General features: G+C 42.2%; 3 protein-coding genes and 1 long non-coding RNA gene across 5 annotated transcripts; 1 reads left to right on the top strand and 3 right to left on the bottom strand.

The window, feature by feature from the left end:
* Window positions 1-2,641: 2,641 nt before the first annotated feature.
* SCRN3 (secernin 3) lies at window positions 2,642-16,619 on the bottom strand. Its single transcript, XM_048869974.2, has 8 exons — window positions 16,535-16,619; window positions 15,854-16,025; window positions 14,784-14,965; window positions 13,702-13,901; window positions 12,711-12,923; window positions 8,919-9,081; window positions 8,367-8,547; window positions 2,642-5,940 (listed from the first exon to the last, which is right to left on the bottom strand). Exons 2-8 carry the CDS (start codon window positions 16,022-16,024, stop codon window positions 5,785-5,787), a joined length of 1,266 nt encoding a protein of 421 aa, XP_048725931.1. The 5' UTR covers window position 16,025; window positions 16,535-16,619; the 3' UTR covers window positions 2,642-5,784.
* On the top strand, window positions 16,039-60,674 carry CIRSR (corepressor of RBPJ and splicing regulator). Of its 2 annotated transcripts, none has more exons than XM_048869972.2 (10): window positions 16,039-16,149; window positions 23,609-23,703; window positions 24,354-24,427; window positions 27,304-27,317; window positions 27,421-27,476; window positions 27,920-27,968; window positions 28,146-28,263; window positions 55,703-55,809; window positions 57,344-57,429; window positions 59,120-60,674. In XM_048869972.2, the coding sequence occupies exons 1-10, from the start codon at window positions 16,111-16,113 to the stop codon at window positions 59,820-59,822; spliced, it is 1,341 nt and encodes a 446-aa protein (XP_048725929.1). In that variant the 5' UTR covers window positions 16,039-16,110; the 3' UTR covers window positions 59,823-60,674. The 2 variants fall into 2 exon arrangements, with proteins under 2 accessions (XP_048725929.1, XP_048725928.1); XM_048869971.2 differs by lacking the exon at window positions 16,039-16,149 and adding an exon at window positions 16,602-16,769.
* Window positions 45,591-62,562, bottom strand: LOC142068547 (uncharacterized). Its single transcript, XR_012664381.1, has 3 exons — window positions 62,259-62,562; window positions 55,001-55,111; window positions 45,591-45,975 (listed from the first exon to the last, which is right to left on the bottom strand). It is a non-coding gene; the product is annotated as an uncharacterized LOC142068547 (long non-coding RNA).
* A 6,098-nt stretch (window positions 62,563-68,660) lies between these two features.
* Window positions 68,661-71,753, bottom strand: SP9 (Sp9 transcription factor). The gene is made up of 2 exons (XM_048870173.2): window positions 71,564-71,753; window positions 68,661-70,760 (listed from the first exon to the last, which is right to left on the bottom strand). Exons 1-2 carry the CDS (start codon window positions 71,582-71,584, stop codon window positions 69,408-69,410), a joined length of 1,374 nt encoding a protein of 457 aa, XP_048726130.1. The 5' UTR covers window positions 71,585-71,753; the 3' UTR covers window positions 68,661-69,407.
* Between the last annotated feature and the right edge of the window lie 50,143 nt (window positions 71,754-121,896).

The raw sequence follows: 121,896 nt of genomic DNA, 5'->3' as shown, positions 1-121,896 counted from the left end.
CTGTGGGTACCTCCCCCGAAGCTCCCAATGGCCGTGGTTCCCCATTCCCGGCAAATGGGAGCTGCAGGGGGAGGTACCCGCAGGCGAGGGCAGCACACAGAGCCACTCCCCTCCCCCTCCCCCCCCCCCCGGGCCACAGGACTTGCTGCTGGCCGCTTCTGGGAGAGGCATGGGGCCCACAGCACCATGGGGGTGGCAATCCCATGGGCCAGATCCAAAGCCCTGAGGGGCCGGATCTGGCCCGCGGGCTGTAGATTGCCCACCCCTGCATGAGTAACTCTGCACACAGTAATTAGCAAATTATACCTTCATCTTCAAATCCTAGAAGCAACTGCAACTCTTGGTGGGGTGGTAGATATTTAGTACCTTTCCAAATCAAACCCAAAACTTTGAACAAAGCATAAAACCTTTAAACTAGGTGTAATGACTTTGATCCAAAGAATCCTTGTTGAATTTCTGAATTTGGTTTTAGAATATCTAAGGATTTTAAAATTACATTGTCTTTATCAAAGCTTTATCTCATGGGTACAAGATAATCAAATTTTAGTAACCTCCCTAAAATGTTCAAATAGTTACTCAAGTACTGTATGTTATATTCATATCTAACTTGAATGCACCAAAAGGAGAGTTTGAGTCCATGTTATCTGTAATAGTTTGAAATTGCTAAAGCAGAATCCTGGAGTATGGAATAGCCCGTTTTACTGCCCTTTTAAAACTGCAACAAGAGCGCTAAGTTGCCATAAAATTTCTAATCATTAGTGTAATTGAAAAAACAGGAACAAAATCTGCTTTGTTTCCTCATCTGGAGTAGCTACATGTATACATCAATTTTCCTCAGCCCTTTTATTTTTAAAGACACAGATTTTACTTTACCTTTTTATGTGGCCATTATCTGCTAGTAGTAAGAATAAAGTCGTTTTAACAGCATAAACCACAATACTTGAGGAAGTGGCTTTACAGTAGCTACAATTTGGATGTTGCACCAAATGCATGCAAGACTGATGCTGAGAAAGCAATTCCTTTTTGCTGTCAAATATATACAGTAGTCTTATTGCACGTTAGTCTGCTGTGTGCATTGATGCAGACAGTGTCCTACTGTATGCTATACAAACTGATGTTTTCTTTTTCCACAACAAAGAAACTGACATTTGTAGCAGGCAGTGGATTGGCATTATCCATGAGTGAAGTGGATGGTATACTTTTGTTACACTGAAACAGCTGAAAACAGCTGTGTCAAGCTATTTTGGATGAATTATAGATGTGTGTATGTTAAGAGTAGAAGCAATTAATATCTCTGGCTTCTGAATGTTGCTACTTCTCAATAAATCTATAGTTATTTTATCTTGTGGTTCTGAATTTTTATTTATTGTAATTTCATGGGTTACGTCAAGAGGCCAAACTCTGTAGGGAATACTTTTATCTTTGTGAGGGGCTTCTCTTCCTAACACTAGAGACTTGGGAATCCTAATTTTTGCCATCTTTTAATTCCACCAATGCTGCTCTTTAATTGGCTGGAGGGTTTGCTGGTGACTGTTAATTGATTTCTTTCAAGTGGAGACTATTGTTCTGTTCTCCTACCTGAGTTAATGAGGTGGCCAGTCTAGCTGTGAAATATTTTAAGTGACTCAACTCCTGTTTATTGGCTTCCTAGATTTGGTAAGTTCTCCATTCAAGAAATTGGCCTGTTAAAGTACTGAATATGCCCATTATCAGCTTAATAACATGGCGTCTGTTAGACTCTTTTGTATTTAAGGTTAGTTAATTATGGGTGAACATCCGTTTTGGCAGTATCCATACATAATTTGGCAGAAGTTGGACCAAATTGCAGAAGGATAATTCAAATATTCCATAGAATGAAGCACTGAGCTCTAACTTTTTTCTTGTATGTTTGTAGCCCTTACCAAAGGAAGCAGTGGAGAAATGGGGCATTTGTACTAGGTTTCACAATAGAAAAATATTAGATAATGTTTTTCAGTGAATTGTTTGTAAATAATCTTCTGCCCCTAAAGTTTGAAAATTAAAGTGAGTGTGTGGGGGGAGGGGTCTCTAAACCAAATATGTGCAGAGGTTGCCCTCTAGCGGACACTCTAGCTTTCAGTTGAATATAGTTCCTTTTCTCCTTCCCTTATATTTTGGCCAGAATCTTGTCTGAAAGAACTAAATCCCAGGGTCCATGACAGCAAAATATAATAATAATCATCACTTCACCCACCTCCAGAATCTAGCACACCATCTACACTATATATCACTTTAGGCCAGGAAGGGGAAAGCATGTTAGAAAATACAGGGGAATAGCTGAAACGTCACTGCCCTGTTGGACTCTCGGCTGCACACATAACAGGACATCTCCACTCATTATGATCAAGTAGGAAAGTAATCCAATTTATGACTTGGTGTAATGTAGTGGTGAATCAAGCACTATAATGTGAAAAAGTACAGTTCTTACTTCACAATCCTACCCACCACAGTCTTGGTGACTTAGGCTTGAGCTAAGTTCTGACCCAACAGCTTTTTTCAGCACCTGAGTTTTATCATTAAGCTGCCCATTCAAGTGCCCTTCTGGGAGGTGTGACAAGATCACAGCCCAAAGTGGTACGGCTGCCAAATGGCTCGCTGTCGAAAACAAACATTCAGTAGGAGCTGAGGTGGAACACAGCAAATCACTTTATTCAAAAATATCCTCTGACAGTTTATGAACATTCTTTGTATTACTGAACCTTCAGGAAATCTTGTGTTTTCTATGTCTGTGCTAGCAGAGTCACTGTCACCTTAATCAAACTTCTATAGAAAATGTTTTACCTACTGGCATTACTCTTAACATCTGTGATTGCTAAACCTAAAAGTCTGCATGTAAAACTTATCTTTTCAGTTTGCTTTGTATACTTGGCAGCACTCCACTCAGTTTCAATTTCAACTTTTGTTTGTGGGCTCTTTCACACAATGATGATGGAAAGGATATAGTTTACAAAAGAGCAACACTAGATTTGTAAAACTACAAATCAAGGTGTCTGGCAGGTGGAGTATCTGAAATAACTTAGTTCTTGAAATTGACTACATAAAGATGATCACTTTGATGGAGGCAGGGGTGATACAAAGTTGCTAGAGTTCTATAGCTCTTTGTATAACTACTACATACTGGATTCTTGATTTCATACGAAAAGGTGAGGACTCTAAGGCCTTGTCTACAATGCCAAGTTTTTTTTGAGATAGAGCCATTGGAGGGGGAGGTGACCTACTCTCGGGACCGGTATGCATTGTACATCAGATGTAGCCCCTACACTCTCAAAAAAACTGCGTAATCACCTGATCAACATCCTATACAGCAAACAAGAAAGATTAAGAGTGAGCTCTCAAAACTGGATACTCTCATAAATTTCTCCTGCTGATAATAGCCCACCTAAATGGATTTGTCTCGTTACAGTTAGTATAGCAACCCCCATCTTTTCATGTTCTCTGTGTGTGTGTATATATATCTTCATACTATATTTTCCACTCCATGCGTCTGATGAAGGGGGTTTTAGCCAACGAAAGCTTATGCCCAAATAAATTTGTTAGTCTCTAAGGTGTCACAGGTACTCATTCTTTTTGCTGATACAGACTAACACGGCTGCCACTCTGATACAAAACTATTGTAAGGCTTTCTGGAGGGTCTGTCATAGCCAGAATCCTGATCACAATTTTAGACCCTCTGTTTAATTTCTAGGATTATAAAAAGTGTGTTGATCACTTTCAACAGCTTCTTGCCATGGAAGTGGTGTTATTTCAAATACTTCACATTGTGGGGGAAGGCTCAAGTCGTCCCCCCCCCCCCCCCAACACACAAACACTTAGCAGGTGGTATTCACAGTAGTTGTAGGATAAGAGGGTTTCCTCTGCTTGGATTTTTCATGCCACTACTAGTGGCTTTTCCTCCTAACACAGGGAAATATTACAAGAATGTTTTCTCACAGTATTTTGCTGACTAAAGTAGGTGTTTGTTGCTAAATAATCAGATGTTAGTCTATCTCTATACAATTTTAATATAGATGAAGAATTGCAATTGGAAGTGTGACCTGCACTCTATTTCTATTACACAGACTAAGTTATAGGCACAGAAAAGCAACAGTTTTAAATGGAGAAAATATACAAATGGGTAGAGTTCTTCAAATTTACCCAGGAAAAGTGTTTGGTTTTTTAAAAAAAAAATACTTGTATAAATCGATCTGATTTCTGTGCTAATACGGATTGCCTGATGTATCTAATGTGTTATTACCTGCAGTTACTAACCAGTTACAGAAAATTTAAACTGATTTTTAGTATGCCAGTAGTATCACCAGTTATTTTATACATTCTATACTTCAGATACTTTAAAGTACTTTCTCTTTTACAAGTCTTCCTTACCTTTAGCTTGATTCTGTATGAATGAAGTCAGAATCCTGCATTTATCCTTCCAGTCTCTTGCCATGAATACGAAGGTAATGTTACAAATTGATCATGACTTTAATACAGGATCAAGGATTTAGCTTTGCTTAAATCACTCTTTAATAAATTAGCAGCTTTGGCAAGACAAGTTATGAATAACAAGGCGTTCATCTAAAGAAGAAAAGTTTAGTCTCTCTTTTTAAAACTGTCATGCTGTAAGAGTAGGCACACTTCAGATCTTTAAATACTCAGACCTATTATTCATTGTACTTGTGTGTTTTAAACAGATGATTCAATAAAATGATTGTTACGAAAAACAGTCCAGTGCTGTCTTGAAAAGTGCACTGGCAGAATTAATTTCAAAGTAATCAGAGAGTAGTACATAAAACCAAAACACTTCTTTCTAAATAAAGGTTAGCAAACATATAAGGATGCTAAATCTTACATGTTTTGTGGTAACTGGCAGGTCATTTTGTATTGCTAAGATACCATACACTCATTACCTTAATGGAACTTGAAAGTCAAAGCCATTTTAACACATTTCAGTCCAACTTACTTATTGTAAAGTTGAAGCTGTAATTTGGTTTTAAAATGGCAGATTACTTTAGACACACTCCTACTCAATGTGTTAATTTGAAGGTTAACTTGTCATTCATGCATTGCCACTTGCACAATTAAGTGTAAAGTACATATATCCTATTAAAGTAATACTAGATTGAGCTATAGTCTATCCTAGCGTACAACTGTCATGAAAACTCTTACTGCTGACAAGTAAAATATTTTTCTTAGTGTGGCAATTGTACAACTGGAGGATTATTAGCAGAGCATTAAAATAAGTATTGGTGCTGCGATATTTGTTTTACAGGAATAAATTAACCTCAGAGGATAATGATACATAATAGTGGCTTCTCCATTTCAGAGAGTTCTCGCTTGTCCATTTTAATTCAGGGAGTGAAATTATGCTGTGATAATCAACTTGAGTAACACTTTTTGAGTATAAAATCTACATGCATATTCATAGAGTGAGTTGTTCAAAACCAAGATGCACCGAATGAAAATCTTAATCATAAAATAACCAAGAATTTCAATACCTACTAGGCATTTTAATATTTAATTGTTAATCAAGTTGGTTCTTACTGGCATTTCACCTAGTTGTCATATTCTTTATCTACAGCCAAGTGTCATTTAAAGGCAAAACTATTCCCTACCTTTGAAAACATTTGATCATTATCAAAAGCCCGTAGGCCAGCATATAGAAGATGCTAAACACCTAATCATCAATGGAAAATGACTTGTCCAAAATAAGATTTGATCCCTAGAGCCATACAACTACAAGGGATCATGATCACCAGGACCAAATTCCACTGCATTTGATTTATACTCTTAAGCATATGTGTTGATTTCCTCTTCCACACACTGTGAAAAAAGGTTAACAGCTTGGTTAACATCAAGACATCCATTTTGCAGGATTGATTCCATCTTGCTAATTTTCTCTTTCTCCAACTTCCGTATCTGTTCCAGCATCTCTTTACCTTTTTCCTACAAAAACAAAAGAACACATTTTCGAATGAAACTAACAGCTCTGTACAGTTTAAAACAAAGTCTTGCTATAGTCAATCATCTTTCTACTTAAGCTCTTATACCTGTGCCCATAACAACAATTTGTGATAGTAGTGGGAATCAGTGCTGTCCAGTCTGTGTAGGTTACATAGTGTTCTTGCTCAGATGCTCTGTCCCTTATACAGTATTTGTCTCATCTACCTACAAGTTCCAAACCTTTTGTGCGAGGGGCTTGAATGGTAAAAATGAAAAGTTCTTCAGTGCTTTCAGCAGCAAAATGTATTTGTGCAGAAGTGCCTTTTTAGAAATGGGTGTGTGTGTGTGTAGATTCTGAATAGCCCTGTCTTTGGATGGCATCTATTTTTGGACCAAAAGTTTAAATAAATTCTAGGCTCTACTTCAACAAAACCAGTGACCATTTAGAAGTCAGCAACTAGCCTCCTTGCTCCACAAAAAATAGGCAATTCTGCTGATGAAGAAAACTAGGGCCTGTAATTCTCGAAGGTAGTTCCAAAAAGGAAAGCTGTAATGTAAACGAGGATTGTGTTTTCACATCATAGTCTTGACCCACTCTGAGCAGCCTTAAATAAAACAGTGATAAAAGCCTGAGCCCTGTCTAGGCTACTGTCTTGCCCATTGCTGTCATCAGCTTATCTGTGCTGATGGAAATTAGGGCTCCCACTCTAAACACAGCCACAGTGTGGCAGAGCTGTATGTTGTACTAATGCAGTAAGCATGCTTTGAAATCCTCATCTGTGGTTGGTGTGCTGTACTGCTCCGCTGCTTCAAGTTTCTTCTGAGGATGCATTAGTGGGACATTGTCTCCAGGAGCTACAACTGGAGCCTGACTAGAGATGGTATGAAAAGGAAGGGAAGACAACTGGGCTTAGGAGTTAAAAACACCAAAGAGAGGAAACAGAAGAGTCAGGAAATTCAGAAAAATGCTTGGCCTGATGTCACATCCTTGGGAGTTAGACCAAAGGAGCTGGCAGGAGTGATAGGGAGGGCCCACCCAGAGAGAAGCCCATCACACTACTCTTGGTAATAAATACTCCAGGATTTCTATATTTAGCATCTATTTTCCAATAATACTTGGTGAAAACTAGAGGTCTTCATCTCCCTCAGAATCAAAACATCCCATAATATTCACCCCCCCCTTCATCATTTTAGTCGAATTAGCTAAGGTAGCAACACCTGCAGTGTCTTCCCACAGAGGGGTCTGGACTAACTCATCGACCACCTATAACCTCTAAAATCATGTTCTCTCTCCCACTTACCCTGCTTTCAGTTTGAGTGGGATATTAGAAGCAGAGCAGTGGTCAGAGGAATGTAGTGCTTCCTAACTCTGTATTTACACAAAACTGGCCTCCCTGCAGCTCCTCTCCTCTCCACTCCCCTGCCATGTCCACTGTGCTACCTAGCTACAGCTTCTCCCATAATCTGGCCTGCATTGCTGCAGCTGCTCAGCATGTGCCTGCTCGGTAGCTGCAATTTTAAAACCTCCTTCCCACCCATCTACCTGTTGCTGCTCCCATATACATTGCTCCAAGGAGTGCACCAACCCAGTGTACTTTAGACCTGGTTCTATCGGTTACAGGGCTTTATACTGAAATCCTTCCGGTGAGTCTAAGCAGACTCCAAACCTCAGCCTTTTGGTAACTGGTGAGCCTCATATTGGCCTACATATACCATTGGTCACAGCCATTTATGAAAAATACACTAATATTTATTACAGCAAGTGCATGGTACCACTAGCTAATTTAAACTAAAATCCTCATCATTCAACATGCAATCTGGAGCTCAGGCAGTACCATCGCAAGCTATTATGATATTAACTCAAAACAGTGCTGAGCACATTGATGCACTTAATCACTGGTGTCCAACGTGGGGCATTCCAAGGAGACTTACAAAGAAAAATCTGTGACTTTTAAACTGAAGTGTTTGAATCAATCCTGTCGCTACAAGGAAGTGGTAACAGACACCCCAACCCCTCCCTTCAGACCCAAGAGCAGCACTTGTGATTGCTGGGAGTGCTCTGACCAGGGGCCATTCCTTCCACGCTGGGGCTGTTCAGTAGTACCCCCAAGGTCTGGCTGGTGCAATTACAGGAGATGAAAAAAGAGTAGTCTGGCCTGCTCCATTCCAGGCTTTGAGAACCCTAGGCTTAGCAGGACAGAAGTTTGACTGGCTGTGCCTGAGCCTAGGGAAATAGTTGAGGGATTGATGGTGGCTCTTTGGCATTTCTGAAACGCGTGCATACGAGAGGCTGAACAGATTGCCCACTGGTGCACTACATAAATATTCTTTACCATCCAACAAACTGGAGCCTTAAACAGTATCACATCTGCAAACCATGAGTGGAGTGAATAACCCAAATCACCACCTTGCACTGAAATCGAACATACCTTGAAGGTTTCCATAACCACAGCAGCACTTTCATGTTGCTTATAGAGCTCATGTCTTCGATCTGGCTTAGTCAGAAACCGTGGTTTCTTCTTCACTGGATCATCATGACCAAATGTTGGTGAGCTGGTTTTTAGTAACTGAGTAATATTTGGCACAAAAATAAAAGGCTTAAAAACAGATCTAGGGAGAGGAAACAGAACACAGATTCATTGATATAGTTTTATTAAAGGTACAAGCAGAACTCAATGCATCATTGTATTTTCCTTCCATTTATCCCCTCTACTTCCACTGGAGAAAGGCTTCAAATAACTCTTAGCCTTGTTTTAATTACTCAGATAAAATGTGTATGAAGTCTCCCCACATTTTCATCGATGTTATGTATGTACGTAAAGGAGTAATGAACCCCTAAATTATGACATGCATTTGGCTCTCACTACATTTTGGGACTTGTTTTAAAATAATAAAATGAAACCAATAAGCAAGTAAATGACACCATCTTATAACTTAGAAAACATTCGCTAACTTTTCATTTTAATTAGTTATTGTATCACCTGTCAGGGTCTGGAGTTCCTGTAAAGAAATGAATACAAGGGAAATTAGGCTCCTGAGGTAGAATGGAGACCATACTTCCAGTTGTCATAAATCCTCCTTCCATATTAATGCCACTCTCTTTATCCCGAAGAATTTCCATCATTGTTTCAGAAGTTATATTGCCTGTTTAAGATACAAAACAATGAATTTACAAACAAGACTAATAGTGACTAAATACCAGCTATTCTAGAACTGCATGCTTTACTCCTCACATTTTTTCAAAGGTAATGTTCATGTTAATATGCTGTGTTGGCAAAAAGACCAACTGGTGCAAAACAAGGGATATCAGACTAGCTTCTTACACGGTAGTTAAAAACATGAGAGGGACACTTTTTAGCTCTGTCATGAAAGCAATCAATCCTTCAGCCCACATACATAGTGGAATAAGCCACAAGTTTAAAATAGCAAATAAGATTACTGTTTTATTTTTATCTTTTCTGATAAGTAAATGACAATGAGATATTGCATTTATGACTCAAGTGCTATAACAAATGTATTTTGGACTTCCAAAGTATATGACAAATAATAAGCCTAGCAAACAGTTCAGATAAAATAACTTTTCAGATGAAAATTCATAGTTCAAGATTAAAGACTAAACTTCCTAAATGCTGTGTGGGAGTTAAGCAGACAAATCACAGTATTGCTTACTGGTATTATCTATGTACAAATCCCACTAGACTGCTTTGAAAATGTAAAACTAATGACAACTGTATGTGGATTTCCTGTGCACTGCTTTGAAAATGCAACTCGAAGAGATTAAACTGTTCCTTACTATTTTACTTCCCAGGTAATTTATATTTCAAGATGACCAGCTGAAATGATGCACTAGAGAACAATCAGTTTTATATCTTGAATGGAATGGAACCACACTAACGTAGCCATTTGTGAAGGGCTATGTAATACTGATCAGCAAGCACCAAACTAAAAAAGGCAAACTTGAGTTCAGCATCCTTGTGAAAATAATTTTCTTTCTGAGACAGGGTGAATGGAACCCCTTCATTGGTATTGGCTGTTCTTGTGAAAATTCTAAAAGTAAATTATTTTAAAGTAGTTAATGTTCAAATGCTGTCTCTGTTTTTTATATACTGTAGTGGTTTATGTGAATGCCTAGTGATGTACTGCCAATATTTTAACAAGGGCACCTACAGACATTTTCCCTCCAAATGCAGTACAACAGGTGAGCAAATGCTAATATAAAAGAGAGGAACCGCTAATCTATTAATTGTTTTTTCCATTTTAAAGGGATATTGGCAACTCGAAACCTCCTACTCTTGCTATGTTTTCCTCATACCATCTCTCAGTGGATTAGGATTTCTAGTTTAAATGGCCTTGCCATTTCTAGTTGAACTAAGAAAATCATGAAGACTGCTGCTCAGTGAGAAAACTTAAGCTGACTTGTCTAAGTTTCCCTGTAAATGATGCAAGTTGCAACCCATGTTGCGCTTCAAGTATTGCACATGGTTAATTAACCATGTGCACTCTTCTCCACTGTATAGGCGCAACAGGCTGAAGGAAGCCAGCAGGAGGGATTCATCACAGTAAATGAAGGAAATGAAAGAGAGGAGGCAGTTTTCATATTTGGTCAAGGTCAGTCATTGCAAACCAAGATTAAGTGCAGGTCAGCAGCTTGTCCAGCAGGCACAATGTATTAAATTTCTCTTGTCTAGATCAGGTTTTTGATTCTCCTGGGTTCCCCATATAGTCTCTCAGTAGCTACTTTTAAAATAGCTATGATATTTATATTTGTAAAGTTTCTCCACACACCGAAGATCAGTAGACTGGAAGACTTTTTTTTTTTTTAAAGCTATTGGGAGAAAAAGCTTGGAAGGGTAGAGTATGATAACTATGCCTTTGTTTCTGCTCTAAATTAAATAGCTTTTAAGGCATGGATTTTTAAAAAATCTAAAGGAAATGAAACTATACCAGGCTGATAATTTGAATACCTAGGGTGATTTAAAAATGGCTGGGGTGAATGCCTGAAAATGGGGATTTCGGTGAAAATGCTGACAGAACCTTAAAACTTCTATAATACAGGTATTAAGTATTCAGAACCTGCAATTCCCAAAATGGATGCAGGATTTACATGATCACCAGAGTAAGATATCTATAGATAATTCACTAGCACGCAGTGAATAAGTGCTAAAGCTGGGGTGACCGAACTCAAAAAAACAAAAAGCACCCAGGGATGCAATTTGATTTCCGTTTAGATTAATCATTTCAAATGCAACAGTGAATCCAGATGCTATTTTGAGATATATGCAACACAGTTAAAAGCTGCCAAATAGAAGCAGTTGGAAGAGAAGTAGTAGTTTCTCTCTCCATAAATGTGAAAAAGTCATGTGAATAAGTTGGTAACTAAGAATTTCTTCTGATAATGCTGTAAATTCCTTTATCCTGCTTTCAGATAGGGTGTTTTACTGGACTATATAATTTTAACAGTAACATTTTTTAAATCTATGTTTTTAATATGAGTATCTTCAAGTCCAACCAAAAAAAGGTTAGATTAGGCAGAATGACTTCATATTCATATGACAATAGTGTTCAGAGATGGGTTCAGTTAGGCACTTGTACTAATATAGGCCTTCCCCAAAGCTCTCCCAAGGTTGTATAAATGGCAGTGAATTTTTGGAAGTTGCTTTTTTTCTGCCAAGTAGGTGGATGGAAAATAACCCATCAAATATTCCGGAACTAGTCAGTCATCAGTCCTTGCTGAGCACAGAACAAGATGGCCATCGCTTGGTAAGCCTATAGCAGGGGTGGGCAAACTACAGCCCACGGGCCACGTCAGGTCCGTCAGATGTTTTAATCTGGCCCTTGAGCTCCTGCAGGGGAGCAGGGTCTGGGGCTTGCACCACTCCAGCTGAGAAGTGGGGTCAGGGCTCCAGGCGGCTCCCGGAAGCAGTGGCATGTCCTCCCTCCGGCTCTTAGGTGTAGGGGCAGCCAGGGGGCCCTGCACGCTGGCCCCGCCCCAAACGCCACCCCTGAAGCTCCCATTGGCCGGGAACCGCAGCCAATGGAAGCTGTAGGGGTGGCACGCAGAGCCACCTGGCCTCGCCTCCACATAGGAGCCAGAGGGGGAGACATGCCGCTGCTTCCGGGAGCTGCCTGAGGTAAGCGCCACCCGGAGCCTGCACTCCTTACCTCCTCCCATGTCCCAACCTTCTGCCCCAGCCCTGATCCCCCTCCCACCATCCAAACCCCTCGGTCCCAGCCCGAAGTACACTCCAAACCCCTCATCCCCAGCCCCACCCCAGAGCCCACCCTGCCAGCTGGAGCCCCCCAACCACCTGCCCAAGCCCGGAGCCCCTTCCCATACCCTGAACTCCTCATTTCTGGCTCCACCCCAGAGCCTGCACCCCCAGCCAGAGCCCTCACCCTCTCCTGCACCCTAACCCCAATTTCACGAGCATTCCTGGCCTCCCATATAATTTCCATACCCAGATGTGACCCTCGGGCAAAAAAGTTTGCCCACCCCTGGCCTATAGGTATGGCTGCAGTATTAAATGTTTAATATATAAAATTTGTTTTTGATTTCTCCCCACCCAATTGAGAAAAATGCAAAAAATATTAGAAAACTTAAAAATAGTGAACAGCCCTTAAAAATCCAATCACTCTAATATTGTCTTCAATTGAATTATTATTGAATTAACCCAGTGTATGTACCGCAGCAGACATTTTAATCGTTTGAATTAAATGGACACTGCATACTAAATACTTTGTTTGATTTGCTATAGTCAAATAATAATGGGTACCTTTGTGTTTATTCAGTAGCTTATAGCCTTCACAGTATCTGCCCCTTGAAGTTATCATTCTGGCAGTATTTACGTAGGAATATATGGCAGCAAAATCAAATTCTTTTTCACCATCCCACCAGCCTTTGCTCTTAGCATAATCTCTCATTTCAGGATGTTCCCGATCGATCTTGGTTGTTATGGAGAGCTGGTTGGAGATATTCCGCACACCCTCTGTTTGTAAAGTGGGGAAAGAGATCATTTAGTGTCTTTTATGCAGTGATTTATCCAGTATTTTATTTGTTTACATTTAGCTTACTGAAATGTATTTTATATTTTACAGCTTTTTTGAAGTTCTCATGTAACCTGCTGAGTTCCCCTGCAGACCTGGGAATATTTTTGGCTTCTCTCTCTTTCTCCCCCACATCACACACATCCAGGCCATATCCAAATTCTGCTACTGCTTCATTCTCTGCAGCTCTGATATTCATTTTTATTTCCATTCCCACAGCCAAGTGTTTTGTTCAGGTCCTCGTTATATTCCAGCTCAACTACAATACCGGCCTCCCAAACAATCATCTTTCTGCCCATCAATTTGATCCGCTCACTCCTCTTTGAATCCTTCCCGTGGCTCCACGTCTATTATCACATCAGTTTTTAAACACCTTTTCACCATCCTTAAAGCTCTGCATAATTCTGCCATTCTCTTGTCATGCTTTCCATTTCCCATGTTCTCTCCTCCATCAGTGTTTGCTTGCACGTTCACCTCTGTGGTCCGCATATATAGTACAACCTCCTTGAGCTCATCCGTAAGCCCCTACTCTGCCTACAATTAAGTCCCTTCTAAAGACTGATTTCTGCTATTGACATGAAAGCAGCGTGGTACACACGTACCCAGAAGCTAGCTGGATCCCCCACATCCTAATGAAGCAGTTAGTATATGAAAAGCAGGGAATTACTAATGCTGTTGCAGTGGGAAGATTTAAAATCCTAATGAAGAATGTTACCCTACCTTCTATTTTCTCTGCTGCCCAGTATTTTCCTGAAGTCTCTAGTACCCAAGCCTCCTTTCTATCAGCTATCAGAAAACTGTTATGGTAGGTAAATGCCATGTGACTCTCCATACAGTTTCCTCCTTGTCCATATTTTTCTAGCAAGTCAACCATGACAGTGAGGGCATTTTCAGCTGTATCCGCTCTTTCGAGTCCAAGTCTAAAACAAAATTAAGATGTTACCTTTTGTACTTATCTTGTTTTAGAAGAATTCTTAAACATCAATATTAAAGTTCAATCTGAACAGTGAATACTGTGGTGGGATGTGTCCCTGTCTAAACCAGAAAGGGATCAGACCCCTTCACTGGGAAGAAAGGAGGAACCTACCTGAGCTCTTGTTAAGCTGCTGGACTGTATATCTGATTGGCTGTGCCTCCTTCATGGGAGAGGATGCAATAAAATGGAAGTGTGCAAGGGAGGAAGAAGGGTCCTAGGAGGTGTCCTCATTCACCCCCCATTCCCAGGTGGGAATTAACTGCCTGCTCTGAACTAAGAAAGAAGGGTTAAACTATTGGCAGAGACTTCTACCATACTAAGACTAGTTTGTTCTTAATTGCTTGTTTCTGGCCAACTGGAAATTGGCAAAAAAAAGAAGCTGGCCTTTCTTTGTTTTTGTACATTTGTTTTATTTGAGGATCTGTGGCCAAAACTGTGACAGAAAAAGATTTGGGGAAGAATAATTACAAGGTATGACCCAGACCCCTCAAACTGCAATTGTGTGCTTGTGAGAATTTCAATTCATAATTATTCTTTAAAATAATTCTAGTAGTACTGATAAAACAATTTCTAATATCTTCGTTTGCACGGTCCATGTTAATGCTTCATCCACCTCAAAGATTCACAATGACTTTAACAGCAGTTGGAGCTGGCCTTTCTTCCTAGAAGTGTTCATATTTTAACCAAGAACAGAACAGCAGAGAAGGCAGGGTCCTTGCCTTCAGACATATGTTCGTTTCTATATAAAAAAATGTATCTGGGTTATAACCTGAAACCAAATTCAACATAGTATATCTATCTAAATACAACTAGAGTATGTGCCAACCTGAGAAGGTCCATGCCTAGGAGTGCTTCATTATCACAGACTTCTTCTCGTCCCCACACTGCTTCATTCCCAATGCAAACTCCATGTTCATTGGCTCCCATTTCAGCACCCCATATCCAAGATGGACGACTCAAAACAACAGCATATGTTTTTTCTGCTTGCTCAATTTCTATATAAGTGCACTGCAACATAAACCAGGGCATGGGAAGTGTAATAAAAAATCAAAATGCTACTTAATGAATGCAGGGCCTGAAAGTTCTCATTCTGCTAGACTTCCTTTGTGACAGGAGCTTCCAACAATAACTAACAAAATCATATCTCTAAATTCCCCCTCTTCTCCTTATCCCACAAAACCATAGACTAGTAGACTATCATTAAAACCCCCAAATTCAATAGAAATACATGTATATACTATGTAAGTGAAGTAGTATAATTAATAAAAACAAGCTCTCTTTAAGGGTTCTCCATTCCTAATTTGCATTGGAAGACAAAATATCTGGTTTCCTATTCAAGTGATTAAACGGATACCTGCACATACTTTGGATCCCCAAACTCTATCTATGTTAAAATTGCTCTCCAATCAAGGTCACAGGGTTGTTAAACATAGCGAGGGAGGCAGTTTAGCTACACATTTCAAAAGGCCCGCAAACTAACTTCTATCCTGCAGGTAGATAAGGGTCTAGATTCTCTGCTGTAGGAGATGTTGGGTATCTATAAAATAAACTAATGTGCTATTACCAGCAACCTTCATTACAAAAGGCCAAGCATTACTTACAATGGGACCCACAAAAAGTGGGTTTACAGTGAGTCAAATAAAAGAGGGTCCTCAAAAGCAGAATCTGAAGGGGTGCACTGAGCTGACACTCACTGCACTAAGTCAGTCGGTATTTCTGATGGAGGGTTATGATCCTGCTGTGCTAGTACACAGCAATACAAAACTTACACTATTTTACGTCTTGTGCTTGGCCAAACATAGGAGATTTTTTAAAACTAATGTTTAATTCTTTACTATTTTTATTGTATGGTGGGCAAGCACCCTTAGTTTCTGTTCAAGAACACTTTGCTCTTACCTCAAGCTTGTCTCCTGCCTTATGAGAAGCAGCAGGGAAATAGACTACCTCTTGCACTTCATCAGAGGGTCTATCTGAATTTTTTCCAAAAACAACCCGGCTGCCAACTGTTGCTGGAGGCAGCGCCACAAATGTGTCACAGGAGCGAGGTGCAGTGGTTCTTGAAGCCATCCTTGAAATAAATAATAACGTACAGGAATGCACTTAAAAATCAGAGCTGGGGGTGCTTCCCAGACAGGAACAGGGGCCCGAGCGCAATGACGGCATTTCACCGAGGCGTGGAGGCTGTCACACAGGTAGCTGAACGATTACTTTTTTCTGGAATAGGTCCCCGAAACACAGACTTAGAAACCACCCCCTGGGCAAGAGCGGACGTGCAGAATGGTAACTAGGGAGCCGCTCTCTTGCGGTACCGGGACGTGAGGCCGCGTTCCCTGCCCCGGGGCTAGCAGCAGCCCCCCATCGCTACGGCAGCGCGGGACGCTACTGCAGCCCCAGCCGGTCTCGCTGTTTCCCTCAAGAGGGGGCGGGGAACCGGGATCCCGTAGGGCCAGGCGCGCCCAGCTGGCAGGGGTGGGGTGTGGGGTGTGTGTGTGGGGGGGGCAATGCAGGGATCCCGAAGGGGACCCCCGGGGCGGGGCTACGGGCTGTCAGGCCCGGGCGCGCTCCGCGCAGGCTCACCTGGCGCACGCGGGCCGCCGCCCGACTCCGTGTGGGGGCAGGTGTCAGCCCGCCCCGCCGCCCGCAGGAAGCCCCGCCCCCTGCCCCGGAAGCTCGGGCCCGGCCTGGGGCAGCGGAGCGACTGGGGCGAGAGGCCTGAGGAGGCCGCGCCGCCGCCGCCGCCATGGGGAAATCCTTCGCCAACTTCATGTGCAAGAAAGACTTTCACCCCGCCTCCAAATCCAACATCAAAAAGGTGAGCGAGCGGGGCCGGGCCCCCAGCACAACGCCCCGGTACCGCCCCGGCCGGAGCCACTGACCCCCGGCACAGCGCCCCCGGCACAGCGCCCCCACCCCATCCCCGGTACCGCCCCGGCCGCAGCCACTGACCCCCGGCACAGCGCCCCCACCCCATCCCCGGTACCGCCCCGGCTGCAGCCACTGACCCCCGGCACAGCGCCCCCACCCCATCCCCGGTACCGCCCCGGCCGCAGCCACTGACCCCCGGCACAGCGCCCCCACCCCATCCCCGGTACCGCCCCGGCTGCAGCCACTGACCCCCGGCAGAGCGCCCACCCCATCCCCGGTACCGCCCCGGCCGGAGCCACTGACCCCCGGCACAGCGCCCCCACCCCATCCTCGGTACCGCCCCGGCCGGAGCCACTGACCCCCGGCACAGCGCCCCCACCCCATCCCCGGTACCGCCCCGGCCGTAGCCACTGACCCCCGGCACAGCGCCCCCACCCCATCCCCGGTACCGCCCCGGCCGTAGCCACTGACCCCCGGCACAGCGCCCCCACCCCATCCCCGGTACCGCCCCGGCCGTAGCCACTGACCAGCGCCCCCACCCCATCCCCGGTACCCGCCCCGGCTGCAGCCACTGACCCCCGGCAGAGCGCCCACCCCATCCCCGGTACCGCCCCGGCCGGAGCCACTGACCCCCGGCACAGCGCCCCCACCCCATCCCCGGTACCGCCCCGGCCGGAGCCACTGACCCCCGGCACAGCGCCCCCACCCCATCCCCGGTACCGCCCCGGCCGTAGCCACTGACCCCCGGCACAGCGCCCCCACCCCATCCCCGGTACCGCCCCGGCCGTAGCCACTGACCCCCGGCACAGCGCCCCCACCCCATCCCCGGTACCGCCCCGGCCGTAGCCACTGACCAGCGCCCCCACCCCATCCCCGGTACCGCCCCGGCCGCAGCCACTGACCCCCGGCACAGCGCCCCCACCCCATCCCCGGTACCGCCCCGGCCGCAGCCACTGACCCCCGGCACAGCGCCCCCACCCCATCCCCGGTACCGCCCCGGCCGCAGCCACTGACCAAAGGCACAGCGCCCCCACCCCATCCCCGGTACCGCCCCGGCCGCAGCCACTGACCCCCGGCACAGCTCCCCGATACCGCTACAGCCACTGCCTGGTACAGCTTCCCCCTCCCTATATTGCCCCGCCTGGAGCAACTGATTCCCGTACAACCCCCTGGTATCGCTCTGGCCAGAGACACTGACCTCAATACATTTCTTCCCCACCCTCGCCTCGAACCCTTCTGGTAAATTTGGGCTATATATTTTTTCTCCAAAAGAAGTCCTAATTTTGATGGGGTTTGGCTATATCATGCTGGTTATTGACCTGAAGCAACTTTGAGTTTGACAGTTTTAGAGTGCAGCAACTTTGTTCTAGAAAACAAAATGTCTGAAACTGGCTATCTTAGATGCTATAACTTGTAGAGAGTGGTGAGACAGCATTCAGGAGAGTTTGGGGAATAGTCGGGCTGCTGCATGACCCTGGGGGAAGTTTTATTAAACCTTCCTTGCGCTTGCCCTAAGTAACCATGTAATCTTACTGATGTCACCTCTGCCATTCCTCCATATATACCTTGTCCACTGTTTTGTTTTGCTTTGCATCAATTCTGAAATTAAACTGTAAACATTTTGGAGCTGGGGCCCTGTATTTGAATGCGACTCCATGCAGATCCAGTTACTGGATTCAGGGATTCACTGGCAGAAATGGGTTTCAATCTGTATTGTGAGGTGCAAACCACACTTTGGGCACAGTAAAATATTAAAGAGATCTGGCCTTAGGGGTGGGTCATCCAGGCAACTGCCCATGGGCACCATGGTCAAGAGGGCACCGGGAGGCAGCGCAGAGGTGCGCCTTGTCGCTATAGAGTCAGAATCTTCTCGCGGCTGGCAGGGGAGTGCTAGGTGATGGGGTGCCCAAATTTCTCACTGCTTCCTCCCGGTGGAGGAACATTGGGGGGTGAGCAGTGATGCACAGATGCTGCTCACCCCACAACATTCCTCCATGACCCCAGGGAACTGTGGGGGAGTGAGGAGCAACACCCAGTGTGTGCAGGTCACTTCCCCCACCTGTGCTGTGCTGTGGGGTGAGCATCAGGAGCTGCTGCTCTGCTGCCTTCCCCTTATGCAGTCCCTGGTGGCAGAAGTGACCAGGATGCAGGGAGCCCTGACCTCTCTCCTCATCTCGCAACCTCCTAGGGGTGTGTTGTAGGAGCAGCATTGGAGAGGGGAGTGAGCAGCAATATCAGCTGCTCCATACATCCAGGTCAGTTTCCCTGCGTGGGTGCAGGGGTTGGGGAGCCCACAGGAGCCAGGGCAATGGGGGAGGTCACACGCCCAGGGAGGACAGGGGTGCCAAAATACAAGCTCACCCAGGATACCATTTTCCCTACAGCTGGCCTGTAAAAAGACAGGAAGTGGGAAATTTCTTGCTCAACTTTTCCAGATTCACATTATTTGATTGTCATGAGAAGTGAGTGTATTGTCAAAGTATTTAATAAATAAATAAAAATAAAAAAAGAGGCGAGAGCCATCCTGGCCGTCAGAGGCAAGTACAATACATCAAGCAGCTGCCCAGGATAGTTTTTCACACTGGAGCTATGTCAACAGTAGGCACACTTTACCTATGAAGGATACCAGTATACTAAACTGGTAAAGTGCTCCTAGGGTGGATGCAGCTTATACTGACAAAGCTGTGCTTTGTATCTGTTTAGTAAAACCACTCTCTATGACTGAAACAAACTACACTGCCAAAAACAGCTTTGCCGGTGTGCCTACACTATACTACATATACACTATATAGCTGTATCTGCACTATACACCGCTCACTGACTTCGTTGTGCTGGCAGAGGTCTGGAGTGTAGATCTTTCCCAGGTTTGTCTAGGCTAAAGCTTTTTAGGGCTTCTCTATACATGAAAATTACTCTGGATTGAGGTAGGGTTTGAATTTTAAGCAGAATATTGCAAAATAACTCCAGGTGTGGCCACTTGTGTTCTGGAATAAGAATGCCTTTTCCTGATTTAGCTTAATCCACAATAAGGTCTGGTGTACACTAGGAAATTAGGTTGACATAACTAAATCGCTCAGGGATGTGAAAAATCGACACCTCTGAGCAATGCAGTTAATCCAACCTAACCTTTGATGTAGTCAGTGCTAGGTCAACAGGAGATTTCTGTCAACCTAGCTACTGCCTCTTGGGGAGGTCAATTATCTACACCAATGGGAGAACCTCTCCAGTCAGCATAGTAGTGTCTTCACTGTAGAACTACAATGATGCAGCTGTAGTTGTGTTTTAAGTGTAGGCAAGCCATAAGAGTTATCACACATGGCCGTAGCTAGCTATTCCAGAATAAATCCATGTGTAGACAAACCCTTACCTTGTTTGCCAATTAACTCCAGGCAGCTAAGGGGTTTGTAAAGGCTATTCTAGACATCTGTATTTGTAGCAAACATTTGGGGAGCATCCAGACTAACCTTTACAAGTATCTTAAGTACCTTCAGTTAATCAGGAGGGAGGGAAATCTCTAGGGTAGACAAAGGGGGAGTGGGGGCTGGTTATAGCACATAAGGTCCTAATCTTGGCTCTAATTTGGAAACAGATATGGTATGGCCACATTAGTACGTATTTCAGAGTAGCAGCCATGGCAGTCTGTATTGTATGGCAACTTCCAACTTATCTGTATGTATATATATTTCTTCTTACTATATGTTCCATTCTAGGCATCCGATGAAGTGGGCTATAGCCCACGAAAGCTTATGCTCTAATAAATTTGTTAGTCTCTAAGGTGCTACAAGTACTCCTGTTCTTTTTATTAGTACATATATTTGCATGATCAGGTCCCTTATTTTAAGAGTCACCTGCATTGACATATAGAAGTTGGAAATATGTTCTTGATTTCTGCATTTTTAAACATGAGATTGTGACTTAACTGCATTTTCAGTTAACAAATTATTGGTAGCTAATTACTGCTTCATTGAAAGAAGGACTGTATTTAAGATTTTGCTGAGAGATTGATTAATCTGCACCTAAAAATCAGTGTATGAGGAGTATAAAATAACTGGATTTCACAGCCCATCTGAAGTGCGACCTTTTACTTTGCCTCTAATATACAATGTAAGTCATAAAGATGAGACAATTGTATACTCAAGCTTACAGCCACAAGATAGAAAATTGCACCAATAACAAATGAGGGCCCTGGATTCATTGACAGAAGTGAGCATAGACCCTGACAGAAGGTGCCTCTTCAGGAAAAAGTTTGTTTAGGGGATCAGGGCAGTACATGGGAGCCCTGACCTCCGGTCCCAGTGGTGGGCAGTGCTGGCTGGAGAGAGTGTGTATGGCCAGAGCAGTTGGACGATATGTGCCTTCATTATATCCCTTAATCAGCTTCAGTCAGAGTTGCCCCACCACCTGACTGGCAGAAGTCCTGGGAAAGGGAAGAAACACTATCTGACCTTCCCTGAGGCCAGAATGGTGCAGAGGGGGGTACTTTGGCTTTGTTCTAGTCTATATAGGTTTTTATACTGCCCTCATCACTGTAGCGTTGATGTGTTTTCTCGGTAGTGTCCATTGAAAGTGTAACCCTGAGCTCAGGCAATGACTGGTATATTTTGTAACTGCTTTGAGCTCACCATTGTGCAAATCTGTACATGTAAATGCATATGTGCAATTTTTGTTATTAAATGACTTAATAGTTTGTAAAGGCTCAAAGTGCTGCTAGGTGATTATCACGTGATTATCCTTATCCAGGGTGGGTGTGATTTATTCTGCTGTTCAGAAACCTACATTTAGGCTGCAGTCTTGATCCACAGAGCCAGGGGCGATGGAAGGTCCCTAAAATTGACAGGGCCATGGGCACCTGAACCACAGCTGTGCTCCCTTGCTTTGCTCTTTTTCCCTGAGGCCCTGCCCCCTTGAGCTGTCCCTCTCTGACACCTCCCCCCATCACTTGCACTTGTGGCTGGTAAAAAGTGGAGGAGCAATATATATATATATAGCATATAATTTTGTACAGGCATCCTTTTATTCTATTTTGTTTATATGAACATTTGTAGATGTTTGATCATAAGCAGCAAATCACAATTCTAATCATGTTAATATTAGGGCTGTCGATTAATCGCAGTTAACTAAAAAAAATTAATTGTGATTAAAAAATTAATTGCTATTAATCACGCTGTTAAACAATAGAATACCAATTGAAATTTATTAAATATTTTTGAATGTTTTTCTTCATTTTCAAATATCAGTTATAACACAGAATACAAAGTGCTTACTTCATATTATTTTTGATTACAAATATTTGCACTGTAAAAATGATAAGAAATGGTATTTTTCAGTTCACCTCATACAAATACTGTTGTGCAGTTTCTTTATCATGAAAGTGCAACTTACAAATGTAGGGGAGTTTTGTTACATAATTGCACTCAAACAAAACAATGTAAAACTTTAGAGCCTACAAGTCCACTCAGTCCTACTTCTGTTCAACCAATTGCTCAGAAAAACAAGTTTGTTTACATTTACAGGAGATAATGCTGCCCACTTCTTAATTACGTCACCTGAAAGTGAGAACAGGCGTTTGCATGGCACTGTTGTAGCAGGCGTCGCAAGATATTTACATGCCAAATGCGCTAAAGATTCGTATGTCTCTTCATGCTTTGGCCATCGTTCCAGAGGACATGCTTCCCATGCTGATGATGCTCCTTAAAAAAATAATGCGTTAATTAAATTAGTGAATGAACTCCTTGGGAGAGAATTGTTTGTCTCCTGCTCTGTTTTACCCGCATTCTGCCAGCAGTCTTGAATGATGACCCAGCACATGTTGTTCGTTTTAAGAACACTTTCACTGCAAATTTGACAAAATGCAAAGATGATACCAATGTGAAATTTCTTAAGATAGCTACAGCTCTCAACCCAAGGTTTAAGAATCTGAAATGTCTTCTAAAATCTGAGAGGGACGAGGCGTGGAGCATGCTTTCCGAAGTCTTAAAAGAATAACAGTCTGATGCAGAAACTACAGAACCCAAACCACCAAAAAAAGAAAATCAACCTTCTGTTGGTGCAATCTGTCTCAGATGATGAAAATGAACATTTCAGTCTGCACTGTTTTGGATAGTTTTCGAGCAGAAACCGCCGTCAGCATGGACGCATGTCCTCTGGAATAGTGGTTGAAGAATCAAGGGACATATGAATCTTCAGTGCATCTGGCACGTAAATATCTTGTGACGCTGGCTACAACAGTGCCATGCAAAAGCCTGTGCTCACTTTCAAGTGACATTGAAAACAAGAAGCAGGCAGCATTATCTTCTGCATGTAAACAAACCTGTTTGTCTGAGCGATTGGCTGAACAAGGACTTGTAGGCTCTAAAGTTTTACATTGTTTCATTTTTGAATGCAGGTTTTTATGGTACATAATTCTACATTTGTAAGTTCAACTTTCATGATAAAGAGATTGCACTACAGTACATGTAGTAGGTCAATTGAAAAATATTTCTTTTGTTTTTTACAGTGCAAATATTTGTAATAAAAATAAATATAAAGTGAGCACTATACATTTTGTATTCTGTGTTGTAATTGAAATCAATATATTTGAAAATGTAGAAAACATCCAAAAATATTTAAATGAATAGTATTCTATTCAACAGTGCGATTACTTTTTTAATCGCTTGACAGCCCTAGTTAATATATAAGTAGACTGTGAGATTATATTGTTTTATGTGCATCTATGCTATAATAGGATTTTACTTACTGGTAATTAACATTTAAGATTAATTTTTAACTAGTATGTGTTTTAAATAGGTATGGATGGCAGAACAGAAAATATCGTATGATAAGAAGAAACAAGAAGAACTAATGCAACAATACCTTAAAGAACAGGAATCTTATGATAATAGGTGAGAACTTCTGTAGTATTAATGAAAGCTAAATTTTCCTCCCTCTCTGTATTCTATGGTATCAAGAAATAGCCCACGTTCAGGTACTTGAAGTTGCATCACCACCTGGTTTCCATAAGTCCTATAGTCCTAAAAGTTTTTCATAATTTTGAACAGTGATTCATAAATTTGAGTCTACTTAAGCAGGGGTCATATGGATTTTGGTCCTTCCTTTTTGTTTTGGACCATCATTTTTCTGCTTGCTCTATTAATACTCCAAAAGTTTTATGAGTATTCATTTGATTCATATAAATGCAATACTACAATCTCTGCTTGGAGCAGCAAGTTACCAGAGATTGCTGCAAATGTATGTGTTGCAAATGTACCAGCCAGGGTCTGTTTTTCATAATGCTGCTAGCACAGAAGTGAGATAGGTATCTTCTGAAACATTCATGTATTGTGTTATGTAGCAGTGCCTGCAAAACCATTGACCAATCTCTATATTCTTTTAATATTTAATCTGTAATTTTAACACTAACAAATGAGAAATGTGAATTATTGTCACAATTCCCTTGTGTGCTTTTCATGTCTATTTTAAAATAACTCTTTTAGTAAATAATGTAAATTTGTATTTCCCGTGATATGTCCTAAACTCTGTTCTTTTAATTTAGATTGCTTATGGGTGATGAGCGTGTCAAGAATGGTCTTAATTTTATGTATGAGGCCCCACCAGGAGCAAAGAAAGGTACTTCTGATTTCTTAACATCTTGTGGGAAATTTGATTTAAATATATTGTGCACTCGCATAAAAAACTGTTGTTAACCTTAAGGTTGCAAAGTCAAGCTCAAAAGTTAGGAAACGTCATACTTAATGTTGGCCAGGCAACTTTTGTGCACTTGCAGTAAGAGATATGCAGTCTTTTATGACATGACTTCATACTATTGTTTCTACAGGAAAACTGTTTCCCAGTGTTCTCTGGAATGAGAAACTTTTTTTTTTTAAAGTAAAAATATTTTTACAAGGTCAGCAGAAGGTACATCCCTGACAAAGATGATCTCTGTTTCCCCTGCCAAATTTCAAGCCTTTGCTCCAAAGCATGGTGGTACTAGAGCGTCTCACTGAAATGGTTGTAAAGATTTATTTATTTATTTTATCCTGGGCAAAACAACATATTTTACCCTAATAGTGTTCTCAGAAACGCCTTAAGCTTTTTGCTGAAACTTAAAAAACATCTCAGCCTGAGGCAGAAACCTGGCATGGGAAATTTCAACCCAAATGATTGAAGTTTGGGAAAGTTGTTATAAGTGACTGAAACAGGGTCTTATAATGGGAAGTGTCAGGCAACCTTTCTCATAGGATCTGCCTGTAATAGTGTTTGGTAGATATATAGAACACTAGCAGTTTTTTTTCTTTGTTGTTAAAAGTGAGTGTCTAGTATGAATAAGGTAGTACTTTAATGAGTCTAACGTAACATGCTAAGATTTTCTTCTGATTACAAGAGAGTACATCGCTAAAAAGCATATAATATTTAATCAGAATAAACAAATAGCCCACATCTTGTTAGTATGAACAGAGGGAATCTGAATCCACATTAGAAGCCCTTGGAATGAGACAGCTTCCTTGTTGTAAAGTACGTTCTATAATTTAACTTAAAAGCTCTTAAACCGGTTTTTTAAAAAGACTGTCAAGTTAAACAATCTTAGACACAAATGTAATCTTTTAGCTTTACTATTGTTACGTAACCCTTAAAATGACTACCTCTGAAATACAGGACATTTTGTTTTCCTTTAGTTTTTGTGTTGGTTTACTTGGTGTGTCTGACAGCATTTTGTGTATAGTTGGATTGTCTCTCTCCCCGCTATAGTCAATAGGTTTCCCCTGTTTTCTAATTTCCCCTGTAGTGAGAAACATTTCTTTTAAGTTACAATTATTGTAAAACTACAAAAATAAGCAAGGGACTAAGGGACAGGCATAGTACCTGAAATAACATTTTGTTTTGTTTTAATGACTACATTTCTAGTTGGTTTTTATGGTACTTTTAACCAAATAAATTAATATAACTAGAACTTGCCTTACAATAACAATGAAACTGATTTCCAGTGGTTTCTAAAGAGAAAACTGATTGATTTAGTTCCTCTTCATGTCAGCAACCTGTGCCCCTGCTAGGAAGTACAGCAGAACCTTACTAATGACACTGATGGTGAATTACCACATTTTGTAAATTAACAAGTAAGAATAGTCCTTTGTCACAAAATGTGTTCATTTATCTTGACAAGTACAGTTTAGGTTTAATTATTTATTTTATTTCATAGTCTAGTAGTAAATGTAGGTGAGTATATTTGTAAAAGTAATGATAACTAGTAATATGAGATCTCACTACAGCACTATTGTTCAATTACTAGAAAGTTGAGTGAGGCTGATAGAGTTTATGTAAGAATAATCAGATTTGTGGTTAGCTAAGTGAGAATTAATGAGGTTCTGCTGTATCATTGAGAGAGCAACCTCTGCAGAGAGACGCTGAATAGTTATCCAGGAATAAAAACGTATTTAGAAAAATCTAATAAATCCTTAATGTTGTAGCATTTGCAGATAGTTACTTAAAGCAGTGGTTCTCAGCCAGGGGTATGCATACCCTGGGGGTACACAAAGGTCTTCCAGGGGGGTACATCAACTGATGTAGCTTTTGACTAGTTTTACAACGGGCTACATAAAAAGCACTAGCGAAGTCAATACAAACTAAAAGTTCATACAGATGCTCTATATACTGTACACTGAAATGTAAGTACAATATTTATATTCGATTTGATTTATTTTATAATTATATGGTAAAAGTGAGAATGTAAGCAATTTTTCAGTAATAGTATGCTATGACGCTTTTGTATTTTTATGTCTGATTTTGTAAGCAAGCACTTTTTAAGTGAGGTGAAACTTGGGATACTTGTGGGTACACAAGACAAATTAGACTCTTGAAAGGGGTACAGTAGTCTGGAAAGATTGAGAGTCTCTGACTTAAACTTTAAATCTTAAAGGATCTGTGCCTATATAACTGTTGTATCTAACTCACTGTAATGTATCAGTGGAGTTTTCCTTAAGTCAAAATCTTTGTATGATAAACATGAATTTCATTTTGTGTAATAATGATTCACTATGAAATCTTCTTTTAAATATTTTCTCAAGAATTGAAAATGTAGGCCCCAATCCTGTAAACACATAAGCACATGCCTGACTTTACTAGAATACTTAGACCTGTAGAAATCTATGAGACTACTCACAATAGTGAAGTTAAACTTATGCATAAGTGTTAGGAGGATCAAGGCCCTAGATACTGGCACATTAGGTTGTTTGGTTACTCTGAACTTCACTTGTATTTACTACTAATGAATGCAGAGCTCAACACCAAGTTGCAAAAGGGCTATATAACTTCAGCTATGTCCTCCTGCTCCTTTGTTGTGTTAGTTTGAAAAGTCTGAGGGGAGAAAATGTTATACCTATGTTTCAAGGCACTATTACAATATTATAAACCATTAAAATGTTCTGCTTTCAATGTAGATATCCACAACAGCCTATATCTGTGATTAATGTCTTGTCTTATTTTTTTTCATGCTTTTCTTTTCTTCAAAGAAGAAACCAAAGAGGTAATCCAACACATCAATTCTTAACACTTTCTTTACAATTACTTAATATAACTTTCAAACTTGATGTGAGATTTTCAACATTCTTGTATTTTATGTTTTACAGCAAGAGGGAGAGACTGAGTACAAATTTGAATGGCAGAAAGTAGCCCCACGAGAAAAGTAAGAACTATTTATTTATCTGGATAGAAATCCACTCTTTTTGGAGCTAGTTTCCATTTTGTTGTGCTTTCTTTCCTTCTGTTACCTTTCAGGCAGGTGGTTTCTCTTATTCTGTCATGGCCTCATGGCTGGTTAGTCAAGCTTTTAAAACAGAGGAGTTTGTGTGTTCTAATCAGCTATTTTTCTCTTGGTTTTTGTTCTGGGTGCATATTTGAAAACACCTGTTTTAGTATGAATACTTAAGTACACCTTTAAGTTATTTGCAGTTCCTCCGACTTGTGTGTTTTGTTTGAGTTACTTTGATTTTGAATAGATATGCATCCTCTACATGTAACAATGAGATGTTCTGTAGTAGTTTTGTATATGATAGTTTGAAAAACTTTTCTGGTTATTTTATTGTATTAATCTTAAGACTTTAATCTGTTTCTTTTTGCATGTAACAGATATGCTAAGGATGACATGAACATCAGAGATCAGCCATTTGGTATCCAGGCAAGTTATATTTACCTTTGTGAATTTCAAATATTTGTCTAACTACATGACATTCACATTAATCGTATCTTATTCAGTAAGTTAAAACAGCTCCTTAGACTTAAGAACATAACAAATTACTAGAAGACATGAAATTCTGCTGTTAACTCAATTATGTCTATGCTGTTTATTCGTCAGGTGCGAAATGTGAGGTGTATTAAGTGCCACAAGTGGGGTCATGTAAACACTGACCGAGAATGCCCTTTGTTTGGTCTTTCTGGAATTAATGCAAGTTCAGTTTCCAATGATGGATCAGGTAGGCACTAGAAATGTATTTAAAATGATTTGTAATTGTCTGTCTCAGAAAGGACTGACCATAAATCTTGAAGGCATTTCTTAGATCTAAATGTTGAATGTACAGATACATCATGTTTCAAACGGTAGATGAAATAGGAAACAAGAATCCTTGATTCTAAATGTTGTAATTTCTAGATCATGTCTTAGATTCCAAAGATCTAATTATCTAAGTAGTAAGTATCTAAGTAGTAAAATCCCCTGAACATTGTCCTGGTGACATTGCTTTTCTCCTTTATGTAGGCATCTAGTTCTGATGTAGCCTTGTGATGTCTACTTCAGTTCTGAATGGAAAAAAAGATGCTTCCATGTTGATAAACTAATCAGTTAAATGGACCATCAAAATAAAGTAACCACAATTCAGACTCAAACCATAAGGGCATGAGAAGTAGGAAACACCAATTCATACTGGTGACATAGTTTGTCTTAATTTCTTAGATCTCTGAAGTGCCTAAATAAATTAATCAACAAGTAATTGAGGCTTAGTTTTCTAAATGCCACATTTTCCCCTCGTGTTAAGTTTTCACTGCTTCAAGAAGAGTGATTTTGCTCTGCCATCTTTCTTGTTGACTAGAAACACGCTGCATTTTATTTTTAGAGCATACTGTCCTTTAATCAGACGCATATGTGATTAATACATAGCACGCTATATTTACTTTGAATGCTTGAAGGGGAATTCAGTTTTTGTCTTCAGTAATTTGACCCACGACTGTGACACTTTCACAGTCATAATGAAGTATCTAAGAGTGATTCTAGTTGCACTGAAGAGGTGTGTTACAAAAACATGAAGGAGTCTTCATGCTGTGGCACATTCCACTGCAGATTATAGAGAATTTTATAGTCTGAGAATGAAATGTATTCTCAAGTCATTTCTTCGGGAACGCCATTACAATTGGCACCCTGGTTAACTTTCTGAGCAGAGAGGCCAAGGATAGAAGCTAAACTATGTCACTTTCATGTAATAACTATTAGTTCTTTTTGCATAGTCCGCCTATTGACGATCCGCCTTATCTAAAGGGACTAATTCAAAAAGTTATTTGATGTTCTTTTATTGAAGGGAAGTGCCATAAAGCTTTACTTCAAGAAACAGTATATCATGCTGCTTTGCTTTTAAGCACTGTCAGAAGATCATACCATCATAATAGCAACTGTATAGTTGTAGATGAGATGGCAGTCTTTCTGAGCCTCTGTATTCAATGGCTTATAATGTTGTTTACAGCTTAGAAGAAATTTTGATTGGAAAGATTTTTACTGGTGTAGGGGGGTGGGGAAATATACTTTACAGCTATTATTAGTGAGACATGCTTTTATACTCAGAAAATTCAATTTGTGCTGAAATCAATCTTGACACATATAATCCTCAAATACTCTCTTGTGAAATTAAAAAACACTTGTAAATAAGCGTTCTCACACATCGTATTGTACTTATTCGTCTTCCCATTCATAACTGCACCAAGGCCACTTTTCAGTGTCTGTTTGTTGAAAACCTAACTAGTTTTTCATCAACCCTAAGTAATCTCTGAGTGTGCCAGGCCTTTTCCTAGTCAGGTACCGGTGGTCCCCAGGGCATCTTCCCAAGCAACTGCTAAGAGCATAGTGAAAGGGATTTAGTACATCTGACATACCTTCTGTTTGAACATAAGCACTATAAATTCCACAGTTTGTGTGCTCTGAAGCTAAGCACCTTCTAGTACAATCACTTCTTGAAATTTTCAGCTTTAGACCCTAAAAGAAAGTGTGTGATCCTGAGCAACTCCTGATGCCTTTTTAAAATAGGAGCGAGTGTAGAGGGATGACTGGTCAGGTTTGGGGCAAATCTAGAGTGCATATTTTAAATTTGTTTGCATGTGTGATCTCTTGAATTAAATATAAGACACAGTGGTACTTTACTTTAAAGGAAATTAAATGCAAAGCACTATAGTTGGGATTTTCAGAGGCTCTCAGCATTGGTTTAATTCTGTTCCCATTAATTTAATAGGGGGAGAGTTAGGCCTTCCTGGAGCATTTTTGAAAATTCCCTCTATGTAAATGCAACATTTAATGTGAAAGATAAATTACAGAAGTTAAGAAATTCATCTAGTCCCACAGCAGCCATAATTCAGTCACATTGCACATGTACCAGTGTATTAAAGCTAATGCTGTATACAAGAAAAACAGGATAATACGAACCAAATCCTGAGCTCAGGGCATAGCCCAAATAAGTGAGGTCTGGGAGGAAGTAATTGCTTTTCCCCATAGTAGCAGAGCCACCACTGTAGAGCTACAATCCAGCTATTACGATAGCCTCAGAGCTGCAGTAGCCCTTGCTGCTGAACCTCCCTAAGAAGAAAGTGAGTTTGGTTCATGAATCTATGCAGTAGCAGATTTAACCTTCTTTGAGTGCTTGCTCATGTCCATTCCAATGTAGGTATGTGCTCGTCCCAGAAAGATTTTTCCCTTAGTGGTATCCATCAGGTTGTCTCTGGTGCCCCCTGGAGTTGTGCTCTCACAGGGATGGTATAAAGGGCCCTGCTGACCCACCGCCCCCTCCTAAATTCCTTTTTACTGCCCATAACAGTTGTTGGCACTTGAGCTCGTCCTTGCGTTTTCCCGCAAGTACATCTCTGTGGACTTTGTTTCTATTACTGTATATAGTTATTTGTAGTGGTTAAGTTTTAGTTAGTTAGCGGACCCCGCTTTGCGGGGTTAGCCCTTCCACAGCACCAGGGCATGCCACAGTCTCTGGGGTTTAAGCTGTGTGTGTCATGCCATAAGCCAATGCCTGTTAGTTGAGGCAGCTGGAATGGGGGTCACTGTCTGGGGGAGGCCCACATGCAGGAGTGTTGCAGGATCTGCAAGGGGTTCAGGCCCTGTACTGAGAAGGACAGAGACATCAGACTCAAGTTCTTCCTCATGGAGGCTCCTCGGGGCCAAGCCAGGCCAACTTGGCACCGGAGTACTTTGGCTTCAGTAAGAAGCACCCCAGCAGCTCCAAGAGAGACTGAGCACAGTTCTGCTTCTCCCGTGCCGAGGAAGGACTCTTCTGTTTCCCGAGACTCCTAGCACCAACAGTCACCCTGGTGCCGAAGAAAACCACTCCTACATGGATTCTCAGCACACTTCTTGAGAAACAAGCAGAGGAAAACTGACTGCAGGCGATCCCCAACCCCAAGGTCTGTTCGACACAGAGATGCTAGGCAGAGTGCGACCTATGCCGGGCCACTCAGAGATACTAGCTGTGTGGACAGTACCATTGACTCTGGCCCCTGGAAGGGTGCCATTAAGTTCAGCACCTTTGGACTCTCCACCAAGAGAGAGCCATCACAGTGCAAATACTCTGGCATTACCATTCACACCAGAGGCATTTGAGTCAGCGAGGGAATCACTGTCACTCCCGGTACCTCCATCCCCCGCCATTCTGGAGCTATCAGCGGCGGCACCAGAGATAAGAGCCACGCGGCACCAAGACCCCAGGCGCCATCAAAAGGGGAACCTCCTATGATGACACAGCACCGATCTCCTCCCTCCTGGCACTGCTCGCCAGCACCGGTCAGTGCTACTCCACCCTGGTTGCCAAGAAGTGACTCTTCGGAGTCAGACTCGGAGGCAGAGGCGTTCCCCAGTGGTCGACATGTGCCAAAGCATTCCACTGGTGGCCTGGCCACCAGTGCAGTGGCAGATGCCACTACGGTGGCTGTTTTGGAACCCCCGGACTTTTCCACCAGTCCAGGGATCACAGTCCAGAAGGTTCTACTCTGTTTTATCAGAATCTAGAGCTCCCCCACCATCTCCCTTAGAACAGGGACCAGGCCCCAGTACCAAGCCTGGTGCCAAATTTGAAATCCTGGCACTGAAGACCCATCCGGTGCAGAGGGCGAGGAACAATGCTCCTTGTCTGTGTAGGCTGCTTCCTCCTCCTCTCCTGATGAGGCGGTTTCAGGAACAAGTGTAGTGCCCTCCCAAGATGATTATAGGGTGCATCAGGAGTTCCTCAAGAGGGGAGCTCAAAACCTGGGGATCCAGGTGGAGGAAATCACAGAATCCTCCCATGCCCTGGTGGACATTCTAGTGGCATTTGCCCTTCAATGAAGCCATTTTGGACCCCATCAAAGCCTTATGGCAGACCCCTGCATCCCTGCAACCAACAGCGAAGAGGATGGAGAAAAAGTACAGTACTTTGTTCCCACTCAAGGGTATGAATTTCTGTACACTCATCCTTCACCGGATTTGCTGGTGGTTTCAGCAGCTAATGAGCGGGAGCAGCAAGGGCCAACTCCCAACACCAAAGATGCAGAAATCTAGATCTTTTTGGCAGGAAGGGTCTACTCAACTGTTGGCCTCCAGCTCAGGATCGTGAACTAGCAAGTGCTCCTGACCCATTATGATTTTATTTTCTGAAACGCAATGGCAAAATTTAAGGAACTATTGCCACAGGAGTCCAGGGGTGAATTCTCGGCCCTAGTTGAGAAAGGAAAATTGGTGGCAAGGGTGTCCCTTCAGGCAGCCTTGGACACAGCTGACTCTGCAACCTGATCCATGGCTTCAGCTGTAGTTATGAGGAAAAACTCATGGCTTCAGTCCTCTGTTACCCTATGAGGTGCAGCAGACATTGCCGGACCTTCCCTTTGAAGGCACATCACTCTTCTCGGAGCAAACAGATGTCAAGCTACATAATCTGAAGACTCAAGCCACCCTGAAATCCCTAGTGTTACATACTCCAGCTCCTTCTAGGAACATTATAAGCCCCAACTGGTGGCTTGCTTCTACCTGCCACAGTCAAGACAAGACTACAATAAGAGAAAGTAGAGGCTATAAAAGGAGGCCTCCATCCCAGTCCATGTCAGCCTCCATGCCTGCACCCCCTAGGGTAATTGGCAGGGTCTAAGCAGGCCTTTTGATGGAATGTTTGGTGGTGATGTACCAGGACATTTGGATCCAATTTCCCTAATTTGTGTGGACCAGCTGTCCCACTTCTATCAGGCGAGGGCTTGTATTACCTCAGATTGCTCGGTGCTACGCACAATAGCACTGGAATACACCCTTCAACTCAGTTGTTCCCCTCCTTTCCACCTTCCCTCTCTCTCCCTCTTTAGGCACCCTTCTCAAGAGCAATGTCTAGCCCAGGAGGTACAGTCACTCCTAAGGGCAGGAGCAGTGGAGAAGGTTCCACTGGAGTTAAGGGGCTTGGGATTCTGCTTCCGTTGTTTCCTAATCCTGAAAGCCAATGGCGATCTCAGACTGAACCTGGACATGCAGAACCTCAACAGCTTAATGAAGAAGTTGAAATTTTGCATGGTCTCCTTGGCCTCCATTATCCCTTTTCTGGATCCAGGGAACTTGTACTCCACCCTTGATTTGAAGGACACTTATTCTCACGTTTCAATTTTTCAGGTTCACAGACGGTTCCTGTGATTCATCGTGAACCACGTGCACGATCAATTTTCTGTGCTCCCATTCGGCTTGTCAGCGGTCCCTCATATGTTCAGAAAGTGAATGGCAGTCATCGCAGCCTTCCAGAGGAGGCAGGGGGTTCAGGTCTACCTTTACCTCAATGACTTGCTGTTCAGAGGTCAGACTAAGGCCTAAGTGGAGGCAAATGTAAAGTTAATCAACTTTCCAGGACCTGGGGCTGTTGATAAATATGCAGAAGTGTACCTTCTCCCTGGTTCAAAGGATAGAATTAAATCGGGTCAATCCTCAACTCGGTCCAGGCCAGAGCCTTCCTCCCAGAAACCTGATCCCAAGCTGTTAGGGGTGCTCAGAGAGAGCCTGAAAATCACCCCATTACCACGGGAAGAAACTGCCTGATGCTCTGGGGCCTGTGGCATCATGTTCCTATGTAATGCAACATGCAAGATTACGGCTCATATCTCTTCAGACTTGGCTGGCATCGGTATATGCGCCAGGCTGAAACCATTTGGACATGGTGGTCTCACTTCCCCCTTCGGGATCATCACCCTTCTTTGCTGGCTGGACCTGTGGGCAGTATGTACAGGAGTCCCATTCTTGAGCCGCCAACCATCAATGTATCTCATTACAGACTTGTTGGCAATGGGATGGGGGACTCACTTGGGGTCCCTCAGGTCCTCCGGTCTCCAGAAGAGCTCCCTCAACATATCAACATGAGGAAACTCAGATCATTGTGCCTAGCCTGCCAGGTGTTTCAATCCCACTTGCAGGGCAAGTGTTTGTCAGTCCTTACAGACAACACGACAGCAGTGTTTTATATAAACAGGCAGGGTGGCGCGCACTCCTCTCTCCTATGCCAGGAAGCTCTTTGACTGTGGGAATTCTGCAAAACCCACTTACTCCACCTCGAAGCCTCCTATCTCCCAGGGTTGAAGAACAAGCTAACAGATCATCTAGCAGATCCTTCTCCAACCACCATGAATGGTCCATCCATCCAGATGTTGTGAAAGGCATTTTCCAGAAGTGGGGGACTTCCCAGCTAGATCTGTTTGTGACGAAGCACAACAAGGAGTGTCTTCAGTTCTGCTCCTGCCTCGGTCACAGCCTGGGCTTGCTCACAGATGTCTTTCTCCTCCCTTGGATGGGCCATCTCTTCTTTGCATTCCCTCCCTTTCCCTTCATACACAAGGTACTGCTGAAGGTCAGAAGGGATGGGTTGCATCTTAACCTGATTGGCCTGGTCTGGCCCTGTCAGCACTGGTTCATCACCCTCCTGGACCTCTCAGTGGAACCGGCAATCTGCCTGTCTCTGTTTCCAGAACTGATCTCCCAGGACTACAGCTACCTGTGTCATCTAAACCTAGAGTCCCTTTCACTCACAGCTTGGAAGCTCCATGGCTGAACCTTGCACAACTAGCATGCTCCAGGCCTGTTCGCGAGGTGCTGTTAGGGAGCAGAAAACCATCCACTTTCCTGGCAAAGTATTCTCAATATGGTCTGCACAGAAAGGGGTTTTGCCTACACAGTCAATGCTACCTTTCATTCTAGATTATTTAGTACACTTGAAACAGCTAACAGTTTCATCTATTAGGGTCCAGTCTCAGCTTTTCACTCATGGGTGAGCAGCCAGTCTGTCTTCTCAAAATCGATCTGTGGTCATTGTCTTAAGGGCCTTGGAGTGATTATACCTCCAGGTACTCAGCCACTCCCTCATTGTGACCTCAGCTTGCTGCTTGTAAGTCTAACAGGATCTCCATTTGAACTGCTGGCAATGTGCTCACTGCTCTACCTGTCATGGAAAGTGGCCTTCTTAGTGGCCATTACTTCTGCCAGAAGGATCTCAGAGATTTGAGCCCTTACTTTGGAGCCACCTTACACGGTCTTCTTCAAGGACAAGTTTCAACTGTGACCACACCCGGCCTTCCTGCCAAAGGTGGTCTCGCAATTCCCTAGTAACCAGGATATCTTCCTACCGGTCGTCTATCCAAAACCACATGCTAATAGGGACGGACAGAGACTCTACTGTCTGGATGGTAGGCATGAATTAGCCTTTTACATAGAAAGGACTTTTCGAATATTTAGTCAGCTGTGTCTAGCCATTGCAGATAAGATGAAAGGCCTTCCAGTTTTGGCCCAGATAATTTTATCATGGATTGCTTCCTGTATCTGCACATGCTACAACAAGGAAGCAGGTCCTTTGGAATGGTGGCCGAAGCATGAAGGGGAGCATATGAATGTTTAACATATCTAGTATGCAAATACGTTGCAATGCCAGCTACAAAAGTGCCATGCAAATACCTGTTCTCGCTTTCTGGTGACATTGTTAATAAGAAGTGGGCAGCATTATCTCCCGTAAATGTAAACAAACTTGTTTGTCTTCACGATTGGCTGAACAAGAAGTAGGACTGGGTGGATTTGTAGGCTCTGAAGTTTTACATTGTTTTGTTTTTGAGTGCAGTTAGGTAACCAAAAAAAATCTACATTTGTAAGTTGCACTTTCACAACAGAGATTGCACTACAGTACTTGTATGAGGTGAATTGAAAAATACTATTTATTTATCATTTTTACAGCGCAAATATTTAATCAAAAATAATATACACTTTGATTTCAATTACAACACAGAATAAAATATATATGAAAATGTAGAAAAAACATCCAAAATATTTAATAAATTTCAATTGGTATTCTATTGTTTAACAGTGTGATTAAAACTGCGATTAATCGACAGCCCTAATTATTTGCAACACACGGGTTGCAGATCCCCTGATTGATTCCCTGTATTTTTCCCTGTGCCCCAAACATTTGTCCATCTCCCATCCACAGACGAATACACCTGGTTTCTACTGCATTCTGGGCTTTCCTTGTCCATAATAGAGAAGGAATGCTTTACACCTACATATGCAAATGGTGCTTAAGTTAGTTGCTATGAGTGACCATCAATGAATTTCCTGATTCTTGAATTCTTGAGTCTTTGTATTTGTTATCACTAGTTATATGCTCTGTAGCTTTAATACAGTCTCTAAATGGTTAATTACTAGTGTACATACATGGGCTAAACTGGAATCCATGACAGTTGCTGTTTTTCCCCATTGGTTTGCTTACTTTTTTTCTTCTGCTAGTCCTTGCCCATCTGTTGACAATTGTACTGTCTTTCCTGCTGCCCAGGCACGTAATTTCGGTGTCATCTTTGATTCCTCTTTCTTCCCCCAAATGCAGGTGCTCAATACATCCTGTCACTACTTTCTTTATAATATCTGAAAAATTAATGAAGAGAGCATTAGTTAAAAATCCAAGTGCTTGTGACTTTTCAGTACACAGCAAATAAATGTTCTCTATGTATAATTTTAGAAAGCTGGCAGAAATCCATATAAAACACAAATAATCCAAAGCACTTCCATTTGTTTTGGCTGTTAACCCCAGCCCTAAATGAGAATTGTGATGTGGGATGGGATTTTGTGGGTGGGGGATGTTAATACCGAGATTTTGTAAAGTTCTAGACCAGTTGTTCTCAACACATGGGCTGCTTGCGGCCCAATCAGCACACAGCTGCGGCCCATGTGACATCCTCAGCGCCATACAGGGTCTGTGTGTGTGTGTATCTATATATAAAAATTGATTGATTGTGTGGAAGCAGCCCAAATAACACAGAGAGAGCTGCATGTGCGGACCACTGTTCTAGACACCAGGGACTAGATTCACAGAAGGACTTAAACACCTAACTACTGCTTTAGGTGCCTAAATCCCAGAATCAGGCCCTGCTGGGATTCGCAAAGCCTCCACTTACCTACCTTCAAATTCTGTAAACTCACCTGGTGCCCAAATTTTTGCAGTAAAAGTTCCCTAAGTGCCTGTGCATCTGCCTCTGAGCACGCACACTGCAGCCCCATGCCAGGCGTCTAAGATTCAGAGTGATGCATGAACCAGGGGAAGATATGCATTGCTTTTCCTAATGTGCCTGCAATTCCTGATCCAGTAAATGTGCTCAGACCTTGTCTATCTGATTGGATCCTACAGAGAAGCTTATACAAAAAGCCAGGGAAGGAAGAGGCGGAGGACCTCCTTCCCTAACCACTGAGCTAAAAGTTATGTACACACTTGGAATGGGTTTCAGAGTAGCAGCCATGTTAGTCTGTATCCGCAAAAAGAAAAGGAGGACTTGGGCACCTTAAAGATTAACAAATTTATTTGAGCATAAGCTTTCGTGAGCTATAGCTCACTTCATCGGATGCATTCAGTGGAAAATACAGTGGGAAGATTTATATACACATTTATTGGATGCATTCAGTGGAAAATACAGTGGGGAGATTTATATACACATTTTTATATATATATATATATGTGTGTGTGTGTGTATGTATATATATATATATAAAAATCTTCCTACTGTATTTTCCACTGAATGCATCCGATGAAGTGAGCTGTAGCTCACGAAAGCTTATGCTCAAATAAATTTGTTAGTCTCTAAGGTGCCACTTGGAATGGGGAGACTCTTGGTGCAAGTTTGCCCTCCATCTGAAGGGGAGGAGGGTTTTGAACGAGGATCTGCCACCTCTCGGGTCAGTGTCCTAGCCACTGTATAAGATCATAGAATCATAGAATATCAGGGTTGGAAGGGACCTCAGGAGGTCATCTAGTCCAACCCCCTGCTCAAAGCAGGACCAATCCCCAACTAAATTATCCAAGCCAAGGCTTTGTGAAGCCTGATCTTAAAAATCTCAAAGGAAGGAGATTCCACCATCACCTTAGGTAACGCATTCCAGTGCTTCACCACCCTCCTAGTGAAAAAGTTTTTCCTAATATCCAACCTAAACCTCCCCCACTGCAACTTGAGACCCTTACTCAGTTCTCAGTCTCTTCTGTTGAAGCTGTTCCCCTCTGGGTAAATAATTAAAAACATAAAATAAGTATTTGGAGCAGGCAAAGTGGATTCTGTGTCCCCTGCCTCCCTGCTGAGTGCTCTAACTACCGGCTAGAGTTACTGTCATACTTGGTCTCTGGCCCCACGTTGAAGCTCTTCCACTTTGAATAAATAATGAAAGAATCATTGGGCCAAAGAGAGAAAATACTAGTGTCACTCTGTAGCCTGGTGGGTTAGCACTCACATGGGAGGCAGGAGACTCCCAGTTTAAGTCCCCTCTCCACCAGTTTGCAGCAGAGCTAGATTGTGTAAATCTACATGAGCTGGGAAATGCACCTCCCAGCTCAAATGTAGACGTACCTTGGGTTCATGGGAAGACAAGCGATGCCCTGCCTTGTCCTGTCTATCAAGTAGATCAGTAGTGTTAATCTGTTTACAGCCTGCTCAGAAGAAGGGTTGAAATATACTACAACCACATGATTAGCAACCATGTGATAATCATGTTGCTGTGTATGAAATCAATCATGTTATAACCTAGTCCTAAAGTCTTTAAAGTTCTGCAGAGTATAAGGGCTCTTAAACACAGGACAAATATTTCCTTTCCAGGCCAGCTGTGTCAGATAAAGTGGTAGCAATATATCACTACCAAACTTTTACCGGATGGACATAGTGATGGTGCTTACCTTATTTAAGAGAAATTTTGAACACTGCACTTGCTCAAAGGTTTGTCCTTATTGGGAAACCAAGCAGAGATGAGTATTTGATGACTAGACTACCATGTTAAGATGCCCCTCAGCTTTAATGGAGGACTGTCTGTTTTTGTTTCAAGTATCATGTTCTTTGAAATGTTAGTTCTATGTCTGATAAAGTCTAAGGGTAAAATTTTGAAAAGTGTCTAATGCTCCTAAATCTCACTGAAAGCCAAAATTATTTATTTACAATTTAAATACTGCAAAAATTTTCATCAGGCGGTGCTGGGTGGATCTTGTTGAAGAGACTGAGGCAAGGAGATGAGCAGAACTATAAATGCTATACTTCATGATGATCTGCTGTCAAGCATAATTTCTCACATTTCAGCTATTTCTGATGTCTTGTTGACAGTTTTAGGGTAGTCTGCTGCTAGAAGTTTCTTTTTAAAATCCTCCTCGCTTTGTTCTTTAGATGTTTAAGGACAGTGCATGTAACTTTTAATTGCCTGTACTGAATTTTGTGTGTGTGTATAAATAACTTTTCTAGAATGTTGCTTTTTGTTGAGCGCGCAACAAAATGGTTTTACCATTAATTAGTTTAGGTGGGACTGTGTGGTGGGGTGGATCACTCAATAATTGCCATGTTCTGTTCGTTCCCTCTGAAGCGTCAGGTGCCGGCCACTGTCAGAAGACAGGACATTGAGCTAGATGGACCATTGGTCTGACCCAGTATGGCCATTCTTATATTCTTATGTCTAAACAGGCTCATGAGAAATTTCTGGTTTTCGTTTTAGGTATTTTGTACAGTGTTAACTTTTTCTTTTTTTTTTTTTAATTGTTTCCTCTGCCCCATCCCCAAAATAGGTGAATGGGAATTTCACATCTCATCCCCAATCCTCCGCCCCAGCTGCCCCTTCACAGTAAAACCCCAAAAAGCTTCTCCTCTAGGCTGAGACTATTTTCAGCCTCAAAGAGAATTTTCGAGTTGCAAGTGAATGAAAAGGAGATTATGACTGTGTGGTCAAGTCATTTAAAATCTTTGCTTCAGTTTCCCCATCGATATAGAACTGGGATCCTATTTACCTAGCTCATAGTGGTGTTGTGAGGACTGATTCAATAATGTTTGGAAAACATTTTGTACATCAGAAGCACTATGCAAGTGTGACGTATTAAGTTGCAATTCAACAACAATAACTATCGCTCTAGTAAAAACTGAAATTGTTTTAATAGTTAACAAAAAAACAGTTGGGCCTTTGGTAGTGGTATGTTAAGGAACATACCACTTATTGGACTTATCTTGCTCTTTACATATAAACAGACTTGCATTGCTCTTTCGGACTGGATACCGTATCTGCTCCATGTACGGACTTCCCATTGACTTGAGTGAGGATTTCACATGTGGAATTGGTGCAGGATTGGGCCTATACAGATTAAAGCACATGTCTACTGCTAATCAGAGTCCTGGTCTGTGAGGGGAGACAGCTGTTTCTCAAGATCCAAAATGTAGGGCTACACTGCAGCAAACAAGAAAACAATAACCCAGTACTGAGTTAGTTTCATTTTATTTTTCTTTGTGTACAGACCATTGTACATACTCAGTTGGTGATTCAAGATTAAAAAAAAAACTTAAAAAAAAATCACCTATTGAATAATATTTCACCAGTGAATAGAGATTATTTTTGCAATAAGGCAATTTCAGTGGATGTGGTTATCATGGGATAATCACACCCCTGGGGTACAGCCTTATCTGTAATCTCCCAGGAGTGTAATTATTTCATGGTAACTGCACCCCCTGATGTTGCATTATTTCCATTATGAAATTCTTAGTTTGATATATAAAGTAACTTACTTTGATCACTGGAAACGGCAAGGTAGTGTTAGAATGTTCCAGCTGTGAGGTTTACAGAGACCAACTATAAGATTTACTACTCCTTTACAAAGTTAAATTAGGCAATCAAAATGCTTCTTCAGGCTAGTCTGGTTTAGAATATTTTTTACTGATACAAGCATAACTTCTAAGGTTCATAATCAAGATAAGGTAAAAATTATATGCAATATAATATATATCAGTTGTGATTACAAATTGGTATTCTGTGTGTATATGTATTTGTATTTAATTATACACAAAAGTACAGCTAGCCGCCAAAAGTTTGCTTGATTTTATACAACCCGTATTTTTCTAATTAGCTACCAGCATCTGTCAATTATTTGTTCTTTTGATGCTTTATGGAGTTCAAACAGCAGCTTTTAATTTCTGAATACATCAGTGGTCTGTTCACAATCCTGGAACTATTTCATAATGTTTTAATATTTGTTCATTCCAAAATGTCACTTACAGAAAGTGGTACACACAGATTTAAAATATGCCATATAAATTCAGTAATGGAATTTACTTTTAGAGGAACAAGAGGTTATAATAAAACACCAGAGTTAGTTTCATATTTGGATGACTCCAAGGCTGTGGTCATGGCATGTAATATAAATTAGCATTTAATTTCATTGGAAAAAATGGGTGCCTTCACACACCTGCGATAGGGTAATAATAAGTTTTGGAATGAAAATGGTTAGAGATATTAGGAAGGATCACGACTGGCTCAATTTCTTCAAAAAATGTAGAAGCATCATTAGAGAAGTGAAACTCTGAGTGCTCCAGAAAGCAGTGAACAACATGGTGCTTTTAATACCCAATTTTTGTTTCCTAGCAGATAAAAATCAGTTAGCATGCAATAGGAAAGCAGAACTTAATTCTGTGCTCTACTTAATCTAGGATAGCGTTTTATTAAGAAAAAGTTGTTTAATGTGACTATCACGAAAATTCGTGTAAATAGTCATCTGTATTTAGGTACCATCAGAAAATGCATAGCAAATAAAACCCTCCTTAAAGATCTGCAGCTGAGAGCACTTTGATTGTAAACAGTAGGATCCCACCAAAATTTTCACTTAGCCTGGGCACCAATCAGATTTTAGATTAATCCCAAATTCATGCTTCAAAATTCTCAATATTATGGTTTATGGGTATTAAATATACTTTGCTTTTATAAAAGCATGGGTGAATTCACTGAAGGCATGTTTATTGTTAAATACAATAACAGAACTTTATGTCAATAAGACCATTTCCTTGCCCCTCAAAAAAGAGAAACCTTGAATATCCTCCCAAATATAGTGTTTGGCAAAAGCACGGCTGATTATATTGGCCTTGTACTCTTGTCAAACCAACCTGGGGGAGAAGTGAGCAGTGTAGAGGTTCCCTCATTGAAAATACCATGTCTTTAGCCTTTAGTCTTTAAATCAAGGGGATTGTTAGCTCAAGTGCCTCAGCTGATCTCAGCTGCCATAATATAATGTAAGGATGGGTAGTCACTCAGGTAACCAGGACTCCGACCCAAGCCATGCAGACCACTGGTTTAACCTCCTCATTATCTTGGTTACTGTTTTGTAAGATAGCAAATATCCTCTCTCCCCAAGCCCAACAGTTCTCTACTGCTTGGTTCTGATAATGTTTCATTTGTCAGGTGTGTCGTCCTGTCCCCCCCCCCCCCCCCGATAACTGGCGTTACACCGATCACAGTTTGAAAACAACCAAACCATTGCTGTCAATTGCATCCAGAAGCAAATTTGAAGCCAGTGAGAAGCACCACTAAGTGGGCAGCCATGTTTCATATTGGATGAAATCTGAGAGAAAGAGTTAAGGGAAGCTTTGTTGATAAATAATCGATTCTAGAGATGACATACTCATGGATCATCATGGCAAGGTCTGCATCAGAATGGAAAAAACTGTCTCAGAAAGTAGATGACAATTAGTACTTCTGACCATAGCTGTTACCTGGCCTTATAAAAGCAGTCAGAGATCCAACGGGGCTTCACCCACCCAGTTTGTGTCTTTATGACAAAAGGTGAGCAAATCCCCTCTCTTTCAAGAAATCAACTCTGTCATCTCCTGGATGTTTCCTCCAGTCAGCCACCATCTTCTGTGAATTGAGCCTCATCAAGGACCCAATCTCAGACATACGCTGAGAGAGCTGAGCCACTGCCCTGTTGAGGTCTGATATTAAAAAGAGGGACTGAGTGTAATTAGCAGTTTGGTGTCATCGCAGCGCAAACCTTCTTGCTATAGGAGTGATTTTACTTGTACATTGAACAGGAAACCTAACAGGCTAGAATCTTCAGCACCCCATGCAAGAGAATGCTTGGGACAGAGGAACAATTGCCCAATGTATTATCTGGGCCTTCTCTGAGAGAAGGGAATAGAGCAGTGGTGGGCAAACTACGGCCCGGGGGCCAGATGCAGCCCTTCAGACATTTAAATCCAGCCCTCGAGCTCCTGCCGGGGAGCAGGGTCCAGGGCTTGCTCCACGCCACATGTGTCGTGGCTCCACGCTGCTCAAGGCAGCAGCAGCATGTCCCTCCTCCGGCTCCTACGTGTAGGGGCAGCCAGGGGGCTCCACACACTGCCCCCTCCCCAAGCACCGCCTCCGCAGCTCTCATTGGCCGGCAACCACAGCCAATGGGAGCTGCAGGGGCAGCGCCTGCAGATGGGGCAACTCGCAGAGCCTCCTGGCTGCACCTCCACGTAGGAGCCATAGGGGAGACATGCTGCTGCTTCCCGGAGCTGCTTGAGGTAAGCGCTGCCCAGAGCCTACACTCCTGACCCCTTCCAGTGCCCCGACCCTTCTGCCCTAGCTCTGATCCCCCTCCTGCTCTCTGAACCCCTCGGTCCCACCCTCCTGCACCCCCAGCTGGAGCCTTCACCCACCCGCACCCCTGCCCCAGCCCGGAGCCCCCTCCTGCACCCTGAACTCCTCATTTCTGGTTCCACCCCAGAGCCCGCACCCCTAGCCAGAGTCCTCACCCCCTCCCACACCCCAACCCCCAATTTCATGAGCATTCATGGCCCGCCATACAACTTCCATACTCAGATGTGGCCGTCAGGCCAAATCATTTGCCCACCCCTGGAATAGAGGATGGGATTTTCAAAAGTGAGTTAAAAACATATGTCCCATTGACTTTTCTCTACCTGACTCCACAGTCTCCACAGATATTTCATCTTTGTCTATTGCCAGGAGGAAAATCCTCAGAGTTGCCTCCGTAACTTAGCCACATCTAAAACCACTTTGAAGGATTCCATGGTATCAGAATACTCCGGGTATTGGCAAATCTGTTTGGCCAAAACCTTCACAGTAATCTTTCCCAAAAAAGGAAGGTGAGACAGGGCAATTATTGTCAAGATTATCTGCATCAAGAGACAGTTTCTTAAACAATAGCCCCCTAATAATTGCTTATTGAAGAAATTTTGCCATTCTGCTCTCCCCCAAAGAAGCACTGACTAGCTTCACCAATAATAGTGTCAGTATCATCCCACTCAGTTTAACCACCCATGAGAGACACTGACCCAAATGGAGGCCCTAATCTGAAGTTCATGAAGCACTTTCAGGACTGCAAAGGATAAAACTAATTTAAAGTCAAGGATAGAAGATGTTGCACTTACTATTTTCCCCCACAGTGGGTATGAAAATTACTCCATCAAAGTGCATATCTCATCTGAACTCAGTCTTCTCTGTGAAGTAGTAGAAAAGTTGAGTGAGAAATGCTCAACTCTGTATTAGTGGAAGTAGCCGAGATACATTAGGTTGTCTTGACATGGAATGTTTCCGCTGACTGGGACTTCATTGTCCTTGTGGTGGAGTGAAAAAGAGCTCTGCTTTTATCTCAATCACAGCCATGACCTAAATTCAAAAAGTCTGTCCTGTGATCAAGCTCAGTTTCTGATTTCCACCACTGGTGCTCAACTTTCTTCTTTCTCCAGTGACACAAAGGGAGGGAGACATTTGAGAGTATTTAATGGTAGAGACTGAAAAAGTGTGTTCCAAAAAGCTGTTGGGTAGAATAATTCATTGGTTTTTATAGTATACTTCCTCCAAGAATTTTAAAATCTAGCTAATTTTCTTTCATCTCCAAGGACAGACCAATTAAACAGGTCTTCCACCTCAAACTGTGAGCCCTGACCGCCAACCATAGGAAGCAGTGTTCTGGATCTCTAATTCAAACTCCAAAATAAATCCACTGTGGGGCCAACTAGGTATATTTAGTGAAAGCCCACCAAAGAGACAGCCCTTGGTTGTTAAGAGCTCTTGAGTCAATCTAGAAGAGCTTGCCTTCATAGTCGATTAAGGTTTCAGAGTAGCAGCCGTGTTAGTCTGTATCCGCAAAAAGAAAAGGAGTACTTGTGGCACCTTAGAGTCTAACAAATTTATTTGAGCATAAGCTTTCGTGAGATACAGTTGCATCCGAAGAAGTGAGCTGTAGCTCATGAAAGTTTATGCTCAAATAAATTTGTTAGTCTCTAAGGTGCCACAAGTACTCCTTTTCTTTTAGTCAATTAAGTCACCCAGAACAGCAAGACTTTGTGACTTCAGATCTGAAAATAATATGATCAGCTCATCCTGGTGACCTGCACAACTAAATACTTCTTCCCATTGCAATCCAGTCCAGGGACTCCTACACTTTGCTATGTAGTTTTTGACCAGTAGGATTGTCTGGTTTGTAAACATAGGTTGCAGAGTTTACATTGAATAGGTAATCCAGTAAATCCCTTGTCTTTTCTTTAGAAGTTGCTGGAGGGACCAGGTCTAAAGCTTGATTGATGAGTTATCAGTTTCCCTCGGTGAAATATAAGAGCATGTTCTTAGAATCACTGCTGCATAGGAAGCAAAGTAGAACAGTGCTGTAGGTTTATTCCATCTGAAAAATACAATTGTGGAAATATTACAGTAGCATGTAATCTCAGGTCCTCTTTGGATAGGAGAGAGTAGACAGTTTGCTTTTTGCCAAACTTTAGTCCAAAAATAATGCATTATTCAAACGATACCATCTCGTAGATCCATCAGCATATATCTGTGGAGGCTCTATAATGATGGATCTTAGGGTTGTTCCTTTTAGAGTAAAAAGAACACACATTTAAACTAGAAACTGTCCCAAACCAGAACCCCCATTCCAGCTCCCTTCACCTGTGTGAAGTCAGCATTGCCACACTAGTCTGTTTCTAGTTCGGCACTCTGGATCTGTACAACTTCCACTCCCAAACTTGAGGAAGGGTTTGGATCTGAATTTCATGGTCTAATCTAAACAATCTGTGCTTTGGTAAAACCTGCATTATATGCAAACAACTAGGGTGCACTAAAATGTGGCTAATGTTAGAAAAGTGACTGTAAAAATGACACCTGTTAGCCTATGATCAGTGACTTCCCTATCAAATTGTCTGTTCTGAATCAAAACAAGATTCAGTAAATGCCACTACTATGCAAGCATAACATGATGTCTGAAAATCAGTTACTGTATTCTGCCCCTGCCTCTGATGGGAATGAGTTATGCTTTCACTGCCTCTTACCTCAACACTTTCAATAGGTAGTCTAGAATCAAAACTTAGTTGGTAACTTAATTGATTGCATGTAGCAGAACAATTCAGCTTGGTCTTCTGCAGTGCTGGCAGAAATGAAAGCTTTTGTCAGTAAACTAAGCAGGTATTATCAAGACAATGCATCAGGAGCAGATAGGAGAAATAACAAAGTGCTGTTTTGGTAGTCACTAGTGACCAGAAGATTGATTTTGTCCATGCTACAGTTTGGACTATTCTAGCAACCACTATATTTTATTTAATTTTCCACCACCATTGGGGAGAATTTGAAAACTATGTTTTAGACCACTTAAATGTAGGCCTACACTTTAGCCAGCATTATTCTAATAAAAAAGAAATCCTTGCCCACATTTGTTAGTGGAAACCATGATAGCAATTACTATGTACTAAATACAGTTGTTGGCTCTGTGACTTCAGCCATAGTGTGGACAAGACCTAAAAGGAAATAGTTTCAGACGTAACTTCCAGTCTTCTTGTGTATGGAAGGGGAGAGGCCTAAATGGGGAATGAGAGAACTTGTAATTTAGACGTGTAACAAGTGAAATACAGGATTTTTTTTTACCTTTGTTTAATAGAGATCATCAGATTGAAGTACAATCTGAGTGCAACCATAACAACAGAGCATTCAGATTTCTCCTGATATTTAATTGAGATCAATTTAACTGAATTAATTGGGACTAAAATCTCTCATTTCACACTTTATTAAATGATTTCAGTTTCCACATTTAATACTCTTTTTCTGGGCCAACTGAATTGTCTGTATTTTTCTTCTCAAATAGTAACTTTAGTAGAAGAAACATTTCAGAAATAAGCCCATTTTGAAATTTCACCTGAAATGTTTTCACGCTGCACTAGCTTTATCGCAGTTTCCCCAAACTTCACACATTCACATGACAGCTCAGATGTAGGCCACACTGTATGTTTTATTTTAAAATGTTTGAATTATTTCTCTTATTTGCCATAACCGGCTGCTTGAGCCCTACAAAGAAAAGCTGATAGAACTGTCAAGTTCCCCCAGCTATTTCCATTCTTTGCTGCTGCTGGCCTGCCTCCATGACTCACCAGTTAGGCAGGCTGAGCAACCATGGAGGTATTCTAAGGTAGGCTGGAGGGGGCAGAGAGCAAAGCAGAGCTATCGGGGTCAATGTAGCTTTGGACCCCATCTGAGGACATGCTCACAACCTAGGTTCCCCTGCACTCAGTAACCCTTTACCTCGCCCTTTCCATGGGAGGGTCACTCTGACACATCACAGGAGACTTAACTGTGCAAGGAGAAACTATTTCTAGCTATTAGGACCTTGAAAATAAGGGTCTTGTGTTGGATCTCTGGATGCATCTTAAACTATGGAGCCTCTTCTGTGTGACTCCATAATGTAATTTTAATTATGCATAAAGGTGAACTGTTTAGCCAATTGTCATCATATAGAGGAAAAAAGTCTGGTACCATTCTGCAATGACCTGCTTGCTATATGAAGACAATCGCTTTTATGGCGATACAGACCTTTATAGAAATTTACAATTTTTATTTCTTAAATGGGTGTCTTCAAAAGTTTTTATGTAACTTATCTCTGTTAAGATGTAGATTCCAGACAACAAGCTGTTTGCCCAGTTCAATAATAGTTTAGGTACTGTAATTGCTTTGTTTTAAGAAGAATAAAAAATGGCAATGATGAAACAGATCATTGTTTGATGTTATTTTCAATTTTGCTGATAGATGAACGTTGAGTGATTATTGAAAAAGGGTCTTAGCAATCAGCTCTTTTTATAGGATTTTTATGTCTAACTTTCCATAAACTGGTGACACACAGGACCTTTTCACCCAACTTCCATGCCAACTTCCTCCAAAGTGGTCATTTGTATCCAGATTTTTGATATAGTTTGAGGAGTTGCTGATGTCAGTCTCTGGTTTGCAAACATCAAATATATTTTAAATTGCTGATTTAAGTGAAACTTTTCCAAGTTCATTATCACTAAGGATGGCCAAATTCAAATGTAATTGGATCAAGTTGCAGGGCTCCAAAATAGCTTTTACACTGGACTTGTCCAAAGTCCTTGGGGGAAGATGTTGCAAGGAGGAGTGAGCAAAGCTTGCCAACCATAAGAATCAAGGGTAAAGCTGACACCCCTAGTCTTTCAGATCAACAAGCTACTTGAGGAATAAGAGTGACGTCGCAGATCCTATAAGGCCAGTAACTTTGATGAGATGAAGTCACAAGCACCAACAAAGAGGCCACTCCGGCCTTTGATCAGTCTCCCTGCACCCAAAGAAGGTCTGCTAGCGAGAAGCACTGTGCTAGCAAAATATCACTGCTTGGCTACTTAACTGTAGATTCGGCTCCTTTTCAGAGAGTCAGATAGCCCATAAAGTCCACCTGGGGAAGGTGTCTGGCAACAGCCCTAACTTTTGTCTCATTAAATTACTCATTAGAGTGTGGTTGATGTTTTAAAAATCCTGAGACTTGAGATTGTCACCTGTAACTTCTGGTAGTTTCAAACTTTTCTTTATCAAGAGTGTATTGTTAAAGTCTGTATTCTAATATCTCCAGGCAGGAGTAGAGGGGAGAAGGGCAGAAAGGGTGAGCCAGCTCACAGAAATTTAAAATCTAAGGAGGAAGCTTTTTAATTGTCTCTGACTGTTCCAGACACTAGAGAACAATTTGCTTTCAGTATTAAGCTTCTTAACCACTCAAATTATAAACCTGATAGACATTGGTTACATTCTTTAGTTGGGATTTATAACCAAACAGCCACCTTCTCGGACTCTGTCTTAGAATTTGTAAGGATGGATGATTTAACTGCAGTCCAATATTGAGGCCAGTTTGTTAATTTTGATATTGATTTGATAGTTGTATTGCTTTATTATTTTTTTATGTATTACTGTAGCTCCCAGGAACCCTAGTTATGGACCAGGACTCCATTGTGCTTGGCACTGTGCAAACATATATCCTAGTTCATTTAATATTATTCATAATAGTTTAGTTTTGGTTACATTTTATTTTTGTGTTTTAATAAAATTTATAAAACTGATGCTGAATCACATTTCTTTCAGTTAGCAACCTGTGTCCAGAATCTTTGAGGACCTGGCTGGATACCTGCCAGTCAACCCAAAAGCCTGACAAGCTCCACTTAATTAGTCTTTGGTTCTCACAGCTACAATTACTAAATAAATACACCACCAACACCTGAACTAGAACCAAGTCTACAGATCCAAAAATCATAGGCCTCTACCTTTTTAAGACAGAAAAATCTCTCCATTATCTGGCAACTACAGCGAGGATTCTTACACACACTGCAACCAGCCATTATTAGGTAACATACTGTGAATAGGTGAGGTTCCTACACTGTCCCCCCCAAAACACAGTACACTTGCACAGCAGGGGCTTGTTGAGAATTTACTCCTGTTCCTGGGGTGTGCTTTTATTTTTCAGCTTTAGAAATGTAATATGTATAAGAAAACTTCAAGGCAGGAGTCTATTTACAGTTTTCCATTAACCCTCACTCAAACTTCTTTTCACTGTTTTATCCCTAGGGCTTCCCCCTACAAGATTTCGTGTCCTCCTCTTACCTCTATCATTTTAAAGAATCTCAGCTTTTTTTCTTCCTTAGTTGATTCTAATGAAATTCACCTCATCTAGCTACAAGCTAAATCAGCAAAATAGTTCTGCATTTCCATCCAGGGTCATAACATCCGGCATCCTGTTTCACTCTATCTGTCATACACATGCCATAACCTTTCTTCAGAAATATAACCATCATTAGTGATGTTTTTGTAATTTCAGAGCAGTTTCTTCAAATGTAACCTGAGCAGAAGTTTGCAGTAGATTTAAATATATGGGAAATTTCAAGGGGTACTAACCAGACATTTCTGAGCTAATGGAATCTAGAACACAGTTACACTTGTCAAAATTCCAAATGAATAATTTTTTACAGACTTATAACTAGTTTGACCAGTTTTCTTCAAAGTTTGCAGAAAATTCTCCTTTGTCTTCAGAGCAAACTTGTCAATTTCAGGTTAAGCTAGTTTCACTAACCAGAATTATGTAGAATCGCAAAATAAGAATCATGTTTATTTTATGTTTCAATTTACACAGACTTAAAAAAAGGGAACCTTTCCATATGCTGTAGGCACCTTTGATATAACTTCAGTGTAACATACCTATAGATCTAATGTTGCTTACCTCCTTTAAGCGCTGATAATTATAGTAGAACCTGGTTCCAATCTAAAATATTACAGATTGGTGGAGCTATGAGCATGGCTCCATAGTTTCTTTTAAAAAAAGTAGACTCTCATACTAGTCTAATTCATTTTCTTTTCAGGTTTACCTTCCACGGGTTCTTATTTTTCCCAGCAAAGTTAATAACTTGCTGAATACAGTTAGTTTTCTTATGCTTTTAGAGAACAGAGATGTTTAAATACACTTTTGGGTTTATCTGATTCTGAGCAGTCACTCAAGTAACAACTCTGGCCTTAAATTCCAACCAAAGTCAATTGGAGCTTTGTACAAAAATCAGCATAAGGATATATTCCCATAAGCTTTTTATGCAAAGAAGAATCATAGAATATCAGGGTTGGAAGGGACCTCAGGAGGTCATCTAGTCCAACCCCCTGCTCAAAGCAGGACCGATCCTCAATTAAATCATCCCAGCCAGGGCTTTGTCAAGCCTGACCTTAAAAACTTCTAAGGAAGGAGATTCCACCACCTCCCTAGGTAACGCATTCCAGTGTTTCACCACCCTCCTAGTGAAAAAGTTTTTCCTAATATCCAACCTAAATCTCCCCCACTGCAACTTGAGACCATTACTCCTTGTTCTGTCATCTGCTACAACTGAGAACAGTCTAGAGCCATCCTCTTTGGAACCCCCTTTCAGGTAGTTGAAAACAGCTATCAAATCCCCCCTCATTCTTCTCTTCCGTAGACTAAACATCCCCAGTTCCCTCAGCCTCTCCTCATAACTCATGTGTTTCAGTCCCCTAATCATTTTTGTTGCCCTCCGCTGGACTCTTTCCAATTTTTCCACATCCTTCTTGTAGTGTGGGACCCAAAACGGGACACAGTACTCCAGATGAGGCCTCACCAGTGTCGAATAGAGGGGGACGATCACGTCCCTTGATCTGCTGGCAATGCCCCTACTTATATATCCCAAAATGCCATTGGCCTTCTTGGCAACAAGGGCACACTGTTGACTCATATCCAGCTTTTTGTCCACTGTAACCCCTAGGTCCTTTTCTGCAGAACTGCTGCCGAGCCATTCAGTCCCTAGTCTGTAGCGGTGCATTGGATTCTTCCGTCCTAAGTGCAGGACTCTGCACTTGTCCTTGTTGAGCCTCATCAGATTTCTTTTGGCCCAATCCTCTAATTTGTCTAGGTCCCTCTGTATCCTATCCCTACCCTCCAGCGTATCTACCTCTCCTCCCAGTTTAGTGTCATCTGCAAACTTGCTGAGGGTTCAATCCACACCATCCTCCAGATCATTTATGAAGATATTGAACAAAACCAGCCCCAGGACCGACCCTTGGGGCACTCCACTTGATACCGGCTGCCAACTAGACAAAAGAAGAAAACAGTGTAATTTTTTTAAAATTATTATACGCAAAGGAGGCCAGAGATCTTTTAAAACTAAACAAGTTTAATCCTGGAAGACTCTGGCCCCAGTTCTGAACTGTACCTCTTTACTCCTTGGGGAATTCTGCACCAAAAAATTCAAAATTCTGCAGACAAAATTTGAAAAACTCTATAAAATTCTGCCTATTTTATTTGTCAAAATAACACAATATAATCACACCAGTTTCAATTATTTTGGTAATTTATTTCAAAATACCGGTCAGCAAGTATGTCTGTCACAGTGCAAGTAAAGTAAAAAAAAGGTGCAAATAATGTTTTTTTGACAAATAGATTCCTTACTAGGCATATTAATACAGAACTTTGAGTAATTAATTTGAACTACAATACAGAAACATATTTCCTGCGCTCCTCAGAAGCAGTGCAAAGGCTTGTGGGAGTTGGGGGTAATGGAGGACCTGAGGGAGAGGGAAGGATTGTGGGAGTGAACCTGGAGGGTTGCTGGGTGTGGGTGGGAGAAGTATGGAACAGGATTTTTTGCAGGGAAAGGGAGGAATTATTAGGTAGTTGGTGAGCCTCCCCACATCCCGAGCCTCTCCCATTCAGTCAGGCACATCTGCCCATGTCCCTGCACCCCACCCACCCCCATGTGGCCCTTCAGCACCCCTCCCATTCAGCCCCTGGCTCAATGCTGTCACCCCGCTAGCTCATGAGTGCACTCCCCATTTGTTTCCCCGCCACTAGCCCTTCTGAACCCCAGCAGCCCTGTGTGCCCCACTCTGTCTGTCCTAAGCTGGCTCTGCAGGCAGGGTGCTGTGATGAATGCAGCTGGCTGCTGGCTGTTCTGGGGCCACAGCGGCCTGTGGGGGGTGAAAGGTAGAACTTCAGCACTTCTTGGGCAGAATGTATATTTTGCTTGAAAAATTTTTTTTGCACCAGACATGAATTCTGCACATGTTCAGTGGTGCAGAGGTCCCTCAGGAGTACCTCTTAGAAGGTACAGCCTAAGCAAAGAGATCAAGGAGATGAGAGGGAAAGGGGGCTGTAATTCTCTGTTGCACCTCTCAGATCCTGAGCATACCTGTAGCCTAAGACAGCTACCCCCCAAAGACTGCTCTGATTAATGGCAATTTTGAACAACCTCCTATGGGCCACTCTGCCAGTCTAGAGAATAGTTGGAGTGCTTTGAGCTCAGCCACATTCCCCTGCCCCCCATGTCTGACGTGCCCCTGTGCCACAGGCATCATGCCACCAGGTCAGTGCTGCCAGAAAAGCCCCTTAAGAGAATATTCCTTGGTGGGGTCAGATAAACCAGTTCTTTGGCCACTTTACAGCAGCTGAGCCAACAAAAACAGAGCTATAGCAGGCTGCTTTATGGATGGCTAGGTAACTAACAAAATCATGATATCACAAGTACCAAGAGAAATACAGTGATTTAGTCAGATTGTTCAAAACTGGATTTAACACCTATTTAACTTCAAATACCAGGTGAGCAATTGGGAGAAGAGATCTCTTTGCAAAAGGCTGAATACCCTATGTAGCCCATGAATGGAGGGCTCAGAGAGCTCCCACTCTAGCTCATTAGTTCTCCAGCAAAAATAGGAAAGACAAAGATTTGAAATTGCTGATATTTTTACAGCAAAAGAAGGAAAACAAGGAAAAAATCTTAAGAATCTTTCAGACTTCTTTATATAATAAAAAACAAATTAGCGCATGCATTTATTCTCTCTCCCTCCCCCCCGCTTGGGGAAAATTTGGACAAGTTACCTATATTTGCTGTGCCTCAGTTTCTCCTATCTGCTGACTGGGGATAACTTGTTTTAATTAATTTAATGTGTGTAAAATGCTGTGAGATTCTGAAGAGGGCAGGAGTTCTAGAATTACTATTTTATTCTGTCAGTTGGTGTATCTCTTCCATAGCCACATTTCATGTTTGCTAGCTTAGAAGTGTCCTTCTGGGCTTTGGTCTGATTAAACATTTTGATTTCTCTGCTATGGTGAAATCTGCCATCTGCCTTTTCATGTCTGTTGCGCTAGTGTGTGTGCCTTTCTCTCACCCATTCTGAGGTCATTGTTTTGCCCTGTTTAGGCTATTGTAATGCCCTTTTTGTTTGTTTCCCTGTATGCATCATTAAAACTTCAGCTGGTACCAAATTCTGTTGCTAGGTTTCCATCTAGTGTAAGCAGGTACCAAGATTATGCATCAGGAGCAGATATGGATAAGCAGAGCAAGGTTACAGCAGCAGTTCTGACTCGGTTACACTCTCTCTGCCTGTCACATTCAGAATCAGACTCAAGATGCTGCTCTTGACCTATAAATCCCTTCCGAATCTTGACCAGATTATGCTCTCTCTGGGCTGCTCACACCTACCCTTCCTAGGGCTGGCTCTGAGGTCATTATCTGCTGGCCTGTTTATCTCACTGGCACCTAATTATGCTGCAGAGTATGTCTGCCATTTCAGTTATTACATCTCTCTGAAAATGCCAGTCAAAAGGTATCCAGCATAGACACCGTTTCAGACAAAATCGAAGAGTAAAATCTTTCCCCTTTGCATCCAATTGTTAATGTGGCATTACAGGTTGTGTAATTAAAATATATTACAATATTAGTAAGTTTCTTTAAGGTTTGATGGCATACTGAGATGCTACGTATGTTGAATTTCTGGTGAATAGCTTATATCAGTATGATTAATCTATCTTTTACCTAATAAATCATAACAGCTCTTTCACAGACAATAGTTACATGTTTTGTTTGCAGATGTACATAGCCTTTTTGGTATTGCATACTCACCATGGCTCTGATCTGTACAGTGACAAGCATGCACAGAAATGTTGAGGAGTTAGAACTCATGTTGATGTTTCCCGCCTCTCCTAAGTCAGTATTTAAAACAAAAAAACAAAACTGAAAGAAAATGTAAACAAGATGATCAGTACATGCATATTATGTACCTCTGGTCTCAATTATATTTTAGAAGAAAAACAGTCTTTGGTATATAATTCGTTCTTTAAAAATCATTTCAGAGAAGTCCAATTACAAAATAATAAAAATGTACAGGAAAGTTTTAAAATGTGTATTGTATGGTTATGAAAAATGCTATAATATTCTCTTAAAAGTGTGGTTTCTTATTGCTTTTGGAGAGAGGAAGTATTAAAAAGTCTTTAAGTTAATATGTCTGTTCTAGGCTTCCTATATTTTTTTGTACTACAGTCAAAAGCATACAACCAGACAATACCTAAATATATTGTTTTCAACATGACAAAGTTACATAAGAAGAGAATCCCCTTGCACTTAAAGAAAAATGCAATTATTTTCTATTCTGAATCTCCAGACTGCTGTTTTAAAAAATCATATCTGATTATTTGCTCAGCAGAAGATTATTGAGTTGATTTAGCTGTGATTTTACTTAACAAAATTTCAACTGAATTCCTACTGTGGAGTCCAAAAAAGGTAGAGATATAAATGATACATTCAAACTGTGATTTTTGTGAACAGGGCCATCAATGCACCCCTCAGAGCTAATAGCGGAGATGAGAAACAGTGGGTTTGCACTGAAACAAAATGTACTGGGGAGAAACTTGACCGCAAATGATCCATCACAGGTAATGATCTTTTTATCAGTAAGCTGAAAATGTCTGTAAATCTAAATGTGATTGCTTGTGAATTGCGACTTAACATTTTTTCCAATATGCATATCCATAGGAAAGCTGGATAGATCTAGCAGTGGAAAATACCTTGAAATGTATTGTGTTTTGCTGCTTAGTTTTAGCCAAAGTGACAAATCTGAAATGATTTTTTTAAGGCCACAGTTTAATAAATTAAATGTCTCCTCTGGATGACTAGAAACTGAATATGTCCCAGAAGGGATGATTTGCGCTCCTGCAACATGCATCTGATGTGATACGTGCTGCCTGCAGGCTTACCCCTGAACTGGCTTTGGATGAAACCAGAGGAAAGCATGCAAAAAATAACTCTCTCTATTTAAAGCTTTTTATGTTAATTTAGTTTTATTATATCATTTTTATTTACAAGACTTTAAATATGTAATTGTACTTCTTTAGACTTTCACATAGTGCCTATTTCAGACTTGTAGGTGCCTTAACAAAAATGTGAAATGCATAATGTATATACACTATCCAAAATAGCAAGCCCACCATAAAGCCACCTCACTCATATAGCAAGATAACTGAACTACCAGGCAACCAAGTACGGGGGGGCGGGATGACTTGCGAATCAGGGACTGGACCGTACCTTGCAACCCTTCCTAAAAATCCTGAGTAAACAGACAACTGCTTATGTTCCTTTTTATGCACATACGCAGCACTCTTTGTCTCCTGAGTACATAATTTCCTGTAAAGGCAATCTAGTTTATGAGATTAGTGTTAAATGTGTTGCAAAGTTCTCACCGGTTTTTTAGAAAAGTCGCATATGGAGAACTTATGTCCTAGTTTCTGCCCTGTTGTTGCTCATGAGTTAAAATTAAAAATGTGAAGAGTAAGAAATTGGGTATTCCAGATGCATGTAATTTGAAAGGAAGGGGGTCTTAAGAATTCCTAAATTTAAATCTGACCTGATTTTTAGTACTGTGTTGTTGTTGTGGGTAGAAAATACAGTTGCAACATATTGTATTTGTATAGCACTTTACAGACAATAATTTAAGCATTATGGCACACTTGTGAGGTGGATGGGTATAACACCCATTTTTCAGTGAGTAAGCTCATGTAGAAAAAGGTTAAGTGATTTGCCTAAATTTCTTTGTGGTTCAGTGGGACTTGCAGTTTCCCATCCACCAACCAATGCTTCCATCTCTTACACTAGACAGAACTCAGGAAAGCTTTCCCTAAATGACTTAGCCTGTGGAAACATTATAGTGTTCACATTATGGTGCTATATGGTTCCTGTACTCTGACACCCAACTCCTTTTAAACCAATATAGATTCCTTCTTTGTAGCAAGCTAACTGCTTATCTTCTCAAGGTTGCTATTGGGGGTGTATGTGTGTGTGTTCATATACATAAAATCAAATTCTCACACACCTTTTAATGTTCATAATATTTTAATACAGGAATCATTAATTTGAAATGCCACCTTATTTTTATTTAAGGATATGGTATCTTATTACTTTTTCTCTTTATAGGAATTTGTTGCAAGTGAAGGAGAAGATGACCCAGAAGTTGAATTTTTAAAATCGCTGTCAACTAAACAAAAACAGAAACTTCTGAGGTAATTTTATCGCAGTTGCATGGCACTTATTCCTATGAGTTTAGCAATATATAGCCAATAGCTTTTAACTACAGTTTTCCATCTACTGAAAAAAAATCAATTTAAATTAATCTACACTTGACTACCACACTTCGTATTATGCAGCATGCTTATTCATCATTTTGTAATCCAATTGTAATGCAGTTTTAATGGCTTTATTTTCACTTCATATTTAACTTTGAATGCTGTGACACAGACACTAACTTTGTATATGCATCAGTTCACAGAGGACAATGTCAATTGCTATTTTAAAATATTTTACACTCCATTGTTTACCATGCTCTCTTCCAAGATTGAAAATTACATTTCTTTCCTTATTGATTTTGCACTTGGCAAAGCTTGACGTACTTCCTTTGTTCCTAAGGGAGCTAAACTTAACCTTTCTTCTGTGTATCAGCAGTGGTGTTACAGTTTACCATAGCCCTAGAATTAGGATTAGCCAGCAGAGGGAGTGCAGGATATTTTTATGGTTTCCGAACAAAGTTTGTTTTTTCTCTGCTGCTGCCTTGTTGCTTTCATATGCTGAAGGGGAAAGAAGGTTTTACATTTCTTCTCTAATTTTGTGTGTCCTTATTAACCAATTTTGAATCACTGGCTGATAGATGACACAGACATCACTCTTATTTATTTAAATATAATAACTTAAAGAAAAGTTAAAAGAGCACTCTGTGAGCATTGTGAGGTCCAAAAGTGTAATTAACTTTAAATAAGGAAAACAGTTTACACTATTTATGAAGGATAATTGTGTGTGTGTGTGTATATTACACACACACACACTCTCTCTCTCTCTCTATATATATATATGCATGCATGTGGTTTCAGTAATTTAACCTTTAATAATTTTGTTTGGATTTCTAATGTCCCAAACACACAGTTTAAATTACTGTATATTTTTAAATGCTTCAGTTTAGCTAAGTGTTTAGGTCCTCAGTGATTTTAAGCTTCTTAATTTGTTTTAAATCCAATGAAGGCAGTCTAGGTAGCATGTCAAATGTAGTGGCTGACTCATTGATAAGAATTAACAAAATAAGAGTGACCAAGGGCTTAAAATTACAAAACTGGGCAAAAGCAGTTGAAATGAAAATAAATGTGTTTGCTTGCCTGATAGAACAGTGTACTGTTGACTAGACATTTTACACCTCTGTTTATGACTGAACAGATGATAAGAACAGCTTTCTGGAGAACTAACATCGGGGGGAGATTCTGAAAGGCACATGTAGCAGATAGGCTCCTAACTTCCACTGAGGGCCATTGGGAGTTGGGCGCCTAACTGCTATTTGTGCCTTTGAAAATTTTCCTTGTTATATTACAGAGTCAAACCAACAGAGCCAGCTCAAAAACATCAACTGGTTGCACTACCAGTTGTAAGGCCCAGGTTCACATTTCTTACCCTCACCTTCCTAAATGTGGTCCATTAAAAATTACTTCTTTGTAGTTCTGAGGGATGGCTAAATGGGAGCTACATTTTAAATACTTCAGTTTAGTCTGAGATCAGAAATTTAAAGCCAAAAGTTCAACATGCTTCGTAAAAAAATGTTGCGTGTTTACTGCGTACTGTCGTTTTAAGTATTGACTGCACAAGAAGGCAGTGGTGCTACATTTTACCTATCTTTAAATGTTTGATTGATCTTTTTTATTTTCAAAATAAAAGGAAATTGGATCGTCTGGAGAAGAAAAAGAGGAAAGACAGAAAGAAGAAAAAGCAGCAAAAGAAGAAAAGCAAACGTAAACACAAGAAACATAAGATCAGCTCCTCTTCTTCCTCCTCCAGTGAGACTTCAGTAAGCAGCAGTGATAGTGAGACTGACAGCAAAGCCATACAAAAGAAGATGTATTCTAAGAAAAGAAAAAAAGACAAGTTTTCAGGGGCTAACAGCAGTGATTCAGAAGGGAAGACAAAGACTAAGAAGGAAAAACTTTATGAACAACCCTCCAGTAGTCACGGTAACAAGGACAAAGATAGGGAGAAGTGTAGACTTTTAAAGCAAGATAGTTCTGGGGAGAACAACAAATGGAGCTCCTGTGAGAGTGAAAGAAAGTCCAAAAGCAGAAACCAGAGCACAGACAAGAGAGAAACTGAAAGAAATGAGAGGGATAGCAGAAGCCAAAGCAAGGATGAGAGGAGCGGGAGAAGCTCTTGCACAAGTCACAGCAATTACAAGCAAAGGCAGATAAGAAGACGACCAAGTCGAAGCCCCAGTGAAGAGCAGCACAGGAAAAATGAAACCAGAAGCCACAGCACAGATGCGTACAGAGAGAAAAAATGTAGAGAGAGCGGTGGAGACTGGTGCAGTAAAGTGGACCATAAGGAAAGAGGCAGAAACAGCAGAAGCAGAGAGAGAAAATATAAATAGTGTGGGTGACTGGTGCAAACACATCTTCCTTTTGGTTGAGTACCTTTAACCAGGGTTCAGTCAGGCATTGCTTTCTTTTTAAGAAGTTACTTTTCATTTTCCAATTCTTGTAAATTGTCATGTCCTGCAAAACAGCATCAAATCCATTCATTATTTGGGGATATTTGTAAGTTAGATATAAATATTATGGTATTTTTGTAGATATATTTTTGTTGGTGAATGTTTCTTGTATTTGTGTAACAAGCCCTAGACTTTTTGTAAATTATACTTCCTTTGTTCAGAAATATTTTTAAAATACCAGTGCATGATGTGTTAACGTTTTGTAGAGTATTATTTCTTCTTGCTTCTGAGATGTAACACTTTTGGAGGAGCATGGGGTAATTTTGGAAGAGTCCCAGGATTTGTATAACAATGCCAAACATTATTTGACATAATTCAGGATAAAAATCACTGCTTCAGACTTGATTATTTTTGTACTGAAACTTTTTCAGAGGTTTCACATAAGAGGGCAATTTCACCAGTTAAAACAACAGACAGACATATTTCCACATAAGTGTATAGCCAACATTTTTTGACCTCCTGCAGTATCTAACTTAATCAGGTCTATCTAAACATCTTGAATCCCTGTTGGTAGATGCTAGTACAGTGTTGTTATTGTTCAAGAATTTCTCAAGACATGAAAAGAATATTCACCCTTTCAGCTGTTTCCAAGGTATCTCATTGTGTGCAATAGAAAGTTAAGGCAAATGCTCATTCTTGTGTTGTCATGCAGCAGTTTACTTAACAGTTGTGGGATTTCCCCCCCATATGTCATGAGGATGAACTACCTTAATAAACTGTTACTTTCTATAAGCAGTATGAATCGCCTAATTTTCCAGAGTCCCTAAGTCATTTCAAAGGCACAGGCAGGAAAACCACATGTTTTTCTGCTGCAAGGAGAATGTCTTTACGGTTTTTAAGAACATGGAAAATGGTTGAGTTAGCAGTAAAATGGTGCAATCAGGCTCAGGCAAGTAAGTTTTTCCCCTCTTCACTACAAATGGAGGGTTGTAGTTCTTTAGCTGTCCCACCTGCACATCTTAAAACTGCCAGGCAAAAGCTTTAAATATCATATGGAGTTAAAATGCTGTAGACGTGATTTGACCTTTTAAACACGTTTGAAAGTTTTCACCCTTTCAAACATGTCAGGCTTTTCTTCTTTAAATACTTGCACCAGCTTGCCCCTTAGGCCCTTGGCAGTGCTGATATAAATGGGAATTGAGGGCACTCAGCACTTGGAAGGATTGGGCCCTAAATTGATCCATAGTATTTGCTTGTAAAAGCTGTCATTTAAAAGGGACAAGAGGCAAATTTGATAAACTTGGGGGGAATCTTTAACAAATAAACCAAACTGTTGGGAGAAATGTTGGGACTCACTCTGACTGCCCAGTGGTAAGATGTAACCTTTTAAAGCGCATTCCATTTGACTCACAGAATATTAACAAAGTACTCTCAGGCATATCCACCTAAATATTGGGGGTGAGGCACCAACAGAATCAGGCACCTTTGCTACCAAGTGGCATTTATTTTGTTTCAAAAGGTCTGTAAAACACTGTGCACCAGTCTGGAAAAAACACACAGCAGCCTGGATACAAGGTAGAAGCCAGGGTTGCTCTCTCCAATGTTTGGGTAGTTGGGGAAATGGCCTGTTTTGGTATCCCATTGATTCATTTTAAACTGTGTGTTTTGAACCCAGTTTGAAAGGGCACAAGGAATAACAACCAGCAGGATGTGATGCTCTTCTCTCTGAAGAGCTCAGTCTGTCTCTCCATGAATGTGCAGTGTATTTTGTTGCACATGACAGACACAGGGCCTTGGATCTGCACTAGTGGCTTGCCAGCCTTGCAGCTTGGCTGTAATACAGCTACTAACTTTCTGGTGCAGACAGAAGGAGGAAGGGCTCAGCCTTTGGATCTGCACTAGTGGCTTGCCAGCCTCTATTTGTAGTAGGCATTTGTGTAGGCTGTGTGTGTTTGATTTCTGTTTGCAGGCACTTCCTAAAGTGTATCCGGAGCATCTGACACTGCCTTTGTGCCTGCAAGGAGCAGGTATTAGTCTGTGGTTAAGTGGTGTGTATCTGTTCTGCTGGCTGGCTGTTCCCTGTCTGCAACCTGGAAAAGACAGAAACAAGCAATGTAATCTTGGAAATATATGGGTAAGAGGCAACATAGGGCAGGCTGATAAATCCAGTATTTTTGTTAGTTACCTGTTCTTCTGCCTTCAGCAGCAAGCGGAGGCAGCTTTGGGAAAGGATTCACACTGGGTCAGGCGAAGAGCCTTGTTGCCCTTAACATTTTCTTTAGCTCAGTTCAAACTGACAACCCAAGGGAGGGGCTGGGAGCAGCCCCAGCTCCCTGTTTGGCAAAGCTGCTCTTGAGAAGGGCCTGATTTGCTTACCTGAGGCTACAGAGCTTTTAAAGGAGGGCAACCAGGGTGCCTCAAACCTAGCGCAAAGGGGCCAGGATTCCAGAGCGGCCTGTTGTCAAAAGCCTCGAGGGAGCAGCTTGAGCTTGGCCTCCAAGCCCTGCGGGGCAGCAGGAGACCTTCCTTGTTCCTGCTCAGAGCGGAGGGAGCGCGCTGGCGCGCCGGCCCTTGGCGTCCACGGCACCTTCTACTCCCGCCCCAGAGCTCCAGACACACACAGCGCGCGGGTGCCCCTGACGCCGCGCATTGGCTCTTCCACGCAGCCCGCCCGAGGCCGCCGAGCCCCGGGAAGCGTCGCCCCACGGCTACTGCGCGCGCAGGGGATGGTGGAAACGGCGCCATTTGACACTAGCGAGTGAGCTCCGGGAGGAGGTGCTGTTGGCTCACGAATGGCTGGGGACGTCGTCTCCCGTTTGCAGCGGGACGGGATTAACCCTGAGGCCGGGCGCAGGATGAATGGCTGGTCGGTAAGTCCCCAGCCCTCGGGAGCCACTCGTGCACAAACCGGCAGCGGATTTGCTTAACCCGCAACGTTAGAGGCAGCTCCCCTGCGAGGCAGGGGCTCTGCAGGCTGCGGAGACGCTCTCGCTACGTGAACGCTGGGCTGGGAGTAACTCGGCTCCGTGCTAGGAGCAGGGGGCCCGGGGACTCGCCAGCCCCGAGGTCATCGCCCGCTCGTGAGCGGACCGCATGGAGGAGGGGGAATGAACAATGCCTGTGACACGGGCGCTGCGGGGCCAAAGGCCGAGTCTCCCGCTGGCTCCCCTCACCGGGGAGGGGTGTTAGCTGGGGCCGGTCGTGTCTGGGAGTCCCCGCCCCCATGCCTGGGGCGGGGTGGTAGACGGGGCCCGACGCTGCAGGCTGCGAGCAGCCCGCGCCTTGCCCCGCCTCAGGGAAAGTTGTGGGAAGTTCGGGGCCGCAAGGCGCTGCTGTAAACAGGCGAGTTCGTGCGGGGAGGGGACCCCTCTGCTTGCAGCAAGGCCGGGCAGCAGGGCACCGTGCAGGGGAAGGTCCCCAGAGGGCGCGGTGTTAATGGGAGCTGTAGTGGTCAGGCAGGAGCCCCTTTGTCATCAGCCAGAGCGGGAGCCCGCTGCCTCGTGGGAGCCCGGGCCGCTGTGACCCTGCGGGGCAGCCGCTCCAGAGACTGGGGGCGGAGGGGTGTCAGACCTCAGCCCCGCGCCCGACCCCCAGGACAAGAGGCCGTGCTGTCATGGCCCTGTGCTGCTGGGAACGGCCTCGGCCAAGGCTGGAGCTTCTCGGGCCACCTCTGTGCTTCCCGCGGGAGCCGAGCCAAGCCAAGGTGTAAAGTGCCCCATGAAGAGAATATTAGTCTCCTCCTCATAGGCCCCCGGGCCGCAGCCCTGTCAGCTCGCAGGGCTCCAGCTCGCCACCCCCGGCTCCTAAGGCTGCTGGGCCGGGGGGCAGAGACCGCCCCCAAGGTTGAAGCCCCTGGACAGTCTTTGCTCCTGGGAGGGGAGTTAGCCCGGGGGGGTTGTGGCGCGCCCTGATTCTGGCTGTGTAGCCCCACATGCAGGGCGTAGCGAACAGGTGAGTGGCCCGGCCTGTTTCAGCTCCACAGCTGCTCACGGGGAGGCGGATTCCACAGGTGAAAGGCGGCTTCCGCTTTAATTTCGGCAAGTCTCCTCCTGTTTGTGCTGTAACAATGGAGAGGCTTAACTTGTCATGGAAACGTGTTAATTAGGTGCGGAATGACAGTGATCAGCAGGAAAACAGGGCGTTTTCCATTGTGCTCCCATTAGCCAGAAGTGCACATTATGGTCAAAATGAAGCCCTGGCCCTTGCCCCGGTGAAGTAACCGCAAGTGCAAGGGCGCTACTCCGCACCCTCCAAATAGGGGTCGATTTTTCTTGTAATTTTAAGATGACGATCGAGTTAGCATTGTTGGTGTTCGAGGAACTCGGAGTACCGACATCTGGATCATATTTTTCACACTGCTCCATTTTCCCTGTAGCTCTTGGCGCTTGGAAAACTGATCGCTGGAATTTATGGCGAACGAAAATAAATTACTAATTTGAAAGTAAATAAACAGGTGACTCAGATCAAATTCCTGCTTGGATCGTTACAATAAATATCCCTGAAGGAAGCTCTCTATTTATGTTGTCATTGATTAATTCTCGCTACCTCATTTGATTTCGATTTAGAACGATTTGATTCTAATTTAATTAGCATGTAATTTGGATGTACATAATTACTGTAATTATGACATTCAGGTAAGGCAGCTTTAGGCTGAAAGGCAATTTCAAATTTTCTAGCAACCTACTTTGTACTTGGAAATGGACAAGGACTTTGCGCCCTGCTATCCAAGTAGTAATTAGCACATCTCTGAAACAGACAGGGCTGGGGATTTATATTAAAACACCAACACAAATTCAGCCGCATTACCCCGTGCAAAGGTAGCTGCATTCTACTGAGAAACATATTATTTTACTCGTCGCATGGTCACGAATGACCGAGTTCCCAAATACTAGCTCCAGCCTAGCTCTGCACACGAGTCAAAGGCGGAGTGGCACCGAGGTGCAGATCCCATTGGGGATTAAGACCCAAACCCGGACATTAGGTGGACTTTTAAAAACCATACACGTTTGGACTTGAGGATAGAACTAATTGGAAAGGGCCGCTCCTGCCCACAAAGTGATTGTACTGAATTAAGGACCGCTACAGATCAGAGCAAGCGGCTCCGTTGTGTTCCCTAGCCGGTTGGTTGCCTAGCCTGGGCGCCGGGCCAGCTCAGGGGTGAAAGGGCAAGGGATCGGTGGCCCAGACCCGAGCCAGGTCCCTTCTTCAGGTGGGTGATCTCTCCAGCCTGGCTCGATTTTTCCCCTCCTAGTCTGGTAAGTTTCCTCATGAAACAATAGTTTCTAGTACTGACTTGAACACTAACTTCCCCCCGGCTGCTAAAGGCTCTGCGTGTGGCTTGAGGGTCCTGTGCCCGCTGCTGGGGGTGGTTCACCCTTGCTCTCGGGAATGGAGGGCCAGGAGGATTGCTGCGGTACCTCCATCTGCCTTGTAGGGAGTTCGAATACATTTGAAATCCAAGTCTCTGCCAGTCGGCGGAGGGTCTCTTGTTTTAGCTTTACCTGTCCAACATTTCCAACCTTGCCCAGGTAAAACATTGACTCCAGCCAGGCCCACCCCCACGCCACGTAGCGAGGGGCTGATTCCTTCTGCCAAACGAAATGAGCAGGGATCTTTCCTGCACCAGCACAAAAGTCTTAGCGGTTCGCAGCTTATGCCGTAGGGAGCGAAGCAAGTGCCGCCCTGTGCTCCTGAAGCTCTAGATGGCGCCAAAGAGCCACAGTTATAAGCATCCCTCAAAGGCATCAAGACCGACTGTCAAACATAAAAGCAAATCAGTTTTCCTTTTTTTGTTGTTAATGTGTTAAGAATGTTATTCCTTAAGAAAATTTGTAGCTAAATTATTCTCACTTAAAATAAACACTTAGTGTACCAATTACCCAAATGGGCGGGATTTCTGTAAGATTTCCTTCATCTGCATTTTGGGAGTGTGGCAGAAACATCTTAAATCAGCTAATGGCTGCAAATAAATTAGAGCTTCAATAAATAAAGTTTCCCTCTCAATTGCAAATTTTAAACAAAGGTTAAAAAATAACTGTTCATACACAAAGATGGAGTTCTATATTATCTCCTTAAACAAACATATTCATGCTACCTTTACTACTTGTATTATTATTATTTAAAGGACTATAATACACCCTAGGGGGCAGGAGCCACATCTCCGGTGAATCAGGAGCAGAGCGACATTTACCAATAGTTTGCTCTGATATTTTGTCTTTCGTCGTCTGTAAATCTTGTTTAATGGGGTTAGCTACAGGATCGAGTATGGAAACTCAGTCCCACAACGTGTACTGGTTGGAAGTAACCATGCAGGCAAAATGTAAATTACTAGTAGTCATAAAAGTCGCGTTTGAACGGGGCCACAACTGCAGAGAAACAGCAACGAAGGGTGAAAAAAAAAATCTAAATCCTCTTTCGACTTCTCTGGCTCCCTTCCCATTAGAGGGTGACACGTAAAAAAAACGTTTCTCTGTGTCCCAAGGTTATGTTTTGCCCCCGGGTTTGCAGGCTCCCACTATAGAAATGCCATTTAACTGTAATTGAAAAGAGTGAATCAGAATTATTTTTCGGTTCTCACACTGTCTGTTCTTTATCCTGTCGTACAAAAGTTCTGTAGTCCCCAGACCATATAATTATCACCAACAAGTACTAAAGAATGGTGCCATTTATTTTTTAAAAGGTTACATGGTTTCTATTTTCTTGGTTAAACGAACCGGCTCTGCGGCCCAGAGTTGCTCCCTTCTTCATTTCTGGGGAGTCTGTAAATGATGGACGTTTTCTGACCCCAAGGGGCAAAGGCAATGCAAAGAGGTCCTTGATCATTGAGCTGAGAATTGTAACCCTGGCCTGGCAGAAACTGGACCTGGATGGCTTCCTTTGATCTGTTTTATTATGGATTGAAAACAAAGCTGACTTCTGCCCAACACCCAGTGAGAATGCATTCCTCGGAAACCCCAACAACTGACAAGGAGGGGAGTCATGTCCTGCAGCTCAGCAAGCGCACTGTTTATTTTACATCTGCCCGCCAGTGTCATCCTCGCCAACTCCCATTGTCTCTCTCCCCCGCCTGCCCTAGAATAAAATACGTCTAATACAGATCCTCTAGGCACTCCGGGGAAAGAGTGGTGTGGAAAAGCAAGAGGATTTCCCTTCATCTTACAGAACGGTCTAAGTTTAAAAAGGAGGATAAGAAAGACAAAAATAGGTCAGGAAAGGAGAAAAGAGAGTGAAGATAATCGATGCTTTTGAATAATTTAGGCCGAGGAAAAAATGAACTCAGAAGATGGTTTTGAAATTGCACTCTTGCTAAGATTCCTTCCGGCAGTCCCTCAGCATCGCCGCGGAGCCACACTTGTGTGCATTTAAAACAAACGATTTAGGCACACGCTCTGTTAGTGTCTTGTGACAGGGTTGGGAAAAGTGAAATACCTTCTATTAATAGTCACAGCTGAATTTTTTATTTCAAAATCTTTGATTTGTGACTGACAGCACAATCCTTTTTCTGATTTTATTTGCATTCTCTAGCTTGTACTGGCTTAAAATGTTATTCCTCCACTCTGCACAAAATTAACTTTTTTTCTTTTTAAATAGCGCAATTATCTCATTTAACCATTTTTTTTAAAAAAAATACTGTGGCTGTTAAGTTGGTGGTCAGGAGACAAAGGGAGTGAAAATAATTTTCATTTCAATAATTGCCTTCTGGTCAATTTAACTGTGCCTTATTTTGAAAGAGCCTGTCTAAATGAGATTCCTGTCCCAAATGTGTTCCCAGGCCTTAGCCCAGCCTTTAATTATTCCTGAGGTTTTTTTTCTTCAGAATAAGACGCTGCACTGAGTAATCACAAAGAAGTCAGAGAGCATCCTTGAACCTTTTCAATAGCAGAGCCACTGATATTCAAATAACATGCAAGGACCATTTGACTGCATGGGGACATAAGCATTTCCAATTCACTATTTGCATAGATCAACTGTCTTTGAAAAGGAAAGGAGCAGTTGTCTTCCATAACATTAAAAAGCCTAGTTATCAAATCAAGTGCTTAGTTTGGGGCTTTTAAAACGTTTACATTTTATCTCAGGTTGCCCTTTACCGTTTGACATGCAAATTTGGTGCAGTTAATTTAGACAATTAAAAGGATCTTCAAGGGAGCTTTGTCACCGAGAATATTCGGAGTTGTCCCCGTGGACCAGCTGAGATAAAGTTGGCCAGAACAAATGATGTCTAGGAGATTAATTAGATATTTGATAAGACATGAATCCCTAATAAGGGAATACAAGGCACAGGGGGCTGCTATGTGCTCTAAGTCAAAATTAATAACATTTAACAAGATTTTCATTTAGCATGAAATGTCTGTTCCGGAGTAGTGACTCTAGCGGTTTATTCCCCTGAGATCATCTCCCAACCTAGGAAGCCTTGTGAGGCTAAAGACTTTTTTAAAAAACAGTTTCTTTGAACAGTTTACGTTAAATCTGTTTGGGGGCATTTTCATAAAATGCGTTTCCAAAATTTGGATAGGTTTTAAACCTTTTTAATTTGGGGTCAGATCTTGGGGGGCGGGGGAATGAGCGTTTGAATGAGGAAACACAGTTATAGGACATAACCAGATTGAAATTTGCCTTAAGATATTTGATTAATTTGGACCCTTGGCGTCAAATGCATTTCTTGTTTTTAAATCCCATTCGCTTGTATTACTGTACTAGCATTGGGAGAGGAAAAAAGAGGGTTTGCGCTAAAAGCTGCTCTGTATAAGGGCTGGGAAAAAAGAACAAAAAACGTAAGTATATTGTTCAGAATCCTTTAATAATACCAAAATGAAAATATTAAGTCAAGATTTTTTTTCATACAGATAAACGCATTTAATTTCTTCAAATGACCTTAACTTACGTGTGTTTGAGTGAAATGTTAACTCAACATTTTAAATAGCTTTTACATATATACCGACTTCCACAAAGTGCATCAGAAATTTTTTAAAAAAAAAACTTCCTGAATTTCAGGAATTCACCAAAAAAGACAAAAAAGAGAGACAAAAATAAACCCCCTATCAGGATCAACGCTTACAAGAAAAATAAGATAACACAATCTTTTTTGAACTCTATTTATACAGATGTTTATGGAATACAGAGGAACTGTCTCAGACTTCCACTTTAATTTCTCACCTTAAGCCTCTTTTAGGATGCTTTCCTTTTTTAAAAAAACAAACAAAAAAAGTGTCATTGTAACTAGATTTCGTCAGGCAGGACCTGGTATAGCTAGAGACTAGTAATCCACACCAAGGGCGGTTTTCGGTCCCGTTGGTTTCACACTGCTCAGTCTGTGCGGGCTTGGGTCTCGCTATTGCTCTGCATCAGGAAGCTGTGTCAGTGTCCTGCGGGGCTGAGGGTTGGGCTGTGTCTCTGGGGCTTGGCCCTGGACCCTGCGCTTTAGTCCAGTCGCTCCTGCAGTCTGAGCGCAGTTTGGGGGGCGGCTCCTTCGCCTCTCCCCGGCCGGGGCTTTGCAGGGGACGAGGGCGGCTGTTCCGTCCGGGCCCCCTACGAGTCGTTCGGCCCCGCGGTGGATTCCTTGCCACCGCCTCCCCGGGCAGCGGTCACCCCCTCGTGCAGGATGAGGTCGGGGGACTCAGAGCGGGGGGTCTCCAGGTTGCTGGCGTCCGTGTCGCTGTCGCTGCCCTTTTTGCCCCCGCCGCCCCCGTTGTGCGTTTTAATGTGTTTGCTCAGGTGGTCGCTGCGCATGAAGCGCTTGTTGCAGACGGGGCAGGCGAAGCGCTTCTCGCCCGTGTGAGTCCGCAGGTGCCGCTGCAGCTCGTCGGAGCGCGTGAAGCGCTTGCCGCAGAAGAGCCAGTTGCAGACGAAGGGCCGCTCGCCCGTGTGCCAGCGCAGATGCGCCTTCAGGTGCGAGGTCTTGCCGTAGACCTTGCCGCAGCCCGGGATGTGGCAGCTGTGCAGCCCCTTGCGCCGCAGGCTTGCCCCGGCCGGCCCCAGCCTCTCCGCCTCCTGGCAGTTGGGGCAGTCGCAGGTGGCCCGGCCCGAGTACCTGCGGGCGGAGCGGGCTGAGCCTCCCCCAGCCGCGGCGGCCGCGGCGCCCGTGATCATGGCGCTGGCTGCGGCCACCGCCGCGCTGGAGTCTGTGTAGGAGGGCAGCACGGGCTTGAAGCCCTCCTGGGTCAGCAGGTGCTGGCTGGTGGAGAGCAGATGCGAGGCGGCCGTGGAGCCCAGGCCCGTGGAGCTGAAGGCGGAGTGAGTGAGCGAGCTGAAGTCGGGGTTGTAGGTGCCCAGCTGGGAGTGCAGCGAGGCCTGGGGGGCGCCCGAGTGCAGCGAGCTCTGGAGCCCCCCGGCGGGGTTCTGCACCTCCAGCCAGGAGCCCGGGTTGGTGTGCACGTCCCACCACGAAGAGGCCGCCCCGTTGGCCACCTCTCCCGCTGCCAGGGTGGAGTGGAAGCCTGACTTGTACCACGATTCGTAGGGGTGCGCCATGCCCACCCGCGGGTACAGGCTCTCGGCCGCTGAGCTGTGCACTTTGGAGATGAAGGCCGACTGGCCGCCGGGCTCCTGCGGGGACACGCCCGCAGCTGCCGAGTTGGAGAAGAGGCCGCTGTAGTCGCTGCTGAAGGCCGAGGAAGTGGGCGAGGTGGAGGCCAGGCAGAAGGCACTGTTGGCGGTGCCCGTGCCGCTGGCCAGCCCGCTGGAGCCCCGGCTAGTGGCCACCGTGAAGCCCGAGAGACTGGAGCCCAGGTTACAGCTGGAGGTGGAGCGTTTCCAGGGGTGAAAGCCTCCCTTGGCGAAGGCGCTGGACTCGGGTAAAGTGGTCAGAGGGCTGGTGTTCCCGATCTTATTGCAGGTCGCAGCCAGCATGGCCAGGGGAGTTGTTCCAAATCTTGGCTCTTCCTAAGGGAGACACAAAGCAAGCCCGTGAGCCTTGGAGAGCCCAGGAGAGGCGCACACGCAAACACAGCAACGTGGCTAAATACTCTCTGCCCGAAAAGTAACACTGCAAAAGTCGCCTTTCGTTTTGGATGAAAACGCCACCCTGCCCAACTTGATGCAATGTCTATCTTGTTTTCAGGGACCTACAGTGCTTGAATAAACGCTACAAACCAAATTCATTTAATGATACACTTCTCCATAGTCATAATGGGGACGACCGACAGTGATGTTTTAAAATGGCACAGGCGTAATTTCTTAAAAGAGTTTTGTGGCGGTTTGAGACTCTTTATGGCAATGCTTTCCTCTTTCAACGTGCGATTGTAAAGGCAAAAATCCCCAGGGAAACGAAAAAAACGACGTGCTCTAAAGCCACATGGGTTATGGCTTTAGAGCCAGCACAAACATAAACATAATTACATTGCTACATGGCTTTGGTGCAAGCATCACGCACCAGGCTGGTTCGAGAAAATCCATTCCAATTTGGCATAACCCGCCTCGAGTTTTTTTTTAAAAGCTTCATTTCTTTCAAAATAAAATAAACTTGATACTAAAGTCGTCTTGCACGTGAATGGTACGACTGGAAATCAGTCCCGAACGCCCCCGAAACATTAATCGAGTTTGCGCTTCAATTGCAGCACATCGTCATTTATATAACGAGAAACTGCGATACAACAGCAACAGTTTTTTTTTCAGGGTAACAAACCTGCCCCCAGAAACCACAACGAAAAACGTGCCGTTGGAATAAAGATGTTTCTCTGACTTACCCCAAGTATAGACGTAGCCATAGCACGTCCCTTGGCTGGGTGATAGGATCGAATGGGGGGCTCTGCTTTGCGCTCAGCCCGGAGAGGTTGCTCAATTTCCTCCTAGCTCCCCGCTTTATTCCAGTTGCACTAAGTACACTCCTGGCTCTGGAGGGCTAAACTCAGCCTAAGTGTGGGGAGCGCCTGCTTTGAAGTACCGCTGGCTGGGTCTCTCACCCAATGAGGGCGCAGAAAGAGCAGGCAGGAGCTGCCCTGCAGCCAATCAGATACTTGGAGGTGCAAGAACCAGGGCTCAGGGCGCGTGCCAGTCAAAGGCACAGGGATAAAACTCAGTGCTTTGGACTAAAGAAATTATACTGTAATTAACTTTAAAAAAAAACAACCCTGGGTTTAAATATCCTTAAGGTTGTGACATAAACCAACAAAAGCTAGGAAATTCAAAGTTAGGGCTGACACTTCCTCCGTAACTAACGGTCTGTGGGAAAAGGGGGGGAAGCCACAAAGGGCAGGAGCTGAATGTCAGCATTCACTTTGAATTTTGTCAGTTTAACCATAGATTAAAATTATTCGACTGTATTATATATTCTCCATAATTACTTACCCAATCCAACATACTAGCTGGATCCAGGAAATATGTATTTCTGTTTCTTGTAAAAAGAAGGTTTATTTGCTCAACAGGCCCTTCCTTTCATTGCCATTCTAGAATCTGGTCCATCAGACAAATTGGGCAGGTGGGGCACAGTCAATGCACATCATACCTGCCCAAAAGTGATTATAAACATTTCTGTGCTAGAACAGTAAGCACATTCCAAAGTGTATTTTACTCCTCTATATTTTTGTCAAAGTACTAAGTGATTCGTCATGTTGATGCATAATATATTTGCTAGTCTCTTTGGGGAAAAATATGAAGAGGCTTTTTAGTTACATATCCCCCCAAAACAGGATATTAAACCGACACGTACTGTATCTTTCTTTTTATATTCTCATAACTGCCCAAAGGAGCCCGAGGAGCGATATTTTTTGCTGGAGAGGAAGGGTTTTATCTTAAATAACAATCCCTGGTTAAAGACTTTGAATGTCAAGTCTGCAACCTGGAGCACGTTTTTCGAGCCTTACAGAAAGCCATGAAAAACCACTGTGCTTGCTAATGGCAGCGAGCGTGCTTCCTCCTAGCTGCGCTAGGGCGCCGCTGGAATAAGCCTCCCCAGCACTCGCCTGTGGCCTCTGCACTCTACACACTCCACACGCCCAGTGAGCGACAGAGACTTTACCTGCTCTCTGCATGTGCGAAATGTAAGTCCAAACCTTGGCTCCTAAATGTATTGCAGGCTAGTCCCTTTGATTGTAATTATTAGAAGCTTCTTAAGTAATTGCATTGAACTCACCCGCACGGTGTCGCGAAAGTCAATAGACGGACAACTTTTTAAATATTGCGATTGTATCTGTAGAGCTGAGATTATGACGATGTCCTCTTTCTCTCTCTTCCCGGGTGCAGCTAGTTACAGTTCCGAACCAGAAATCTGAGTGCATTCAGGCAACCCTAGCTACTTGTTCTGGATTGCAGTAAATATTCTCCTTTTCCTCAAATCCGCTTCAGTAATCCAGCATAAACCCCAGCACTAGATGCAAAAAATACACATTGTTAAAGGACGAGGTGGAGAAAACCATGGATTAAGGTTCTTTTTCTCTTGTCTTTATTTCATTGCTAAATGTTCCAACTAGACAAGATAGCACGTTGTTGTACATTGTAAGTAAGACCCAGTCTGCAATAACTATACCACAACGGGCAGGGATGTCAGTGGAGATTTTCTTTCATTTAAACATTTAAGGCTATTTTCAAAGGGTGTTTGCCTTTTTGACGCTGTGAATATTTAAAATGGTGAAAGTCAGGGGAAATACTGTTCTGCCCCTAATACTTTGCACATTGACTTACGCTGAACACAGGGGGCCAGCGAGTGAATTGCAATCCCTTTCTCCAAGAGGTCTGCCTGGAGCAGATCATAAACGGCAGTTTTACCCAGGAGGGCTGAAGTGCTCCTCGGATGGAGGCGATTGAAAAGGGATGGGGGGGGGGGGGAGCCTAGAGCATAGGAAAGACTAGGAGTCCGACAGGGGCACCCGGGAGCAATCGCCCAACAGGTGACTCTTTTCTACATGGGGGAGCCAGCGCTCCTGTTTGTTTAGACGATCTGCCGTTGATTTACTAATAGGGGTGATTGTTCAGTGGCAGCGAGGCGTTTCTGACCAACCCCGAGGCAGCACAGGGAGGAGAACTGGTGAGGCTCCCCCCCCCCGGAAAGCTGACAAAGTAATGAATAAAATAAGCTGCAAAGGGAGTTAAAAATTGTGATGTTCAAAACCCAGCCATTTAACCCAGAGGGTAAAGGCACCTACTTACTACTGGCCTTTTCACATTGTCTGTTTCCAAATCCAGTCACTTTTTTTTTTCTTTCTGTTTTTAAACACACATGGGTAGGGGTGTTACATATAGTATTAATCAATTTGATAATAACAAAAGTAACTGAAATCTACTAAAAGAAGGCACACATTTAAATAAATAAACGAATATGCAGCGAAATAGAAAACGCTCTTAAAAATCTTTAGGGGGTCAAGAATTTTCTGACAGATTTTTTTCAAACACCAAAAATCTAGTTTTTAAACAAAGATCAATGTGTTATGCTAAAGTGTTGAGCTGACTGTTAAAACATTTGGGGGGATAATGACAATGTAACAAAGGCCTGGTTTGGAGTGAATCACCACCCTTTTAAAAGTTAGAGCAATTTTCAAGAGAATAGCTTTCAGCAAACGCTTTACATTATTCAAAACGGCCAAATAATGCTCTATTATAGCGCCTGAATGCTGCCAGTCAGCCCATAAGTGCAATTTGTGCAAAGGCTCGGTGCCTTATCTCCACTTCTTTATAAAGAGGTGAATATAAAACAATTTCTTCCAAACCCAGACAGAGAGCACGAAAATTGCTTCCCTTTCTGCAATCAGGGCAATTTAACTGGAGTGCAATTAGCACTATTAAATGTCGATTCTGCATAAACAAATCTGACTAGGAAGCGAAAGTGGGGTGAGAACCTCATATAAACTGAAACTGATTTTTTTAAATTATGTATCCGGGTCCTTTACAATTGATCCGTGACGTTTTCATCTCGGAATATATTTACATCATAAATACACTATGGCTAAATCAACATAAATCTTTTTTAAGTCTCAGTGTGAGTACTAATAAAGAAGAATGGTCTAATTAAATGAAACAGGTTCACTTCCTTTGAACAAATATTGTTTCCCACCTTCCCTTTAACATGGATCTTTTGATCCATGCAACTACTAAAGTTGCTGTCTTCAGGAGGTAAAGCTGGGAAACAATTCGTTCATTAAAGCTGATTGGAAGGCTCATGGGTTCACATTCAAGAGCGTCAGACGAAATGGTTCTTCTGTTCAAACGGGGCTCTGGAAAAAAATTGCCAAATATTTTCCAAATACATCGATTTAACAGCAGTTAAATGTGAGGTTGCTGTACTATTTCCCGGGAATCCTAGGACGGACACAGAATTTACACACGGATGCTACACGGGGGGAGGGAGGGAGGTGTAAACCTTTCCAAGTTCAGGAGAAGCAATCAGATTCTCTGCCAAACAAGAAACGTGTGGGGGAAACCCGCAAAAATGCCCATCGCTTATACAAATAATTGCATCCTGCCATTCTTTTAGCATCAGGGTTTCCATATGAACATCTCTCTCTCTCAATTATGCTTTTCATTTACATGATACAGACTCCACTATGGATTATGAGAACAGCGCCGGGGGGGACCAGGTGATAAATTAATAACTTTAGTTAAGAAAAGGCTTCCCCACTATTCTATGCATTCTGTGCATTATATTAAAAAGGGGGAGGCTATATAGAGAGAGTGTTAAAATACAGCCCATGGTGCCTGTTGAGTCCCTGAATTATTTCCTCTGTAGAGTTTTTCATTTGTGGGCAAAGATGAAGTGCAGCTTTTGATTAGAAGAAAATCTTTTGTAGTTCATAAAAAGGGAATGAGCACAGGGATCAAATAGATCATGGAAATTAAGTGAAAATTATGGAACTCTCCAACAGTTTGTACTTGAGCTTTCATTTATATTTGTTACATAACTCCCTCCCTCCCACTCCCGCCCTTACCCATATAAATAAAGACCCAAAGATGGAGCAATTGATAGACGAGGCTTTAATCTTTCCTCTAGCTCTAAGGTGCCACTATTTAGAGGTACCAGGGAGATACATTTCCTCGCAGTTGTGAAATCTGCAGGATATATTGAAAAAATCCTTGTCTCTTAAGTGCTCTCCAAACATTTGAGTATAAAACTAATTTTCTTCCTCTAGATTTATTTGACCCATATATTTTAAAGCCCCCTTGTTCTATTTATCTCAAACGAAGACACGTTAACAATTAAAGGGAAGACTGCAGTGTCAAAGGAAGGAAGGTGACTGTAGACTGTATGATGATTTTAATTACTACAATTATTGGAAGATTATTCAACAAGCTTCATAGATTTGTTTACTGCATCGATAGGAAAAGCCTCAGGAACATTTTATGAGGATTTTATCATCTTGGTTCACATTCCTTACAACACTGTTACGGTATATAGATTAGACATGACAAGATCAAACCGCAGCAGGTTTGAAACTCAGCCAATGCTAGCGTTTTTAGAGCTATCTGTATTAAAATTAATGGGTTTCTAAGTAAAGGGAACTGAATTAGCAAACGATTGGACCCATATTTACAGAGCCTAAAGCTACCTTTTGCATATACGTCGGTTAAAGAAGAAGCTCTGATCTCTTCGGAAATTTGGTAGCGTTTTAAGTAGAGAAATATTGGCCATGTTTATTAGTTTTGCTTTCTAGATATACAAGCCAAAATACCAGCGGTATCATTACTTTAAGATTGCCTAACTTCCGCTCCTTCCTTTAGTAGGGCTTATTAGATGTGAGGGTAAGCATATGCATTGTATAAGATAAACGCGACATTAGACACGTTTGCTCAAACGGTGCACCTGAAAAGGGAAGATTTTTTTTTAAATCTCTTTTCATGTACAGTACTTCTGATATTGGCCTAGTTTTTTATTAACATCTATTGCAAGGTATGACTCAGTATGTTGGTTTGTGACTAAGAAAACTAGCTGTAACCAATAAATCCTACTGTAGGTTTTGCCCATTAATGAATTGCTGATTTCAATCAGGAAAAATACACTGATTCTCTCCCATCTCTATGTTCCCCTCTTCTCCTTTCCCCTTGTCCTGGTATTAGGACTAGGAAAGACGGAGAGCCGTTCAGTGTGCTATAATTATTGGATCTCAAGCTTAAGGTGAATTTCAGCTCAGATCATGAACCATTTCACGTTCAAATGCAAGCTTGCAGTACTTTCCTAGTGGCAATTAGGAGCCTATTACAAGCCATTAGATTGATCAATGTACCTTAAACAATGTGAATGATTTATATGGCGAAGAAAAAACCTTCTTACATCCATTGTACTGTTCCAGAGACCAACCTGGCCCTGTGAGTCCATCCATCACAGCTTTAAACAAGAAAAGCTATTTATTTAGAAAACTTACATGCAAAGAAACAGGCTCGATTCGTTCGTCTTGAGAGGTATTCGAGCATTGTCTGTTTTTCTCTTTATTGTTAAAGAGACGTAGGCTAGAAGAATTCGGGGGGAGGAAAGGGGGCGGAAGAGATTTGCTGGGTTCCAAACGTATTAATTCACCTTGTACCTGAAAGAAGGAAACAAAGAGACTGCTTCCTAAACAATCCCCTAATCTGCTGTGTAGAGGCAATGCAACGAGAAAAGCACTGGCTTACATGTTTATTTAACGAAGTGTTTGGGTAGCTTTGTAGCCTTTTAATTACATCGGAGACACAGACCCATTAGCCATTGAAGTTATAAAACGGCAAAGAAGCTGAAACCCAATCTCATGAAGGAAGGGCTATGCCACAGCGTTCCCTACAATGGCTAAATATTCCAACTAACCTAGACATGGCTAAATATGTGTGGCGATCAAAGCCAGCCCAGCCACCCCTATAGGCCTGGGTCTGTTTGCAGTTTTCCTTTCAAGACACATTGAACTTCTCACGAGAAGGAAATTCATTCCAGTTTCTGACAGCCCACAAACCATAGGGCTGAGGGAAAGAACTGACCCACTTCACACTTGCCAACACACTTCTGGTTAGGCTTTGCCTACATTCAGGTCGAAACGACCAGAAGCGAGTTTAGTCTTGACTGTAATGGATGGCCACCACTATTCGTTCCTTGCTTTGGTACTAAACCGAACTAGTTTCTGAACTCAGTGCAAGGGTGCATGTTTCTATTTTAATCACACCGTGATTGGATAAGTTGTTTTTACAGTTCTCTGAATGAAATGCTCTGAATTTAAAACACTGGGAAGGAGAAACCCCCCAAACTCCAAACTAACTAAGCCTTTCTTTAAAATATCCCAAGTGATCCCCGCTGGGGACAACGTAACTAGTGGAAATATTTGTTAATTAAAGTGTGCACAAGAATTGCAATTGCAATGTATGTGCCCTTCGGCTGGACATTTAATCCGACATGTCACAGTAGTGACGATGTTAACTAGCACGAGATACTAAGCATTAATTTGTCATATGCCAGTTACCGTCTGGTCTGTTGTTTTCTACATTCTAATCGCTAGCAATCCCTTCAGAGCTTGTCAAAAATAACCCTTCATCACATCATTTGATGAGAAGGAGCAGGCGGTAAGCACAGTGCAACAGCATCTGTACAAAGAGACAGGGTGTCAAATCCCATCAAGAGATATGAGCTGCCTTTTTAAAAAAACAAAACAAAACAGGGACTGGATACTATTAGTTTAGAATCTGTTTTTCCAATTTGTTCCTGTGAGATTCATGCCTATTTATTTACTGATTTAGTTATCAACTGGTTTCTCTTCTTGATTAAAGAAAGGCTTAGTAAAATGCATCATCTACCATGTAAACCGAGCAGTAGAGGCAATAGGACGACACGAACTGTCTTTCTCTATAGGAGAGCCTATAATGAGAGAGGGAGTGTTTCTACTGAGTCTGGCGTTACCAAACTCGGTTCTTCCCTTTCTTACAGAGCCTACGCCATCAAGAGCTTAACACACAGAAGCCGCAACGTGTCCTGCTTACCTTAAAGTTGTCCTTTCTTCTAGAGAAGACGTGAAAGAAGAATAAAGGACATGGAGGCCCCGTTCAAAGGCTTTCCACGCACCGTCCATTTAGTCATTTGGCTTTAATGTTTTTTTTTCTCTCTCTCTCTCTCCTTTTTCCTCCAAAGCTTTGTACTGGACACCTCTCCCGGGAGAGTTACTGTGCCAACTTCTCAGGATAGATCCTGGCGTTCCCTTACTTTGTCTGTGCGCAAAAAGTACAGCTACTTAAACTGCCTTCCTCAAGCCTAAACCCAGACTTAAATGCTTGCTTGCGAAAAAACAGCCTATGCCTTCATAAAGTGCTGCTTGAGGCACTTATATTACATCTGGGTTGCATTGCCCTGTAATGCTCAGTCTTCTTATTGTGATCAAGTGAACTTTTACTAATCTCCACATTTATTGTTTAGGTAAATAGATGCTGCTTTTAATCAATATGGAGGGCCACACCAATGCAACTCAAAGTAACTTAAGTCAACTGTAAAGAGTTCAATGTGTGTATAATTACAGAGGACGTCAACTATTCACTTCAATCTAATTCAATGTCTCTGTACGGGGGAAGGGCGGGAAGGGGAGGGGTAGGGAGGGAGGAAAGGCAAAGAGAAAAAGCCACAGAGGCCATGCAGCAGCCCAGCTGAACTTTCAGGTTGCTTAACAGATCGAAACAGCTAGGTGAGTGTAAGCGTACGAGTGCAATACAACACTTTCTTCCTACACAAAAGATTGATTGCATCTTGCCCTCGCATTAAATGTGCTATTATCAGAAGAAGCTGAAATAATGCATACAGTCATTTTAAAAGAAAGCAGGTTTCCTTTCCGAATACACCTATTATTTGAACAGTACTCAAGAACTGTTTCAATAGGGCAGGTTGTTGCTTACAGAAATACATTTGAATATACACTGAGATTTTTAAAAAACATTTTAGTCTGAGTTATGCCTGAAATTCACATTAAATTTACCATTTGTAAAGGACAGATTAAATGAAAATGGCTTTTAGAAAAATAGAGCTGGAAATTATTTTGGCCTTTCTGACCTGGAAAAGGTGATAATTTACAGCTACACCAGATATTGAACATGTCTAGGCTTTTAGGCATTCGCTAACAGTTTTAGTTCTCTGCACAGCTGAACTCGGTCTGGGACCATCCAGGAAATCATCTTTTTTGTTTGCTATGCTTAAGAAAGCGGTGAACTGAAGAATTTCCCACTACAGCTGCAAACCTAGCTGAAACAGTATTGAGGGAGAACTGGTCCTTTTTAGGACAGAACTGAGGCACGAATGCTGATTGTCAACTCTTTATAATATTTTCAAAGCAAATATAGTTAACTTCTCTCTGTTCACAATCAGTGCAATTCTTCTTTCAGTCATTTACATAAATGTCTCCCCACTGGCTATTTCAGACTTAAACAATCAACAGAGCATTCTGTAACTTAAGACAAATGGGGTCAGTGAGTTCCACCTTAAAGGATCACTTTGAGTGGGATTTCTCAAACTTCTAAGTGATTTAGGAACACGAGTCCTAAGGACTTTTAGTGAGATGTGTTCTTAGGCGCTTTTGAGAAATTCCACCCTTTGCACTCAGTTTCCAAATTCAGAAGCACGATAAACTGGAGTGTGTCAGCAGATCCTAATTGCGAGATGAGATGAGTCAGGAAGTCAGATGGAAACTAGCTTGTTTTCACTTTTTGCAAAATGAAGTAAAATAGGTTTTTCAGACAAGGCTTGTGGAATGGACAGGAGGGGATGTCATGTCTATCGTGCTTCTACTTTATTACTGTGAGTCAGATCCTGTCGTTCTTACCATGTAAAATTCCCATTGAAGACAATGGGTGTTTTACTTGGATAAGGATGGCAAGATCTGGCCCTTTGTTGTTGTTAGCTGGTGGATCACATTCACAGAGAGGATAACACGAAACAGGTACTCCTCCTGTATGGAACTATTTTTGTGAAACGTCATGTCAAAATGTCCTTTTTTGTGGTTATGTATAACTTGCTGTCTCCACCTGAATTAGCCTAAGAAGCATTGCCAAATTTTACTCCGAGCTACATAATTGGGGTTGAGAATCACATTACAGATGCTGTAAACATCTGATGTTTCCTTCTGCAGAATGGTATGACTTTAGGTCTTTAAATGACACTTTAGTTTCCACTGCTTTCAGTCCCCCTAGAGCTTATTCCTATTTAGGGTGCTCAACACAATATATACTTGAATTTTAGTCCTGTTTTAATGGGATTGACTAAAACGTTTTAACTAACACAATTATAAATTCTAGTGGAGAGAGGACACAAATGTTTGCTGCTATCCCTAGGTGGCAACACACCTTTTTAAGTGTCTCGGCCCAAATATCTGTTCAGTGCCTACACTAAAATTTACAATCCGCTGAATAACACACTTTTGAAAATGGGGGGAGGATCAAGAGTAGACATGAGCAATGTTTGAAAGAGCGAGAGGATTTTAAATAGTTTTCAATTACTAAATCCTGTGATAGGGTATGGAAAAGTATACACTAACATATTGTTTAGTACTAATGCTCGATTGTGATAGTTTGGGAACCATATTTATTACACAACAGTTTGTTCTTCAGTTTACACAAAAGTAAAACCATTTCATTAACTAGATGAAACGTTTGCAAATAAACTAGGATCTTGTGGGAAGTAATAAAACCTTCAAAATACTGAGTTTTAAGTGTGCCAAAAGTGCAGAGTGGGAATACGACACACCCTATTTACTTTAACAAGTGCTTACGTTGTCCAGTGGAATCAATGGGCCAATGTTTATTCGTAGGTGTGAGATTAATCGTATAAACCTAGATATTATTCCAAGCTAATATGTATAGGAACTTGTGAGGGGTAGGAGAAGGATATCTAAGTGAACCTCTCCAAATGAAAACTATTTGCAACTGATCTCTCTCTCTCTCACACACACACACACACACACACACAGCTATGATTAGATCAGGATGGGGGAAATCCCTTTAGTTACTTTTTAAGACAATCCAGTCAGATTAATAGTTTGGTAGTTAGATATGTGACTCCCCTTTTGTTACAATATTTTTCAAACCACAGTTGCCACAGCAACCGAATATATTTTTCTTTAAAATTTTTTTAGCTGTTTGAAAAATAATTCTTGCCAGAATTCTTCCATAATAGCTTCCATTAACTGCAGTGACTTTTATTAGTGAGGTCAGCACTGATGTCTCCTGCTATCACAAGCCATTCACAAATCTAGCAAATGTTTTGTTTGCTAAAGCCAATTTAAGCTTTATAAAACATGTATTTTTTCCACCTCCAAAGAGCAAATACCAATAAGGATGGGATTCACCATTGCTAATTTGATAGCAGATAAAGCACTTGATACCCACCATGATAGCAGATGGAAGCTAAAAAAATCTAATGGTCCCAGTCATTTCAACAAAATAAAATAATCCCAAAACAAAGGTCCAACAGTCATACCCATACTTTCCCATAAGAGTCTTATATACTGGAGTGCCAAAAAAAAAACAACAAAGAGAGAGAGAGCCCTTTACGGAGAGGAGTAGTTAATGATCTCAGGTTTTACCATTTAAAATATTTCTGTTAAACTCTTGAAATAAATGTAGCTGTAAAAGAGAGCAATTTGGTACAACTGAACACCAAGGGTTGTAAAATGGAATACACCTAGTATATTTAGTCACAGCAAAAAAACCCCAAATAAATAAATAAAGAATAATGTGCAGTGAGGCTGCCTGATAACATCTGGAAAATTTTCACAGGGTTTTAGGGTTCAGTTATTGACTTGAATAAGGAATAATCACCACAATAACTGCATTGTTACAGACCACACAAACTCTAGAGTGACAATATCGTCAGTTTTTGTTTAAATTCTTAATAATTAATTTTATTGTAATAATTAACTTGCCCTTCCAGAGCAGTTCCCTTCTGAAAAATCTCAAAGCACATTATATACACATCAGTTAATAAAGTCACACAACAGCTCCCTGAAATGTTATCTCCATTTTATAGATGGGGAAACTGAGGCACTGTGTAAATTACTTACTCCAGATTACAAACAGGATCAATAGCACATTAGATTTCTCATTTACATTCTATGTGTACAAACTTGACCATTTCACCTTTTTAAAGTAGCAAACACAATTTATTCATTCATATTGCACATTTCAGAAGCTGCACTTTTCTTAAAGGTATACATTCGATAAACCTACTTATTGTAGCTATTTACATTCAGACAGTCCTCTTTGAACTAGAAAGTTTTTTAAATGTAATTTTGTTGCAAATGGCATGGTATCCAAAAAAACAGCTGCATAACTTTTAAGGTTATAACTTCAAGTTTAAGAACCCCTGCCTTAAATTCCAAAATAAGGGTGTGTAAGCTGTGTGTGGTATTCTTAAGGTTTAGTGAATGGAAAACTAATAAAAGATTATTTTTCTTGGTATGTGTGTGTGTCTTTTTAGCGAAATGCTAATTTTTTAGGTCTTCTACACTTATTGACTTAAGACTATATCGCTACATAGCATATGGAACACTTGCTAGCCATCAGGTTTAGCAGCTGGGCATGCAACCCTTACTCATGTAAGTAATGCTTATTAACTCCAGTGGTGACACTACAGATTTACACTATTATAATAGAGACAAAGATCTACCCATTGATTTCAGTTAGACTACTCCCAGAAGTAAAGGTCACAGCATCAAGCCCAGTGTTTTGTTGGTGTGGTCATTAATGACTTTAGTGAAAGGTCTGTGTTTAAAGCAGCATTTTATATTTTAGTTTCTGCTGTCTGGCAGAAAGAATCACAACTGATATATTTAGGTTAAAATTTCATGAGGGATAGAAATCTCTTCCTATGCATGTTGGTTTTTATTATTGTGTAACTGAAGGGATAAAACTTTCTATAATTGTTTCCCCCCCACCCCATCCTTTCAAAGTGTTACAAAAATATACACACATATTAATATATTGCAGCTTTTCAGAATGCTGAACTGTAGAGGAGCAAAAGCTGGTCCAGAATTGTAGTTTCTTTTTTTGGTTTAGAAACACTGCTGTGAGGAGTCTGATCTAATACTCTCTGATCACTCAGGTCACTTTAAAATAAAAAGTGGAAGTGACACCTCAGACTACTGCAATTTAAAATGACTGATAATATTAAGAATCTTTATCTTCACACCTGGCCCACTAGTTTTTATTTGCTGCATCTTTGTTACCCAGTTCAAGATCCTGTAATACCAGCAATGAGTTTGCTGTATTGAAAGAAAGTGACAAGTAATACATGTTCCTTTGTAATACTGCATATTTTTTGAATGAGCATACGGGTGAGATGTATTATATTTAGCTAACAATTTAAAATCTTTTGTTCATATGCTTTAATAATATAGTCCTATTTCATTGTGTCATCAGAAGTTGCTCAAGGATGTGTAAAAATCCATAAGAAACCTTTCAAATCTAGAACTAATGGCACTATTTGAATTTCTGTACATTTACTGTGGTCTTTGATAATGATTATATCAAATGTGGGTGAGGTAATATATTTTATTGGACCAACTTCTGTTGGTGCAAGAGACAAGCTTTTGAGCTTACACACAGCTCTTCTTCAGCTCAAAAGCTTGTCTCTCTCTCCAACAGAAGCTGGTCCAATAAAAGATATTACCTCACCCTCTTTGTCTCTCTAATATCCTTGGACCAACATGGCTACAACAACACTGCATACATCAAATTTACTGTAGGTATCCAAAATTATTTCTGAAATCAATACACACGCTCCTTACAGCTTACTCATCTCAGAAGTTATGAAAACTCTCAGTGTTGATCTTAATTACTTTAAAATGACTTTTTATTAGCCTTGTAATTTAAAATAATTACACAAAATGCTTCTTGCTAACTTTTTAAATAAAAACTGCTGCATTATTTTAATAGAGTTGAATGTTCATCTGTCAACTCTCTACAAAAGGGTTGCTCTTTGAAATGTTCTCTAGAGCTTTAGGGCATTTGAGTGTCTCAGGTTGTGGTTTTATAAGTTTTTGATGATGGAAAACTGTTTAATAAACAATCTGAAAAATATTTAAAGTTTGATTAATAACATACAGTGCCATATCATTTACATAATATAAAATATGAAATTTAACTTTAACATGTGGCCGAAAGGGTATGTATTCCACATGGTTGGAAAAATGGGAACAGGAGCACTCCCATTATCTGAGCAGGAGGAAAATAATAGTTACATTAAGCCATTAAAATAATTTTTTTAGAGTATATTAAACTATTACCTCTCATTGGGCCAGAACATATCCTCTGCATTTGTGGATGGAGGGGATGAAAATCCCATGCATCGCCACCCAGGAGGGTATGGAATTCAGGAGTGCTGCACCTTTGCCCCTCATTACATGAACATCCATTGTTTGGTCACTTTTCAAACACTTTTAAGTTCTAAAAAAGAGGAAAGTGTAAGTTGCATTTCTGTGCTGGAATAACTCAGGAATCAAATTTGGATTTTACAAATAGCATTTTCTATTATAGAAACAAAAATTAGGCTAATTATTACAGTTGATAAAAATGGGCCATTGTGAATTCACAATATGTTGTCACTGATAATGTTCAACTACAGTGTTCTTATTAACCAGATATAGCATAAGGACTTGAAACAAAGGATGATATACTGCCTTTATGCCATCTGTGCATGAAATTCTCATTGACATCCGTTTTGGTTGTGCATGTAGACTGGGAATAGTATATTGCCAAACACGTGTATAGTTAAGTGGTTCACAGCATGTATTTGTGGCAGTTTCCATGTATAACTTTTGAACTGCTAATTTTACACAATCCTTCAAAAAATACAGAATTGCAGATCTACATGTCCTCTCCGTTGGTGAAGACAGATCTAAAAAAAGTGGCATTGTCTTGGTTAAAATACAGAAGTTCCTTCTACAGTATGCTACTATCTGAAATATCCATCCACATTTGGGTCATTCTGCCTTCAGATCTAGACATGCATTTTGAGGTGAACCAAATTGAGGATCTGTGAGATTTGATTATCCTCCCCAAATATACTTCATTCCAGATTCACATGGAGCTCATACTTAAGCTCCAAAAGGGGAGATGGATGGATGTTTAGTAAAAAAAAAAACCATGCTTAGCAAGACATACTAATTACATATATTTTCTTAGCTTTACATCTATTTCTGGAGCAGCATTACCAACACTCATAATTTCATCTCATGATTTATGATTTTTGGAGGATTGTTTCTTTTTTAATTTTCCCAGGATATCACAATTGCTGGCATCAAATTCACAAATTTTCCTGTATTAAAAATGGCCTCCATCTCACATTGCTTTAAATGGGATTGAAGCCAGAGAGAGCCAGAGACTGATTAGGTGGAGCTGCTCAGTCTTCTATGCTGACTAGCTGCCTAGGTCTTCAAAGGTTCTGGACACACATTGTTTATTGAAAGAAATGTGACTGTTTATCTTTTTATACATTTTATTAAAATTCTTAAACTGAAAAAATATACATATCACTCTTAAACTGAAATAAAATATACATATCACCAAAGCAAAGCTGTTAATAATAAACTAAACTAAAAAGGAAACAATACTACTATCACATCAAGATAAAATCAAACAAATTAGTCTCAAAATTGGATTGGATTTAAATAATCAAATGAATACCAAAAATAATCAAGACTTTTCAATTATAAGAATAAGTCTAAAAAGTTCAACTATATATCCCAACTGAAAATGTTGCCAAAGTCTATCCAGTTTAGGGCTTGAATGGTTAAGTATTTTAATACTGAAGCCAAATTATTGTCTAATATCTAAACCACAACCTCAGAGCCAATTATAAAGCTTCCTTGTTAGACTACAGTTCTTATGTGATGACTAACTCTTTCCTCTCCCCTCAACAGACATGTGATACAGAGTTTAATAGAGCATACTTGATAAGGACAAATTTGGCAACTCTTTTATTTACCAGAAATTATGGATGACAATCTCAAGTCTCCAAGAACTTTTAAATACAGTACTCATTTTAGTGACCATCTACATGAGACAATATTTAGGGCTGTTTAAATTAGAGGAACTTTTCTTTCCAGCACCTTCCCTGTGAGAGTTTTATTGGTATTCACAGATACATGCACTCAGACAAACTTGTACTTTCACACCCTAAACTTAAATAGGCTGGGACATCTCCCAGTTAAGAAAAACAGAAGACTCAAATAGAAAAAGGAAAAATAAGATAAAAGAGGGAGGTATTTGCAAACTTTTCAGCTTCCATAGTTTTCGGAACTGTCCTAGAGTAGGAACTGAAACTTCAGTCAAGGAGTCAGACAGTGATATTCTGCTAGCACAGTGCGTCTTGCTAGTGGGCCTCCTCTGGATGCAGGGAGACTGTGCAAAGGCTGTAGTGGCCTCTTTGTTGATGTTGCGACTTCCTCTCCTCGAGGTAGCCAGTACTGGAGATTCTGGAAATTCAGTCTTCCTTTGGGAGGCTTGCTGACCTGGAAGGCGAGGCTTTTCAGTCTTACTCTTGATTCATATGATTTGCAAACTTTGCTCACTCTGCCTTGCAGCACCTTATTCTTCAGCCAAATCAGGTGCGAGGCTCATCTTGGAATTTAATCCAGCCAGGTTCTAATGAGGTCATCCTGTGTGAATATGAACTTGGAAAAGTCTTGCTGAAATCAGCAATGTAAAAATATTTAATGTTTACATACCACTGACATCTGTGACTCTCCAAAAATATCAGAAATCCGGATACATGGGGTAACTTTTGAGGAAGAGGGCATGGTCTTATCTGGGGTGAAAAGGTCTTGAGCTGACGTGTCACTAGTTTAAGGAAAATTGAATATAAAAAATCCTATAAAAGAAGCTGGCTGAAAAAGAACCCTAGGAACAACTAGTTACTCAACATTCATCCATCAGCAAAATTAAAAATATGTTCAAAGTTATGATCAGTTTTATCATCTTCGGTTTTTTCTCTGAAACTAAGCATTGACAATATTCTCTTTATTTTGGAAATAAGCTGTTTGATTTACAGCCCATCGTCTGGAATCATCATCTCAATTGAGAAAAGTTGGTTTAAATCTATCAAAATTAAACCCACTCAAAACATAAAATTTTGAAGTTTATACACAGTCTGAATTCCCATATAAACTATTGCTTATGCACTGCCCTCACTCCAGATAGTCACAATTTCCTTAGAGTCTTTGCACATGGAAGTGAGGCTGCCTGTAGTACAGATGGCCACCAAAATTCATTTATTTCAATGAGACTGAAGTCAGGTCGCCTTCAGGAAAGATGGCTGCTGCTTTAATATTATGACGCTGGTCAGGAAACCATGATGAGACAATAAAAAAGGAAGGAGGTTGAAAAGGTGCAGGAGGAGACATAACAGTGTAGGGAAATATGGCAGTAGGAGACTGAGAGGGTGCAGAAGTAGGTGGTATGCTGGTGAGAGATGACTCAAGGTTCAGAGAGAGAGACTGAGAGGGTGCAAGGAATGCTGGAAGCAGGAAAAGACTGAGGGGGCTCCAACGGAATCTGTATGCAGGGAAATCAGAGTACAGGGAGGGTGACCGAGGAGGTCCAGGAGAATGGGATTACAAGAGACAGATGGAGGTTGGACTAGATGACCTCCTGAGGTCCCTTCCAACCCTGATATTCTATGACAGAAGGGCAGGTAAAAGTGGGTGCAAAATAATGGGAGGCACAGGGAGTGAGAGTGAAAGGAACAGAGGAATGTGTAGAGCAGGAGGAAGACTGCAGAGGTGCAAGGGGACACTGAGGGGTGGCTGAGTGGGAAAATGTGAGGGGTATGATATTAGAAAAGAGAGAGAAATATGGGGCAGTTGGGAGACAGAAGGCTATGGGAGTGCATGGAGAGAGAATGTGAATAGAAGAATGGGCAAGACAAGGATGGAGATGGGAAAGGAAGAGACAGGATAGTGTCAAGGTGTTGGAGGGAATCATAGAATCATAGAATATCAGGGTTGGAAGGGACCCCAGAAGGTCATCTAGTCCAACCCCCTGCTTGAAGCAGGACCAATTCCCAGTTAAATCATCCCAGCCAGGGCTTTGTCAAGCCTGACCTTAAAAACCTCTAAGGAAGGAGATTCTACCACCTCCCTAGGTAACGCATTCCAGTGTTTCACCACCCTCTTAGTGAAAAAGTTTTTCCTAATATCCAATCTAAACCTCCCCCACTGCAACTTGAGACCATTACTCCTCGTTCTGTCATCTGCTACCATTGAGAACAGTCTAGAGCCATCCTCTTTGGAACCCCCTTTCAGGTAGTTGAAAGCAGCTATCAAATCCCCCCTCATTCTTCTCTTCTGCAGGCTAAACAATCCCAGCTCCCTCAGCCTCTCCTCATAAGTCATATGTTCCAGACCCCTAATCATTTTTGTTGCCCTTCGCTGGACTCTCTCCAATTTATCCACATTCTTCTTGTAGTGTGGGGCCCAAAACTGGACACAGTACTCCAGATGAGGCCTCACCAATGTCGAATAGAGGGGAACGATCACGTCCCTCGATCTGCTCGCTATGCCCCTACTTATACATCCCAAAATGCCATTGGCCTTCGTGGCAACAAGGGCACACTGCTGACTCATATCCAGCTTCTCGTCCACTGTCACCCCTAGGTCCTTTTCCGCAGAACTTCTGCCTAGCCATTCGGTCCCTAGTCTGTAGCGGTGCATTGGATTCTTCCATCCTAAGTGCAGGACCCTGCACTTATCCTTATTGAACCTCATCAGATTTCTTTTGGCCCAATCCTCCAATTTGTCTAGGTCCTTCTGTATCCTATCCCTCCCCTCCAGCGTATCTACCACTCCTCCCAGTTTAGTATCATCCACAAATTTGCTGAGAGTGCAATCCACACCATCCTCCAGATCATTTATGAAGATATTGAACAAAACCGGCCCCAGGACCGACCCTTGGGGCACTCCACTTAATACCGGCTGCCAACTAGACATGGAGCCATTGATCACTACCCGTTGAGCCCGACAATCTAGCCAGCTTTCTACCCACCTTATAGTGCATTCATCCAGCCCATACTTCCTTAACTTGCTGACAAGAATACTGTGGGAGACCGTGTCAAAAGCTTTGCTAAAGTCAAGAAACAATACATCCACTGCTTTCCCTTCATCCACAGAACCAGTAATCTCATCATAAAAGGCGATTAGATTAGTCAGGCATGACCTTCCCTTGGTGAATCCATGCTGGCTGTTCCTGATCACTTTCCTCTCATGCAAGTGCTTCAGGATTGATTCTTTGAGGACCTGCTCCATGATTTTTCCAGGGACTGAGGTGAGGCTGACTGGCCTGTAGTTCCCAGGATCCTCCTTCTTCCCTTTTTTAAAGATTGGCACTACATTAGCCTTTTTCCAGTCATCCGGGACTTCCCCCGTTCGCCACGAGTTTTCAAAGATAATGGCCAATGACTCTGCAATCACAGCCGCCAATTCCTTCAGCACTCTCGGATGCAACTCGTCCGGCCCCATGGACTTGTGCACAGCCAGCTTTTCTAAATAGTCCCTAACTACCTCTATCTCCACAGAGATTGGTAGAATTGCAGTAGGTGAGGGTAAGTGGATTTTCACTTTGAGTAGCCAGTGGGGAGGCTTGCATTTTCACATATAAATTTAAGGTTGAATTTTGAACCTGAAATGATGACATACACTTGTGGCTAGCAGCTTTCCCCCGAAGGCTCAAAAACTGGAGGGTAAATAATCCCCTCCCCCGCCCAAGTTAAAAAGTCTGGTTATTATTAAGAGAATCTCTTGAGTTTTTGTTTGTTTTTTGTTGTCACAGGGTAGCTGGCCCTTTAAGGGGAAATGAGACCTAGCCCACCTGTGACATTGTTAACGTCTCTCTCCAGGTCAGGAAAATGAAGATGGGTCATGTGATTCAATCAGTCCTAGGGTAAATAAGGGAGAGGCCTGGGTAAGCAAAGAGAAACTGTAGCAAAGGCCTGGATTAGGAGGCTCCTGTAAGAGATCCAGAAAAGCTAGGAGAACAACAGAGTGGGCTGTTGCTTGCTAGTGTTTCTGAGACACAGAAAAGACAACTCAGAGTTTTGGAACCTGTCTTGAAGGGAAGGACTCTAGGTAGGCTGGCCTGAGAGTAGCTGCTTGAAGAGTAGGGATATATTCCATCCAGCAGCCCTTCCCAGCCATTTTTAGCTGAAGAGCAAACTGAGACTGAAAAACTTCCCCAGGACTGACAGAAAATGCCAAAGCTGAGTATGAATGTTTGTGTGATAATGGGCTTTATTTTGGGGACTTTGAGGATTGTTTTGAATTGTTGATATTATTAAATCAGCCCCCAGACAGGGGTGTTAGTCATAAGAAAGCCTTTGTGGATTATTTCTAGGAAACTGAGGTAGGGCTGCTGCATTGCCACCCCTGGCCCGAAGGCTGTCCTCTGAGAGGTGGTGACCCTCTTGCAGGGTTTGACATGATGATTGAACTCTTGTGGATGGAATACTGGTGGAGTATAAATTATAAACCCCCTCCCCCTGGTGAAAAAGTTCCCCCTCCCCCCAGTGAAAATACTGGTAGAGTTTAAACCCCCCCCTTCTCCCAGTGAAAAAGTTTTTCCTAATATCCAACCTAATCCCCTCCCCCCCACTGCAACTTGAGACCATTACTCCTTGTTCTGTCATCTGCTATAACTGAGAACAGTCTAGATCCATCCTCTTTGGAACCCCCTTTCATGTAGTTGAAAGCAGCTATCAAATCCCCCCTCATTCTTCTCTTCTGCAGACTAAATAATCCCAGTTCCCTCAGCCTTTCCTCATAAATCATGGCTCCAGCCCCCTAATCTTTTTTGTTGCCCTGCGCTGGACTCTTTCCAATTTTTCCACATCCTTCTTGTAGTGTGGGGCCCAAAACTGGACACACTACTCCAGATGAGGCTTCACCAATGTCAAATAGAGGGGAATGATCACGTTCCTCAATCTGCTGGCAATGCTCCTACTTATACAGCCCAAAATGCCGTCAGCCTTCTTGGTAACAAGGGCACACTGTTGACTCTCATCCACTGTAACCCCAAAGTCCTTTTCTGCAGAACTGCTGCCTAGCCACTTAGTCTAGTCTGTATCAGTGCATTGGATTCTTCTGTCCTAAGTGCAGGACTCTGCACTTGTCCTTGTTGAACCTCATCAGATTTCTTTTGGCCCAGTCCTCTAATTTGTCTAGGTCCCTCTGTATCCTATCCCTACCCTCCAGCGTATCTACCTCTCCTCCCAGTTTAGTGTCATCTGAAAATTTGCTGAGGGTACAATCCACACCATCCTCCGGATCATTAATGAAGATATTGAACAAAACCAGCCCCAGGACTGATTCTTGGGGGCACTCCGTTTGATACTGGCTACCAACTAGACATGGAGCCATTGATCACTACCCGTTGATCCCGATGATCTAGCCAGCTTTCTACCCACCTTATAGTGCATTCATCCAGCCCATACTTCTTTAACTTGCTGGCAAGAATACTGGTAGACTGTGTCAAAAGCTTTGCTAAAAGTCAAGGAATAACACGTCCACTGCTTTCCCCTCATCCACAGAACCAGTTATCTCATCATAGAAGGCAATTAGGTAAGTCAGGCATGACTTGCCTTTGGTGAATCCATGCTGACTGTTCCTGATCATTTTCCTCTCCTCAAAGTGCTTCAAAATTGATTCCTTGAGGACCTGCTCCATGACTTTTTCCAGGGACTGAGGTGAGGCTGACTGGCATGTAGTTCCCTGGATCCCCCTCCTTCCCTTTTTTAAAGATGGGCACTACATTAGCCTTTTTCCAGTCATCTGGGACCTCCCCCCAATTGCCATGAGTTTTCAAAGATAGTGGCTCTGCAATCACATCTGCCAACTCCTTTAACACCCTTGGATACAGTGCATCCGGCCCCATGGACTTGTGCTCATCCAGCTTTTCTAAGTAGTCCTGAACCACTTCTTTCTCCACAGAGGGCTGGTCACCACCTCCTCCCCATACTGTGCTGCCCAGTGCAGTGGGAGCTGACCTTGTTCATGAAGACGGAGGCAAAAAAAGCATTGAGTACATTAGCTTTTTCCACATCCTCTGTCACTGGGTAGCCTCCCCCATTCAGTAAGGGGCCCACACTTTCCCTGACCACCACCTTGTTGCTAACATACCTGTAGATACCCTTCTTGTTACTCTTAACATCCCTTGCTAGTTGCAACTCCACGTATGATTTGGCCTTCCTGATTTCACTCCTGCATACCTGAGCAATATTTTTATACTCCTCTCTGGTCATTTGTCCAAGATTCTGGTTCTTGTAAGATGTTTTTTTGTGTTTGAGACTAGCATGGATTTCACTGTTAAGCCAAGCTGGTCGCCTGCCATATTTACTATTCTTTCTACACATCGGGATGGATGCAATCTCAATAAAATACAACCAGCTCTCCTGAACTCCTTTCCCCCTCATGTTATTCTCTCACGGGATCCTGCCCATCAGTTCCCTGAGGGAGTCAGTCTGCTTTTCTGAAGTCCAGGGTTGCACATGTGCATCCTACTTCAGGTTTGTGCTTGCCCAGTGCACCAATGTTGGAAACTTTTCCTTTATCAATACCCCTCGGAGTTGCATGTGCCCTCCACTGCCTTGTGCTGCTGCACAATCGTATTTCAAGCAGAGCTGACCCCGACTCCTCTCAGGAGGGGAAAGAGGGTGGTCATCGAATGGCTATGTGCAACACCTCTAGAAGAACAACAGTTACGGAACGGGTTAGTAACTTTTTTTTTCTTCTGAGTGATTGCATATGTCCTTTCCATTTCAGATGACTCACAAGCAGCTCAATCCAGAGGTTAGGTTCATAGTCTCTCTGAATAACAACTGAAAGGACTACTCGACCAAACTTGGCATTGTCTCTGGAATGCTGAAATATGGCATAATGAGTTGTGAATGAAATGTGTGTACCAATGATCAAGTTGCAGCCCTTCAAATGTCTGTCATATGCACTTGAGCTAAAAAAGCTACAGCAGTTGCTTGAGTTCTTGCCAAGCATGCTACCTTGCTTGATGGGGTGACTCTGGCAATGTCACGTAGCACATATATATGTAGGGGGAAATCCTGGGAAAAGTGGAGGCCCTTCATCTTGTCTGCAAATGTTATGAACAATTGGGAAGACCTAAACAATCTGGTTCTGGCTTCATAAAAAGCTAACGCTCTTCTGACATGAATGAAGATTAGGAAAGAAAGTTGCTAAGTCAATCTCTTGATTAAGGTGGAATTGAAGTATTACTTAGTCACAAATTTTGGATGTGGTTATAAGTAAACTTTGTCCTTATAACAGCCTGTGTAAGGCGGGTCAGCTACCAATGTTCATAATTACACCACATTTCTTGCAGAGGTAATAGATACCAAAAATATTACTTTGGATAATATCCAAAATACTGGATCAGTGAAGTGAGGAGTAGATAGCCATCAGTTCAAAAGGTGGATCTGTCAACATTGTTAATGCCAGATTCAAGTCCCTGGGAGGAATAGGATCTGCTGCCTGGGGATATAACTTGCCCAGACCCTTTAAGAGCCTAATTGACATTGGATTTGAGAATATTTGTTGAAGTGGAAATAATTCTCCTTATGGTCAAAGCAGAAAGGTAAGTGGGTCTAGTAAAAGGCTTTCTTCTATTCAGAAGGATGTTTTGTACATTCCCTGAACACTCTGCCTCCTGGGGTGTTAACTCTGGAGCACCCACGTGGTAAGATAGAGAGCAAATGGGTTGGGATGCAGGAGGTAGTCAAGGGAGATAAGCTCAGATTCTGGAGGTAGTATCAAAGGAGGCCTGATGAAGAGGCTCTGCAGAGGAGAGAACCAATAGTGCAAGGCCAAGCTGGTGCTCTATGGATTGTGTGAGCCTCCTCCTATGTGAGCTTGGTCAACACCATGGAAGTGGGAGGATAGGCACACATCAGATTCTCCTGCTGTTTTGGGCAGACTGTGTCCATCGGAGACCCCTGACTGACCTGACCTTGAACAGAATATATGGTGATTACTGTTGTGCCAAGTAGCAAACAAGTCTATGTGAAGGACCACCCCAATCCTCAGGTTAGGAAAAATGAGTGTCTCAATATCTGGCCTGAGAGACCACTCATGATTTCTGCTGAAAGATCTGATCAGGTGATCTGCCAAGCTGTTATGAACCCCAGGAAGATGGGATGCTTTTAGGTGAATCACACTGGTGATACAAAACTCTCAAAGTTGTGTTGCCTCTTGACAGAGACTGTCAGATTTGCTCTCTCCCTGTCTGTCAATGTAGAATGTCACAACAGTGTTGTCTGTGGAGACATGCAGAGTCTGTCCCTTGATGTGAGAGAGACGAGCCTAACAGGTCAGATGAAGAACCCTCAACTCCCACACGTTTATGTGGAGAGCTAAATCTTGCTGTGACCATAGACCATGAGTACATTGTTTATCCCAAAGTGAGCTCCCCAACTTAGAGAAGATGTGTCTGTAACCAGTCAGTGTGGATAGGGGAGGGGCAAAGGGAACTCCCAAACACGTGTTGGTTGGATCCATCCACCTGTTCAAGGAGGCTAGCACTCCTGTGGGCACCTGAATGAGCATGTTCAATTGGAAACAAGTTGGGGAGTACACTGACTTCAACCAGCCCTGCAGTTTGCTGAGATGAAGTTCGGCATGCCAAACCACATACATGCAGGAGTCCATTTGCCCCATCAATCTGAGGCAGTTACTTAAAGTTGTAATTGGATGGGCTTTTAGGTCTGTGGAAATGGGTAATGTTGGTGTCATCGTCATCGTTGTTGTCGTCTGGAATCTGGACTGAGGTAGGAAAGCCCTGGTGACTGTAGAATCCAAGATCGCCTCTATAAACTCTATCCTCTGAACTGGAGACAAGACTGACTTGTCCTCATTGATCAACAGACCCAAAACACTGGAGAGAGACCAGATCTTTGCTAGATTGCGTTCTACCTGATTCTTGGATGGACCTCCAGAACCATTTGGATGCCATCTACATTATTGTTGCTTGCTGTGCACTGCACAATATCTGTAAGGCCAAAGGTGAGTCATTTCACCAGGAGTGGACTCCAAGCACTGCTGCAATGGTACATGCAACTAGAAACGGCACCTATCATTACTGGGGCAGAAGCCACACACACAAAGGAAATCAGGGATGCTTTTTGCATCTACATAATGGGTTTGCAGGGTGACATGGATGAATGGGAATGACATAATATAGACTGTTACAGGTTTTTATGAATTTTATGTTTTATAAAAACTGTTTTACTTCAACACAGCTTATGGATTACTGTGATGTTTTTTGTACTCATTTTAATGTAGTCTGATTCTTCATCCTTGTTTTCAAATTCAATGCTCTACTTTAAACTTGTAAGTAAATAAGTCGTAATTTAAAAATCTTTTAGGCAGACTAGCTGCTGTCAAGATGTAAAAGTAGGTAAATAAAAACTGCATATTAAGAAATCAGATGAAAAAAGGACAAAACAGCCAAACTATAGACATTGTCACAAGACTATTTTCAGTGTTGGTGCGTCCCCTGTGGTGGTGGTCTCTTGAGCCCTTCAAGTAGGTTGCACATGCATGGGCTGCAGTTGAACAGGAGTGGAGGAATATACAGAGTACGTTTGACTGTTTAATATGTTCATTGCCTGGGCTATGGACCAGCCAATTCCAGAACTGCCAAAAGGCTGCATAGGCTATAGGACATGGTAGTGGAGAGCGGACTTGGAGTATAGAGCTGGTGCTGCAGCTCAAGATAGAGCCTGCAGCCTGGTTGCCATGAGATTGAACAACCTCTGAAACAATTCCTGCTGCTGCATGCTGTCTTCTTCCCTCAGTCTCTATTCTTGCTCCAGGAACTGGGCTACCAAACTTGTCTCAGGCTGGTCAGGCTCTCTGTTTTTCTTCTCCCTTTGATAAGAAAGCTGCTCCATCAGCTTTTCCAAAAATGTCCAGCGTCACTTGATTCCTGACTCTCTCTCCCTCCTTGTACGCTGGTGACAGTGTGCTCCCCCAGGATGCTAGTTCCTTTTTTCTGTCCAGCAGAGGTCGAAGGGCCTGTTAAGGAAAATGAGAGCACATTATTGTCTTCCCAAGAGGGGGGGAAAATACACTTTTACCACTTGCGTGGGCTACATGCCTTCAAGATCAAAGGATGAGGCATTTTATCATTTTTATTTTTTTCATACAAAATTAATTACCTTATAGAGAAGCTCCAGCAAGCCAACACACATCACAGTAAGAGGCACATACCAAAATAAAAAAAAAGTGTGTATAAATCCCCACACTGTTGCTATCTATCATTTTTATAATCCTTTCAGGTAGGGCAAATTCAGGAGGACATCATTGTTCTGGAGCTCCCTGAGTTGAAGTGTGAAAACAGTTACTAACCTGTTCTGTGACTTTTTGTTTTTTGAGATGTGTTGTCCAGTGTACTAGCATCAGAGATTCTGCCCTTAGCAGTACTCATCTGGCAGCACATGTGCCCTCTGCTGCGTTGTGCTGCTGTGTGAAGGTATAAAGGGTGGGGACACTTCTGGCTCCCTCCTCAGTTCCTCTTTACTGGACAGAGTCCAATATAGAGAAGGAGAGTTGGTCATGTAATGGACATGTTATTCAAGATGTTTTGCACAAAAGTTACAGAACAGGTTAGTAACTTTTTTTTCTTTACGTGCTTGCAAATGTCCATTTCCCTGCAGGTGACACACAAGCAGTTCAGTCCAGAGCTAGGATCAGAGTATACCTGAACAATGATTAAGGAGTACACCTCCAAACTCTGCTTGTGGATCCAGGGTGATCTGTAACTGCTCTGGCAGCATAGCCAGATTCATGACCTGGCATCAGCACCCTGGTTATTTCCGCTACTTGATCTAGCAGATGCAGTCTCTTTCTTCTGCAATGGTGCCTCTGACTGAGGGGTTATAAGTGTGCCATCCTCATTCAGCAGATGGTTATACAGCACTGTGTGTTCTGTGATTGCCACAGTTCCCAATACTCAATCAGATTCCTCATAGAAGAGGCAGGTGGTAGACAGGAGCTCCCTGAGGTGCAGTTGGCTTCATGGTAGTTGGTCTTCAGCTGCTTGACTTGCTCCTGGCACTGATAGGTGGTTGGGTGGATCCTCTGGCACTAGCCTTGCCAAGATATTTATGTACACATGATCATTTCTGGTGTTCTTGCTGAAGTCAAATGTTTTGCTTTCCTCTCACCACATTTTTACCAGAATTCAGCTGTGTTCCTCTGGCCAGCTAGTAGGGCCCTTGATGTAGGACTTCTTGTTAGCGCTGGCTCTAGCGAACGCATGGAAGTGTTAACTGTGTTTCCAGTTTAACAGTCAGTATGGAAATGAAGGATTAAACATCGAGCAGAGCTGTATTTGAATCAGGAGGTTGTATCCTGTTTCTGGGAATTGAGTGGGAAGATCGGGGATGGAAGGGCTAGGATAGCATTGGTGGACTCTCCAGGCAGGAGCATGGCTTTAGCTACATCCACACTGCAAAATGAGTGGGTTTGGATCTATGCCACAGACCTGAGTCCTGTGAGGTTTCTGGTGTGAGTCAGAAGATTATTCTTTTGAGTGTATGGTCAGTAGTGGGGTTTGAGCTCAAACCTCTGTCTGTACCCAGGTTTACCATGCAGTGTAGACCTACATACTTACCCTCCGTATCATGAGCAAAAAATTGGTCACCTCTCATTCAGGTAAGTGGTGAAGATGTCTACCACTCTTCTACTCTTTTACCCCCTGTCTAGAGATCCTGTGTGAGAGTGCAACAGGGCACACTGACCAATTAAAACAAGCTACAGGTCTAGCACTTCCCCATTCTCAATGGAAATCTGGATGTTGTCGTTTCCAGACTGATGGAAGCTGTAGGTCTCACAAGGACTGCTGGGAATGGAGGCCGAACATAAGCAGCTCTCTTTCTTCAGAACAAGAGGTGCCCGGAAGGAGTAAGTCCTGTGGTGGCACTCTTCAGTTAAAGGACCGGTGAAAGAGTCGGGGCGGGGGGGTTAGGGGGAAGGGTGTGTGAAAGAGTTTGGAAGAGGCTTAAAGTAACATCCAGATAGCTAGGTAAGTGCCTCTATGTGAGGGTCATTTGACCAGCTGTTGAGAAATCCCAAGAAAGAAAGCTAAGGGTCTGTAATAGGGCCAAGTAAAAGGCAGGAAGAGTTCACAACTGAATGAAGTGCCCATTTTGTCATCTAGGGCTCAAGGCTGAAATCCTTGTAAGAGGGAGGACAGCAGCTCTACTTCAGATATAGGGGACCACTGGGGGATGCCTTTATTATAACCCAGAGGGCTGGGGAATTTGCTTTTATTTGGAATTTTTGTGTTGTTGCTTCTGTCAGTTTGGAGTTTCTCAGTTCAGCTGGACAGCAAAACAAATTTACTAGTGAGGGAAATTGAGGCAGTGGCCACATTCCTTGACAAGAATCTAAGATCTAGCCAAACAGTGTTTTACTCCCAACTGCTTCAGTCTGTCTTTGATCATGTTACTGACCAGCAGAGAGAGAACAAGCAGGAATGTCATAAACCTGATGGCTGGGAGTTCTGAGTTTTAGGGGACTTGCAACAAGCTCTCATCCTTGAGTACATCTCCATATGCAGAAGCACTGTGAGGACAGCAATCCAGAGAGGGACCTCCATGAAACAGAAGGCTGTTCTAAATGGTTGATTTTTGCCCAAGCAAGGGTTCCCAGCTCAATCAGTGGTGTAGTTAAACAGCTGTCATTGATGTGCCAGGTTCACACTGCCAGAGAACCTAGCAGAGAGAAACAAGGGGGGGGGGGAGTGCTGTTAAACAGTCACTGCATCCTCAGAGGGGATACTGAATAGAGCATCATTGCCCTCAACTCAAAGCTCCAGGCCAAATCAAGGCAACAGGGTAAACTCCAAGGATCACAAGCTATTGGAAATGGCTGTGAAAGAAACTTGAGCAATAACTTCAAAGGGACCAGTTATAAGCTAAGCAGCTTGACACGTAGGTCCAAGCCTAGAAAGCCTAAAATAAACACTCAGAGATTTAAGCTTCAAGTGATACAAAGAAACAAAGAGATGAAGACTGACAAGATGGGGGGGGGTGTGGAAACGACGACAACAAAAATAATATATAATCCTTTAACAAGGGCTGCACCATTGGAACCATTCGACCGCTTTTGTGGGGATCTCCTCTTTTGACTGTTGTTGGAAAGGAACTGGCTAGAATGATCTGGGGCTTGTATGATATCTGAGATTGGATTATGTTCAGCAAGAATTAGGAAGGAGTATATTACTACTCCAAAGGAGAGAATATTTGAGTAAGTGAGCCATTGTAACTTGTAGCTACAAAGGGGGAAAACTGGGCATTTAGGGCCCAATCCTGCTCTACTGAAGTTTCAGTGGAAGAAGGTTCAAGCCCTTTGTTAGTCTACATTACAAATGGTTTTGTAAATGATTTTCATTCTTGAGTTTCCTCAGAGCTGGGATTGAGTTTTACATATCTCTGAACAAGATGCACCATCCAAATGCAAAATCAAGAACTAAAGGACAGCATGTGGATTTTTTTTTTAAATGCTTCATAGAGGATTTAGGGTCAAATCCTGGTCCCACTGAATTCAGCTGGAGTCTTGCAATTAACATAAGTGAGACCAGGAATGGAAAACATAAAGGGCTATATTGTACCTTGACCCTCTGAAGTCAGCACGAGCGGAAAATTTGCCCCATTATTGATACTTTACCATATATTGACCCCTATCTGCATACAGCATATAGTCTATTATAATTTTTTTTAAGTATGTATTTGAAATTATTATTCACCACAATGAATGGCTATTGTCCAGTCAGACACTTAAGAAATCTAGAATTTACATTTGGTTTCCATCACATCTGATGATGTAACTAATTTAATTAATTCTTCTATCACTTACAGCTTTACCTTAATGTAATGTGTTTTATTCTAAGCATTCAGAACCTCACATTAGAACAGTTCTGTTGTGATCTCAACTTTTTAAATAAGCATTTTGAAGTCAATACTTCCTGTATGTAAAATCCTAACACGCTATTTCCATAAAATAGTAGCTATTTTTGTAAACATTACAAAGTGATTATATATTTTCACCTCTTTGTTCAAAGGCATTTAGAACTAGAGCTTATTGTTCAACCTGAATAGCATTTTGGAACCAGTATCCTAAGCTGTAGATATTGTAAGCAAAAGTGTGAATTATTAAGGCATGACAGAATAGTCGCCAATAGATTACAAAATATATTTTTTTAAAAAAAGCATTTTTTTACAAACATGGTACAGACTCTGCTGTGGCACTGTATGCTCTAAAAGCTGCGGGTACATTTTAGAAAAAACTGATGAAGCCATTACAGCTCCATCCATTTGTTCATAGTATACATCATTATTCAAGAAATTTAAGAACCATAATGATGGAAAATCACATAGAAAGAAAAGAAAAGGAACATGGACTTTGTCAGAAACAAGGGCTACATTTTTATTCAAGAGGTCCATAATGATGGAAAATCACAGTGAAAGGCAGAGACGAAACAGGGATCCCATAAAGGACATGACACACCGCAGTAGTATAAGTAGGAGAACTGTCAGAGCAAGTGCACAAAAATAAAGACAACAAAATTAACTAGAGAAGAACTGGACTACGGAATGAAGCACAAAACACAAATAAATCACAGCAAATGTTGAAAATTAATTTCAAATAATCTACTGACAATAAACCAGGAGACATGCTACATCAATATTAATGAAGCTGAAATAGAACTTGAAACAACCACAACCACAAAATGACACACAAAGCATTTTCTTTTAAATAGATTGTAGATTGGATCACAGGGCCATCAGAAAAATGAACAGAATTCATAAAAAAAAATAATTGCATGGCTAGCAGTGTGATAAACAATTACAACATAAATCCTAAAGATAAACTATAGAAAGATTAACCATCATGGTAAAAAAGCAACAACACTTTTTCAACAATTTGTAGATGGGTGGGGGAGAGGAGAAGAATTTATTTTGACACCTAACAATATATTGAAATTTTAAAGAATCTTGCACAGCTTCAGGTCAGGCTAGGATTCTCAAAACTGCCCAAGAGAGTTAGGCATCCAGCTTCTATTAACAAACTCCTTTAGGCAAGTTTGAAAATCTCACCCATTATTCTCTACAGTCAGCCACAATTCCTCTGCAAGAATATATCCCACTTTACAGTTACATTATACTTCAGGAAATAAATTATTTATTGTTCCCAACATTGAAAGGAAAAAGAATAAATAGATATTCTATACAGGTTGGCAGTTAGAACTCTAAGCAGCCACAAAACTAAATCTTCCTGCTAATATTATTTAAGCTACCACACTCACATTAGGCAACCATGACTATAGGGCTTTCAGGGATTCTTGACATTAAAAATTTCTGCCCCATTTTCTTCTAGTTACATAGCATATAGTTAGAGATGAGGAGGACTACATTTAAGGACCTGATTTCTGAAAAAGACCTGATTTCTGAAAAAGACCTGATTTCTGAAAAAGACCTTTACAAATACATAATTTCTCAGATGATGATATCAAGAATCCTGTGAATTGTAACTAGCATGTCAGACATTCTAAGAATTGCTTTGGCTAGAAAGAGGACCAAATGCGTACTTTACCTGATAAAGACAATTCTCCTCATCAGAAAATTCCTTGTGATAAACTTAGTTCTGGTGGTGTGGAGCTGCAATCAGTTGATCTGTTTTACATATGTAACAGCAATGTATCTGACACAACAATGACCACAAAAGGGTTCCCTCCTATCATAAGTTACTATTGGTAAGATGGGGGAAGGAAAAACTTCAGAAGGCAGTTATCTATTCCCTTTCAGCATTCATATACAACAGAATATTCAAAGACTAAGCATAATACATTGTTATAAGCAGCACAACAATCGTAGTATAACCACTGACTTTTAAATAAAAGTTTTACTTAAAACAATGGCATGATAGGTTGACAATGCCTTACACACAAGAATGTAACTGGATTTTTTGTATCCCTGAGTGGGGAAAAAAGAGTGCTTGTGACAGCCATGTGTTTTTGTATTTCTTTACAGAGGCCACAGAGGGGAAGCCATAATTGAACCTTAAATTTAGGGTAAGTGTTCACTTTATGCAGATTTAGGCACCTGGGTCTGGAAATCCAGGTTAGCCAAGTCTGGATATGTGCATCCACAGTACTAAGCCACTCTCAAGTCTTACCCTTGTAGTTGTGTCCACACTGGTGCTGTACTAACTTGGGTTAGGCATTAAGATTTCTGGGGGGATATCACATGGTTCTTAGTGCTGCACTGCTCTATTAACTGTTTCATAGTGTTTTGTGGGAGAACTTGTCTTTCCTTTCCTGGCCCCTGTGTTCTTAGCAAGTGTTCTTAGCACACAGGCTCATTAAACTAAAACATTTCCAACTTGGCATGTATCAAACTGTTTGTGGAGATGTTTCAGTTAGTAGCAAGGGATGGATCCAGTTCAGGATGATGACCTGTTCCAACTGTTGACAATAATGCAATACTCATTTGTGGAATATCAGGTGAATGAAGGGCATGAAATATGGTACAGGGCAATTTGGCAGCAGCTTGTCACCTTGATAAGGCAGCAGTGTGCCTTGATGAGGAGATCATGAAGACATGGTGGAGTGGAGACAACTGATGCTGGGCTTGATAGCTGTGGATTCCCCCTACATTGGCTGGTGGTTCTGCAACAGGATCACTGGCATAGAGAGGTGTTAGTACATCATCCTGAAAACCTGGGATGATCAGCAGTGGGTACCAGAGTGGATTTGATTTAAATCACGAGTCAGGAAGTCTTGATTTAATCATGTATTTCTATATAAAAGAGCATTCTTGTTGGTTGTTATAACATTAATACATATTCTTCATGACTCAGAGATGTAGGTTTCATTTTTAGAAAGTACATACTATACATTTTTAAAGTAATTTATTTTGAAAACTTTTCAGATTAGTTTTACAGAAAATGAATGATTGGTTATTTCAATTACCAAAGGTAATTGAAGCAGATATTTATGAAGTCATTGGGAGGTGATCACCAATTCAACAGGTTAATCATTAATATTTGGAAAATTTTCTTGCCATCCTGTATTAGGAGGAGAACATCACAGGCCTTGCATTTCTTTTTTGCACTGTTTGCATTTTGCACACATGCCTGTCTTACCCACAAGTAGAGGAACTTCATTAAAATATTCCCAAATATTTGGGTCTCTCTTACAGCCTGCTGCCATTATAGGTTTTCCCTTCTAGTCAGAGAATGGTATAGTAGATTTCAAATCAATGAAGGCTACACTCAGAAAGACATCAAGACTTCTGGAATATGCTGCTCAATCAGTTTCACTTTTGTTTCTACTGCCTGTCCCTCCCTTCTCACCTTTATCTCCAGACTTCTTCTCCTTGTCCAGATGTATTCCGCCCCCAATAATCTTCTATTCATTGAACTTTTTGAAAATTTGCACTTTTAGAGAGAGGTAAGGGATTGACTGTCTATACAAATTTGCAGAGGGACAATAGGGTTGAAGTCTGTTATTTATCACCGCTATATATTTATTTATTTAAAACATTTTTGCTGTTAACAAGCATGATATCTCTGGAGACACAAATCCAGTTTGAGAACTGCAAAACTAAGCATCTCTGATGGTATCTTCTAGCCTGAGCACTGAGACCCATTGAGTAGATAGAAAGACTAACCTAAATAATCTATACAGAAGCCCCTGGAACATAAAATTGGGTCCCTAATCCATGTACTATTGAAACTCATTTACAAAACTTTTCTTAAACATTACATGAATATATTGTCTCATACTATAGAATTTGAATTTATAATCCCTATTCCATGATGAGACATTCTATCTCAAAGATATATCTTAATTAAAACTATCTTTAGACTTTTTTCCTCAAAAAACATTTTATAAAAAAATCTGATTTAAATTAAAAAAAAAACAACCCACCATTGATTTTTATCCACCCTGATGGGTACAGAACTTCCACATGAAGAAGGACAGCATCGAGGAGCTGCAGATGAGATAGGCCAGGCCAGGCTAGGCCAGAAGTGGGTTGCTATCTGGAAAGTGGCTACCCTAGACTAATTACAAGTCTGTGAGTAATCAATTTGGTATTGGTGAGTTACTGTTGGTATTGTAGTGATAGAGGTGTGCAAGGCAATTATTGCTGTGCTTTACCTATGGGTGGTGAAGATTGCTAATATCCCCAGAATAATGGCTGGCTTTGAACGAATGTGATTCCCGAACTGTGCAGGGGTCACTGATGGCACATGTGCCCATTGTCTGCCCCTGCACCTGGTGTACATAAATATAGGGTGACCAGATGTCCTATTTTTAAAGAGACAGTCCTGGTTTTTGGGACTTTTTCTTATATAGACGCCTATTACCCCCGACCCCGTCCCGTTTTTTTTTTTTTTTTCCCACAGTTCCTATCTGGTCACTCTACATAGATATGTCAATTGGAAGGGACACTACTCATTATGCAAGTGCTGGTTGACTATAGAGGCAGGTTCATGAACACTAACATGGGAGGCCCTGGAAGGTTGCGTGATGACAGGATAATAATCTCTACTTTGCCAGCATGCAGCAGTGCATGCTACAATACATGAGTAGTTGCATGTTTAAATTTTTTCCCCTCTGCTTGGAATCCATCTTGGATCACACAAGTCCAGTGGGGGGGGGGGTGAGGGGGGTGAGAGGAGGAAGGAGGGCCAGGGAAATGGCATTTTGTCTGCCTTCCACTGAAGCAAAACCCACCCCACAGCACACAATATCCACACAACAATAATGAGATAGGTGGGGGACAGCTTTGCCAGTTTATGACCAATGTTATAATACCCCCCCAAATTGTCAAGCTGTCTGGAGTGGCTCACAAATGTGGGTGCTATCCCCAGGGCAGACTGCTACAACTAGGGCACAAACCAGAGGTGAAAGTAAGCCGGTCCGGTCAGATACAGCGTACTGGCAAGAGCCAGTACGCCGTGCCAGACCGGACTGGCTTCCCCAGCAGTGATTTAAAGGGCCCAGGGCTCCGGCCGCTGCAGGGAGCCCCGGACCCTTTAAAGCGCCACCGGAACTCTGGCAGCGGGGCTCAGGTGGGGGCTCCCCGCTGTGGCCAGAGTTCCAGGCCCTTTAAATTCCTGCCTGAGCCCGGCTGCCAGAGCCTCGGGGCTCTAGCAGCCGGGCTCCAGCAGGGACTTAAAATGCCCGGAGCTCTGCCTGGTAGCTCTGGGGTGATTTAAAGGCCCCAGGGCTCCCAGCCAGAGCCCTGGGGCCTTTAAATCGCCTCTTCCGGTTGAGGCCACGCCACCACTCAGGACTCCGGTGTACCGATAACAGGTGAGTCAGACTGGTTTTCAGCTATGCACTTGGCAGTGTTCAGTGAGGCCTACAGGCCTTGGCATGAGCTGGCACCTGGTCTGCCAGCGTTACAGGCATCATCCTCTAACTAGCCAGCTGTGATGCTGCTTTCTTTCTGGCCCATTCCTTGGTCTCCCCTGCAGAACAAATCCTGGGAATCCGGATTGAGGGAATAATGGCTGTCCTCTGAAGCAGTCGATATCTGCCCCAATTCCTCCAGACCTGCAGTGCACAGTTTGTTCAGGATCTTCAAGTCCCTCTGCTCTGCTCAGGCAAGAACCTCATCTATTCTCAAAAGCCCATCCAGCACAACAGCGAGCTCCATGCCTGGGGCAGGGCTGAGCATCCAGTCAAACTCCTTGCAGTAGAGACAGGTTATCAGTGAGTTGCCAGACTTGCACTTGGAGTCTTTGACCTTGTTCTGCATGCCCTTCAGACTTTTGATTCTCTCCTGCATTGAATTACTGTCTCTTATCCCCTCCTCTGCCAGCAATTTTAAGATGTTCCTGAGAGGTGCTGAGAGGGTACATGTCCACAAATTGCGGAATTTACTAATCTCACGCCAGAGGCCCACTAGAACCTTGATGTGAGCCTCTGGACAGCTAGCAGCATGCTGGGATGAGGATCTCCTGCAGGTAATCTCTTTTCAAGTGCTATGTAGACACGGAGTAGGATGCATGGAATGTGGGTTGAAATGCTGATCCAGTGTGTATAAGCCAGTAAGTTTGAAGAAGAAGGGAGCAGGTAGAAGGGCAGAAAAATATGACCCCAGAGGAATTGTGGGATATGATTGGAGGACTGTCAGCACCTGAGTGCTGTAACTTGGTTACAGCCTGTGTGCACCCTGCAAAGTGGCTGAGTTCCAGTTTGAGTTAAAGCAGATCCCTGGCTCTAACCTATAAACTAAAGCTAGCCGAAGTTCAAAGCACCTCCAAAAACAGGTAAAAAGTTGTTGTGTGTGGATAGTAGCATGGTTAGAGCTAAAACCTGACTAAGAGCCTGGGTTAATTCTGCAGTGAAGATGTACCCACAGCAATCACATCATCAAGCACAGAAAGGGAACCATTTTTTGGAAGTGGAATATGGTAACTGTTTACGTCTCATAGCAATACTGCACAAGAACTTAGAATAGAAAGTGAAAAATATTTTTTCCAAATTAAATTACTGGGAAAATACTAGTTGTGAATGCAGCTTTACTCTGCTAACTTTTTCTCAGATGGAGAATTAGGAAGTAAGCTACAACGTAGCTGATATGGCTCTGTTCTAAACAATTAGATGCAGCAAAATAGTTACATGATCCTCTCCTAAAAATGAGAACACTGCTGTGAAATTTAAAATATTGTTGTCCAAGGGTTTAATTGTAAGATGAATAACTGGAATTTTCATGATACAGAACTAAAACTTGTTTTGTGATTAATATTTTCACAGGAATCAAACTAGAGGATTCCCTGAGCAATTGGGTTCTACACAAACTTTAGGCTTTTATGTGTTCAAATCTTTGTCTGCAAATTAGCCTCTCTACCTACATCACTATCACTCCAAGGGTAGAATGGGTACCTAGAGCCCATTCTTCTAGGATTGCAGTGCTCATATCGTATTCCTGAATCTTACTGAGTTGTACACCCACTTTATCACCCTTACAATGTACTTGTACATCAGGCAGTGCCTCTGGGAGATGATCGCTGTCTCAAACTCCCTAGTCTTTTATACATCTTTTCTCTGCAGTGGAATTTCTCCACCAAGATGCATACTATCTCCCCACTAACATCTTTCTTACCTGCATAGCTATGATGCTCTTTGCTTCTCTAATGAGTAAGGCTACCGGAACATGTCACAGCTCCTTTGAGTGCATTACACTGACCTCTGATAGCATCCAGCCAGTTTTAGTCTCCATCATTATTGTAGAAAGTGCTATCTTTAAAGTGACACAGCTGTTGTAATCTTGTAAGAACTCCAGCTGACATGGGTAAGGTTGCAGCCTGTTCCAGATCTTAAAGAACTCTTCTGTATTTAGTATTTTGTGAACAATGTCCCTTTTTCAGCTATTGTCCTTGAGTAACTTTTTTTCCCCACACCCCAGAAATACAGACTAATGATGTAATAGTCAATGGTATCCTAACACATTAAAGTGTATCAAAAATACTAAGGAGAAAAATTACTCAATGGTGCCCTTCAAAGTGTGTTTTGTTTTTTCATTTTACAATCTTTGACACACTGTATGTAATTTGAGAAAAGAGTAGTTTTTACTTCATCGCTCATGGACTGTGTTTGAATCTTTTCCAACTCCACTGATGCAATTTATCAGATAACCCTATCATAATCCTTCTCTTCCCTAAAATATACTGGATCCTATGGGAGTGACTCTCCACTGCCTGGACCTGGTGTAGTCATGTACACCTGTACATAGTGATTGATAAGTGCTAACAAACCAAATCTGTAGCATTTGTAATAACTTTGCACAGTTGCTAATGACTACACCAGATGCATGAGAGTGGAGTATCAAGCTCTATCTGTAAACACTTGTATGCTCAGCTTTTTTTTTTTTTAAAGGGTGTAGTAAGAATGAATTTTTTTAAAAAAATAAAAGGTAGGATATTTTTAAGAGAAAAAGAACAAATTGGAGAGTTTCAAGATGTCACTATAACTATACTCATTCTCTGAAGTAAGGCATTTTTCCACTTGAAAAGAGTTGAATGTGCATTAGTCTCATCCCAACTTGAGTTTGGGAGCCTTGCTTTCCCCTAAAACCAATTCTGAGTGCAATTTATCAAAACAAGACCTGTGTTAATAGATCATGATTTGTAGAAGAAATAGGAATTGATTGTGTTGATATAGGAAGGCAATATACAAAAGTAGTGCTCTTCCATCAAATTACAGTGCCACTGATATTTGTATTGCCATGTAGCAGGTCACCCCCATTGAGTCGTTTTGAAAACAAGCCATGCACCAATCTTCCCAGTGTAGGTTTTCTTCCTGCTAACCACCTTGACTCTTCTTGGTGGCAAAGTCCAAATAAATTAAAGAATCTTATAACAAAGGTCAAACAAGCTGTCCCCTCTGTAGACCTCTCTATCAGGATTTCAGACTCTCTCCAGATCTGGCAATTACAGTCAGCGTGCAGTAATAAAGTTCAAACTCTGATTTTTAAAAAAACTGCACCTCCACAGGGTTTCTTCCTCCCAGGTATTCATGCTGGGTTGCTGACCCTTTTCAAAGATCTGGTGGGCACAGAAGTGTTGAACAGAGTACTGTAACAAAGTCCAAAACCATCCCCTCCCTGGGGTTTCTTCCTTTCCAACATTCCTGCTGGGATTCCTGAATTCTCCAGAGATCTAGAAATATAGTGCAGACACCATTTTCCCTGCCTCTATAAGACAGTAGCTCCAACTTCTTCCACAGTCTCTGCATTCTATGAGGAGAAAGTGGCTTTTGTCCCGCTCCCTTTCTGAAGATTTGTTCTGGCTGGCTGAGACAGAGGGGAGCCCTGCCCTGCCCTGCCCTGCCCACTCTTCCAGGCTCCAGTCCCCAGCACTAAGTAGAACGGACAGTGAATTTGTCTTTTAACCACCAGCTGATACCTTGAGACCACTTTGTTACTCCTAACCACTGTTTCTTTTGTGCCTGGTGATGCATTTTTAGGAACAACCCTGGAATGGGCTAGAATGGTCCTTGAGTCGATAGTATATCTGCCTGCCTCCCAAAATGTACATTATTTTCTTTTTGATGTAAGTTGGTACTTGCTCTTACACTACTGTCTTACTGGGCTAATGAAACAGTTTGGAAACTGGGCCTGTAATTTTGGTATTTTTCAGATATTTCCCCTTCAGCTAATTTTTATCTCTCTGGTAGAGTCTCTTCTTTGCTATTCTCATCATGAAAATCACAATAAAAGTTTTAAATTTCGAATTGCAGTTGAAGTTGCCAGTCCAATAATCTAGCAATAGGCAGTACTATGTGAAATATCCAGATCTGATACTCTCTATCCACCCTTTGCTTCTGGCCTTCCAGGGGCTGGGAGCACTGCAGAAGTTATGGAAAAGACACCTTATGTAACTGTAACACATTCTGTGGCTAATTTAGGAGCAGCACTGACTGCAGCTCCTACATTCTGCATTTCTTAGTAGGGAGGACAATGAGTACAACACAGAACACAAAACAACACAGAACCTTGAGAGTGAGTGGAATAAATATAAAATACCAAGGATAAATTGTAATTAAAAAAATAGGACTTAATTGAGGATGCATCCTGAAAGGGAACTGGATGACTCCAGGGAATAAGAAAATATTGTCACTTAGAAAAATTACTATTCTGGGGAACAAATCAGCCAGGTGATGAGTGCCCTTAAACTCTGCTGAAGTCAATGAATGTTGAAGGCGCTCACCACCTGACTGAATTGTGCCTGAATAATACTTTTTAAAATGTCCATGTTTTCATTCCAAAGAGCCATCCAATTCCCTTCAGTTAGCCAGACACCCATACCAGCCAAGACAGAGGGTATGCAAAGGCAACATCGCCCCTCCAACCCAGTTGGCTGCACTGCTTAGTCACAGCAAGGATCAGCATCTTTGTATTTACTCTTTCAATTCTATAAAACCTCTCATTTTTGCAGTTGATGGTGATTTTGGAGTACATGTATGTTCTAGGCAGCAAAAGGCAAAGAGCATGTTAGTGGCACAAACCATAAGGTGTTTGCAGTATTACGCTGCCTTAAACATTGTTTTTAATCGAGTACAGTTTCTGGCAGACTGTTTGACTTCTGCACGTGTTTTAGTTGTACAATAAGCTATACTTCTGCAGTACTTCTATGCTGCAGAGTGAAGTTGTCTTTGAGGTCACTTCTATCTAGATTGTTTTTCTCCACTTTTACAACAAATTATTTATATATAACTATGAATTAATTTAAAATACATTTGTCAGTTTATACTGCAGCTTTCATCAATATCAAAGAGCTGTATAGAAAAGTACTCAACACAATGTTTAAAAAAAAATCACTTGAAAACAGAAATATTTTAAGATTAACCTTAAAAATAGGAAGAGAATAATTGGTGTGAATGTTATATTGCAATGATAGACCCCGACCCTGCAAGCACTTAACTGTTTAACTTTTCTACCCAAGTAGCCCCACTGAAATAGCAGCAGTGGTAAGGATCTCTCTCGCTCTCTGTTCATCTATACTCCCAGATATCAGGACTAGTGTTGTATGTATTGTAGGATCCCTATAAATGTTCTTCTCTGATGAAATGCTGCCTGTGGGAGGGATTTGGTTTATAAATAGACTATTCTAATTTTTTATTGCCTTTGCTACAAAACACAGCTCCTGGCATAGAGAAGCATCCAGAAATAGGAAAATGTAAGTCAAAGAAAGAGAGAGAAAAAGGAGAGAGATGTGAGCACTTTCAAAACTGCCCTCCTTAAAGAAAGAAGAAAAATTTAAAAAGCAAAGGGAAAAACAAACCCTGCTATTGAAGAGTTCTCTGGAATAGAGAATTTCAGGTCCCCTCACACATATACTTGACTGATGAAGTACAAATGTGAAGCTTTTAAAATAAATCAACAAAAATAACTCAGTACAATGTGACTACAGCAAGCACATACAAAAAAGCTTAAAGACCAGCCAATGTTAAAACAGAAAACTAAACATGTTCATATAGTGGCCATAAAATGATGTAAGGGCGTGTATCACTTGGCACAATTTTAACTAATGGAAACAGGTGTGCTTGTGTTGAATAGTCTTCAAGTATATAACTTATCCACTAAACGGTATACAAAAAATATTCTTAAAGAATATGATGAGGTGTTTAAAAGCCTGGGATGTATTAACGCTATAAATCCCTGTGTTAAGAAAAATACATGCACCACATAAAGGAGTGAGTCTCAACCTTTTCCATACTGCAGCCCCCTTTTCCATACTAGGACCATCCCAATAGCCCTCTCCCATTCCTCCAGGCTGTAGAGGGCCCTGACCCCAGATGGAGTTTGCAACCTCCAGGATGAGAACTTCTACAAAATCAAATGTTTAGCTTGACTAGATGGTAACATTTACTGTTACCGAGCTGAATTAGGGCACCAGATGTCTGGTCATCAGTGTAAAATCAAACAAGTGAAGGATTTTTATAGATTGAAGAGGTTTGAATAAGGCTATCAAACACAAGTGCTATCCCCTGAGAGAAGTTCAGAAGGTCATGCCTTGTCTTTAAAATGCAAGTGACAAAGGAGTCTGACTGAACCCAAGAAAGGTGGAGGCAAATGGAAATGCACTGAAAAAAGATGTTCCTATAGAGAGATTCATGGACTTGTTAACATCTAAGCAATTCATCCCTAACTTGTCACAATGAAATATTCCCATCAGACTGTTGTTTGAGGACAGTACAGAATACCACTAAGCAGACTGGCAAGAGAAAAACTTTCTGGAATTAAAATATTGAAACATTGGTACTGAAATATATTGAAATTAACAAAGAGCTTCAGAGCTCAGTCAGGGCAAGCTTTTATGGGTTAAGGGGTTGTGTCTCTGCAAGATGATCATCCAACAACATATGTTCCCAAAGCACTGATTAAAACACAACAGTACTATGTTCAGATTGAAAAAAAAAAACTCGCAATTGTTTTTCATTGCAAGTGATTTCATTAGTATGTTTGGGGCAGAAATGTTTTAAGGTAGAAACAGACCATTAATCATTGGAAACTATATTACAGAAACCATTGCAAAGTACCTCCTAGATTTAAGAAAATAATAATTAGATTGCAAAAATACTCATTAAATGAGAAATATAGACCCCATTAGAAACTTCTTATTTTAGGTTCTCTTGAAAGCATGCCCATCGATCAGTGGTTCCAAATCTTTTTACTAAAGTGACCGGACAACTGCATTTTATCTTCTTTTATCTTATCAACTGCACTTTATCCACCTGCAGGGGTCAGGAAGGGATTTCCTTCTGAGAGGTGGTTATGGGTTTTTGTTTTTTTTTTTTTAAATCTCTTTCCTTGGAAGCATCAGGGATGGCCACGGCTAGAGATGGGACATAGGACGGAGAGGGCCAGGGCTCTGAGGTGGCACCAAGCTCTCTCTCTCGCAGGTGTTTGCCTGATTCTTGTGCACATGCTCAGAGGCTAACTGATCACCATATGTGGGGTTGGGAAGGAATTTTCCCCCGTGTCAGACTGCCAGTGACCTTTGAGATTTTTCACCTTCCTTTTCAGCGTGAGGATGAAGGTCACTTGGCAGAATTATCTGGGTAGATCGCCCTTAATCATTTCTCTTCAATTGTGGGGCCTCAGGCACTAGTGCATCCTGGTCTTGCCTATTCTCTGCATGTGGCACATAACAGCCTAGTCTCCTGTCCAGTCTAGTCAATGTCAGTTGTTGGGTTTAGGGGGCGGGTACTGGGTGGTGGTGGTGGCGGCATGTGACACACAGAAGGTCAGACTAGATGATCTGGTGGCCCTTCTGGCCTTAAGTTCCATGACTTTGACATCCAGGGTCTCCCCTCCACAGTGGGCCTGCAACCCATCTAGAACCACCCGACAATCCACCATTTGGGAAACACTGCTATAGAACAAGCAAAGTGCTTCTGGGAGCATATGAAGTAAACATGATTCAGGTACTCTGTTTTCAAAACAAAGTTTGACAAATTCAAATGAGAAATTAAAAATTACCCTACAATACTGGGAGCGAGTGATCATAGATTCTAGCCAACAGAAAAAAACACCTCCAGTCATAAAAGCTCTTTGGGACTATACAGACAAAATTGTTGCATATGATAGGATTGTCACAATAACACATAGCATGAGATCAGAAATGATAATAATAGTCCATAGTGCCCGTAGGAGTGTTAACAAGTGTAAAAATGGAACCTGAGATTTCCTTTCCTGGCCAGATATGAATGCTGCTTTCTCAATGCCTGGCCACAGTAGCAGATTGGATGTTAGTAGGCTATCTCAGGCTCAATAAGAAGACAGAAGATAAAAAGGAAGAGGTGCTGGTTGATTAGAAGTAGCATCTAGAAAGTACAGCAAGGAAAGTGTCTGCCTGCATGACTAAAAGGGAGTGTACATCCCTTGTAGCTGAAGTTAATAATTTAGGGGGGTGAAGGATATGGGGCTGTACTGTCGTAAAATTAATAAGTATTGCATCTTGACCTGGTTATTGGAATGTTTACTGTATGAATATGTTGGGTTAATTTAATAGCAGGCTGTTGAAAATACAAGCAGGAAATGAAATAATGACCTGAGATAAGACATATCCTGGTAAACACTTGGAGGTGGGGGAATAAAGAGGAAAAGCCTGAGCTATTAACTGAAGAGCTTAACATGTAGGCTCCAGCTAAGTTACACTGCTTATTTTGCCAGTGCTGGGAACCAACAGATCAAAAGCAGTATAAATAGTTGAAAAGGATTCTCCATGTGGAGGCTAGAGAGTTGCTGTTCAGGTGAACAGTCTGAGACCGACAACCCCAGAGGTCAAAGATTTGGGGTAAGATAGACCTGCCTAAAATTCCAGGTAAGATAGGCAGGCGGGGTAGACATTTTGTTGTTTTTTAAATCTCCTTTCTCTTATGTTATGCTTTGTTCCTACTGATTAGATTAAACAATCCTTGAGTTTGAGAAGGCTGCCTGGTCACTTTATTCCAGTGTTTCTCAAACAGGGGGCCCTGACCTAAAAGGGGTGCAAGCCTATTGTAGGGGTGTCACAATATTACCATCTTTACTTCTGCGCTGTTTTCAGAGTTGGATGGCCAGAGAGCTATGGCAGCTGGCTGGGCCCCAAGCTCTAAAGGGAGGGCTGCCAACAGCAGCAGCACAGAAGTAAGGGTGGTATGGTATGGGGGGGGTCATCACTTTTTGCAGGGGGGGGGAGTTGTCACAGCCTGAAATATTTTCAAATGGGGTCCCAGCAAAAGAAGTTTGAGAATCCCTGCATTCACTGCTGGTCAGAGGCTCTCAAAAGGGGAGATTGGACCTGCTTGGGTAAGCATGAATAAGGATACTGTAACCCAAGACCCAGTCTGAAAGGGATAATAACTGGATTTCACTGCAGGAGGGATAAAGGCACAAAGCCTAACACCTGAGGGGGTGCACTCAGAGAAACCAGAGCGGGGTCAGAGATGCAGCTAGCCCTGTAACCGTAACAAGGGGTACTTCTGGGTCTCAGATTATTCGTGGAGACCAAGTTAGCGTGGGTTTTTCATTTGTGTTTAATGCAACAGTTGTGATAATTTCTCTGTGACCTTTGGAATTTCTTGAGCATCTATTATCTACGTCAGTGGTTCTCAAAATTGTTGAGAAAGGGGTCAGTGGTTTTGTACTGGTGACCCCTTTCAAATAGAAAGCCTCTGAGTGTGACCCCCCCCTTATAAATTAAATACACTTTTTTATATATTTAACACCATTATAAATGCTGGATGCAAAGCTGTGTTTGGGGTGGAGGCTAACAGCTTGCGACCCCCCCCCCCCCGCCCATGTAATAACCTCGCAACCCCCTGAGAGGTCCCAACCCCCAGTTTGAGAACTCGCCCTGATCTACATGGTATTTAAGCATGATTGATATAGAGCTTAATACAGTTTTCCTTATATTTGTGACCTCCAGGTAGATTTATTGAAATGAAAGTTACATGAGGCTACCCTGAAGATGACTTGGAAGCTGGTGCACAATATGGTAGTCTGCTTCCTTAGTGCTTTTAGTCAAAAGTGGCATATTACATACATGCTCTAAGGACTGAAAAAGTTCCATATTTACTTCCAGGCATAACTCAAAGTTCTGATATTACTTGTTATATGGACATATAGTTTGGGTCCTAGATGCATGTAAAACTGCCTCTGTCTCTAAACACTCTGGGCCTTCCTGTCACAAAATGAAAACATGTTTTCTTCATGTCCAAGATTATATTCCTTTATATATTTATATTATATTCCTTTTATAGAGCTGGTGTACAAACTGGTTATAGTCTAACCTTGACTCCTCAGCAAAGAACATCTCTAGTGATTCTTAAACTCTGAGAATTTTATTTTATAGACTTAAAATAAGACATGCTGTAAGAACAGTTTTTACTGCTCTCTATCTGTCAGTGTTCTAAGCAGGCAACACTTGATGGAGTCTATCTTTAATGGTTCAGAAAAACTCTCAGCCTGAGTTACCGAGTGTTTCTTTTGAAAATCTTAGATTCTTGGTCTGACATTTCTAATATTCTTTACCTATAATTTGTTTTTCATAGATTGTGAAAGTTCAGCTTTTTCTTCTGAACTCCTCTGGGAGCATCAGGTCAGACACAAACCCTAATATCAATACCTAACTTCACATTTCAGATATTTTGAAACCACACTTTTCAGGTTTCTCCGTCATTCACAATTTCCTATTTTTTGTCACCTTTTCCAGTACAAAATTTTCCCTGACCCAGCTCAGCCACTAATTGACATTATAACTTGTGATACAATATTCCCAAACCCCAGGATGCTACCACAGACTGGAGTCCTTCTGAGGCTGGAAGAAGTTGCTTAAGTCATGAAATTCAGAAGTGTGCACAAAAGAAGGGCTGGGTCATATCTGTACATTTATGAAAGCCTTGTTTTGTCCCTTCTATAGCTTCCCCTTCCTGGATGCATGTAGGATAGCCAGGCATCCAGTTTTCGACTGGAACGCCTGGTTGAAAAGGAACCATGGCAGCTCTGGTCAGCACTGTTGACTGGACCGCTAAAAGTCCGGTCGGCAGCGCAGCGGGGCTAAGACAGGCTCCCTGCCTGCCCTGGCTCTGCGTGGCTCCCGGAAGCGGTTGGCATGTCCAGCTCCTAGGAGCAGGGGCAGCCACTGGGGGTTCCACGCACTGCCCCCGCCCTGGGTGCCAGCTCCACAGCTCCCATTGGCTGGGAACCACGGCCAATGGGAGCTGCAGAGGTGGTGCCTGTGGGTGTGGACAGTGCACAGAGGCCCTTGGCCCCTCTGCCTAGGAGCTGGACATGCCAGTTACCTCAGGTGGCTCCCAGAAGTAAGTGCCGCCCAGCTGGAGCCCACACCCTGAACCTCCTCCCGCACCCCAACCCTAGTCCTGATCCCCCTCCTGTCCCCCAAATCCCCCGCACACCCTCTCCTGCACCCCTGCCCCAGCCCGTAGCCCCCTCCCACACCCTGAACTCCTCACTTCGGGCCCCACCCCAGAGCCCACATGCCCAGCCAAAGCCCTCACCCTCTCCCGCACCCCAACCCCTGCCTTAGCCTGGTTAAAGTGAGTGATGGTGGGGGAGAGCGAGTGACGGAAGGATGGGGGATGGAATGAGCAGGGTCGGGGCATCGGAGCCTATGGGAAGAGAAGGAGCAGGGGAAGGGCAATGGTGTTCGGTTTTGTGTGATTAGAAAGTTGGCAACTATGTATACATGCCATTCTGCTACACTTGATGGCAGTGGAGCTACTTGAGCTGGAGCTCCTTTGCTATAAGAGGTTTTGGGCTCCTGGCAGGGTGCTGTCCATTAAGTCAGCTTGGCTCTGGAATTCACTTCCCCATGTTGGTCTTCCAGAGCCCAGATTTATTAACTTTTGAACATATTCCATAGGCATGTGGGGAGGTGACCATGGGGAAACTTTATGATTTTATTTGGAGCTCTGTTTGCCATTTGGATCATTAAAGGTTAAATATTTAAGCCAGGATGAATAGTTTATTATTTTATTATAATAATTAAATTGGAATTTTTAATTGTTGTAAATGAGGCCAGATTTGTGTTGGTACAAATGTGTTGTAAATGGCCTCTTGTTGGGTGCATGACATCCTTTATAAATAAATGCAAAAGACTTGTATATGCACAACTGTCTCTTATTCTGAGAGTCCTAATGTAGCACAGTGATGAGTGTGGTATAAGAACCTGAATAGGTTTTCTCTTTTCAAAATGTGGTCATTTCCTGGCTGAGCCAAAGGAGCATTGTTGCTGTTCAGCCTGTCTTTATAGGAGCTGGGAGTGCTACCTTCACAGCATTCCCAGGATTGCTGAGTCAGAAAACAGAAGATTAAAGAATTTGAACCCAGATCTCTATTTGGTAGTGAATAGCATTTCTCTCTAGGCTATAAAACTAATGTTTCTTTTTCATTCAAGTTATTGTTTTGAGAAGAGTCCAGGTTCTTGTTTGCAGCTTCTTATAAGCCATAATCATCTCAGAAAGCTTTTGGAGATCATATTCACTAAAAGAGCCTAGATACAAGGGTGTCCTAAATAATAGCATCACATATTTTGACAAGAACAATTTAGGCTGAAAGAACTGTTGTTTTCTTGCTGAAGGCTTTTTTTTTTTTTTTTGCCCTTTATTTATTTATTTGTTTGAAGGAAAGGGCAACAGATGAACTGAGAAATAAGGGAACTAATTTTCAATTAAATAAAATATTTTTAAAAACACAATAAATAATTATACTTAGAACTAGGATAACCCAGTCATTATTTACATTCCTGGGGATCTCTGAGGATAATGGTATACAAGGCCATATGCAATTATAACAAAAAAGGATTTCAGGGACATCAAGGAGTCAAAAAGTAGTCATTGTCTGGCCCCTGTAACTGAAGCAGGTCCAGCTCCCCTGTGACAGACCATGTACTTCCAAGTGGGCCAATTAAGGGGGTGGGGTTGCACCTGGAGCTATAAAGGATGTCTGTGAAAAGAAATTTGGGTGAGGGAGAGCAAGTTAGGGAGATGCAGGAAGCAAGACTGCCAGAGTTTTCTGGGAGGGGAGGTAGTAAAAGACTGAGATGGAAAGGGTGTGCTGGGAAATTGTTTTTGGTTGTTGGTTTAAGTTTGGATAATAAAAACTTGCCTCATAGAGACTGTGGGTGTGGTAGTGAGTCCCTGACAAGCTGCCGAGAAGCCCTATTTCATGACATGTGATGGAGAATCTGAACACCTTGCTCGGCTCCTTATACAAGGGGAGAGTAAGGAAGATCCTTAGTGCAAAGTGGAAAAGCAAGATGGGAACTGAAGGCCTCGACAGCGACTGGTCCCACCTAGTTGGGTGATTAAGAAAGATGAAGGAGATATACGTAGGGGTGATGGCGCAGCAGCCACAGATGACTATGTTACAGTGTCAGCAGGCACAGCAGCAAAAAACTTGGGCAGTGCTCCAGCAGTTGATGGAGAGCTTGCACAAGCAACAAGAGGCACAATTTGCGTCTTGGTAATGATGGCAAGAAGCCCACTTCAAGCAATAGGAGTGGCTGCAGAAGGCCAAGGGTCTCAGGAAAATGCAGGAATTTCAATCAGTCCCTGGCAAGAGGGGAGTGGCTCAGCAGAGATTCCAGGGAGTGGAGGCTTGCTGCACTACAGAAGACCTGGAATGGTGTGGATTCACAGGCGCCAGCTTTGAGAGTTCCCAGGGGTGCTTGACCCCCAATCCACCCCTTCTGCCAAGCCCCCACCCTGCCTCCACTCTTCCCTTTCCACCCCCCCAGCACCTCCTGCATGCCACTGAACAGCTGATCGTGGCGGGTGGGTTGCGCTGGCGGAGTGGGGGGAGAGAAGGGGAGGAGCTGATCAGTGGGGTTGCCACTGAGGTTGAAGTTCTTGTCAACCCATATGATTCAGCAAGCTTTTTTCTTTTTGCTCCCGCTGGACTACTTAAAATTCTTGATGCTCCCTCAAAAGTGACACAAGCACCCTTGAGACTTTAGCCTCCATTGCTGTGTGTCAAGTTGCCTCTAACCAGCTATGTGGTTTTGATATTTGTAGAAGTTTGCTACAGAGTGCGGATGAGCAAAGGCCTACATGTTTTACCTCATCTCTGTGTTTATGTGTGGGATGAGGAGTATGCATCTGTGAGCTTCATTATATCTTCTTACATAAGTGGAGTCATTTGAAGGCACACACGGTACATCTAACCTGCAGTGAAAGCCCAAGCTTAGTTTCAGGCTCAAGCACAACGCTCCCTTCAATCTACCTATAATTCTGTCTGACGTGTGTCCAGGCTTCACAGGATGGTGGGTTCGAGCTGAGTCCCATGGAGGCTTGGGCCCAAATTCCATTGTTTTGCAGTATGGATGCATCTCAGGCTCTGGCCCCCATACTTGGGTCCTTAGAGTCTGCCACACTATTCCACGTGGGATTGTGTCCTTTGTCTTTTCTATATCAAGACTGGTCAATTGATTTCCAGGAAATGGAAGCAACTCCCCCTGGTTCAAATATAGCTGTTTGATGTCTAACCCCTTCCATTTTGTTCTGATCACTGAGCTGCAAGCAGAGTGAACCTTCTCCTGTATTTGTAATGGTCACCAGTATGAAGAAGTCCTTTGCCAAGCACACGACTAGCTGGTCACAGGAGCACAGACAGATTTGGTTAATCTCTGGTGTGAGGTTGATATTAGCAAAGTTCCAGGAAGACCATCTGTACTAGCAAACAAGCTGTCAGCATTGTTTCACCAGACTAATGACCAGTGCAGGGAGCAGATTAAGTAGCTCAAAACTGACAATCTGAAAGCCATGGATGAGAACCAAACCTCTGGAAACTCACCATCATCACCTTTTATGAGGAGTTTGACTGAGTGTTGGCTACTGCACTGAGCCACCAGTGCTTCACAACAGCCTGGTCAGCCAGAATGGAGACCTTCTTACCCTTGAATCCAATATAGGACGGGAAGAGAGCCAGCAAGAAGTGGATGCTGCTGCTGAAGTGACTCTTGTGCTTAAACCAGTCTGAGGAGGATTTCCCACTGGAGCAGCTGCAGCACATTCTGGGTCCCTACTTGGAGAAGCTTCACAATACCCCCCTCCCGACCCTGGAAGAGTGTCCCACTGTGGAATCAACAATAGAAACACAAAAAGAAAAGGAGTACTTGTGGCACCTTAGAGACTAACCAATTTATTTGAGCATAAGCTTTCGTGAGCTACAGCTCACTTCATCGGATGCATACTGTGGAAAATACAGATGATGTTTTTATACACACAAACCATGAAAAATGGGTGTTTATCACTACAAAAGGTTTTCTCTCCCCCCACCCTACTCTTCTGCTGGTAATAGCTTATCTAAAGTGATCACTCTCCTTACAATGTGTATGATAATCAAGGTGGGCCATTTCCAGCACAAATCCAGGGTTTAACAAGAACGTCTGAGGAACAGTGGGAGGGGGAAAAATAATAAACAAGGGGAAATAGGTTACTTTTTATAATGAATCAACCATTCCCAGTCTCTATTCAAGCCTAAGTTAATTGTATCCAATTTGCAAATTAATTCCAATTCAGCAGTCTCTCGTTGGAGTCTGTTTTCGAAGTTTTTTTGTTGAAGGATAGTCACTTTGAGATCAGAAATTGAGTGACCAGAGAGATTGAAGTGTTCTCCGACTGGTTTATGAATGTTATAATTCTTGACATCTGATTTGTGTCCATTTATTCTTTTACGTAGAAACTGTCCAGTTTGCCCAATGTACATGGCAGAGGGGCATTGCTGGCACATGATGGCATATATCACATTGGTGGATGTGCAGGTGAACGAGCCTTTGATAGTGTGGCTGATGTTATTAGGCCCTGTGATGGTGTCCCTGAATAGATATGTGGGCACAGTTGGCAACGGGCTTTGTTTCAAGGATAGAGGCAGAAGTCGACCCTCAGCATAGTAAATTTCTGGCTCTCCCCAATCCCAACAGGCCAAGTTGGTCTTCAATTTTTAAACCAAAAGCAATTGTAAATTTTAACTTACCACGGTTTCTGGACTTTTTTTTTTTTTTTTTAAACCAGGATTAACTCAGTTGTGTCCAAGGGCCTTTTGGGAACAGAGACATTTCTCTCTGTAAAAATTAGTTTCAGT

This window comes from Caretta caretta, chromosome 11 (assembly GCF_965140235.1).
Source record: "Caretta caretta isolate rCarCar2 chromosome 11, rCarCar1.hap1, whole genome shotgun sequence".
Taxonomy (NCBI): domain Eukaryota; kingdom Metazoa; phylum Chordata; order Testudines; family Cheloniidae; genus Caretta; species Caretta caretta.
Note: the sequence above shows the minus strand (reverse complement) of the source record. Positions and strands in the feature narration are given on the sequence as shown.

Bases quoted from the DNA above. Each gene is read 5' to 3' on its own strand.
- SCRN3 (XM_048869974.2), bottom strand. From the start codon at position 16,024: ATGGCTTCAAGAACCACTGCACCTCGCTCCTGTGACACATTTGTGGCG. The intron at 13,902-14,783 runs GTTGGCACATAC...ATTTTGTTTTAG, and splicing joins CTAGGCATGGACCTTCTCAG to ACTTGGACTCGAAAGAGCGG. The intron at 5,941-8,366 runs GTATGTTCGATT...TTGTTTTTGTAG, and splicing joins TGGTTATGGAAACCTTCAAG to GAAAAAGGTAAAGAGATGCT.
- SP9 (XM_048870173.2), bottom strand. From the start codon at position 71,584: ATGGCTACGTCTATACTTGGG. The intron at 70,761-71,563 runs GTAAGTCAGAGA...TGTCTCCCTTAG, and splicing joins TGGCTACGTCTATACTTGGG to GAAGAGCCAAGATTTGGAAC.
- CIRSR (XM_048869971.2), top strand. From the start codon at position 16,698: ATGGGGAAATCCTTCGCCAACTTCATGTGCAAGAAAGACTTTCACCCC. The intron at 16,770-23,608 runs GTGAGCGAGCGG...TGTTTTAAATAG, and splicing joins CCAAATCCAACATCAAAAAG to GTATGGATGGCAGAACAGAA. The intron at 55,810-57,343 runs GTAATGATCTTT...TTCTCTTTATAG, and splicing joins CCGCAAATGATCCATCACAG to GAATTTGTTGCAAGTGAAGG.